This window comes from Zingiber officinale, chromosome 5A (genome assembly GCF_018446385.1).
Source record: "Zingiber officinale cultivar Zhangliang chromosome 5A, Zo_v1.1, whole genome shotgun sequence".
Classification (NCBI taxonomy): Eukaryota; Viridiplantae; Streptophyta; class Magnoliopsida; order Zingiberales; family Zingiberaceae; genus Zingiber; species Zingiber officinale.
In genome coordinates, this window is record NC_055994.1 from 116,141,264 (window position 1) to 116,285,442 (window position 144,179).

Below are 144,179 nucleotides of genomic sequence, written 5' to 3' on the forward strand. Positions count from 1 at the left end.
ATGATCCAACCATTTGATGCCATGTCCGCTATGTTAGCCACCTCAGCATCCAGGTCGACCGAATGTACTTCTTCGGTCGATCGAACGTTCCTTTCGATCTACTAAAAACTTGTTTCTTGTAAAAATGTATTAGCACAACAACAAGCATACAAATAAGGCTAGTTCTTTAGTTTTCCTATCATACTGGGCTTACTTACTTGAAGTTCATTCCTCCAAATCTTTCATACTATTTAGGGTTCACTCCCCTAGGATTTTTGACTTAGGTTTTTCTTTTGCCGGGCATTTGGTTATTCTTGACCTTCCTAGACTTTTCCTTTGCCAAACATTCAATCAACCTTGACCTGCTTAGACTTTTCCCTTAGCAAATATCCAGTCAACCTTAACCTCCTTAAACTTTCCCTTTACCAGATATCTGGTCAACCTTGACTTATCTCAATTTTTCACTTAAATGTCAAGTATTTAATCAACATTGACCTACTTAGACTTCTTACTTACTGACTTCCAAACATTCAATCTAGCTTAACTTGGTTGGATTCTCTCACTAACTTGACCAAATTAATTTAGTTACTTTAACTAGACTCCATTAAACATATTGTCAAATAAACATAAAAAATCTTGATATCAATTGCACCAACAATCCTCCTATTCTTTTATGACAAAGGAAAAAAAAATTAAAATAAAATAACTATTTGAAATGCAAACCAATTCCTCTAGATTTATTGTTCCCTTGGCGATAAGTCCAATCAAGAGTCCGATTAACTCTTATACTAATTATAGGAACATAAGATAACTGTGCTAGGGGGGTGAATATCGCATGTTTTTTAGTTGTCTTGTTCTTATCTACAACTAGGGGTAGAATCGGGTAAGGACCAATCCCGTAACTATCTTACCTAACCCCTGTCTCGATAAAAATTGAGAATATTTTTTTTCTCCCTATCTGTACCTGACAAGTATCGAGATCCGAATGTTCAGGATTCCAAATGTTCGGGATCCCATTGGATAGGGTGATGATATCCCAAAAATATTTTTTAAAATTTCGTAACACCTACCATTTGACATTCAATAACTAAATAAAGGAAAATCAACACTACAACTCAACAAAATGGCAAGGGCACTGTACACTTGTGCTGATCAAGCCACCATATTTATTCCAACATCCAGAATTGACATAAATTGCAAAGTACTAGTGACTTCATAGCATCACTTAATTTAAATTCAACTATTTTTATTTGATCAAAAGCACATTGCTTAATGGACCATATGAACTCTCATATTCAAAGCTTGAAAGTAAACTGAAACTGAAACTGAAACTGAAACATGCTAACATTGAGTAATCAAAAAGCGAAAAAAAATTACATGTGAATCACAAAACCATTGGCTTCCATTGAAACAATTTTTTGGTTAATCACTTAATCCAAACAAATCCAAAATAAAATTTAACATTGATGGTCCTCTTAATGCCGACAAAAAGGGGTGAATTACCATGAAAATAAAAATTAAACCTTTCTTGACTTTTCAAACTGAATTAAGAAATACTTATTAATAATAAACTAATTGACAAGATGGAAAAAAGAGGCACATCTTTTTACTTATTTGCAATCAAAAGATTGCTAGTCTAAGACGTTGAAAGCTCACTATCAAATCTTCTTTTGGCGGAAAAGCCTTTTACAGCAGTTTTAGCACTAGATGTAGAATATAAAGAAGATCAAACGCAAGTGTTGTACTGAATTACTGAGACCAGTGCTTTATTTATAGTCTACTGATCAAATCTGACCATTTGCTGACATGACATCTCTGAGCGTCTGGAAGGGCTCCGGGCACCTGGGCATGAGTAAAATTTTATCTATATTGCAACAGTTCAACTAAGGATAATTTTTTTGGTCCGGCGTCTGGACCGGTCCAGGCTTTCGGACCCTGCTAGCACATCACCATGTCGAGGAGGCGCCGTGGGGATGCCCAGGGAGTCTGGGCGCCATGACAGTCAACACCTTGTTGACTATCCGGTTCTCCTCCGTTCCAGCTCCATTCGTTTGAGTGATTTAGATCATCCGGAATAGGGCTCACCCGAACCCATTTTCCGAGTCTGTCCTTGAGCAAGCTTCCGCACTGGCTTCTCGTCCCTCGAAAATGCCACGCACTTCCTTCTCGTTTGTCAGTACTCTTCCGTAACACCTCGTCTCTCGGACGCATCGAGCTCGTCGACTCTCTCCCGTGTCATCCTTCTTGCTAGCTGCGTCTTTCGCTCGACTTCCTATGCTCCTAAGTTCCTGCACACTTAGATATAAGACATCAAACATACACATGACCTAACTAGATTTGGTTGATCACACTAAAACCATAACGGGGTACTTACAAACATATCAAGCCAATGTCTCGTTAAATAACCACCTCAATTAGCTATTCTTCTACCATGCGGCCTTTGGAGTTTACAATTGACGAGGATTCATTACTTTGTCGTGTGCATGAGGGTACCTACAAACAATATATAAGCATAATCTATACCAAGAATAGAAATTACAAATGAAAAACTAAACCAATTCCCATCTTCTCGTAATGGCATCCCCTTGTATCAAATATCTACAAGGTTGAAATAAAACATTTAAGTTAATAAACAAACTTAAATTAAAATGACATTGGTAGAATATATTAACATCAAAATTCAAAATGGAATCAGAAAAAGGAATGATAATTGATAACTTAGAAACCATTAGTAGTGTAGTGGGTGAAAAATGCTAAGTTGTCTTTTTTTCCGGTGTGAGGATCTATACAAACAATAGAACTTCTCCTGGTGCAGAAGTTCAAAGAAAGTGCATTTACTACTCTATCACAAAAGAGTACCTCTCTAAATCTGGAAAGCTTAGACTAGGACTTTCACACCCATGGGAAAGACAAATCTCACCAAAAGCCAATGATGAGTATGTCAGGATTCTAAAAATATGTGTATATACCACAAAAACTTTCAGAATGAAAAACATTTGCACGTTTTTTTAGTTTTAGTAACTTCTCCACAAATGCATGTATAACAGCCTCTACAACGAAGCCAAAAATTCTACAATCCTGTACTTTAAAAAGTAGCATTTGTGTTTTAAATTACAATTTCAATTTAATTATATGAGATGCAAATATCTCCTATATGGCTATACCATAATAAAAAAGAAAAAGGAAATCTATAAATTTAATAAATTAGAATCTTCATTAAATCAATTATCCGATCAAAAAATAAATCCAAATGAACATGTCAACTTTTATAGTTACTAATTACTAAGCACCAACTTACTTTACTCCTACTTACTGAGCCACATTCTCATCATGAACATTAATGACTAAAATAAATAGAAGCACTTCAGTTAAAAAAATCTTCATTTTGTAAAAGTTAATTTATATTTTGATTCATATAAGAATAATACAAACATTCAAAGTACATATAAAAATTAATAAACAAGTTAAAATTGACTTACTTGTGACCACTTCTTTACATCCTTATAAAAGTTGAATTAATCTTCTGTTGACCTCTTGTATAAGTTAATTTCTTTACCTCTAAGTCAATCACTAGTACACATTAGTGTCTCCACCATTTTAGGATGCAATGATGCCCTAAATGGATCCACAACCCTCCTCCCAAGGCTAAAAGCATTCTCACTAGCAATAATAGATGAAGGGATTGAAAAAATATCCTTGGCAATCTTAGAAAAGAATGGATTCTCTTTCCACCATTCCAAAATATCGACACTTGAGCTCCATTTCACAAAAGGATCTGAGAAGTACTTGTCCATTGTTAGGACACATGGCGGTCGGCTAGAGGGGGATGAATAGCCTCTGTACAAAAACAAAACAAAAAGACCTTTCTCGAACTTATAACTTAATTAAAACACTTGCATAAACATAAAAATAATAATAAACTAAAAAGACGATACTCAACAGATTTACTTGGTTACAACCGGAGATGTTGTTAATCCAAGGTAGATGAAAAAGCACACTAAAAATCTCCTCTGGGCAGAGAAACCTGATACAACATTCAAAGCTCACAAAACAAAGCTAAACTCAGACAAACTCAAGCACAAGTGTTGTTACTTTATAATTATTGTTGTTCTTAGCTTCTGGGAGCATAACTGCTTATATAACCTTGCTCGGGGTGTCTGAAGCGTTCCCTGGAATATGATAGAATTCTATCCCCGACGTAATGGTCAAACACCATGTCGAAATGGCTAAGAATCGTGTTCCGAGCGCCCAGAAGGATTCCGGGCACCTCGACCAGGTCCGGGCACCTTGACCAGGTCCGAGCACCACGGTCTGGTCCAGGCGCCCCAGTCTGGTCCGGGCACCTCGGGGCCAAAAATTAGCTTTTGCTGATTTTTGGTATCAATCTCCTGCTCCGGTTCCGCTCGCATCGGTCAGAGTCTTCCCTCCGGCTCCGCCCGCTTGGGTGATTTCTGTCATTCGAAATATAGCTCACCCGAACCCAACTTCTGACCTTCTCGAGCAAACTTCCACTCCGGCTTCTCGTCCCTCAGAATCGTTATTTGCTTCCTTCTCGTCCGCCAGCGTACTCTTCCACTGCTTTTTGTCCCTAAGATAGCTACGTCTTTTGATCCTCGAGTAATCTACCACTCCGGCTTCTCATCCCTCAGAAACACCGCACTCTCCCTTCTCGTCAGTCGGTGTACTTTCCGCACACCTCGTCCCTCAGATGCACTGAGTCTGTCGGCTCTCTCCCGTGCCATCCTTCTCGCTAGCTGCGTCTTTCACTCGACTTCCTGTGCTCCTAAGTTCCCGCACACTTAAATACAGGGTTAAACACAAAAGGACCTAACTTAACTTTATTTGATCACATCAAAAATACTTTAGGGTACCAACAATCTCCTCCTTTTTGATATGAGCGACCCAGGTTAAGTTAAGGTAAACCAACATAAAGTAAAAGCAATAAATTTTACAATAAAGTGCAAAAATTGAAAAAAGTTAAGTTACCTCCCCCTAAACTTAATCTTCCCTTCTCCCCCTTTGATCACATAAAAAAATAGGGTACCTCAAAAAAAATCTGAAGGCAACTTTTTCAAAAATAAGAAAGTTTTTAGTTTAAAAAACTCTGATTTTCCAACATTTTGGAAAACATATCAAGTTTTTGAAAACTTTAAAAATAACTTTGATATCACATAAAAAAAAATTTGCAGTAATTTTAGAAACTTTAAGTTTTGCAAAAAAAAAATCTAAGTAAAATTTTTTTTGAGTAACTATTTAAATCATTAATTACAATTAAATATTTTATCAGTTAGTCAATTAAATATTTTATTTCATTAATTGACTTCCAGGCTATATTGGAGTAACAATCACTTTCTAGACAAAGTCTCTTAAAGAAATCAAATATTTAATCTACTCTCTGAAGCCCTAACTTTAAAGTTTTAATCCAAGAATGATTTAGGAACCCAATATAGGTTCCTTCCAACTAGGTTGATTAAAAATCTTTTAGGAATATATTTCTGAGAAATTTTTCTAATTTATCCTTTGTGGTAATTAAGGTACCAATTTAGACCATTAAATTTTCTAATACTTGTATTATATGAGCATGTATGATTTTTCAAGTTCTTTATTTCTTTTTGTAAATTATCATTTTACAATTTTATCTTGTCAAATTATTCTAATGGACAAGATTTGGTTAGAATTAATTTTAACTCTTGGTTTTCTTTTTCTAGCTTACAGCAATCCTTTGACAATAATTTAACAAACTTGAATAATTTATCGGGAGGCAAATATCGTACCTGACTTACCTTATCGATCCTGTTATCCGTAGCTCCCCCTGAACTACTGCTTTCTTCCGATGCCGCTCCTCCGTCATCAATGCTCTTGATGCTCATTTCGGATGAGCTTGCTTCATTTTCGTCTTCTTGATGATTTTCCATTAACACAATTCCGACAATGACTTTAATTTTTGATTCGGACGACGTTTCATCGCACGTTACCTTTAGCGTTTTGTACTTTTTAGATTGGGCAGACTTCTTGTTCTTGCCCTTATCCTTGTTCTTCAACTTAGGGCAGTTATCTTTAATGTGTCCTTCTTCATTGCAGTGGTAGCATTTGATTTTTCTTTTCTTTCTACCCTACAGATGGTTAGTTTTTCTAGATTTAAATAATTTTTTAAATCACCTTACCATCATTGTCGTTTCGTCATCATCGTCGAGAGAGGATTCCGAATCTAGTTCATCCATCTTCGCCTTAGGGAAATATTGTGCTTCGGCTCCTTCTTTGAATCTACACATCTCGTTTCATGGACTTTAAATGTTAAAAATATTTCTTCTAAGGTGACAGATTCTAAATCTTTAGATATATAGTAAACATCTACTAATGATGCCTACTTGGTAGTTCTAGGAAATGCATTAAGCGTGTACCTTAGCGAATCTCGGTTGCTTACATTTTCTCCAAGATTCATGAGTCCGGTGATTAGTTCCTTTATTCTTGATTGAAGATGTTCAACGGTTTCTTCTGCTTCCAATTTTATGTTACTCAGCTAGTTCCTTAGCAAATCCCATCTCGCGAGCTTGGCTTCGAACGCCCTTTCGTGTAGCTTAAGGAACTTCTCCCAAAGCTCATTTCTTGAGTTGTAGGCGCCGATCTGGTTGACTTCTTGTGGTGGTAGGACGTTCAGTAGATGGAACTCTGTTTTTCCATTTGCCATGAAGTAGGTCTGCTCCTTCTTCGTCCACTGGTATTCTTCCTTACCTTCGGGTGTTATAAAACGAACTTCATTATTAAAAGCAATTCAAAATAGGTTTTAAAAAATACCTCCATTCGCTTTTTCTAGCTTGCAAACTCCCCTTAGAATTTTAGTGGGTAGATGCTTGGTCCGACCATCTCGTGTGCTTCGTTTGACTGTTAGTTCTCCTGAAGCGTCTTGGCTTTGATACCACTTGTTTGGACCCTTGGCAGTCGGCTAGAGGGGGTGAATAACCCCTGCACAAAAGCAAAGTAAAAAGACCTTTCTCAAACTTATAACTTAATTAAAATACTTGCATAAACATAGAAATAATAATAAACAAAAAAGACGAGGCTCAACAGACTTACTTGGTTACAACCAGGGAGGTTGTTGATCCAAGATAGATGAAAAAGCACACTAAACATCTTCTCTGGATGGAGAAGCCTCTTACAACATTCAAAGCTCACAAAACAAAGATAAAGTCAGACAAACTCAAGCACAAGTGTTGTTACTTTGTAATTCTTATTGTTCTTAGCTTCTGGGAGCAGGGCTACTTATATAGCCCTGCTCGGGGTGCCTGGAAGGGTTCCAAGTGCCTGGAATGTGATAGAATTCTATCCCCGACATAACAGTCAAATGCCATGTAGAAATGGCTAATAATCAGGTTCTGAGCGCCTGGAAGGGTTCCGGGTGCCCGGAGTCCGGGCGCCTCGGACTGGTCTGGGTGCCCCCAGTCCGGGCGCCCCTAGTCCGGGCGCCCCAACCATGTCTAGGCGCCCCGATCTGGTCCGGGCGCCCCCGGGCCAAAAATCATCTTTTGCTGATTTTTGGTCATGGTCTCCTGCTCCGGTTCCACTCGTATCAGTCCGGGTCTTCTGCACCGGTTTTGCTCGCTTGGGTGATTTCTACCATCTGGAATAGGGCTCACCCGAACCCAACTTCCGACCTTCTCAAGCAAACTTCCGCTCCGGCTTCTCGTCCCTCAGAATCACTGCTTGCTTTCTTCCCGTCCGCCAGCGTACTCTTCCACGGCTTTTTGTCCCTCGGACAGTTGCGTCTTTTGCTCCTCAAGCAATTTTCCGCTCCGGCTTCTCGTCCCTCGGAAACACTACACGCTCCCTTCTTTTCCACCGGTGTACTCTTCCACAGCACCTTGTCTCTTAGACACACCAAGCCCGTCGGCTCTCTCCCATGTCGTCCTTCTCACTAGTTGCGTCTTTCGCTCAACTTCCTGTGTTCCTAAGTTCCTGCATACTTAGACACAGGGTTAAATATAACATAACCTAACTTAACTTTGTTTGATCACATCAAAACTACCTTGGGGTACCAACATCCACCTCATTGGTTATTTCTGCTTACTTTTGAGTTTTTCTTACTTGAGCCATTTTCAAATGGTAGTTTAGTTAAACGGGATCATTCTTATACATTTTTATCACATCTTTGTCTACATTGCCATCATCAATCCCTTAATATGATCCAAAAGGTGAATTCCCTTTATATGCATGTAAAACTCCATTAGACAATTCTTTAAACGGTCAACAAAGGATTGTATTTTACTAGCATGCAATTTCATATCTCCCAAATGAATCCCAATCATTTAAAGTATGTGACCTAGGAAAACAAGCACGTTCACCTTCTCAAGATTATCCCAATACTTCTTGAACTTACTCTCCATTCTTTTAGCAACTTCTTCCAATGAAGGATCAGTAGTGTCAAGTATTGTCTCATCAATAACTATCCTCATTACAACTATTTCCTCCCAACTAAAGGGTGATGTAGTTTTCTTGTTAGCACTAAGTTGCAATGTAGTATGATGAAACTGTTGGTGCATTTAGCACCAATAGTCAAACTCAGATTTTGATAAATGACAAATGGATTAAAAGTAGATGTTGTATTTTCTAACCTATTTAACAAGTATGCAAGACTGAATGACTTGATGGGACTTGACACTAGACTGAAGTCTAGTTAGATCTAGAGGATTTGATAACTGGCACAGGAAGACCAGATAGATTGATATCTAGCAGGAAGTCCAATTAGATCCATGGGACTTGACAATTGGCTAAAGTCCAGATAAGGCATTTGGCATGAAGTCATGGTGGGTCAAGTGTAAAGTAAGTTTGCAATGATAAGTAAGGTACGCACTAGAGGAGAGTGATCTAGTGAGGATGAGTCCGAGTGAGACTATAGGCGTTAGTCTAGTTTAGATCTATTTTGAAAGTCTAAGCTGAAACCATGACGAAATCCTGATCTTGGTAAGATAAAATATAATTAATAATCTTATTTTAATAATGTTAACTATGTCTTGCAGGTTAAACTTTATTTTATGGACTAATGCATCTTGCAGAGCTAAAATGCATAACTTAGCCTCGGATGAACAATGCTTGAGACACCTCGGAGCTATGAAGAGACACCTCGGAGCATAGTGGAGGCACCCTCACGTGAATAAACCTCGAGGATAGAAGTTCGCTGAGTGAAGGCGCCCTAGAGCACATTGGAGGTGCATTAGAGTGCATTGGAGGCGCCTCAAAGCCATTGGAGGTGCCCTCATGTGGATAGAAACTAAAGTCTTCAGATCGGATAAGCGCTATTGTAGGCGCCTCAGGTTGTTGGAGGCACCCTCAAAACGCTTTATAAGCATTATTCGGCCAGCAGCTTAGATATTACTCTTCTATGCTTACTCTCGATCATTCAGCTTCTCCAACTTCATTCTGTTGCTGTCCTACAACTTTGCTTCACCCAACCACTATAGACAAACCAACTCCAACACCTGAGCTAATGACTTCATCATCCTTGTGTTGGTAACATTTAATTTAAGTTATTTATATTACTGTTTAAAGAAAGTGTAGAGTGTTATACTTTCCTTTTATTATTCTTTATACTCTATTATTTTACCAGAAGTTTACCAATAGAGGATTTTAGTGGATTGTCCATCGATAGGTCCAAAGGCATGAGTTTTGGAGTAGGAGTCATTGAAGGCTTCGAACCAAATAAATCGACTGTGTTGTTTTCGATTTTCCAATTATATTTTTCTTGCTTTATTGTATTTAATTCCATTATGCACTTTGTTTTAAAAAGTTCAATAAAGAAATAATTTTTAAAATCACGTGATTCACCTCCCTCCTCCCACGTGCTCATGAACCTACAAAAACTTCTTTAAAAAATTCACAAAGACTTGTGCCTTCTCCCAATTTTTCCCCATAAGAGACCCCATTCTCTTTTTCTTCTCCGAACCATCTATCTCTTCAAAGTATTCAATAAATTAAAAATTCTCTATCATCCTACCAAACACTTTCTTAAACTTGAATGCAACAAAAAAATATTGTATAGGTGGAATTCCATCTAGTAGGCACATCCATTGGAACAATTGACATTTTATCCATCTTCAATAGGATAACACACTCCCTAAATTGGTTCAATCATGCCCTAAAAGAGTGAATATACCTCACACAGTTTCTAATGGACTGAACTAACTCATTGAGAAACTTCAACCCACTCTTGACCATTATATTTATAATATGACAACAACATCTCAAATGCAAGTACTTACTATCAAATAATAGAGTGCCCATTTCCTTTAACCTCTTTCCAATGTACCCAACTGCTTTATTGTTCATGCTAGGATTATCAACTATGATAGTGAAAACTTTATCTATCCCCGAGTCGCTCAAGCACGTTTCTAAAACTTTGCCAATGTCATCTCCTTTGTGAGAGGTAATCTCGGTGAAATTATTATTCGCTTATGCAACTTCTAATCATTGTCCAAGAAATGAGCTATGATTACCATGTAATTGATATTCTGAATCAAGGTCCAAGTATCAGTCGTGATACTTACCCTTTGATCACTAATGACACATTTTATCTTAGCCACCTCCACTGCATATAACTCTCATACAAGGGATGCAATTTTCTTTCTGTTGGGGAATCTTGAATTAAGATTGAGCTTCCTTCATCATCTCTACAAACCCTGCCCCTTCCACTGCCCTAAATGACTGTTGGTGCGGGAAACATCTGACGATCGAACCTTAGTTTTGATCATGGCAAAGGGATTCAAAGTTAAGCTTAATTGTCACGCCCCGGGAAAGTCCCTGTCCGAAGAAATTTCGGCAGCACCTCCCCTGTACGGGTGACAATCTGAAGCATTTCTACAGACACAATATACATCAGCCACATGCGGCTGGAATATATACACAACCACGCAGTTAATAATCTCAGCCTTCACGGCTGGACAAATATAACAACAATCACGCAGTTATATATATTTTTATCAGCCCACTTGGCTGAAATTAAAACCAACACAGCGGAAAAACATAAATACAAGCCCATACAAAACAAAACAAAACACTGCTAGCCGGCTAGGCTTACACCACACAACAACATAACACTCCGGAAACAAAACCGGAACACAAAGCCAAATACACACATTCATCTACCAAAATACAAATAAACAAAAACTGAGTCAGGTCTTCTGATGTGACGTGGGGACCGATAGGTAGGATACTCCAAGCAACTCCATAAACAACCTGGTACCTGAAAAAGATAGTGTCCACAGGGGGTGAGTTCAACAACTCAGCGAATACCAATAGACATGCCTAGTAAGATATATCTAATAGCAATAAACATGGAATATAACTTCCTAATCATATATAGGAAAAATGCAAAACTGAAAGGTAACTGAGGAAGCTGTACTCACCAGGAACTCCTATCCAGAACAAAAGGGTTGTCAAACCGAGAGTGTCATAAATCTTGTATGCATGTCAAACATATGCATCCAACCAAATGCAGCAAATAAATGTAGCAAGCACAAGCAATAAATGCATCAATGCGTATGATGCCAATGACATGGTCACCCCTGACGCCAATCAGCCATCTCACACACAATGGTGAGACCGAGTGGGTAGGGCTGTGACAACCGTGCACTCTGACGTCACTATTCCTGATGAGTGACCGAGTGGACGGGATGCTGTCAGAGTACACCTGTCCTCCTACCCCAAATCATAAGTGGGGGAGCGCAATGCTCTCATCTCCCGGTACACCATGACGGGGAGGGATCCCTGACGTGCTACCACACTGCGTCACACTACCCATGAGCGGACCAACGGAGCACCGACAGAGCCAAACTGATGTGCTACCACGCTGCGTCACGCTACCCATGAGCGGACCAACGAAGCACCGACAGTGATGTAACTGGCGATGTGCTCAACAATAATGGAGCAGACATCGCGCATCATGCAATCATGCGAATGGTGCATAATACTAAGCATAACAATATCCTGATCAGCATAGCAATATCCATATATATATAAAATAGGTACCACAGTATCGATGGTCAGATCCGAGGATCTAAGGTACACAAGTCAGGTATGGTATAAAAACCTACGTATCAGATAATCTAGATACACATGCCAAAAAAATAAAATCCAGAATCTAGTCCTAAACTTAGTAAAGTATGGTATGTCACTTACTCTAGGAACTAAGGTACTCATCGCAATAATCACGAGGTATAAACATGGATACATAACAAGCGACAAAACAGGACATGCTATGGGTATTAAACCGTGACATACCAAAGACAAACATGATCATTGCTTGTAGTTATAAAATACTATGCATATCCAATTGACAATATCATAAAAGATAAGTCAAGAGGTACCCGCCTCCAATAGGAAGGTCCAATCCAGTCAAATCCAACATCGAGATGCTCGTCTCGCATCAAAGTCCTCAATCTCACAGTCCCTAATAATGATCCACTGCTAGGGATGTCGCTGATATAGTAGGATTAACTGCTGGAACTCAATAAATAACCTGCACTTCACTGTCCGTATCAAAATGAAACTCAAGAAATCATTTTCAATTCGGTAACCAAATTTCCAAAATAACCTGAGCACCTTACCTACTTTTCACCAAACTACTACTGTGATCAAAAATTAAAGACGTTGGCTGCCGGAACAAGAACGAAGTCGCTGCTAGAAACCAGAAATGCCACTTTGCTCAATTAACCCATTAGCACAAGAATTGGAAAATAGAACCCTACCTGCCTTACCCCAAATTCTCTTCCTCTCCATCAGTAGGCAATAGCAATCAGTTGGTGCTTGAGATCGTGTGGCTGACGTCTCCCAAAAATCGCTGCCAAATCTCGTTGCTGGTAGTTTCCTCCCAACGATTGGAATTGACAAGAAAGAGAGGGTCGGGCCGACAGCTAGGGCACGAGAGGAAAGGGCGGTAGAGAGTAGAGGCTAGGGCACGACTGTTGTGCTCCCAAATCGCAGTAGAGGAGGGCGATCAGTACCGGCGCTAGAGCACAGGGAAGGTCGGCAGTACTTCTGCACAGCGTCGGCACTGTGCAGAGGCGCTTGGCGTTGCTGGCGGCAGTGACGATGTGGCGTCGATGGCGATCCGATGGCGACAAATCTGAACTAGGTCTCCTCTCCTAGATTCGGTGGACAGCAGTGGAAGGAAGCAAGATCTGCGTCGGCGGCGCAGTGCTCAGCGAAGAAGAAAGGCTGAAGAGAAGATGGCCGATGGCGCGGTGCAGAGAGGAGAGGAAGAGGAGTGGCGTCGGAAAGAAATAGGAGGAGAAAGGAAACGACGTCGGTTAGGGCACAGCGTCGGCAGGGAAGAAGAGGGGCGCGCGGCGTCGAAGAGGAAGGGGTGAGGGCACAGTAACGGGAAAATAAATTAAATAAATAAATTAAATTTTTCCTCGTTTAAATGGGTAGCATAAACAGACTTTCCCGGTGCCCTGTTTTTATCCCCGTAAACTCGTCCATACGAGCTCCGAAAAATTTCTAAAATTCCCTTAAGGTGTTACGCCCATTTTCGGTATTTTACATTAATTGTTATCTAATGTGTATGATTGAGTGTTTCAGGAAAGTCCTAACTGTGGTTAGGCAAGGGGAAAACCCTAGGGGGTGGTAACCCTAGGTCATAGGGGGTGGTAACTCTATACAGAAAGTCTTGGTGGGTCAGAGCTTCGGGCAAAAATCCTAGGGGGTGGTAACCCTAGCTAGGTTAAAATCCTGGTGTCGCGAACCGAGTAGAAGTGTGGATGGGTCGAGGACCGGACATCCAGCATGAAGACCGAAAGCATCGAACGCTGAGCAAAAAGTCCAGTCAATCTGGTGGATCGCACTGGCAACAAGTAAATCTCCTAAGAGGAGTAGGTGAGGACGCGTTCCCCGTGGAGAGAACAGTAGGCGTCGGTTCGACCTAGGGTTTCCGGACGAAAATCCGAAGTCAGAACCAGACAGTCCGGAGACTGTTAAAATATTCCATTCATATTATTGTTTTGTGCTAACCTTATTTTGCAGGGTATTTTTGGGACTAACATACTTTGCAGGTACAAAAGAGCACCTAAAGCCTCGGATGAACAGTGTCCGAGGTGCCTCCATGGAGCTCGAAGGTGCCTCGGGTGCAAGCCGAAGCCAGCTGTCCAGAGGAGCTGGAGGCGCCTCGAACGTAGCTGGAGGCGCCTTGGACCAAGGCTTGAAGGCGCCTTGAAGACGCTTGGAGGCGCCTTAAAGCCGATAAGTGCGACCAGTTCTGTGTTGATCCACGCGTGCGACTCGGCAGCCTGGAGGCGCCTCAGACAGGCTTGGAGGCGCCTCCAACACTGTATAAAAGTGGGATTTGAGCATCACTTGATTTCAACAATTCAGAAGCTTTCTCTCACTAATCTGCTTCTTAAGAGTCGACGCTAAAGTGTTGTTGCAGTCCCCGACGACCCGAAGCTTCATTTACTATTACTCTGTTGTCGGTATTGTTTCAATTTCAGTTGTACTTATTCCTACTTGTACTGATTCACGATATTTTAGTGATTGCCCAAAGTAAATGCTCAATGAGCGTGGGCCTTGGAGTAGGAGTCGCCCAAGGCTCCGAACCAAGTAAAACCACTTGGGTCTTCTGTGTTTGTTTCTTATTTCTGCTGCATTACTTGTTGTTTTTTTTCGAAACGAGTGAAAGCCACGAGCGCTATTCACCTCCCTCTAGCGCTTCTTGATCCAACAATTGGTATCAGAGCGGGGTTGCTCTGAATTGGTACAACTACCGTTCGTTTTTTCCCTCCAAAATTAATTTCAAAAAATTCATTGTCATCTTTTCACCATTGGTCCATATTGGCAAAATATCGCGTTTTCAAAAATTTGAAATAATATTTTTTTATATATTTTTTAATATTTTATTATTATTTTTTTTCCAAAATTAGTTACTTGTTATCTTTATCCCTCTCATGCACTACTAATCCAGGATCAAGTCCTAGACCAGTTGTTTTTCTCTTTTTTGGTGTGCAGGCTTTTTAAATGGCCCTTCAAGAAGGATTTAGCACAGTCCGCCCGTCACTTTTCTCCGGCGAGGACTTTGCCTATTGGAAGAACCGAATGGAATACCACCTCAAGACGTAAGTCGAGATGTGGATCATAATCCAGACCGGTCTCGAGCTTCCACGCGACGACACCGGCGAACTCGTCTCATGCATCAACTGGGATGCTAACATAAAGAAGAAGGTGGAAGCTGATGCCAAAGCGACTTGCATGCTACAATGCGACCTTTCAAAAGAAGAACTTAACAGAGTTGGACCATTCTCAAGTGCAAAAGAGTTGTGGAACAAACTAATCGAGCTGCACGAGGGCACCTCCGATGCTAAAGTAAGTAAGCGCGACTTAATTTTCAATAAATTATACAATATTAAAATGCAGGAAGGTGAGATGGCTAGCCAGCTCCATGCACGCATCCAGGACCTACTCAATGGGCTTCATGCGATCGACCAAAGGGTGGAGAACAGGGACGCCATAAGGTATGCGTTAAACGTCTTTCCAAGGAATACCTTGTGGGCATCCATGGTAGATGCTTACAAGGTTTCCAAGGATCTTTCTTCTATTAAATTAGACGAAATGTTTTCTGAATTTAAGTTGCATGAGCAGATTAATGCACACCCGGTCGAAAAGGGTATAGCTTTTGTTGCAGGTACTAGCAGAACGCATGAACCGACATAAAGGCACAAAACCAAACCCGAGTCCAAAGACGAATCCGACACAGAGGACGAAGACGAAGTTACTTCCAAATTGATAGAGCTCGTACGGAAGATATGCAAGTCGAAAAAGGCGACTCAAACGAACACAAAGGACAAGACTAGAGTCACTTGCTATGGCTGTAACCAGAAGGGGCACTACAAGCCGAACTATCCAAATCGAAAGCAACAAAGGAAGAAGGCATTGCAGGCAACTTGGTCCGAATCATCAGATGAATCCGAGTGCGACGAAGAAGAATCGACAAGCTTCCTCGCGTTGCCAGTATAAGTAAACCTTGACGAAACCGAGAGTGAGTCAGACACCGAGTCCGAGAGAAGCCACGGATCCGCATCCGTTTCCAAAGGACCGAACCTCACTGTAAGTGCCCTATTCGTCGAAACTCATCTAGATGAATTGCAAGAATTAGTAACTTACTTGTTAAAAAAATTGGCAAAATCCAACATCCGGGTCAAGTCGCTCCAAAAGGAGGTAACAACCCTAAAGGAAGCGACTGACTCGAGTTCTTTAACTAAGAAAGTTCAAATTGGAATTTCAACTCAAGTCCAACAACTTGAGGAAGAAAATTCCAATTTGAAAACTCAAATTAAAGAACTCAAGGACACGTTGGAACTGTTCACCATGGGTTCCAAGAATTTGGATCTGATTCTTGGAAAACAGTGAGCCGTTTACAACAAGTCCGGACTTGGATTCAAAACCAAAAGTAAGTATAAATCATATCTATCTCTAGTAAATAGAAATAATAGAAACATAATTCAAGCATGGGTCCCCAAGTCAAACTTGGTTAATCAAGTTGGACCTGGTCACTATTGGGTCCCCCAGGATCAAATCCATTTCCTTGATAGACCATATCGAGGCTATGATCCAGGAGGAGCCAATAGAAAGACCATCTTTACCAATAGATAGAACTGATTGATGCTTGTTTATTTATTTTTTTATGCATGTTTAGATTTAGGATAGTTTAAGGACCTAGGCATAATTTACACTTATTAGTTAAATCTAGGGGGTTCAAAAAGAAGATTAAATATGTTATTTCTTTGAGCGATTTTGTCTAGGAAGAGGTGGATAATCTCATACCCAAGAAGGCCTAGTGCCTCGCCCTGACCTGGGAATCAATCATAGAAAGACATATTTAATTGACTAATTGGAAAACCTAAGTTTAACTCAAATGTAAATTAATCCTTAGAAATAACCTAAATTAAAGATAATCATCTCACAAAATTACTTAAGATTACCTGATTGATAATTTAGAATCGGGTGAGATGGATCTAGGTTCAAATAAATTCAAATTGTTCAAAATTTAAGTAAATTTAATTAAAATCAACTAAACTCAATCAACCTTTATCTTAAAATTCTTTAAAAATCAATTTCAAAATTATTTGAAAAACACTTTAAAAAATCAATTTCAAAATTATTTGAAAAATCATTCAAAAAATAAATTGAAAAATTATTTGAAAAATTCTTTAAAAATCAATTTCGAAATTATTTGAAAAATTCTTTAAAAAATCAATTTCAAAATTATTTGAAAAACTCTTTAAAAAAATTAATTTCAAAATTATTTGAAAAATTCTTTAAAAATCAATTTCAAAATTATTTGAAAAAAATTTTAAAAATCAATTTCAAAATTATTTAAAAAATTCTTTAAAAATCAATTTCAAAATTATTTGAAAAACTCTTTAAAAAAATCAATTTCAAAATTATTTGAAAAATTCTTTAAAAATCAATTTCAAAATTATTTGAAAAACTCTAAAAAATCAATTTCAAAATTATTTGAAAAATTCTTTAAAAAATCAATTTCAAAATCTCTTTAAAAAATCAATTTCAAAATTATTTGAAAAATTATTTAAAAACCAATTTCAAAATTATTTGAAAAACTCTTTAAAAAATCAATTTCTTTAAAAATCAATTTCAAAATTATTTGAAAAACTCTTTAAAAAATCAATTTGAAAATTATTTGAAAAATTCTTTAAAAATCAATTTGAAAATTATTTGAAAAATTCTTTAAAAATCAATTTGAAAATTATTTGAAAAACTCTTTAAAAAAATCAATTTCAAAATTATATGAAAAATTCTTTAAAAATCAATTTCAAAAATATTTGAAAATTCTTTAAAAATCAATTTAAAAATATTTGAAAAATTCTTTAAAAATCAATTTCAAAATTATTTGAAAAATTCTTTCGAAATCATTCGAAAATTATTTTAAAAATACTTTGAAAATTATTTCAAAATCATTTATAATTTTTTCAATTTCATAATCATTTGAAAAATTTTTATACAGCTCAATTTTTCAAAAGGCAATTATTTTTAAAAGTTTAGCTAACATGTCTCGTTCAAATTTAACTAAGTTATTTTCCAAAACTCTTCAAAAATTTAACTAAGTGTTTTGATATCACAAAATTAGCTAAGTCATTTTTCAAAGACAAATTAATTTTATCTTAGCTAAAAGTATGTCTCACACTTAGATTTTAAAAAGAAAAAGTTATGTTTCCAATTTTATGACAAATTTTTTCCTTCTCTAACTTACCTAAATGTTTACAAGAAAATTAATTTTAAAAAAGCTAAGAATTTACTTCTATACTCATTTTTCTCTCTTATTTATTTTGATATATGGCAAAGGGGGATAATATAAGAAAATTCAAAGAAAACTAAAGAAAATTCAAAACAAAAAAAAAATTGTTAAGGGGGAGCTTTGTATGTGCTTATGTTTTATTTATGCTTGTACTCATTTATGTTTATCTTTATTGCATTTTTTACTTAACTTTGAATTTCGGTTGTCATAATAAAAAAGGGGGAGATTGTTGGTGCGGGAAGCATCCGACGATCAAACCTTAGTTTTGATTATGGCAAAGGGATTTAAAGTTAAGCTTAATTGTTATCTAATGTATATGATTGAGTGTTTCAGGAAAGTCCTACTTGTGGTTAAGCAAGGGGAAAACCCTAGGGGGTGGTAACCCTAGGTCATAGGGGGTGGTAACCCTATGCGGAAAGTCTTGGCGGGTCAAAGCTTCGGGCAAAAATCCTAGGGGGTGGTAACCCTAGCTAGGTTAAAATCCTGGTGTCGCGAACCGGGTAGAAGTGTGGATGGGTCGAGGACCGAACATCCAGCATGAAGACCGGAAGCATCGGACGCTGAGCAAAAAGTCCAGTCGATCTAGTGGATCGCACTACAACAAGTAAATCTCTTGAGAGGAGTAGGTGAGGACGCGTTCCCCGCGGAGGGAACATTAGGCGTCAGTTCGACCTAGGATTTCCCGACGGAAATCGGAAGTCAGAACCGGACAGTCCTGAGACTGTCAAAATATTCTATTCATATTATTGTTTTATGCTAACCTTGTTTTGCAGGGTATTTTTGGGACTAACATACTTTGCAGGTACAAAAGAGCACCTAAAGCCTCGGATGAACAGTGTCCGAGGTGCCTCCATGGAGCTCGAAAGCGCCTCGGGTGCAAGTCAAAGCCAGTTGTCCAGAGGAGCTGGAGGTGCCTCGAACGTAGCTGGAGGTGCCTCGAACGTAGCTAGAGGCGCCTTGGACCAAGGCTTGAAGGCGCCTTGAAGAGGCTTGGAGGCGCCTTAAAGCCGATAAGTGCGACCAGTTCTGTGTTGATCCACGCGTGCGACTCGGCAGCCTGGAGGCGCCTCAAACAGGTTTGGAGGCGCATCCAGCACTGTATAAAAGAGGGACTCGAGCAACACTTGATTTCAACAATTCAGAAGTTATCTGTCATTAATCTGCTGCTCAAGAGTCGACGCAAAAGTGTTGTTGCAGTCCCCGACGCCCCGAAGCTTCATTTACTATTACTCTGTTGTCGGTATTGTTTCAATTTCAGTTGTACTTATTCCTACTTGTACTGATTCACGATATTTTAGTGATTGCCCAAAGTAAACGCTCAACGAGCGTGGGCTTTGGAGTAGGAGTCGCTCAAGGCTCTGAACCAAGTAAAACCACTTGGGTCTTTTGTGTTTGTTTCTTATTTCCGCTGCGTTACTCGTTGTTTTTTTTTTAAAACGAGTGAAAGCCACGAGCGTTATTCACCCCCCCCCCCCTCCTAGCGCTTCTCGATCCAACAATGACATATCATCTTTAACAACAAATGCAACAACCTTATCTTCAAGTTTTTTTTTGGCTAAAGATGTGGGATGTTAAAGCATTATTCATAGACGGCCGTGTTAAGATTTATTGAGAAGAACCTGACTTCAGCGCATTATGAGGATTCTTTTTGCATTTCTTCACATGCCCATCAATGTCATTATTCCCATATATTCTACTATGGTCAGGAACTTCAGTTTATAATAATTGCAAACAACAACAATAGCAATGGCCTCATTTTTGTTATTTCTCCTTATAATTTTCTTAGTGTATGACGATACATCCGCTACTTTTTTCCTTTTACATCCAATATCTACTACTTCCTTATGAATGATTGGTGTTTTAGATGGAGATAATGTTTGAGGTTGAGTGGTGAAAGGAAAGTTATCACTTCCACTAGATGCATCTATGTGCACCTAATTAATAATAAATGAAAAATATTTGAGTGGAGGGGCCAGCCGGAGTTGGAGGTGGGGGATGGCGGGAGGTGGAGGATGGTAGGATTCAATCGCAATGGCCACTAGGCTCTTATCAGCGACGGATTCTCTACTTTACACCAAGTTTGAAAACTATTCATATAATTGAGAAAAATAATAGAGAACGACTGTTGAACAATATGTGTTGAACCCTAATTTTCTATGTTTTTTTTAAGTCTAATTAAAAAATATTAGTAATATATTTGGGTTGGGTCGAGAATCCCGTCGGGTAGAGCTTGTGTTCCTGATCCTTCTCCCAATTTTGATCAGGTTGAGAAAAATCCCGACCACTCAGGTTAGGAAAAATTCAGGTTGGGAATGGGTTGGGAGTCGAAAAGGGTTGGGAATTTTATTATCTTTGCAGTGCTATCTACAACTTAGTATGCAACAAAATAATAAAAACAAATTACAAGAACATAAGTAAGAACACACACTATATTTTCCTTGGTTCACAACCCCCTAGGGTTGCATCCAAGACTATATCTCAATGTGAGCACTGCTCTTTCTCTTTTTCGGGCGCCTTCCCGTGATGGAGAAACCTCTGACAAATTTACAATTTCAAGCACAAACAAAATAATAAATTAAACAAACAAAAAAATGCAAACACTATTTACTAAAGAACATAACCTTTCTGGAAGTCTTGAGCACAACTGTACTAATCTTGGCACTTCCTGATCACCCGAGTAGAGCTTGAAGAACTTTGTGAATACATAGAGAGAGTGGATTGGATTGATTAATCATTTGATCCTCAAGCCTCTGCCATCCTTTTATAGCCTCTGGTCAAGTTGTTGACATGGCACGTTTGATCAACCAAAAAGTCTTGTTCAGTCAATCGAAAACTACTGACATAGTAGATTGATCTCATCCACAAGATGGTGTTCTCTCATCCTATTACTGATGTGGTATCCGTCCGATCACTCGATTGATCATCTGGTAGACTGAAACCTCGTCAACTCAGATCACTACTTTGGATTGCACCCACATGGCATCCGATCATCTGATCACATACTCCTATCACCCGATCTCGTTTGCATGGAATATATGTTGCTAGATCAATTTCCACATGGCTTTCAGTCGCTCGATCCCAACAACTGATCACCCAGTACAAGTCCAGCAATAACATGCCAAACATATAATGATAATCATTGTGTATAAGACTTTCCTTTGTCAAGCTTTCGGTCGTCCAATCCCAATATCCGATCACCCAATACGAGTCCAACAATAACATGCTAAACATATAATGATAATCACTGTGTATACGACTTTCCTTTGTCATGTGTTTAGTTCCCTTTGACTTGCTTGAACTTTTCTCTTGCCTGATCAATCTTGACCTCTCTAGACTTTTTCCTTGCCTAACATCCAGTTCTTTTAACCTGCTAGGGGTTCTCATTTTTCAAATATTTGATTAACTTTGACCTACTTAGACTTTTTTCTTGCCAGATATCTGATCAACCTTGACTTGCCCATAATTTCCCTTTACCAAAAATTCGATCAACCTGAACCTCCTTAGAATTTTCACTTGTGCCTAGGTCAACCTAACCTATCATGGCTTCTCATTAATTACTAAACATTTAGTTACCCTTGACCTGATTGGATAAACCCTTGGTTAACTTTGATTGGATATGGATATATTATCAATTATCAAAATCCTGTAGGTCGATTGTACCAACATAATCAACTAGTAACATGTTATGATCAACTTGAAAAACTCTAAACCAAACACTCATTTATTTTGACCACTTTTGACTCGTTTGGTCCATCGGGAAACCCTTTTTGGGCAACCAAAAAACCTCGAAATCAATAATCAAGCTCGTAACTTGGTTGTGTAATCATGAAATGTTTGGTTAATTGAAAAACTTTTTCTAGAAGACCAAAACTATACTAGAGTTAGTGATTGACTATTTTGTTGACTGAAATTGTCCTAATTGTGGACTCTAGTCAAACATAATTTTTTCCCAAGTGACTAAATGCATCAGTGTCTTTGATTTTTCTTTTCATCAATTGTGTTTATCTACAATCATTAGCACAATGAAAAATAGAAAATAGGAAATAGAAACAATCACAAATATAGACAAATACATAACACCTGAATTTTTTATGGTTTAGAACTCCCAGATTCTTACTCCACAACCTAGAATCCCATTATAAGTACCACTACTTTTTTCTTTGTCAAACACCTTCCAGAGATGAAAAAACCTATTATAAAATTCTATTCTTATAACAATACAATAAATACAAGTATATATGATAATAATGATATAGTAAAAAATGATTACAAGAACTTGATCGCTTGATCATTGTAGAGTTGCTTTGGAATGCTCTCTATTAAGCTTAGAATGCAACAACACCTACTCTAGACTGCCCGAAATGAATCTCCTAAAGACCTTTATATTCTCAGTCAATTGTTTTTACACCATCAGTCAATTGTTGTACTTGATGTAGTCAATATCATAGAAAATGATAAATCCACATCTTTTGGATCATCATTATTCACTTCCTGAGATATTCATTAGTCGACTATGTAAAAAAAGGGAAGTAGAATTTTTTTGAAAAATAAAGAATGGTTCTAATTAGAAACAATTTTTGAAAAGGGGGAGTAAGTAAAGGTTAAAAAGAAATTTTTTAAGCATAATTTATTTTCTAAAGGAGAGTTAGAATTTTCAAAATTATTTTTTAATTGTTTTCAAATATTATTTTCTATTCGTCTTTAGAATTGTTTTCCAAATTATTTTTATCTTAGTTTTTTAAAATTATTTTTAATATAGTTTTTCATAATTGTTTTCAGCTTAGTTTTTAAAATTGTTTTAAAATTACTTTTAACCTAGTTTTCAAAATTATTTTGAAATTAGTCTTAACTTAAATTTCAAAATTATTTAAAACTTGTTTTCGAAAATGATTTTAATTTGGTTTTCAAAATAGTTTTTAAAATTTGGCTTCCTTAGGTTTCTAAAATTTGATTTGCAAATTGGTTTTGAATTTGGTTTTTCAAAATTCGTTTTCAAAACTTGATTCTCAAAACCTAATTTTCAAAACTTGACTTTCAAATTTGATTTTAATACTCAGTTATCAAACTTGATGTTCAAAATTATTTTCAAAACTCAAATTTTCAAAATTGGTTTCAAAACTTAGTTTTCAAAATTTATCAACAATACTCAGTTTTCAAAACTTTATTCAAAAATTGACTTTAAAATGTTTTTCAAAGGATGTAAAATATTTTTAAAAAAGGTCTTCCAAAATATGTTTTAAAAGGTTTTCAAAGTGTTTAAAAATATTTAACAAAGTTTTTTAAAAATATTTCCAAAAAAGGTTTCAGAAATATTTTTAAAAAGGTATTTTGAAAAAGAAGTTTTCAAATATATTTTTTAAAAACATTTTTCCAGTATTTTGCAAAGGTTCTTCAAAAGGTGTTTTGCAAAAATGATTCTTAAAATATTTTACAAAAAGTTGTTGAAAATATTCTTTTAAAGAATACTTTGTAAAAGTTAATTAAAAAGGATAAGTTTAAAAAGGGTTATTTTAAAAGACTTTAGAAAGGACTCAAATTATCTTTGGTGAGCTATTTTATCTTTGCTATGTTTATTCATATATTTTTATCCGACTTTAAATTAGTCGTCATACATCAAAAAGAATAAAATTACTAATATAGAAATACCAAATGATCAAATAAGAATATTGATATATGACAAAGAATTTAAAATTAGATATTATGTAATCTAACTTATGTGTCCAGTTTATAGGTGCATATAACTTAACAAGGAACTTATGATAGATCAGATAGATTAGATAAAAAAAAAACTTGAAAGGTTGGATGGAGCAGACACCAAACAAGGAAGTCTTAGTATGTTAGGTAGACTGAATATTAGATAGTGAAGACCCGATAAGTTAGAAAGACTAATACCAAACAGTAAAACTCTAGTAGATCACATAGTCCGCATACTAGGTAATAAAGTCTAAGTTAGTCATGTGACTAAATATCGATAGATAAAAAGTTCTGATAGATCAGGTGGACTAAATACCAGACACAAAGACCCTAATAGGTCGAGAAAGTTAGTGGTATATTCAAGATATAATTCACCTATAGAATTGATAGGTTATGGAGTAAAAACATGGGTTCTAAATCACATTAAAATTTGTGTCATTATTCTTTATTTTTACATCTCTATTTAACATAGATTATTTTTTACTAATTTAATTATTAGTTCAATTTACTTTCGCTACTTTATCAAGTATTCACTTAATTTCCACCGCTTAGTTAATTATTTAACTTAGTTTATTTTCCACTCTATACTCTACTTTAATGTTAACTTAGCACTTAAAATATCATACTCTACTTTAGTGTTTAATTAGCACTTAAAATATTTTTAAAATTCACAAGGTTCTATTCACCCCTCATCTCTTTTAGAGCCCAACATGATCATACAAAATTTTAAAGAATAGAAACATGTTAAACTTTTAAATGTGATTTTATGAAAAAATATATCAATTTAACCAATATATATTTTTACTTTACCGGCCAAACCTAACTTTGGCCTCTAAAAAAAAATTATAAGTTACTAATCCAAATGATTCTTGTCCAATGAGTAATTTTAAATTTTACAAGCCAATCTCATTTTAGTTGAAAATATTTTGCTAGTAATCCTTTCTTTTATGGAAGTCATTGTCACGCCCCAGAGGAGTCTCTGTCCGAAGAAATTTCGGCAACATCTCCCCTGTACGGCGGACAATATGAAACTTTCTACATATCACATATACATCAGCCACAGGCGGCTGGAATGATAACAATAAATAAAAACTAACACCACGCAGTTTATAAAGATATTCAGCCTCTGGCTGTCACAACCACGCAGTTAATAATAGTAATCAATAACAATAGGACTCTGACTCAAAATCCACCCTACTCCACTACACTCGTAAAGCTCAAATCCAACGAACTCACCTCTTCTGCCGACCAGGCAGGTACGTAGTAGAATGAAATCCAATACCATATCAAAAATCCATAAAAAGGTGTCAATCCATACAATATCTATAGGAAAAAAATCCAAAGACAATACTAAAACAAAGTCTGATATAGAAAAAAAACCAAAATAAAACCAATAACGAACTAGTAGAGAACTAGCTCTACGTGCATATGGGGGGCCAGCGACTGGAACTGCTCCGGACAGCCTCAACCTGAAAATATCAACAATGGAGGCGGGGTGAGTCCAACACTCAGCAGGTACAACTGATATGCATAATAAAATAAATAACAGACAACACTAATCATGCGTACAGTCTCCTGAATACGAGAAGGAATAAATGCAACTGAAACGAAATCAGGAGATAACTGTACTAACCGGGATCAAGGTACAAAGGTAACAAGTCGTCAGACCGAAGAAATCATAACTCCTGTCCTCTGGCCCCAAATCATAAATGGGGGAGCTCAATGCTCTCATCTCCCGGTACACAATGACGGGGAGGATATCTCTGCCGGCTACCACGCTGAGTCATCTGACCAACGGAGCCAAACAAAGTCCACCATCTGCCGGCTACTACGCTGCTACCCTAAATGCCAACGGAGCCAAACAGAGCGGAATTGACTGCCGGCTACCACGCTGAGTCCTCAGACCAACGGAGCCAAACAGCAGAACCGCCACACACCAGCCAGATATACAACTAATCCATGGGTGGTGTGTGCAGTACATGTAACTGGCGATGGGCTCAACCAAAATGAAGCCGACAATCGCACAGCATGCAAACATGATGCATGATACTAAGCATGGCAATCTCATGAATAGCATAGAAAGATCCATACATAAATAAAAGGTGTACCACAAATCAATGTATCAGATGGAAGGTACACAAACAGATAGGGTATCATATAAACCCTAGGTCCTGAACATGATGTATCACATGGTTGGGTCACTACCGAAAGCATGTATGGTCAGGTCAATAATAACATGCAGTGCATAATAAATAAACAAACAACATGTAACAGATCATGTAGTGACCAACCGAATCAAAAGGATAACACAATCATTGCTATATGTTAAACACTTTATTATGCATATCAAAAGACATAAGTCAAAGTACCCGCCTCCGAAAATAGAAAGGTCCGATCTGACTCCGAGATACTCGTCTCGCGTCAAAGTCCTGTGTCACATATAAATAAATATTATTTTATTTAGCTACAATTTACATAAATAGCTAAACAAAATTCCTAAAACTATTTAGGGCAAAACCCTAAACCAAAAACACATAAACAAAGTCAATATACACATGATAGTCTAACTAAACCCTCCAAATTCAGAACAAGATCTACAACAGAACTCAAATACACCTAATCCTCACCCTAATTCACAATCCAAAAGATTACGGTGAAGGTTGCTTGCTGCTAAAACATTGATCAAGCAATTGTTTGTTGATTCACAGCACACAGAAACTCACGGAAATTCTTCCTTCAACTCACCACCCTCATTTCTGTGTACTAAGTCTACTGTTGCTGATCAACAAACACCACAGCCCCACTTCCTCTCCAATACCGTGACCTAAATTGGTAGCAAAGAGAAATTCGAACTAGCTTACCTCCTTTGATCAATTAGGGCACTGTGGTCGGCTAATCCTCTGAACTCCGGCGATCTAGGGCAGAGACAGAAATGGGGGTGCTGGTTCTTCCTGCCGGCGAGTTCTTGTGGTCAGTGCTAGGGTTCGGGCACAGGAAGAAGGGGAACCGGGTGGCGGCGTCGGCGCTAGGCTCGGCACAGAAAATCGGCAGTGAACTCACACCAGGACAGAGGAAGAAAGGGTGATGCACGGTGATCGGCTCTAGGGCACCGGCGATTGGGGTCGGCGTCGGCTTCTGTGGTCGACGTCGGGTGGCTAGGGCAGGCGATCGGGCGGCGGTGATTTGCGGCGACGGCGCTGGGAACTCCACTGCAAGGCTAGGGCAGAGGATTCTGTCGTCGTGAGGGGCAGGGGATGAGGAAGAAGAAGAGAGAACCGCCGAGTAGCCGGTGGTTAGGGCTCTTGGCGTCGGGTTCGGGAGTGAGGGAGAGGAGAGGCGCGCGGAGATGTTTCGGCGAGAAAGAAAACAGAATGAGAAATAAGAAAAAGAGAAAAAGAATTTAAAAGGAAAAGGAAAAATAAACTTTTCCTCATTTAAACGAGGTAACCTAAACAGGCTTTTCCGGGCCCCGTTTTTATCCCCGTTAACTCATCCGTACGAGATCCGAAAAATTTCCCCAAAAATGTCCAAAAATTCCGAAAAAAAATTCCTTATTAATAATCGTCATTTTTCCGGTATTTTACATTCTCCCCCACTAATAAAAATTTGGTCCCCAAATTTCAGTATCTACCATCAGCAAGTACTAATAACAGATAATAATAATAAATGCTGAACGGTAAATAAACTCACATACCTCAAGTGAAAAGATGGGGATATCGAGCTCGGATAGTATCCTCGAGCTCCCAAGTAGCCTCCTCGTCCGAATGATGCTGCCATCCGACTTTGACCAGCCGGATAATCTTGTTCCGCAACTGACGCTCTTTCCGGTCGAGAATCCGTACCGGAACCTCCTCATAAGTAATGTCAGGCTGAACTGGAACTGGAATATCAGCCAACACGTGAGCTGGGTCTACTATGTATCTTCTCAGCATAGATAAACAAAATATGTCTTGAACACCTGTCCGGAACGGTGGTAGTGTCAGATGGTAAACTACCGCTCCGATCCTCTCCAAGATCTCGAAAGGACCAATGTAACGCGGAGCTAGCTTACCACTGAGGCCAAATCTCTTCACCCCTTTCATGGGTGAAACTCGCAGAAATACATGGTCACAAATGGAGAACTCTAAGAGTCTCCGACTCTGGTCAGCATAACTCTACTGGCAGCCTTATGCCTCTAACATCCTCCGTCTGATAATACGGATCAACTCTGCCTCATGTTGAGCTCTATAAGGTCCCAACAACTGGGCCTCACGGATTCTCGTCCTGATCGACGACTGAGCATCTATGGCAATAAGAATACCCTGCTCAGTCTATCTCTGCTCCTCAAGGTCTAACTCGAATAAACCCTGAATCAAATCTGTGACCACAACTCGGTGGCAAGCTAAAGTCCCTCTGGACTTCTGGCTAAGTGCATCGACAACCACATTAGCTTTTCTCAGGTGATAGCTAATGGTACAATCATAATCCTTCAGGAACTCCATCTATCTCCTCGGTCGAAGATTAAGTTCCTTCTGAGTGGAACAGATATTTGAGACTCCGATGGTCAGTGAGAATCTCAATGTAATATCATACAGGTACTGCCGCCAAATCTTCGGGCAAAAATAATAGCAGTCAACTCCAGATCATGAACTGAGTATTTTCTTCTCAGGCTCCCCCAACTATCAAGAAGTATATAAGAATACTCAACCGTGCTGCAACAGAACAGCATCCATACCCTGTAGAAACGTGTCGGTGTAGAGGACAAATCCGTCCTCTCTAGAAAGTAAAAACCAAAAATCGAAGCCGACACTAGTCTTCGCTTCAGCTCCTAGAAGCTGATCTTGAAATCCTCAGTCTAAATAAACTTCACGTCTTTCATGGTCAGGCGTGTAAGTGACATAGCAATCCATGAGAAACCCTCAACGTATCTCCGGAAATATCGGCCAAACAAAGGAGGTTACAAGCCTCTTCTATTGACTCTGTCTACTCCCGACGGTAACAATCTCGATCTCATGTGGAACCACGGTATACTTCTATTGGTGACCGTGTGGCTCAAACATCTCACATAAAACAATCCAAACCAGCACTACTGATAATCACATATAGATGTTCTCGTCGAATCATCTCTAGATCTATGCAAAGGTAGTGTACGTGACTCACCGCGGATCCGTAATAGATCACAACATCGTCCACAAAGATAATGGACACCTATCCAAACATCCTCGACATACTAGGATCATCGAGTCCCTGAAAACATCTAAGGCACTGTAAGCCTATATGACAAAAAACCAAGACACATAATGTCCATATCACAGACATTCCTATCCATAAGATCTCCAATAATAAATCGAAAAAAATATGATCATCAATAACATAAATCACCAAAGAATAAATCCTCCAGGGTGAGAGCAACGCTCCATCACAGGAAACACCACATATGTGGGAGCAACGCTCTACCACAAGAAATCCTCAATATGTGGGAGCAACACTCCACCACAAATAATCTGAAATATGTATCTGCAATAAATATAGGAGCAATGCTCCGCTACCAGCAATCCGTGATATGTGGGAGCAACGCTCACCACAAAATAATACATAAGTACCCCAAGGCACCTAACTATCCAGCTAGAGATTGTACAAGATCTCTTTACCACAAATCACTGTGGTTAGCCTAGGCTATAACTACCTAGTAACTAATCAAATCCATCATCAACTCTATCAGCATCCTAGTGGGTCATCCACTGATAGGAAAATTAGTTGATGGGTTAATCCAACAAACGACATAATGCAGTCACTCCACATTCTGCATTCAGTATAAGTAAAATCATCATACTGCTACCAATGTATACACCTCGCACTAATGCTCACACAACATATGTATGATCAACAAAATCCCCAATTATTATATACCAAACATACTCACAACTCAGGTATAATCAGTATGATACCTCCAACAATACATACCGAACACGTGTCCAAAATCAATGTAGGTAAAATCAACAATACACCTCAAACAACGCTCATATGACATATCTTCACCTATGCCAAGAGTATAACCAACATATACTTCCAATAAAGCATACTAAACCCAGGTACACTCACAAATCAAACATAATCAAAAAGGTTACCTCAGATACCACACCAAACACATATGTACATATCACAACTCAGATTAAATCGACAAAATGCTTCCATCAAAACACCACCGATGTACTTATACTACATCTCGGATTTAATCAACAAGCTATCCTCAATAATACCTTCAGATACATACACCGAACTACATATCTATGATCCACCAGGAACCTTCAAACCATATCAGAACATGGATATATATACTACTGGCAAATGGACAGTCTACCATAGGACTCCTACAACACATAACAATCATAATATACATGCAACATAGACATGCAAAATCAGCATACCAGCTCAACCAAAGAGACCAACCTTATGCTACCAATACTCATGGGTTACAGGTATATCTAAACAAAATTCATGCATATGTATCGAGCATGAATACATCAATCAAAAGCAACCCAAAATAAAGCAGTCTAATCATCCAGTAACAACCCTGCTCTAGGTTCAAAGGAACTGGTATCGGACAAGAAAGATATACACACCGTGGTATAACATTGCCAGTCAATGTCATACACTACCAAGACTATATCTAATGGGAAAAATTTTATCATCATAAATCCAAATGTACTCTCCCAGTAAACACTAGTAACGATTGTATCCCATAAGTGTTAAGCAATTAACTCTACACTTCCTTACACCAGCGGGGTCACATATCCCAATGCACCCTCTAAGTTATCCCACCAGGTATATACAATCCATGGTCAAAGTCTTCATGAAATAGGGTACATCGATCCTTTATCACCTATCCAAGCCGACAATGATATATGGCTAAATCAGTCATTTCCACGTCAGTACAAAACAAGTACTCAAAGGTGCTCTAGATACATAACTAAACACAAATAACCTAAAGGTTCGAACCTCTAAAAATAGAGTATGACAATCCTCTACTGATCAATCAACAAAATTAAATCATTCATTTACTAACTAATCAAGAATACCTTAATCCTCCACAAGCAACTAAGGTATATCCAACCACATAATATCATATGTATAAATATGTACGACCCAAAAGAAAAAGTCAAAATTTAAGAACATCAAGACACTCTCATTTTCATCCTCAAAAACATCAGCCCACATAATATCAGATGAATAAGTCTCTACTCCACATAAGGGCAAGTTAGCATTCAAAACATCAAATCATTATTTATCCACAGTCCAATATCAGAGGAAGCATATATCAATTTTTTTTTTTTTTTTTTATCATCCTGCTAACTATCCATAACCAATCAGATTTATTAAAATCTCATAGGCACATTCAACCGTAAACTCTTCAGCACCAAATTTATAATCTGATCACCAACCATAATCATCAAACCTGTGAATATCAACATGACACTCACTATGTCACCATCAACGACAACCCAATATAAATCATCAAAATAGTCATCTACTAATAGATCATCAAAACCAATATCTAATAATAGATCATCAGACGACCACATAACATTTACTCCAATAAATCATTAGAAATCAACATATCACAATATCTGATCTCACAATATCCCTCAACCTCAAACCATTCTCAACAATGATCAAACATGGTAACTCCCCTAATGAACAATTTTTCATCATATCGGGTATCCTAATATCCAAAAGATATGAGTATAAAACCTTCACTGGCTAAAACAACATAAATATGTAGGTATCATCCACTACCCAGTTATCAATAGCAGAGGCTGGTATGTGCCTCCATTTCCTACTAGTAATAACAGAAGCTAACACTACTGATGGTATGATAAGAAAAATCACCATAGATTATAATCCCTTATCTCTATTAAGGTCAACCATCCTCAATGGCTAACTTATCACAAGTAATATGTGCTACAGCAACCAGACAGGTACTAAATAAAGAATGCTAATACCTGTCATAAACTATAAAATTAAACATCATACCTATATGCCGTCTGGAGATGTTCCATCGCTGTCCAGTCCCCAAAATGACCTCGGAATTCCGTACGAGAAAAACAAACATCGGAAATCCATATAAATCCAAAACTGAAGTCCATAACATAATCGAAACGGACAAATCCGTGCAACCGAAAATAACTGCCCACACCAATATGTCTCGCAACTAGGGCTAGTATAAAAATATCCAAAATACCAAAAGCAAGTATCACAACCTGCTCTGATACCAATGAATTGGTATCAGATAAATCCCGAAAATTCAACACACGGAAATCAAATAAATATCGCCAAACTTTGGCGCGCTGATACCCAATAAACTGATATCAGATTATTCAAAGTATCCATAATACGAAAACAAAGATCGTATAAATCTAGAACACACAGCAAGTATCGTATACCTGCTCTGACAGTCATGCAAGTGTAGTCTAAGTAAATCAAGAATGATCAAATGATTGACAGGCGACGTTTCATTAAGATCAAGAAGAATTGGATATATGACAAGAAGTTAATTATAAAAGTGAACCTTCTTAGCAAATAGAAGTCTTATAGACGAATCGCCTAGTAACTTCGACGAATGCCAAAGAATATTTACATGTTTGAAGAGATTGACTTAATTGACCCAAACCAAGTAGGACTCAAAAACCACAAGCTTGTTGAGGTCTCAAGCAATGGAATAGGATCTACTTGAAGACGAGATGAGAGTTCAAGAGAACTATATTTTATTTTTGGGTAGAAGTTTTGAATTTAAGCTCAGACTCAACAAGGGAAGATGGGTTCTAGGTAAAGCTGATAAAATTGCTTGAGGTCAAGCAAGATCAATCGATTCAGATATAAGATTAGTTGAGTGGTTACCCTTGTTGACAAGGTGGCCAACTGATTCCTTTTGATTGAAGAATAGGAAGGGATTTTGTTTTGGAGTTGAGTTGGCCGAACAATCAACTGGAGCTGACTCGTATGTTTGAATTCAGCCAAAAATGGTTGTTTGAATTTCATTTTGTGAGATAAGTTTGTAACTAGGGAGATCAGTTGATTGAATGAACTTGGAGTTGGCTAAAACCATGTTAGCACTGAAAAACTCAAAGGATCAACAGAACACAGTCAACTGAATAATCTGATTGAGGTCCAAGGGAACTAATCATGAATCAATCTAGATCATTAGATTGATAGACAAAGAAATAGTTGACTTTGGTGAGCAAAAGAAGGAACCATGTTGAAGTTTAATCTAGTTTGGTCGACTAGAATGCAAGTGAGTAACTAAAGTAGAAACAATTGACTTATGTCAAAAGTTGAGTCAATTGACTTATCCAATTTGGAAAAGCCACTTGCTAAGACAATTTGAAACATCAATGCAACCAAATTTCTTTGTCGAACTAAAAACAACCAAATTAAAAGCACTTAATAATTTTGTAGGATTCAACCACTCAAGGCATATGCACCAAAATGTAGCAAAGATGAACTACATTGCTTTATATGCATACCTGAACCACACAAACACTGAGTTATTGGAGTATTTACAGAGAGAAACAAGGAATGACAGATGTGGAGCCATGATACATAAAACATTCTAATCAAATCACAAACATTAATCACTCATCTCAGCCAAAGCCTCCCTGACCAAATTCTTCAACACATATCCGCTAATCTCTTCAGTGATCTCTTGTACTTCCAACAAGTACTCAGACAATCTGTATCCTCCGACCATCATATCAAGCAATTGACTTATGTTGCTGCAGTCATCATCTTCCATCACTGTTTTCACAAAAAACGAATTCCTGATGATGTTCCATGCTTCTGCAGGCACAAGCCAAGCAGATTCCCTAATCCATTGATTTACGTTTTGTGAGGTGGGCAAACCAGTTGATCCAAATTCTATTGGTTCTGAGTTGATACTGTTGAATAAGACGTTCTGATTTGACCTTTTTTCCTTGAGCATAGCTGCTGCTTCTCTCCAGTAAAAGTAGCTTGTAAGTAGCACTTCATCAAATTGACCTCGAATAGCATGGTTTCTTGTGGAAACAGTAGTATTTATTGCTGAGGTAGAAGAAAGAAAATTTCGAGGGAATACATAATTCTCCTCGTGATTGTTGTCCACCTTGAATGGTTCTTTATTAAATATTGAAAAATCTGGGTGAGTATTATCCCTTGGTAAAGAACGGGAAACTGATTCAATTGGTGGAGCCCTAGAGATACCTTATGAATAGAGGAGAATCATATCAGTAAAGTGTGAAAGAAATAAAAATTGAGAAAACTAAATGTACACAGGATGCCCATTATGCTGAAAAAGATTAAATTACAGGATAAAGATGAACTTAATAAGGAACTCTCGCATTTTTTCTCTAGTACAGAATGAAACACTAGAGAAAAACTGAGATCCAGATGCTAAATGAAATGTAACGAAGATATCACCATTTACAAAATTATTAATTCTGTTATGATGACAAAAATTAGCCAGATTGATAAAAAGCTTAAGCTTTTCACTAATTTATTGCAGATTAGGAAAAGGGTCTTACTTTGTGTTCCAGTAATAACATCAGATGACTTGGATATAATGTCATTTCTTCTGTCTTCGTACAGAGTATCCAAGACTGAAGTAGGGCTAGTTTGATCTTGGTTACCTTTGGAGTTTTCAAAGTTGACTTCATCTCTCATTGTATTACATGCTTTAGCTTTCTCATTAGAAGAAGCCTGTCAACAATGTAAATATATAGCAAAGAAAGAAAATTCAAATGGGAAATCAAAACAAAGATCAAGTGGCATACTTCCTGTAAGGTCAAAATGATATACAACAATATTCAACCCTTTATCCCATTTAAGTAGGATTGACTATACAGATCTTCCTACGTCATTAGTCTCGATCCCCTACTATATCCGTATCTATATTTAAATGAGTTTTATCCTAAATTATAGTTGCTATCCAAGTCTTCTTTGGTCTCTTCGAACAGGATGACGATTATCTTGCGGGCTGACGAGAAGATGAAATTGAGGATAAAGCAAGAAGAGAAACAAAAAAAAAGAAACTTTATTATCAATAGAGGATAATTCCTCAAACAAATATACAGGAGTTTATATAAACTCTAGAGCTAAGACCCAAATAAAAACAAATCTTAATATATAAACTACAATTCCTATCTTGCAAAGAAATGAAAGAAATTCTAAGAGAGAGGAAAAATTTTTCTAACAGACTCATAATCTTAAAATCTCTAAACGGATCAAAAAGCCAAAATACAAACGAAAGAAATTACCAAAAATACTTAAAATACCAAAATATCTTGAATACCCAAAAGGTAAAAATTACCATAAATAATAATAAAAATCTGCGAATCCTCTGCATCAATAACCCCAGGTTAAAAGAACTTGTCTTCGAGTTTAGAGTAGTTTCAGGTGGTAGCCTAGGAGGAAAATCATATGATATTAACTCGATAAAATCTATTGGCAGCTGTTGGGCTTTGAGAATCCTCAGTGATCCAAATGCACTTTATTTCCAAAATTGAGAAGCTAAAAATCAATTTTGCATGCATCAATTCCCTTAGCATACTTTATTCAACCAAATTAATTGCTTCATCAGCTTCAATCTTCTGATTGTTTGCATCAGCACCAATAGTCAGAAGCTTCTCAACCTTATCGAGGTTTATCATTTTGTCAAAGGAAGATGGCAAAACCATATCAGGTAAAGGTATTGACACAGCTGCAGGTGAACTAAAGCTCAAACTGCTGTGATAAATTAGCTCCTGATCTGTTTTCCAAAGCCAAGGCACTACCAAAGTAACATCTTGTTTTGCAGATTTAGCCATATATGCAGTAAAATTTGATCCTGGATAGAAAGGAACAGGCTGAATCACCACAGGATTAGGTCCAGTTGCAGAGATGAAAACTGCTGGTCCCACATTGATCACAACATCAGCTAGTCTTTCACCCAACGTCATTGTCGTACAACCCAACTCTAGTAATAAGGAACCCAAGTTCTGCAATAAGACTCCAGATTTAAGCATACTATTTTGAAGGTTCCCACACATAAGTGTAAAGGTCAAACTTGCTTGATCCTCTAGATGCCCTGTGAATTGTGATATGTATCCATCAACTTGCATCATTAGCAATTCTATTGTAGAAAGCAGAACTTCTACGAAAGATGCTGGACTTGGTAAGCCACCAGGGATAAAAGAATGGTGAGACTGAAGACCATTGTCAAGCATATTAGTGATGTTTGCTTTATTTCTGTACTCCACACCCTCTATGAAGAACTCATCTCCCATGAAGCTCAATGGTGGCAAAAAGCAAATACGCTCGCCCCCAGCGCCCCCGCCAACCCGTCCCAGGCCAACACGGAGGAAGTAAATCACGGGCGGCCACTAGCCTTTGGAATAGTGACTAACACATATCTCCCATGAAACTCAAATACTGATGTATAGTGGTCAAAGAATCAGGAATTACAGTTGGCTGTTGAGGGCCCAATGAAACTGCAGCCTGGAAATGGTCAGGTAACTACCTAGAACCAAGCTCACCATCCGGAATGTCAAGAGAGGTTCTTGTACCCAAATCCCTGAGATCTGTACTTGAGGGCTGGGATCCAGTGTTTCTTGTTGCAACAGCATTTAAGATACTAGATATAATCTGAGAAAGATCTTGAGTATATGATGGTCCCCTGGCCAACATTGACTGTCTCAAAGACGAAGGTACAAGCTCCCTGACCAACATGACTACAATGAGTATTGGAAGTAGCATTCAAAACTGGTGCACCTTCATTTTCCATATGACTTGTTGATGGGAATAAAGAAAATTGTTGTGGTTGTCTAACAACCAGATGCAAACTGTGACCATCTTCGATATGGTATGTAGACAGGATTTTGTCATCTTTCAAAACCTTGCCACAGCATATTAGACGTTGTTGTTCAGAGATTACCCCAGTTATACTGGCTATTGGCTCCTTTAACTTCGGAATTGGCACAAACTTGTCTACTCGCAGGGTGTGCGTTAGAGAATCCAATGTTTTAATTTTAATCTCTATGCTCTGCGAATCTTTTGTGAAATCTATACATGATGTTGTTGCTTCTGAAGGATCATAAGCACCCATATTCTCCTCAAGTGAACGGGGAACGAGGTCAACGCCAAGAGAGTAGGAAACCTGGACGAGGCAAACAAGTGACAGCAGCTCGCGAGCCCCCACAAAACATATTGCGGTGTTGGAATTTTATAGATTTAACTCCGCAGTGGAGAGACCTATTGTGTTTGATTTCCCATCCTCTTCATCCTTGTCTTGAACATAAACCAAGGATGAAGTATCTTTCTCAACTTCAGTATTGGTTTCATGGGTTTCAACAGGGAAGGGTAGGAAGGAAAGGTGCTGATGCGACACATAATCGCGTACCTCATCCAAGACCTCGGGTACAAACACAAACTTGTCTGTGGGATTGGCAAGCTTATCGCCATGGATCAGAGCATTGGCATCTAACACCACCACCGAGATGCCTTTGCTCGACGTAAGGCTTCCGAACACTTGCGTGGAGATCGCCTCTTGGGGATGCGTTGTCGGCTTCTTCTACAACACAGATCTCCAGCACGTGGTCTACACTGGAGGAACCGAGGCAACCGTGGGAGGGGAGGGAGATGAGATCACATCAGCATCCATGGAACGTGTGAGGGATTGGTGAAATTTGGCAAGGGATTTAGGGCTAGGGTTTGGAGTAGGTGATGTCTTCTAAAATAAAGTTTGAGTATATACCCAATGGGAAGAAATTGGTTCTTCATTTTTTTTCGTCTTCTCTCAATCCTTGATCTTGTCTTGTCTTGTCAGTCTCATGAGCATTGCAAGTACTTCCACCATGATGATGCTAGACCTTTGAGTTTGGAGGCAACCAATTTCACCTTCATTTGATCTGAAACTTATCTATAGTTGAAGACCTGCTCCACTTTGTTGATCCAATCAACAAAATTCTCTGTATGTGACGTATCAGAAAATTCAGGTAGATAAACTTGAAATCCAAGGTCTCCATGTTGATCCTCTCGACCACGTACCTCTCAATCTTCAAAATTTCACGTCATCGCCGCTTCTGTAAATCACGTCGGGATAAATTTATAACTTGCCCCTATAAATCCTCAATCCTCAACCGTCTTTCATGATGCTCGGCTTCCTCTATCAGAACATGTCTACCGCGACCACGATGACCTTCCATTGTATGTGGCACTCGACTTACTCAATCAAACACTTACAGCTCTAACACTGGGCATGGGAATTGAGGAGAAGGCAAAAAGAGAAATCACAAAAAGAGAAACTTTATTATCAATAGAGGATAATTCCTCAAACAAATATATAGGAGTTTATATAGATGATATGCAAACTGCAAGTATAGGTTGTCTTCAAATAATAAAATATCAAATGCACAGGGATTGGTGGCTAAGTACTAGTCCAATAAACAAATGCAATTGTCTAAACTAATCGTGAGATTTGAGTTGTGCAAGAGCAAGAGATCTAAGGGGAAAAAACAGAGAATATGGTGAGGAAAGAGTATTGAGTGAGATGAGAAAACAGAAAGGATAGTGATCGGAGAAAATTCGATGGGAAAAGCAATTCTAAAAATTCAGTTTCACCACAATGATTGTAAATACTTAATCTATGTTTGGTTTCCTATCCTCAATGGTTATTTATGTAGGTACTATCCTATGGTATCCGATATGAACTTTGGGATTACATCGGCGTATCCGTTCCAATTTGTCGTCTACTTTCAGAGAGATAGAGGTGAGGGATTGATTTCTTAAGGAGATCCTTTTCACATGATTCCACGACCTCGAGTTGCCTTCTCTTAGTGCATGGCGACGAATTGGAACTAATCCATTAAGATCTATAATAGTCTATTGCTCCTTGTGGCATACCGATCTACTTTCGTAGGCGACTATCCACGTCTTGAGTTTCTATGGGTCAAAGGATTGGGTTCTCCTTTCGATTCATCCCTGCACCTCATGGGATATGAATCTTGTGCTTTTAGCATCAAGATCGTGTGTACATAGTAGATCTGTTCCACAAATACACATGTCATTGATAAGAAACATTCAAACTCAATAGATTCAACAAAATAGTGTTTATCAAAAGGGTTAATCAAGACTCTACTCAATAAACTCGGAGTTACAACCAGAGATAATCATTCAAACAAGTTACAATCAAGACAAATTCAAAAAAGGGAAGAAAAGCTTAGTCTTGATGTGTGGGATCATCTCCGGATGCTCTCCGATCTGAAATATGGGCGTTAAGGTTTCGAAAATCCCTCGTATCCGTTGTCCTAAGTCTTCTTAGGGCCCTTGGGCGGTTCCCAATCTAGATCCTAGTTTGAGATCTAAATCATCCTTTTATACCTAATTTCCAGGCTTCCGACACGACTGTGCCCGCTGACACGGCCTGGCTGTGTTGGGCAATGACATGGTCGTGGCGGCTGGCACGACCTGCGCGTGACAGGCGTTGTGGCTTCTTTCGGGCGGCGGCACGACCGTGCCAGTTGGCATGGCCTGCTCGGCCATGGCAGCTGGAATGCACTCAGGAATTGGCCTTTGAACTCTGTTTTCCCTCCTCTTCGTGCCCTATCAAAGAAAATAAACAAGAGCAGCTCTCCGAACTAGAAAAGTATCAAAATGAAGCACAAATAGATGAAAACAGCAGATATATGCATATGAAATGAGATAGGATATGTGTCAAACTACGATAAAAAACATATATGAAATGTACACATCAATAGACTCTAAACCTAAGACGCAAATAAAGAAAAGAAATCTTAATATATAAACTACAGTCCTTATCTTGTAAAGAAAGGGAAAAAATTTTAAAAGGAAAAATTTTCCTAATAGACTCACACATGGTTTAAAATTTCGACCCGTGCCGAGGTTTCGGTCTCAGGCCGGAACGATATGGTTTCGGTATCGTATCGTGCCGTGCCAATATAGTTTCAGTATTTTTTATTTATCTATAATAATGATAAGATAAATATGTTTATTGTGTATATAAAAATAAGTTGTATATTGATTTATTATAAGTTCTCAATTATTGAATAATTTAATATGGTTAGAAAAAATAATTAAAAATAATTTTATTTAAATAGAATTGATATATCAATAATTCAAATTAAAATGGAAGTATCTATAATAATAATAATAATAATAATAATAATAATACAAGATATTATTTTATATTAATAATAATTATATAAATTAACTATTTATTCATTTAATTAATTATTAATTAAATAATATATATTTTAAATAGTAAAAAATATCAAGTAAAAAATTAAAAAAAAATCAGAATATAAATATAATTTATTAGAATTTTTTAAATTTTTTTAGAATTTTTTTACATTTTTTTAAAAATTTAAATGAAATTTAAAATAATAAAAATATATTACAATATAAATAAGAATTATTATATATTTTTTAAAATTTTTAAATGAAATTTAAAATATTATTTTTTTCAGTATATTAATTAATAAAATTTATTTAATTTATTTTAATTTTAAATATATTTTTTATATATCTTATTAGGATAATTTAACTAGATTTATAAAAGCCTCTTCGAAATATCACACATCCTCTACCCATCCTCCTTAGGAATTGTTTAAATTAATAAAATAAAATAAATAATTATTAAAAACAGAAAAAAAAAACGCGTACACGATATCGCGCCCGCCCGTGATCGATCATCGCGATCTCGCGGGGGGAGTCCGGCGACGCTGGAAGCGTCGCCGGACGCCTCCGGCGATGCCGGAAGGGTCGCCGGAAGCGTCCGGCGACCCTGCCGGACGATTTCGGCGCCGCAGAAGGCGTCGTGCACGACGCCTTCGCTGCCGAATGTGCCGCGGGACGCCGCCGGAGGCGTCCCGCGTCTCCTCCGGCGCCGCCGAGACGAGGACGCCTCCCGTGCCGGTTTCGGCCGCCCGGCGGAACGGTAAAACCCGTCCGTGTCGGGCGGCATAGAACGACACTTCAAACCTTGGACTCACAATCTTAAAATCTCAAACGGGTCAAAAATCCAAAAATATAAAAGATAGAAATTATCAAAAATACCTAAAATATCAAAAATATCTTAAATACCAAAAAGGTAAAAATTACCAAAAATCATAATAAAAATCTGTGGATCCTCCTGCATCATTTCTTCCTCAATTATGTGTATATTTGTTGACATTATGTCACATAACTGAAGCATTTATTGATACCTAAGTACATGTAAATACTATCTTAAACGCATCTCTCAGAGTTTTCTCTCAATAGGCACAACACCAAGTTTCTTTTTAATGTTCTCATTTCTTATCATGTCCATCCTCATATGCCCACATATCCAACTTAAGATCTTCATTTTTGCGACTCATCTTCTACTTATGTGTTCAATTCATAGTCTAATATCCTACTTCATATAACATAATAGGTCTAACCATCATTTGTAGAACACTTAAGCTTTAGAAGTACCTTACGATCACAAAGAACACCTATACCCTCTTCCATTTCAATCATTTTGCTTGTATCTTATGTAAAACATCACTTTCAAACCCTCTATCCTTTTACAAAAGCAATCTTAGATAACTTAAAGTTTTCGGTTATAGGAAACTCATATCTCATTTTAACAATTGTCTTGTATGTCTAATACTACTAAACTTAATTTCATGTCTTGTCTTTACTCTACTAAGCCTAAAACCTTTTACATCTATAGTTTTCCATCAAGATTCGAACTTATCATTTACTCCTTCACGTGACTCATCGACCAAAATAATGTCATCTAAAAATAAGATATAGACTAGAACAGATTCTTAATGTAACGCTTCAGTTAATCTACTTGAAGACTTCACTCTTGTCATTAAATTCTCATACATAACTTTAAGTATTTCAATATATATATAGGCTAACATTTTTTTTTTAATTTGCATAATTTTGTTATGTCTCCTTTATTTGTATACAGGGGACTATATTACTTACTCCATTGAACTCTATTGATCAGGTATTTTCTTCATTTTCAATATCAAGATGAATAACTTCGTAAGTCATTCAATACCCTACTTTCCTAGACACTTCTATACCTCTATTAGAAATTATTCGGTTTAACCGCTTTTCCATTTTGCATCTCATTTAATGCTTATTCTAGTTTTGAAATTTGGATTCTCTGATAAAAGTTTAAATTTTTATACTACTTTGATGTACAAAAATTTTCTAAGCTAAGTTGGTCACCTAAACCTTCATTAAAATATTGATAAAAATATTTATTTCATCGCTCCTTTATTTCCTTATCCTTCACTAATACCTTCTTGGATTCATCTTTAATACATCTTATTTGGGTAAGATCCCTTATTTTCCTCTCTCTCACTTTAGCTATCCTATAGATGTCATTTTCTCCTTTTTGTATCAAGCTATTGGTACAAGTGTTCGAAAGCTTCATTCTTGGCTTCATTCCCTTCTTTCTTGATCTCTTTCTTGGCTATTGTATATTTTCCTAGAAACTATCATCAACAATATAATAAAAAAAACATTTATGCTCGTAAACATGGCATATACATGTGGGAAGCACAAAAGCACAAGTCAATTACCTCAAAGCTCAATTTGCATGAGGATTTAATAAATGAAAGATGGATGGATGCATCTTCTTGCAGGGATGTGGGTGGTTTGTTTCAAACAAATTATATTTTTTATGATGTGGATGCTAGCTTTATGGTCCTATTTGAATGTCTTGTGCGAGGCAAGGATCTGATCAATATTATCACAACATAATGGTACAACTCACTCTCACATTTGACTATTGACTATAGTATGATATGCAATTAAAAATGAATAAAATTCTAAATTTGTAAAAATACAAAAACAAGAAATCTGAATTATGGAAGTGGAGGAGAAACTTACTCTTTTCCTTGCGTCAATTATTGGGTTTGGACAAGTTGCATTTCCACTTGTTTCTTCATAATATACTTGTGGACTTCCCAAAGGCAAATTTTTTTTCAGAGGATTTACTGACTGTACACTTCCCTTTACTGCAAAACCAGGACTGTAAGAATGGAATTTGCTATCGAACCCCTCCGAGAAAGGAGAACCAGACTTTTCACAACTAAATTTCTTCATCTTCGAAAAGAGAAAACTTGAGATCTTTTCTTTGAATGTCTTATCATTCCTAGACTTTACTTCCTTCTTTCGCTCAATAGCACTACTAATCAAGAATTTGGATGATTGAGTATTTGATCCAATTTGTTCATATGAGGATGAGATAGGCAGACTCTTTGACCTTGATAAATTACCAGGGGAGCTCCTTTCGATATTGTTAATTTTCCCAAAGGTTTCACATGATGTAGATAACTTCAATTCATCAATTGGATTGCAGGAGGATCCATTTCTAGGAATAAACTTATTAGTATGCTCAGCTTCCTTTACAACAGTATTAGCAAGGATTTGACCTAATGAGAATGATGATCTATGTGTTCGAATTTGTTCTTTATTGCTTCCATTAGAGGGTAAGGAAGCCTGTCTCTCCAAAGCTTGCTTCTTGGCTTCCATTACAACTGCTGACTTCTGTGAAATTACATTCTTTAGATTCTGTTGAGAGACTTCACTTTCAGATCTTGGTTGTAAGGCTCCCCTATCTTGCAAGCCTCTAAAAAATCCACTTTGCTCTAGAAGTTTACATAATGTCATTGGAGATGCCACCTTGGCCTTCATGACATGATGATTACCAAATCTAGGCTTTAGGACCACTATCCTGGTTTGCTGAGAAACATTTTTTGCCTTTAGTTGAGTAAAATCAGAATTATTACTGGCGGATGGATATCGTTCTGTTGTCACCACATTCTCACCCTTCTCAAAATTTCGCAATGGCTTAAATGCAGAAATGTGATTTTTTTTAACTGGAATGATAGGGGCATTTCTCATGTGCTTAGATAGTATGAAATCTGGACCTTCAAGGATTTTTAGGAATAATTTTCTGTTTGAGCAGACAATTCTAAGGGCATCTTGAAAATCCTTGGAATGGAGTATCCTTTCCTCTTCTGTAGAAAAACTCCCTTCCATTAAATTCTCTACATAGGCCTTTTTGTTGTTCTTATTCAGGTCCTTGATACAATTTCCCCACTGGTTTTTTATATCTCCTGATGGTTTATGTAATATTTCACATGCATCCTTGGACTCAATCTTGTCATAAATATAATGCTGAAGATTACAGGACATTTCATTGCAGAATTTGCCTTTCTGGCAACTAACCTTAAGTTTTCCAGCCAAGGTAGTTGTCGATGGACAATTATCCTGCAACTTTCTTTTAGTATGGACGGAGACTTGCTGCTGATCCAGCTTCATGGTATCAATTCCCATCAGTTGGGCAACAACACTATGAGATTTCCGTTTTAACTCAATTTCGTTAGACATGTCATTGGCCATCAAAATCTTAATTGGTGTTGCCATTGATTTTTCACTCAGCAAATTCTTCATCTCAGTCTATCTACCACTTCTGAATACAAAAAAAAGACTCCTCCAAAATAAAATTTATGCTTCAATATGTATGACAGCCACCATTGCTGACTTGTTTCCTATCGAGATTTTTTGTGCTTCATTCTCAACACCAGATTTTTTTTCAACAATATTTAGTACCTACATTATTAATCAGTATAATGCAGTCAAGCTTGAGAATAATTAATTAATTAATGCAACCCAAAAAACAATGTAACCTTAGAAACACGTAAAAAAAGCACTTATTTACATAATTTTTTCCATACCCATGCGTAATTACAAAAACCAGATATTATCCAGTTTATGCTATTGAGAGAACAGAAAATTCAATCTTTCCAGTCTTGAAGCAGCTAAAGATGTAACCAGTTACCAACCAGTTTAATGTGATCTCGTCCAAAAAAAAAAAAAGGCAGCCCGGTGCACAAAGCTCCCGCCATGCGGGGTCCCGGGAAGGATCCATTGTACGCAACCTTACCCTACTCTTTGCAAGAGGCTGTTTTCAGGATTCGAACCCGTGACCTTTTGGTCACATGGCAACAACTTTACCGTTGCGCCAAGGCTCCCCTTCAATGTGATCTCGTCCAATTGAAATATAAATAAAACCAGGTTTTGTTTATCTATATGTAATATTATAAAGTTTAAATCAAAAACAAATTGAGTGTTAGTTATTGAAGATACAAGAATTGGTAAGTAAACATGAAGGAGTAGAGGATTAAATTTTTGTAGTATCCGAAAACTCAATAGTTAATTAAGAGGATTCAGTCGATTTAATTAAGAATTTATTAATGTATATAGTTTCAAATTAATTAAGTTAGCCTACAATTATGGGATTTAGATCAATCAATTATTTTAATAAAGTAGTAGGACATAAATATATAAAAATTTATAAAGACTTAGTATTTATATAACCTATGTGTATAAAATTTTATTATTCATCTAAGTAATATAGAAATAAAACATAAGTAATATATTATATATAATATTAAATATATAATTTAATAAAAATATAAGATTATATATATATATATATGAAATTTAATGCAATTGATGACTTAGTATAATAAAATTAAGAAAAACTATAATATTGTAATATATGAATTATATATATTACTATGTATATGTGATATATATATATGGATATATAATTACGAAATTTAATGCAATAACTTAGTATTAAGAAACTATAATATGAATTATATATATTATCATATATATGTGATATATACATGGATATTTATAAATATGAAATTAGTATATAAATATAAATATGTACGAAATTAATGCAATTAAATAACTAAGAACTACAATATTATCATCCTATATATATATATATATATATATATATATATATATATATATATATATATATATATATATATATATATATAATTATGAAATTTAATGCAATGACTTAGTATTAAGAAACTATAATATGAATTATATATATTACCATGTATATGTGATATATACATGGATATGTATAAATATGAAATTAGTATATGAATATAAATATGTACGAAATTAATGCAATTAATAGACCAAGTCCTAAGCTCCCTCTTCTATTTAAAAACCTTACCTTCAAAAGCCTCACCTTTGATGTTGCCGCCGTCCCTAAGAAGGCTCCCCTCCCACTTTGTTTCTCCAACGGTTCTAGAGCTCCAAAGGAAGACTAAGAAGGGAGTTAGTAGCTAAAGATTGAAGTCATGTTCTTCCCATGTTATGTTTTTATTGGTTCCTTAAATCCATGTATGTTTAGTTCTCTTTTATTTTGGTTTTGATGGTTTTAGGAGGCCATGAAATCCCCATGGTTGGAGAACTTTGTGAGTTTGTTAGTTTTGTTTTTGGTAGTTTCATGTCATGAAATCCTTCACATGGTCAATACCTTTGGAGGTTAAGTGAAGTTTTGGTTTGGACTTTTAGGGGATCTTCGGATTTTAAGCTTAGCGTTATGTTTATGTTTTGCTTACCTCTCATCATGATAACTTTATAGGTTACATGTTAATCCCAGATTAGGTTTAGGTTTATGGTTATTTTCTTCTCACTTCACATCATGTTAACCATTAAAGAGGTATGTGTGAATTTTGGATTTTTAAGTTTAGGGCTATGTTTATGCACAGGTTTATGTTTAAATCAACGCTTAAGTTTATGCCATGAAATTTCATGCTTATATTTAGGTTATGTTTAGGTTTCTTCCCATTTCTTGTCATGATAACATTATAAGATATAGGTGTGAATTTCGGATTCTAAGTTTAGGTTTAAATTTATGTTCATGTTCTTCTTATGTCTTATTATGATACCTTAATATGATCTAGGTTTAGGTGGATGTTTATATTCCCTCTTACATCTATCATGATAATGTTTATAGATTATATGGTTGTTTCGGATTTAAGGTTTGGATGCTATGAATTAAATCATGAATGTTGATAATCTTGTGGTACATGCTAGATTCGGATACTAGGATTAGCATGCTATGACATTAATCATGCTTTTGACTACTATATCACACATGACAGTTCAAGATTTTAGGTTTTAATATGCCATAACAATAATCATGCTTTGACAACTTTATAATACATGGTAGCTACGGATTTGAGGATTTAACATGTTATGCACTCAATCATTTTATAGGTTTGATAAGCTATAATCCTAATCATACTTTTGATAACGATAAAGATTTAATGTGGATATCGTGAGGGAAAAAGCTCCAGAGGGAGCCCAATATCGGGTAAGTTGATAGTAACAAAATAAGTATGATAATGATAATATTTAATGAGGATACTGTGAGGAAAAAAGCCCCAAAGGGAGCCCGTTTATGAAAAAAGACCCCAGAGGGAGCCTAATATCAGATAAGTTAACTGTGACAAAATGATAATAATTTGATGGAAATACTGTAAGGGAAAAGGCTCCAGAGAGACCCCGTTTACGGGCCAAGGCGCCAGAGGAAGCCCAACACCAGATTTCCATAGGTCATGGCATAAAAGGGTTGCTGGAGACCCCGCCAATTATCGGCCAAGGCATAGTAACAGAAAAGTGGTTGCTGATGTCCCGTTGCCTGGTACCATGGTTTTATAGCTAAGATTGATCAATCGACTATATGATGATAGCTAATCATTGTCAACGATCCAACCTTGCCTTAAAAAGATTTTACGATATGCTATGTTCATGCTCATGTCGTACTATGTATATATGTTTAGGTTCATGATATGCTATGTTCATGTTCATGTATATATGTTTAGGTTCATGATATGTTTGTTCATGTATATATGTTTAGGTTCATGATATGTTATGTTAATGTTCATGTTATGTTATGCATATGTTTAGGTTCATGATATGCTATGTTTATGTTCATGTTATGCTATGAATATGTTAGATTCATGATATGCTACGTTTATGTTCATGTTATGCTATGTATATGTTTAGGTTCATGATATGCTATGTTTATGTTCATGTTATGCTATAAATATATTAGGTTCATGATATGCTACGTGTATGTTCATGTTATGCTATGTATATGTTTAAGTTCATGACATTCTATGTTCAAGTTCATGTTATGCTATGAATATGTTACGTCTATGATATGTTATGTTCGAGTTTATGTTATGTTATGAATATGTTAGGTTCACAATATGCTATGTTCATGTTCATGTCGTACTATGTATATGTTTAGGTTCATGATATGCTACGTTTATATTCATGCTATGCCATGTATATGGTTAGATTCATGTTCAAGTTTGTGTTATGCTCATGTTCACGTTATGTCCATATATGTTTGTGATTATGTTCATGTATGCTCATGCTCGTGTCTATGTCATTATGTTCATGAGGATGTTCTTGCACACAGTATGTTTACATTCATGCTTTAGTAAGCGTATGCTAGGAAAAATACCTTGCAGAGTTAGATAGGTACGGTTCCCATTAGGATACATGGATATAGGAACTAATTAATGGATAGTATGATTTGAATGTGCTGAGTCTCTCGCCTCACAAATTTTAACTATTTCAGGTAAGAAGACAAATGAGGTAGGGGCATTGACAAGTGAGTAAGCTCGGGACAGCGGCAGTACAACCCAAAGACTCATTAGTTTAGTTTCCACTGTATGTTATGAATTACTGGAGTACCTTAGTTAAATCAAGAGTATGTTATGATTGTAAGTGTAATTATGATTCGTGACGTCCACAATTATATATGAATCGATACTGGAAATATAATAAAAAAAATAAAAATTAGGGACGTTACAATTTTACTGTCAAGATGAAGTTTAGAAAGTTCTTTTGCGGTAGGTAGTGTTGACAATAAAGGCATGTTCACCAAATTTTTAGATTTACTTGTCATACAAAAGTGTGCTAGCCTATTATATACAGCTTGTATGACACAATACAGATGATCCTAAGATGGTACTCTCAACCTCCATGCTATTGGTACTCATTGGAACTCATAATAGTATTTAAGCGATAGTATTATATACAATAACATTGGTGGTGGTAGGGGTTCGGTTGACCATTTAGAATTAAACCCCATATAAGTTTATTTAAATAAAACCATTCTACACACTAAGTCACAAAAGCTCAATCGAATTTCATTCTACTGATACCAATCAGCGGACTCAAATATCTAGCCATAGTGATGGTGTTTCCGTGCAATATATGTAATAGCTAAAATTAACAAGGAGAGATCAATTTTAAGATGCAAACCAAGATTGTATCAAGTTAATAATAAAACAAAGAAAAAAATAAAGATGATTTATGCTAAATTTCTGCAATAGAGGCGAAAGGTTACACTAAGTTAAAGTTATAATGAAGATTATATTCCTATAAAGATACCTTGCAATGTAAACAATATATAGTACATGTGGAAAAGGATAATGGGAATTGAAAAATTAATCAGATTCTTAAGGTACTACTATTTGTTAAATTTGAAAATAATAAAATAGTAAGAATTAATGACTGAAAAAAAATTACTAAGCTATTTTATTTGGACTTAGGTACGAATACCTGAGACAAATGTGGATATGTCCACCATGTTTATTTCAAAAAGCTTCTGCACCTAATTAATGGTAATGTTTTGGATCCAAAAAAGGATTATCTAATATTAGAATGGAGAAGGTAGACGAAAAGTTCAGGTATTATAGCTAGTAACTAATATAAACAACAAAACATAATGGAGAGGGTAGATGAAGAGTCTGAACATTATAGCTAGTAAATATGGTAACTATTTAAAATTGTTGCAAAAGTTAATAACTATTTGACTGAAACTGAGTTGAGAAAGAGATGCATAGGAGCTTCCATCTCCTATGTTCTCTTGGTTCTTGATCAGCTCTCTCAAATGAAAAATTAGATCAAGTATGATAATTATGTGGAAACATATACCTTTCTTAGGTAGTGTTATTGTGTTGAACAATAACACAATACCTAAGAGTTTAGTTATTCAGGAAATCTAAGGTATTGTGTTATTGTCTGAACAAATAGCCCTCAACTACGAGTTTGTTATAGGGAATCTGTAATTGCTTCAAAGACATGATGCCAAGATCGTCATTGCTAATAGGTCTGAAAATGCTTCTCGTTTTACCATCCTCTTGCCAATCCTAAACAAAAGAAAGAAAAGCCCTTTTGTTCATTACAAAGATGACCAGCAAAGAAAGCACATCCCATGCTTACCCTGCAGATAATGTTCTCTCACATACTTTCAGATTTTCTTCTTTCTTTTTTCCACCCTCCATTTAATGGAACTTCTACTTATATATGTGATTTTATGGAAAGCAAATTGAATTGATTGAATGTCAATGTTAGCACTTCCATCTCTAGGCATAAAGGAAGTGGTGATTGTGTTGAACACATTGGACTATACCACCTTCCAGGGGAGCATATATTGACCATGAGCTAGGCCTACCGAGAGGCAAACTTCACATGCCATGTGTGAACTACAATAATATGAGAGCAGGATACAATGCAATAGAAAATGAAACTAAATGCAACCTCCGAGGGAATGCCACAAATACATGTTTATATATCCTAGTAAACAAATTGGAAGCTAAGAACTCCAAAAACATGAAATACAAAATGAGTGTGAGAATATCCCATACAATAAATCCAAAGCACAATAAATAATCATTGGTGTCATTTTTGACCATTTAATTTGATTAACCTCTTATTAAAATTTGCTCATATATTTCTCTTAGATAATTTTATCAATTTTTTTATAATTCCTCTTAAGGTTTAAAGTTCCGTGCTATACCGCGAGGCCTCCGCAAGCTCGCAACAGCCAAGCAAGGCCATGAAGTCGCTAGGCCACGGTGGCCTCGTGCAGGCCCGGACCTTTAATGTAAATTGTGAGGCAAGTGCCTCGGGCCCACAAATTTTAGGGGCACCAAAATTTTAAAAATAATATATATATATATATATATATATATATATGAGAGTTGTGATATGCTGCGTGACGCTACTGTGCACGTTGCGCAGCATATCAACTTTCTCTTCTTTTTTTTTTAATTATTTTATTTTAAAGATTTTGATTTCTTTATATAAAATCTTAATACATAGATATATCCCCTAAACACATTACAATACTCCGTAAATACTTAAATTTATTTTTAATTTTTCTTTTAACTAAATACTATAATCCAATTAGGAAGCCTGAATCCTATAGGTAAAATTTTAAAAAAAAAAAATTAGTTTAAAAATTATAACCCAATTAGGAAGCCTGAACCCTAGAAAATAAATCTTAAAAAATATTTTAATTATTTTTTAATTCAAAATTAAAAAAAAATAAAAAAACAAAGAAATTTTGAATTAAAAAAAAATTAATATTTCCTTGTATAAATCCCTAATATATTAATATATCCCCTCAACATATTACAATACTCTGTAAATACTTAAATTTATTTCATTTTTAATTTTTCTTTTAACTAAATACTATAATCCAATTGGGAAACCTAAACCCTAAAGGTAAAATCTTAAAAAAGAAAATTAGCTTAAAAATTATCACCCAATTAAGAAGTCTGAACTCTACAAATAAAATTTTAAAAAATATATTTTAATTATTTTTTAATTCAAAATTTAAAAAAATAAAAAAAAACAATGAAATCTGATTTACTGCGCAACACGCACAGTTCACGACTGTGCACGTAGCGCAGTAGATTATATATATATATATATATATATATATATATATATATATATATATATATATATAGTTTTATTTATTTATTTATTTATTTATTTTCTTGTCCTAAACGCTCTTGCTTCTCCTCTCCGTATACCACATCCTGTTCGCCCCTCTGCAATGGCAGAAGTGCTGCAAGCCGCCTTCGCCGTTTCGCCATCAGCTCTACCTCTACGGCTCTGCGTCACTGCTATTGCTCCATCGACGATTGCCGATTCACCTTCTTCCGCTCACCTTGATGACTTGGCCTCCCCCTCCCCCATTATTGCAGTTTGCCCCGATCAAATTTAAAGATTTCAGCGATGACAAGCGATCTGAGTTGCAGTTACTTAATCGCTCGCACTATTCTTGATCATCTCCTCTCCTACTTCTTAGATCGGTGAGTTGTGTTCTTGCTGAATCTTGTGCCATGCTTGGAAGTAAATTTTTCAGAGCCCTAAAATTTTTCGTTTTGTTCATTTCAAGGTTCCTTTTTAATTTTCCTTTTTGGTGCTGCTATTGGAAAAGGAAGGCAGGCTGCTGGCTGCCAAAACGTAAGAAAAATGGCAAATATAAATACTATTCATGAATGGTTTGATTTGCAAGTCATTTGATGAAAATTACTATCTTCATCACCTGTAAATTAACAATTTTCATAATCAATATATAGGCATTGAATTTTCAATGGCATCTTGCTTGTTTTTCTGCGTTTCCAACTTAACAATATATGTAAAACCTTGCATCTCGACTCTAGTGGTTCTGATACATTGTGCATCCAGTTGTTCTCTTCAATGTCTCTTTTACCATGGCTTTTATAAATTAGGGCTTGAGATTGGAGAGTATGTGTAGATTTTAAAGACAATGGAAGGAAAAGAGGAAGATACAACAGTATGTTCTATTTATGTTCTCTTGAGATGGCGCTTTACTTCTCTAGTTCTTTGAATCTACTATCACTTTTTTTTTTTTTTCTTCTTTACTAGTTGAATGGGGGTGCTCGAAGAATATGATTAACCCTCCATAGTTTTTAAGATTAGATAAAAATTTGAGTATGATTTAGCAGGATGGTATTTACATATTATGATTTGGTGAATTTTTCATGCATTTAGATGTTGGAACTATTTTAATCTATGAACTGTTGTTGCAGATTAATATTTAGCCTTTTAGCAAACATGTTTCCTATAAGAAAACAATTGTCTGGAGCGGAAAAAGGAAGAAAAAGCAAAAGGAAGAAGCTTTAATTCAAAGCCAAGTAGGAAGTCTTAATAAGTAGCTGAACAACTAAATCAGGATGACGGAAGTAGCTGAACAACTGAATCAGGATGACATTGATAATAAGTTGAATGATCAGAAACATAGTGAATTGAATGAACTTCAAAATGAAGACCAAAAACAATATGAAAATGATAAAGTTGAAGTCAATATGCCCGAAAATAACAATGATGAAGATATAAATCAAGAGATATTGTTTCCTTTAGATGTTGATGATCCAAGAAATTGGGACAAAATGCAAAATATTAGGGATTTTCTAGTTGAAAGAGGTCCTAGAAAAGATGATGATATTTTGTTTCCTCTTGACAACACCGACAGACACTTCAATACATCACATTATAAGAGGCAATTGCCAAATGGTGAGAAAAGTGACAGAAGATATGATGATATTTTGTTTCCTCTTGACAACACCGACAGACACTTCAATACATCACATTATAAGAGGCAATTGCCAAATGGTGAGAAAAGTGACAGAAGATATGATGATATTTTGTAATGAAACTTGGCCATCTAGCTGACGAAGGATACAAAGATTGGAAGAATATCAATCGATGTCTCGGCCTTCATAAAACTAGTAAAGATCATATTGATTGCACGACTAGTTGGATTGAATTAGAAAGAAGACTTCGAAAGAAAAAGATAATTGATGAAAATATACAAGTAGCAAAGAATTGCGAAGAATAACTCGCACTTCGGGGAGATAATGAGAAGCTTTATGTTGAGAATAATGGAATCTTTTTGCAGTTAATTGAAATGATTGCTGAATTTGATCCAATAATGGAAGAGCACCTTCGGCGTGTTCAAGAAAGACAAATTCATTACATTTATCTTGGACCTAAAATCCAAAATGAATTGATACAGATGTTGGCGGCTGAAGTAAGAAGTTCAATTGTTGCAAAAATTAAACATGCAAAATATTTCACTGTCATACTTGATTGCACTCCAGATACAAGTCACGAGGAGTAGATGTCCCTTGTAATTAGATGTGTGGATGATTCAGAAAATGCAATAGCGGTTGAAGAATTTTGGATTGGATTTTTGAAAGTTAATGAAACTTCAGGACTTGGGCTTTTTACAGAGCTTAAAAATATTTTGAACAATCTCGAACTTGACATTGATAATATAAGAGATCAAGGATATGACAATGGATCTAATATGAAAGGAAAACATAAGGGTGTACAGAGTAAATTATTTGAAATTAATCCTAGAGCTTTCTACACTCCATGTGGATGTCACAGTCTTAATCTCACATTATGTGATATGGTGAAATGTTGCCCTAAAGCAATGCCCTTTTTCGGTGTAATACAACGCATATATTCATTATTCTCTTCTTCTACCAAGCGGTAGCAAATCTTCAAAGATCATGTGCAAGGTCTTTCAGTCAAGCCACTATCACAAACACGATGGGAAAGCCATGTTGAAAGCGTGAAGCCCATAAAAGATTAAACTTCGAAAATACGAGATGCTTTTATTGATTTGGCAAACATTTCTGATGACTCAAAAATAAAGAGTGAAGCTGAGGGTTTGGCATCATTTGAACTTGAGAATTTTGAGTTCGTGTCTGGAATGGTAATTGGGTATAAGTTGTTATATGATATTAACATTGTTAGTAAGTTTCTCCAAGCTAAAAATATGGATATTGATATTGCTATTAGACAATTAAAAGAACTTATTTCTTCTGTCCAAGAGTTTAGAGAATCTGGATTTGATCAAGCATTAATTGAAGCTGAACATATTGCAAGTGAAATGGGAATTGAACTTATTTTTCGAGAAAAACGCATCATTCGAAGAAAGAGACAATTTGATGAGGTCAATAGTGAAGAGGTAACCCAGTCTCCTAAAGAATCTTTTCGAGTTAATTACTTCCTATTTATAATTGATCAAGCTCTTTCTTCACTTCAAACTCGGTTTGAACAATTTCAAAAATATGAAGAAACATTTGGATTTTTATTTAGTTTGGAGAGATTGAAGTCTATTGATGATGATAGTCTCTTACACTCATGTGTCAATCTTCAAGAGTCTTTAACACATGATGGACACTCTGATATTGATGGATCAGATTTATATTTAGAACTAAAGTTGTTAAGACACTCATTACCAAGAGAATCAAAAAGAGCGATTGATCTGCTAAATTATTTGAAGAAAATGGATAGTTGTTATCCAAATGCTTATATTGCTTATCGAATTTTGCTGACTATACCCGTTACAGTTGCATTTGCTGAAAGGAGTTTTTCCAAGTTGAAATTGATCAAAACTTATCTCCGATCAACTATGTTGCAAGAAAGACTAAATGGCTTGGCTATGCTATCTATCAAAAAAAAAGTGGTTGAGAAAGTTGATTATGCTAACTTAATCAATACTTTTGCTTCTAAAACTGCGAGGCGAGCAATATTCAAGTGACATACATTGGTTTGGAAGATGAATTTTATATTTTGTTTGGATCATTTTGACTTTATTAATATTTGCTTATGACATATTGTTTTGGATGATATATTTTTTTATCTTTTATTTTTAGAATTAAAAATGTGGTTATATTTACATTGATTGAAAAATATATGAATGTCAAACTTTGAGGGCACCATTTTTTGTGCTCGCCTCATGCCCCAAAATCACATATCCGACACTGGCCTCATGGCAGCACCAAGCAAGGCTGCTGCCATCTCACAGAGCCCACCGCCAACCCATCTTGCGATATTTTTTTTCTCCTCCCCCTTTCTTTAATCTCATTCCTTTTGTTTTGTTTGCTATTAATTATTTTCCTTTCCTACTCATTTCTTTCCCATTTTTCCTTTCCTCTTTCCCCTTTTCTTCCTTTCCTACTAAATGATTACTTTCCCCTTTCATATTTATTTTATTTCCTATTAATTTCTTTCCTTTTCTACTAATTTTTTCCTTTTTCTCTTTCACTATTTTCCCCCTTTTTCCCTTTCTCTTTATTTTATTTTTTTCCTTCCTTTCCTCTTTCATTCATTCATTTTTTTATTTACTTACCTTTTCATGTTCCTTTTTGTTTTCCCTAATTCAAAAGAATCTTTTCTTTTCCTTTTGCAACGAAGATTTTTTTTGCCATAAAGATACCAAAAAAATTAAATATAATATAATTAATCTTATAAAATATACTATTATTTTGATTAAATTTTGAACCAAATTATTCTTAATCTTATAATATAATTTTAAAATATAATATAATTTATAATCTTATACTTTGTTTTATATTTTAAAAAGTACCGAAATCATATCGCACAAGACAATATCGAAACCATATCATTTTAGTCATAAACCAAAACTTCGACATGGATTGAAATTTTAAACCTTGATTCCTCTTTTATATTCTTATTTCATCTACAAATCAATAATATAATATATATTATGTATAATATAGAGGGTGAACGACCTATGATCCACCCATGGATGATGTGTTCTATATAGAAGGTAAATGACTTGCAATTCATGCAATCCACTCAATATAGAATGTATCATATATATATCAATACAAAGAAAATATATATAGATAGAGAGTGAATGACATCCAATCCACCTTATAAATGCATCTCACATACAACTGGTGAACATTAAAGAAAGCATCACAAATAGGAAGTTGAGCGATTTACAATCAAATCGATAATAATGATTAAAACTTATTTGTATGAATTGGCATTACATCCCTTTCAATTAGAAAGTTAAGACTCTACAATATAAGTAGTTATGCATTAGTTAAGCATGTTTCACATTTCAATGTTATCTCTTGTTAATCAACTTGTCATCAACAGTGTTATAGGAGAAACGAAAAACAAAATATGAAAATAATCCTCCTATTAAAAACAATTTAATAGTTAATATCATATCCTCTATTTTCATTAATTCTAAATGCACAATGTATATTTAAAGGAAATAAGTGTCAGGACCCGGATGACTGAGCTAGAGGGCGTGAATAGTGATTATATACTTGCAAGCGTGACTCTCAAATGGTAAAGTCATATAAACAATTAATAGTAGAAAAAAAACATAAACAATTAGCAGCAGAAATAAAACATAAACACAATCTCACTTATATTGTAAACTCGTTGATTTAATGTGGTTTGGCAGCCTTGGGCTCCTACTCCACAGCCAATGATCAATCAGTAGATCACTCTTAGAAAGTCACTATCTTTCTCCTTAATCAACTACAAAGGGCAGAAAAACTCTTACATGCACAAGTATTACAAAAATAAACGACAGGAAAAGCTCAAAGAACATAAGGTTTCTAATAGTACTTGACCAATTCTATTTCGCTATCCTTAAAAGCCTCCACCACCCCTCCTTTTATAGCCTTCGAATTCTTGCTACAAGTTTGTCTGTCACCTAGCAGTTGATTGGCATGTCAACCTCTCAATATCAATTGACTAATGTCATCAATCGACTGCACAGTTGACTCAACCCCTAATAAAACCATTATATTTGTTGGCTCCTTCAGTTGACTTGAATCCACATCAATCGACGACTCAAAACCACAAATCTTAGTTTATCACAAGTTAAGGGTTTTGATTTATCAATCGATTCCCTTTTTCATTAGTCAATTTCATGTCATATTGGATATTGGGTTCCAAGTCACAATTTGTCCATTAATAATCGACTATTGACCTCGATTATGAACAATTCTAAGGTTTAGTTAGCTTATGTTGAGTTATACCCTCGTCCATATGAATACAGGTCATTCAACACTCAACTCACCAAAGTCTTATCGTAACAACTTGACTTCCCTCATTTGCCATCTCAAGTCAGCTTACTTGGTTCCTCAGCTACGCATGAGCCCATGACTCCACATGCTATCCTTCACCCTTTCACTTATAGAGTCCACCTTCATCGTCTGTCCTCCTCGCTGCTTTGATGTCCCTCGTCTAACAAGCCCTCAATTTGCCTCATGAAATCGAGCCATCAAGTTACCAACCTAGCCATGCCACGTCAATGTTCCTGAGTTGCTCTAGTACCAACTCAGTACTCATCATCTTGTAGTCACTCATAAGTTTCATACCATCATTTTCTAATCTCAATGAGTATACCATTTTGGCCACATCATGCCAATAAGCTCTCCAAGTTCTATGTATATTCTATACACTCAAGCACACACATCAAATATACAACAAGATCTAACTCAAACCCTTTGCCTAAAAATCAAAACCCAAAGTTATACTGGACAACCTCTTTTGATATTTGGCAATCTGTTTAAGTTACAGAAACCAAAACAACAATAAAATGCTCATGCATATGCGATGAATAAATACCATGCATCAGGACCTATATCTAGGTTCCCCTTTCAACTAGGCTCCTCTTTCAACTAAACTCCCCATAGAGTTGAGAATTTTCCAAAAGTCTTCATTAGAGGAGAAGATTCTTATAACCTTCTCTCTCATCTCCCTCTAATTTTAAATCAAGTTCCATCAATCCAACATAGGAGAATCTCCCAAGAGGATAAAAAAAATGTTTTCCATTTCAACCATTTATCTACACTCCCCCTTTGCCACACAAAAAAAAGCACCAAAATACCCTGAATATTTGTCTCATGCATTTATAATAACCATCTACTTGTATTCAAATCTCCCATATGGATTATATACATGAATATCAAGCCCCATGGCCAATTTCTTGAGTTGAAATCCTATATTCAGCTCTCCAATATAGTCTCAATCACCTGAAAACCATTTCTAGTGTTACTTCTCTTAGAGACGATCAACAATGTTTGATTTATCACCCAACATGTCAATCGACTTTAATTTTACCAGATGATTGATGACTAATTTATAAATTAATTGACTAATGTTTATGAAAATCTCACCTGAGTCATTTTTAGAAATGCACTCAAAAAAATTCCATAGACCTCTGAAAATTATCAAATTTTACAAAGTTTTTTTAACCCATTACTTAAGAAAATGGATTTCCTTAGAGAATCATTACCAATCCCATGTTTGATACAAAACTTAAAACTGTTCAATTAAACATTGACCTAAAGTCTGAGTTTTGGTTCACATTTATAATATCTGCTAAACCAAAACTAAAATACACCCATTGCATTAGTTTATGCTTCTTAAAAATTTCTCATATTCCATTCATGAAACTTCTCATTAATGTGTTAATTTCCAAGGACTAAGATTCCTGGGACATCTTATGGTATCTCAAGCATTACTGCCTTGGGATCCAAAGGCTTATGGAGTTCTCCCTAAAGCATCCAACCTTAGCCACCTTCCTAGGTCCAAATACCATCATGACATTTCTTATCTTAGATGGTTTTTCTATATCATAATCATATGGTACGCTATGATAGGATGGCTTTATGGCCTTTGCCTTCCTAGCATGACATGATGATCTGTACCTGAAACCCCGATCAATCATTCCTACATCATTGCCTTCCTAAGGCCATGTTTAAATTTGTAGACCCATTTATAAATTCTCTAAGGTTTTCTCTAAATCCTCAAGTTTAACCTCAAAGCTTGGCTTTCCAATTCTAACTTTTGAATACTAAAATTGCCTTATTCCCCTTGGACTTCCCTATACCTAGGTATATGTCTCCCCTTCTTGGGTTGCCTTCCTAGGTTCTTTTCTACCTTCCTACCCTTAAGCACGGTAGTAATCTTAGTCTTAGAGTTATCATGCAAATTAGCCCTAAACTTATTGTGATATTTAAAACCAAAATTTTATATAGGCATATGAATAAAAGTATTACTCATATGCATGGAAGAATTTAAAGTTAAATAAGAAGAATATTGCTTCCCTTTACCTTTAGAGCTCTCCTTAATTTGAACCTCCAATTTTCTTCTTCCACTCCTTCACTTTCTTCGTTTTCTTGACTACCTCCGTGTTTGGGCACTTAAGGTGGTAGTGACCACTCTCTTGGCACATGAAATATATTATATCATTTTTATTCTTCTTAGTTGCATCTTTTCTATGACTTGGGTAAGATGAAACCTTTAACTCACTAAGTTGCACCCAAAGCATATGATATGAATATGTTACGTCTATGATATGTTATGTTCGAGTTTATGTTATGTTATGAATATGTTAGGTTCACAATATGCTATGTTCATGTTCATGTCGTACTATGTATATGTTTAGGTTCATGATATGCTACGTTTATATTCATGCTATGCCATGTATATGGTTAGATTCATGTTCAAGTTTGTGTTATGCTCATGTTCACGTTATGTCCATATATGTTTGTGATTATGTTCATGTATGCTCATGCTCGTGTCTATGTCATTATGTTCATGAGGATGTTCTTGCACACAGTATGTTTACATTCATGCTTTAGTAAGCGTATGCTAGGAAAAATACCTTGCAGAGTTAGATAGGTACGGTTCCCATTAGGATACATGGATATAGGAACTAATTAATGGATAGTATGATTTGAATGTGCTGAGTCTCTCGCCTCACAAATTTTAACTATTTCAGGTAAGAAGACAAATGAGGTAGGGGCATTGACAAGTGAGTAAGCTCGGGACAGCGGCAGTACAACCCAAAGACTCATTAGTTTAGTTTCCAGCGTATGTTATGAATTACTGGAGTACCTTAGTTAAATCAAGAGTATGTTATGATTGTAAGTGTAATTATGATTCGTGACGTCCACAATTATATATGAATCGATACTGGAAATATAATAAAAAAAATAAAAATTAGGGACGTTACAATTTTACTGTCAAGATGAAGTTTAGAAAGTTCTTTTGCGGTAGGTAGTGTTGACAATAAAGGCATGTTCACCAAATTTTTAGATTTACTTGTCATACAAAAGTGTGCTAGCCTATTATATACAGCTTGTATGACACAATACAGATGATCCTAAGATGGTACTCTCAACCTCCATGCTATTGGTACTCATTGGAACTCATAATAGTATTTAAGCGATAGTATTATATACAATAACATTGGTGGTGGTAGGGGTTCGGTTGACCATTTAGAATTAAACCCCATATAAGTTTATTTAAATAAAACCATTCTACACACTAAGTCACAAAAGCTCAATCGAATTTCATTCTACTGATACCAATCAGCGGACTCAAATATCTAGCCATAGTGATGGTGTTTCCGTGCAATATATGTAATAGCTAAAATTAACAAGGAGAGATCAATTTTAAGATGCAAACCAAGATTGTATCAAGTTAATAATAAAACAAAGAAAAAAATAAAGATGATTTATGCTAAATTTCTGCAATAGAGGCGAAAGGTTACACTAAGTTAAAGTTATAATGAAGATTATATTCCTATAAAGATACCTTGCAATGTAAACAATATATAGTACATGTGGAAAAGGATAATGGGAATTGAAAAATTAATCAGATTCTTAAGGTACTACTATTTGTTAAATTTGAAAATAATAAAATAGTAAGAATTAATGACTGAAAAAAAATTACTAAGCTATTTTATTTGGACTTAGGTACGAATACCTGAGACAAATGTGGATATGTCCACCATGTTTATTTCAAAAAGCTTCTGCACCTAATTAATGGTAATGTTTTGGATCCAAAAAAGGATTATCTAATATTAGAATGGAGAAGGTAGACGAAAAGTTCAGGTATTATAGCTAGTAACTAATATAAACAACAAAACATAATGGAGAGGGTAGATGAAGAGTCTGAACATTATAGCTAGTAAATATGGTAACTATTTAAAATTGTTGCAAAAGTTAATAACTATTTGACTGAAACTGAGTTGAGAAAGAGATGCATAGGAGCTTCCATCTCCTATGTTCTCTTGGTTCTTGATCAGCTCTCTCAAATGAAAAATTAGATCAAGTATGATAATTATGTGGAAACATATACCTTTCTTAGGTAGTGTTATTGTGTTGAACAATAACACAATACCTAAGAGTTTAGTTATTCAGGAAATCTAAGGTATTGTGTTATTGTCTGAACAAATAGCCCTCAACTACGAGTTTGTTATAGGGAATCTGTAATTGCTTCAAAGACATGATGCCAAGATCGTCATTGCTAATAGGTCTGAAAATGCTTCTCGTTTTACCATCCTCTTGCCAATCCTAAACAAAAGAAAGAAAAGCCCTTTTGTTCATTACAAAGATGACCAGCAAAGAAAGCACATCCCATGCTTACCCTGCAGATAATGTTCTCTCACATACTTTCAGATTTTCTTCTTTCTTTTTTCCACCCTCCATTTAATGGAACTTCTACTTATATATGTGATTTTATGGAAAGCAAATTGAATTGATTGAATGTCAATGTTAGCACTTCCATCTCTAGGCATAAAGGAAGTGGTGATTGTGTTGAACACATTGGACTATACCACCTTCCAGGGGAGCATATATTGACCATGAGCTAGGCCTACCGAGAGGCAAACTTCACATGCCATGTGTGAACTACAATAATATGAGAGCAGGATACAATGCAATAGAAAATGAAACTAAATGCAACCTCCGAGGGAATGCCACAAATACATGTTTATATATCCTAGTAAACAAATTGGAAGCTAAGAACTCCAAAAACATGAAATACAAAATGAGTGTGAGAATATCCCATACAATAAATCCAAAGCACAATAAATAATCATTGGTGTCATTTTTGACCATTTAATTTGATTAACCTCTTATTAAAATTTGCTCATATATTTCTCTTAGATAATTTTATCAATTTTTTTATAATTCCTCTTAAGGTTTAAAGTTCCGTGCTATACCGCGAGGCCTCCGCAAGCTCGCAACAGCCAAGCAAGGCCATGAAGTCGCTAGGCCACGGTGGCCTCGTGCAGGCCCGGACCTTTAATGTAAATTGTGAGGCAAGTGCCTCGGGCCCACAAATTTTAGGGGCACCAAAATTTTAAAAATAATATATATATATATATATATATATATAGTTGTGATATCTTGTGCGACACTACTGTGCGCATCGCGCAAGATATCAACTTTCTCTTCTTTTTTTTAATTATTTTATTTTAAAGATTTTGATTTCTTTATATAAAATCTTAATACATAGATATATCCCCTAAACACATTACAATACTCCGTAAATACTTAAATTTATTTTTAATTTTTCTTTTAACTAAATACTATAATCCAATTAGGAAGCCTGAATCCTATAGGTAAAATTTTAAAAAAAAAAAATTAGTTTAAAAATTATAACCCAATTAGGAAGCCTGAACCCTAGAAAATAAATCTTAAAAAATATTTTAATTATTTTTAATTCAAAATTAAAAAAAAAAAAACAAAGAAATTTTGAATTAAAAAAAATTAATATTTCCTTGTATAAATCCCTAATATATTAATATATCCTCAACATATTACAATACTCCGTAAATACTTAAATTTATTTCATTTTTAATTTTTCTTTTAACTAAATACTATAATCCAATTGGGAAACCTAAACCCTAAAGGTAAAATCTTAAAAAGAAAATTAGCTTAAAAATTATCACCCAATTAAGAAGTCTGAACTCTACAAATAAAATTTTAAAAAATATATTTTAATTATTTTTTAATTCAAAATTTAAAAAAATAAAAAAAAACAATGAAATCTGATTTACTGCGCAACACGCACAGTTCACGACTGTGCACGTAGCGCAGTAGATTATATATATATATATATATATATATATATATATATATATATATATATATATATATTTTTATTTATTTATTTATTTATTTATTTTCTTGTCCTAAACGCTCTTGCTTCTCCTCTCCGTATACCACATCCTGTTCGCCCCTCTGCAATGGCAGAAGTGCTGCAAGCCGCCTTCGCCGTTTCGCCATCAGCTCTACCTCTACGGCTCTGCGTCACTGCTATTGCTCCATCGACGATTGCCGATTCACCTTCTTCCGCTCACCTTGATGACTTGGCCTCCCCCTCCCCCATTATTGCAGTTTGCCCCGATCAAATTTAAAGATTTCAGCGATGACAAGCGATCTGAGTTGCAGTTACTTAATCGCTCGCACTATTCTTGATCATCTCCTCTCCTACTTCTTAGATCGGTGAGTTGTGTTCTTGCTGAATCTTGTGCCATGCTTGGAAGTAAATTTTTCAGAGCCCTAAAATTTTTCGTTTTGTTCATTTCAAGGTTCCTTTTTAATTTTCCTTTTTGGTGCTGCTATTGGAAAAGGAAGGCAGGCTGCTGGCTGCCAAAACGTAAGAAAAATGGCAAATATAAATACTATTCATGAATGGTTTGATTTGCAAGTCATTTGATGAAAATTACTATCTTCATCACCTGTAAATTAACAATTTTCATAATCAATATATAGGCATTGAATTTTCAATGGCATCTTGCTTGTTTTTCTGCGTTTCCAACTTAACAATATATGTAAAACCTTGCATCTCGACTCTAGTGGTTCTGATACATTGTGCATCCAGTTGTTCTCTTCAATGTCTCTTTTACCATGGCTTTTATAAATTAGGGCTTGAGATTGGAGAGTATGTGTAGATTTTAAAGACAATGGAAGGAAAAGAGGAAGATACAACAGTATGTTCTATTTATGTTCTCTTGAGATGGCGCTTTACTTCTCTAGTTCTTTGAATCTACTATCACTTCTTCTTCTTTTTTTTTGCTTCTTTACTAGTTGAATGGGGGTGCTCGAAGAATATGATTAACCCTCCATAGTTTTTAAGATTAGATAAAAATTTGAGTATGATTTAGCAGGATGGTATTTACACATATTATGATTTGGTGAATTTTTCATGCATTTAGATGTTGGAACTATTTTAATCTATGAACTGTTGTTGCAGATTAATATTTAGCCTTTTAGCAAACATGTTTCCTATAAGAAAACAATTGTCCGGAGCAGAAAAAGGAAGAAAAAGCAAAAGGAAGAAGCTTTAATTCAAAGCCAAGTAGGAAGTCTTAATAAGTAGCTGAACAACTAAATCAGGATGACGGAAGTAGCTGAACAACTGAATCAGGATGACATTGATAATAAGTTGAATGATCAGAAACATAGTGAATTGAATGAACTTCAAAATGAAGACCAAAAACAATATGAAAATGATAAAGTTGAAGTCAATATGCCCGAAAATAACAATGATGAAGATATAAATCAAGAGATATTGTTTCCTTTAGATGTTGATGATCCAAGAAATTGGGACAAAATGCAAAATATTAGGGATTTTCTAGTTGAAAGAGGTCCTAGAAAAGATGATGATATTTTGTTTCCTCTTGACAACACCGACAGACACTTCAATACATCACATTATAAGAGGCAATTGCCAAATGGTGAGAAAAGTGACAGAAGATATGATGATATTTTGTTTCCTCTTGACAACACCGACAGACACTTCAATACATCACATTATAAGAGGCAATTGCCAAATGGTGAGAAAAGTGACAGAAGATATGATGATATTTTGTTTCCTCTTGACAACACCGACAGACACTTCAATACATCACATTATAAGAGGCAATTGTCAAATGGTGAGAAAAGTGACAGAAGATGGCTAGTGTATCTATTTCTATGGACAAGATCTTTTGTTTCTGTTGCAAGTTATTCCAGACTCAAAAAACCACAATGAAACTTGGCCATCTAGCTGACGAAGGATACAAAGATTGGAAGAATATCAATCGATGTCTCAGTCTTCATAAAACTAGTAAAGATCATATTGATTGCATGACTAGTTGGATTGAATTAGAAAGAAGACTTCGAAAGAAAAAGATAATTGATGAAAATATACAAGCAGCAATTAACAAGGAGAGAGAACATTGAAAACAAGTATTGAAGAGAATAATTGCAGTTGTGCAAAGAATTGCGAAGAATAACTTGGCACTTCGGGGAGATAATGAGAAGCTTTATGTTGAGAATAATGGAATCTTTTTGCAGTTAATTGAAATGATTGCTGAATTTGATCCAATAATGGAAGAGCACCTTCGGCGTGTTCAAGAAAGACAAATTCATTACATTTATCTTGGACCTAAAATCCAAAATGAATTGATACAGATGTTGGCGGCTGAAGTAAGAAGTTCAATTGTTGCAAAAATTAAACATGCAAAATATTTCACTGTCATACTTGATTGCACTCCAGATACAAGTCACGAGGAGTAGATGTCCCTTGTAATTAGATGTGTGGATGATTCAGAAAATGCAATAGCGGTTGAAGAATTTTGGATTGGATTTTTGAAAGTTAATGAAACTTCAGGACTTGGGCTTTTTACAGAGCTTAAAAATATTTTGAACAATCTCGAACTTGACATTGATAATATAAGAGATCAAGGATATGACAATGGATCTAATATGAAAGGAAAACATAAGGGTGTACAGAGTAAATTATTTGAAATTAATCCTAGAGCTTTCTACACTCCATGTGGATGTCACAGTCTTAATCTCACATTATGTGATATGGTGAAATGTTGCCCTAAAGCAATGCCCTTTTTCGGTGTAATACAACGCATATATTCATTATTCTCTTCTTCTACCAAGCGGTAGCAAATCTTCAAAGATCATGTGCAAGGTCTTTCAGTCAAGCCACTATCACAAACACGATGGGAAAGCCATGTTGAAAGCGTGAAGCCCATAAAAGATTAAACTTCGAAAATACGAGATGCTTTTATTGATTTGGCAAACATTTCTGATGACTCAAAAATAAAGAGTGAAGCTGAGGGTTTGGCATCATTTGAACTTGAGAATTTTGAGTTCGTGTCTGGAATGGTAATTGGGTATAAGTTGTTATATGATATTAACATTGTTAGTAAGTTTCTCCAAGCAAAAAATATGGATATTGATATTGCTATTAGACAATTAAAAGAACTTATTTCTTCTGTCCAAGAGTTTAGAGAATCTGGATTTGATCAAGCATTAATTGAAGCTGAACATATTGCAAGTGAAATGGGAATTGAACTTATTTTTCGAGAAAAACGCATCATTCGAAGAAAGAGACAATTTGATGAGGTCAATAGTGAAGAGGTAACCCAGTCTCCTAAAGAATCTTTTCGAGTTAATTACTTCCTATTTATAATTGATCAAGCTCTTTCTTCACTTCAAACTCGGTTTGAACAATTTCAAAAATATGAAGAAACATTTGGATTTTTATTTAGTTTGGAGAGATTGAAGTCTATTGATGATGATAGTCTCTTACACTCATGTGTCAATCTTCAAGAGTCTTTAACACATGATGGACACTCTGATATTGATGGATCAGATTTATATTTAGAACTAAAGTTGTTAAGACACTCATTACCAAGAGAATCAAAAAGAGCGATTGATCTGCTAAATTATTTGAAGAAAATGGATAGTTGTTATCCAAATGCTTATATTGCTTATCGAATTTTGCTGACTATACCCGTTACAGTTGCATTTGCTGAAAGGAGTTTTTCCAAGTTGAAATTGATCAAAACTTATCTCCGATCAACTATGTTGCAAGAAAGACTAAATGGCTTGGCTATGCTATCTATCAAAAAAAAAGTGGTTGAGAAAGTTGATTATGCTAACTTAATCAATACTTTTGCTTCTAAAACTGCGAGGCGAGCAATATTCAAGTGACATACATTGGTTTGGAAGATGAATTTTATATTTTGTTTGGATCATTTTGACTTTATTAATATTTGCTTATGACATATTGTTTTGGATGATATATTTTTTTATCTTTTATTTTTAGAATTAAAAATGTGGTTATATTTACATTGATTGAAAAATATATGAATGTCAAACTTTGAGGGCACCATTTTTTGTGCTCGCCTCATGCCCCAAAATCACATATCCGACACTGGCCTCATGGCAGCACCAAGCAAGGCTGCTGCCATCTCACAGAGCCCACCGCCAACCCATCTTGCGATATTTTTTTTCTCCTCCCCCTTTCTTTAATCTCATTCCTTTTGTTTTGTTTGCTATTAATTATTTTCCTTTCCTACTCATTTCTTTCCCATTTTTCCTTTCCTCTTTCCCCTTTTCTTCCTTTCCTACTAAATGATTACTTTCCCCTTTCATATTTATTTTATTTCCTATTAATTTCTTTCCTTTTCTACTAATTTTTTCCTTTTTCTCTTTCACTATTTTCCCCCTTTTTCCCTTTCTCTTTATTTTATTTTTTTCCTTCCTTTCCTCTTTCATTCATTCATTTTTTTATTTACTTACCTTTTCATGTTCCTTTTTGTTTTCCCTAATTCAAAAGAATCTTTTCTTTTCCTTTTGCAACGAAGATTTTTTTTGCCATAAAGATACCAAAAAAATTAAATATAATATAATTAATCTTATAAAATATACTATTATTTTGATTAAATTTTGAACCAAATTATTCTTAATCTTATAATATAATTTTAAAATATAATATAATTTATAATCTTATACTTTGTTTTATATTTTAAAAAGTACCGAAATCATATCGCACAAGACAATATCGAAACCATATCATTTTAGTCATAAACCAAAACTTCGACATGGATTGAAATTTTAAACCTTGATTCCTCTTTTATATTCTTATTTCATCTACAAATCAATAATATAATATATATTATGTATAATATAGAGGGTGAACGACCTATGATCCACCCATGGATGATGTGTTCTATATAGAAGGTAAATGACTTGCAATTCATGCAATCCACTCAATATAGAATGTATCATATATATATCAATACAAAGAAAATATATATAGATAGAGAGTGAATGACATCCAATCCACCTTATAAATGCATCTCACATACAACTGGTGAACATTAAAGAAAGCATCACAAATAGGAAGTTGAGCGATTTACAATCAAATCGATAATAATGATTAAAACTTATTTGTATGAATTGGCATTACATCCCTTTCAATTAGAAAGTTAAGACTCTACAATATAAGTAGTTATGCATTAGTTAAGCATGTTTCACATTTCAATGTTATCTCTTGTTAATCAACTTGTCATCAACAGTGTTATAGGAGAAACGAAAAACAAAATATGAAAATAATCCTCCTATTAAAAACAATTTAATAGTTAATATCATATCCTCTATTTTCATTAATTCTAAATGCACAATGTATATTTAAAGGAAATAAGTGTCAGGACCCGGATGACTGAGCTAGAGGGCGTGAATAGTGATTATATACTTGCAAGCGTGACTCTCAAATGGTAAAGTCATATAAACAATTAATAGTAGAAAAAAAACATAAACAATTAGCAGCAGAAATAAAACATAAACACAATCTCACTTATATTGTAAACTCGTTGATTTAATGTGGTTTGGCAGCCTTGGGCTCCTACTCCACAGCCAATGATCAATCAGTAGATCACTCTTAGAAAGTCACTATCTTTCTCCTTAATCAACTACAAAGGGCAGAAAAACTCTTACATGCACAAGTATTACAAAAATAAACGACAGGAAAAGCTCAAAGAACATAAGGTTTCTAATAGTACTTGACCAATTCTATTTCGCTATCCTTAAAAGCCTCCACCACCCCTCCTTTTATAGCCTTCGAATTCTTGCTACAAGTTTGTCTGTCACCTAGCAGTTGATTGGCATGTCAACCTCTCAATATCAATTGACTAATGTCATCAATCGACTGCACAGTTGACTCAACCCCTAATAAAACCATTATATTTGTTGGCTCCTTCAGTTGACTTGAATCCACATCAATCGACGACTCAAAACCACAAATCTTAGTTTATCACAAGTTAAGGGTTTTGATTTATCAATCGATTCCCTTTTTCATTAGTCAATTTCATGTCATATTGGATATTGGGTTCCCAGTCACAATTTGTCCATTAATAATCGACTATTGACCTCAATTATGAACAATTCTAAGGTTTAGTTAGCTTATGTTGAGTTATACCCTCGTCCATATGAATACAGGTCATTCAACACTCAACTCACCAAAGTCTTATCGTAACAACTTGACTTCCCTCATTTGCCATCTCAAGTCAGCTTACTTGGTTCCTCAGCTACGCATGAGCCCATGACTCCACATGCTATCCTTCACCCTTTCACTTATAGAGTCCACTTTCATCGTCTGTCCTCCTCACTGCTTTGATGCCCCTCGTCTAACAAGCCCTCAATTTGCCTCATGAAATCGAGCCATCAAGTTACCAACCTAGCCATGCCACGTCAATGTTCCTGAGTTGCTCTAGTACCAACTCAGTACTCATCATCTTGTAGTCACTCATAAGTTTCATACCATCATTTTCTAATCTCAATGAGTATACCATTTTGGCCACATCATGCCAATAAGCTCTCCAAGTTTTATATATATTCTATACACTCAAGCACACACATCAAATATACAACAAGATCTAACTTAAACTCTTTGCCTAAAAATCAAAACCCAAAGTTATACTGGACAACCTCTTTTGATATTTGGCAATCTGTTTAAGTTACAGAAACCAAAACAACAATAAAATGCTCATGCATATGCGATGAATAAATACCATGCATCAGGACCTATATCTAGGTTCCCCTTTCAACTAGGCTCCTCTTTCAACTAAACTCCCCATAGAGTTGAGAATTTTCCAAAAGTCTTCATTAGAGGAGAAGATTCTTATAACCTTCTCTCTCATCTCCCTCTAATTTTAAATCAAGTTCCATCAATCCAACATAGGAGAATCTCCCAAGAGGATAAAAAAAATGTTTTCCATTTCAACCATTTATCTACACTCCCCCTTTGCCACACAAAAAAAAGCACCAAAATACCCTGAATATTTGTCTCATGCATTTATAATAACCATCTACTTGTATTCAAATCTCCCATATGGATTATATACATGAATATCAAGCCCCATGGCCAATTTCTTGAGTTGAAATCCTATATTCAGCTCTCCAATAGTCTCAATCACCTGAAAACCATTTCTAGTGTTACTTCTCTTAGAGACGATCAACAATGTTTGATTTATCACCCAACATGTCAATCGACTTTAATTTTACCAGATGATTGATGACTAATTTATAAATTAATTGACTAATGTTTATGAAAATCTCACCTGAGTCATTTTTAGAAATGCACTCAAAAAAATTCCATAGACCTCTGAAAATTATCAAATTTTACAAAGTTTTTTTAACCCATTACTTAAGAAAATGGATTTCCTTCGAGAATCATTACCAATCCCATGTTTGATACAAAACTTAAAACTGTTCAATTAAACATTGACCTAAAGTCTGAGTTTTGGTTCACATTTATAATATCTGCTAAACCAAAACTAAAATACACCCATTGCATTAGTTTATGCTTCTTAAAAATTTCTCATATTCCATTCATGAAACTTCTCATTAATGTGTTAATTTCCAAGGACTAAGATTCCTGGGACATCTTATGGTATCTCAAGCATTACTGCCTTGGGATCCAAAGGCTTATGGAGTTCTCCCTAAAGCATCCAACCTTAGCCACCTTCCTAGGTCCAAATACCATCATGACATTTCTTATCTTAGATGGTTTTTCTATATCATAATCATATGGTACGCTATGATAGGATGGCTTTATGGCCTTTGCCTTCCTAGCATGACATGATGATCTGTACCTGAAACCCCGATCAATCATTCCTACATCATTGCCTTCCTAAGGCCATGTTTAAATTTGTAGACCCATTTATAAATTCTCTAAGGTTTTCTCTAAATCCTCAAGTTTAACCTCAAAGCTTGGCTTTCCAATTCTAACTTTTGAATACTAAAATTGCCTTATTCCCCTTGGACTTCCCTATACCTAGGTATATGTCTCCCCTTCTTGGGTTGCCTTCCTAGGTTCTTTTCTACCTTCCTACCCTTAAGCACGGTAGTAATCTTAGTCTTAGAGTTATCATGCAAATTAGCCCTAAACTTATTGTGATATTTAAAACCAAAATTTTATATAGGCATATGAATAAAAGTATTACTCATATGCATGGAAGAATTTAAAGTTAAATAAGAAGAATATTGCTTCCCTTTACCTTTAGAGCTCTCCTTAATTTGAACCTCCAATTTTCTTCTTCCACTCCTTCACTTTCTTCGTTTTCTTGACTACCTCCGTGTTTGGGCACTTAAGGTGGTAGTGACCACTCTCTTGGCACATGAAATATATTATATCATTTTTATTCTTCTTAGTTGCATCTTTTCTATGACTTGGGTAAGATGAAACCTTTAACTCACTAAGTTGCACCCAAAGCATATGATATGCTCTTTGTTCTTCTTTTGTAGAGGTACTTGAGGCTTGAGCTTCTTAAATCTCTCTTCCTCAATTAAATTATGCTCTTCCTCACTCCTCGAAAGGTGGATAGTTCTCCATTCGACTCATCCAATGAAAAAGATCTTGTATCCACCATGACTTCTTCAATGGTTGAAGCTTCAACAACTTTCTCTTCTACACTTTATGGAGCTTCGGAATTTTAGTGCACATTCTCCATAACCTCCTCAATTGCTTTCTCCTCGCGTATGGGTTCTCATGAAATTGGATGATCTTCTTCCAAATAAATTATAAACTAACAGGATTAGACAACGGCAAGCAATATCAAAGCATGCATAAAAAGCAGTAGAGACAAGTTTGAAAACAATTCCCTTTTTCAAAACAAGTTAATATTTAATCTCCTTTATTTTTTACTAACTCTAATCATAAACAAGGCATATTTAAAGAAAATTACTGTTAGGAACGAATGACCAACCTAGAAGGGGTGAATAACGATCATACACCTGCAAGCATGATTCTCAAATACTCTTACTCTTGATAGCAAGATCACATAAGCAATTAGTAGCAGAAATAAAACATAAACACAATCAAACTTATAAATCGCAAACACATTGATTTAATGTGGTTTGACCCAGGCTCATACTTCACGACTTCACGACATATGATCTGTTGGTGGATTAAGGCAACTACTAGAGGTAGGAAAACCTCTTATATGCACAAGGATTACAAGAAATATAAGAAAGGAAAAACTCTGAGAAAATAAGGCTTCTAACAAGGTTTAACCAACTCAATTTTGCAAGCCTTAGAAGTCTCCACCGCCCCTCCTTTAATAGCCTTTGCATCCTTCCTATAAGTCTGCCTACCACCCAGCAGTCACTAGTATGTTGCCATCAATAATCTGGTTCTCACAATGAGACCATTATTGTGCAGTAATTATCCTTTCTGCTTTCCATCTTAGCAAGCAATCAATTTTTCACTTACTATCAGCCCACTTATGTCATCAGTCAACTGCCTAGTCAACTCAGCCATGAACAATATTAATTTGTTTGCTGACTCCTTTAGTCAACTCAAATCCACATCAGCCAATTACTACAAAACACAAACCTTAATTTACCGCAGCTTCAGGGTTTTATTTTATTAGTCAACTCCAACACGAGTGGCCAACCCTTATACCTCGAAACCATTTGTAGCATTGGTTCTGAGTCACCAGTATGTTGACACCAATTAGACTAGTTCTAAGGTCAAGATCAAGTCCATCTATGTTGAATTCTATCATTGTTGTCATGGATATAGGTCACTAGGAGTCTTAGCATCACAGCTTGATTTCACCCCTTGGCCATCTCTTGTCAAGTTACTTTGTTCCTCGGATGTGCACAAGCTCACGACTCCTCTACATGTTATCCTTCACCCCTTCATCTATAGAGTCCACCTCCACTGACGGTTGCCCATGTTACCTCGATGCTCTTTGTCTTGGGTTCTTTGATCTGCCTCATACAACTTTCTCCGATCTCTATGGACCTCGAGATATTGAGCTACCAACCTGGTTGCGCCATGTCAACACTCTAGAGATGCTCTAGCACCACCTCAATACTCATTATCCTATGGTTCCTCAGATGTCTCATATCATAGTTCTCTAATCTCAACATACCCTAGACCACAAAGTATGGTACCCTGGACATGCCAAGCTTATGAGCATTCTAAACTCTATGTGTGCTCTGCAAGTCCATACACACTAAAACACACACATCAAATAAAATGGCAAGGTCTAACTTAAACCCTTTGTCCAAACATCAAAATCCAAAGTCACAACAAACCAATTGGGGCATGATTGCAGCAAAAATAGGCAAGAAAACATCCACCTTAAAGAAGAAATTCACATCACTATGAATCGACCAAAACATCTCTATGCTCTTCTAATAACTAAAAATTAAATAAAGAATGAGAATGATCATCAATTATGATTCTACATGATAATTCAATTATCATCACAATAAGAATGCTTACCTTGCTCCCACTCAACATGAAAAGGGAATAGATTATTTAGTCCAAAACTATGACACCCTTGTAAAACATAACCTTGACACCCTATCAAAAGAGAGCCGACTCATGTTCAATCTTGGATGAAATTCAAGAAATCATTCTAAGTAAAACATAAATAAACCTACATAAGGATACCATGTGGGAAGGATTGAGCATCAAAGAATTAAGGAATTAATAGGGTTGCTAGAAAAATTTACTCTCTCTACCATCAATACTTATAACCTTCCGAAGGGCTCAAGAAAGATGAGTTGTTGCCACAGCAAAGCTATTGAATCAAAGATCATATCATCGTGATAATCAAAACCACTAGTTCCATATGCTTTAATATTTATGAAAACCCTTCCCTCCAGTGAGAAACGGGTCTAAGAATATTGGTCATTTGGATGGACTTTCATGCGCGCTTCCCGATTTACCCGGTAGGAAACTTCCGTGGGACACGGTCAATCACCTCCAGGATTAGTCAATTCGAAGAGCTAGATACCTGGATTACCAAAAAAAATATTTGTGAAAACTCCATCTATATCTCTACACTTGTCATGTCTTGACAAAGTAAAGAGAACCTAAAAGGCATAATTCTTCTCTATTCTATAATAGGTCTAGCTTAGACCACTACTGCCTCCCATGCTTTCCTAATATATTTTATTGCCTCCTCTAATTCAGGTAACCCTTCACAGAATCCGTTAGTATCACCCTATAGTTGTTGGATGCATTCAATGACCCTTGCCTCAAAAAATTAATGCAAGGGTGCGAATGATAGTGGTCACCGTCAACAATGAAAGGAGACGACTACCTTGAAATAGTGACAACCAAGGTAAAGAGGGAGGTGAGGGTCAAGATGAAAGCGGAGATAAGGGAGGATGGAGGGCTAGCAGTGGCATGTGTAAGGAGAGATGTTGGTACTTTGTGCAAAAGTCGGTGAATGATGCAAAGGGATTCAACAACCGGAGAGTATGAAGGGGATTAAGATAGAAACAACACAAGCGATGGGAGTGAAAGACTCAACACATTTGGGATGAGTGTAGCTTAGACTTATGTAAATAAATACCTTAGAAAATAATGAATTGAAGAAAAAACAACTAAACCAAACCTAAATTATCAACTTGGTTTTGTTGGTGCAGGGAGCAACAAATAATCGAACCTGATTGTGATATTGGCAAAAGTTCAAATTTAAGTTGTGTTGTCATCTAACAAAGTTAACTAAGTGTGCAAGTAGCTCAACCAAAAAAGACCAAGTAGGTCAAGATGACTGGATACTAGGCAAATGGAAGGCCTAGTAGGTGCTGGAAGAAGATTTAGCAGATCAAGGACACAAGGAGGAAAGTCTAGAAGGGTCAGTGGATCAGACATCTAGCAGGTCAATGGGTTAACGAGGATCGGACATTGACGGTAGCCCTCAGGGTAAGAGGATCGAATGCTAAGCAAGCCAGATGTTTGGCAAGTCAAGTAAACTCTCCTGAGTGGAGAGATTCTTCTCAAAGGAAGAATGGTGAGGACGCGTTCCTATTGAGGGAATAATAGGCGTTGATCCGACCAAAGAGTTTCACTAGAAATCCTAAGTTGAGACTGTCTATTTGCTCATACTATTGTTATTGTGCTAACATTGTGATACAGGGAATTGATTTTGGATGTTAGTCGAAAATAGTGAACTCTGGGCGCCTGGATGGTTCTGGGCGACAGTAGATCCAAGCGCCCGAATAGGTCCAGGCGCTTGGATGTCCTAAAACTTAGCCCCGTGTCTAGATGAGGTGGCATTCTATAATTGGGTGGTGCATGTTAGCAACCAGGCACTCGGAAAGGATCTAGGCACCCGGACAAGGATAAAGTGGCAACTAAAGGAGTCAATAGATCTTTGTCTGGATCACACCACAACAACAATCCAAGCACCCAGAGGAGGATAATTTATGACATAGTCGGACCAGATAAGACCCATCTGGGGGTGCCCTAGATTGATCCAAATCTCCATAATGGTCAATAAAAGAAGCACCGCACAACCACATTCAACAATCACTTCTACTATTCTTTCAAGTGCTCCACACTCCAGAAACGTCGTTACGACGCTGACACTCTACTTCAAATCTCATTTCATTGTTGGTTTAGTTTTATTTTATTGTATTCGTCTTTTTGTATATATTTCTTAAGGTTCTGTAAATTGTTATCGTTCCTATCTTTGTAAAAAAGACGAATCTTCGTCTCCGAGTCATTATTCGAAGGAGATTTTTAGTGGATTGCTCATCGGAAGCAGACAACGACCGCGGGCCTTAGACTAGCAGCACAGGCTATGCTGTGAACCAAGTAAAAACAAAGTATGTTAGTGATGTGTCTTATTTCTATTTCTACTGCTAACTATAAAACGAGATAAACGAGTTTTCTCGAAAGTGAAAAAGTGATACGCGTTATTCACCACCCCCCCCCCTTCCCCCTCCCTGTGCATTTTTATATCATACAAGTTCAACCATAACTCATCCAAATTGAGTCCTAATTACACTATATCAATTTGCACCTTAACCTCATTTATCTCATAATTTGTTTGGTTCTAGTCTAGCATGACAACTAAATTATAACCAGTGTTGTAAATGGCAGTAGGTAGTATTCAAACAATACAATTTATATAAAGTACAAATAAATATATAAATGCAACTAACAAGATAATTAATAAAAATTTATCACCATATTAATACTAAAAAGTAATATCATTACTTTTACCAAAAACCTAAGTTTAAAATTCAAAGTTTCAATTCAACATGGCAATAAGGCAACAAGGACTAGACTAAACATAACTATTCTTCTAAATCATCTACACATGCACCATCAACTACATCCATAATCCTCCATCATCGGACTCAAAATCAACATTTTCTTCATTCTCCTCCTCCGATGGATCTAAATCTTCATCAAGTTCTCTAATGGGGATGTTCCTTGAGCTCCTCCTTGGTTGTAGCACTTCATTCACTCTCGAGTCTCGAGGTCTCCCCCACCATTCTCCAAGTAAGTCCTGAACCTGGCTCAACCTCATTTTCTTCACCACCAACAACAAGCCAACCTTGAGCTTCACTAGCTTGAGTGGATAGAAGCAAATCTTTGCTCATTTCTCTTTTACTCTTCTTCTTCATAAGATTGACGTTAAATTTGACATATACAAGATCATTCAATCTTAATGTCTCGAGCATATTTCTCTTCTTAGTATGTATCTAAATAATTATAAAATTATTAAAAACTAATAAAAAGAAAGGATAGATAACATAATTTATGAATTACTACTTAACCCTTCAAATTGGCTCCGATTTCTTTCACACCTCGATGAACTACCTGTCAAAGAAAGAAATCTCATTGTCATTTTTTTTGAAGTTTGGAGCATCACCACCATAATTGGACCACCATCCAACTTAAGAAAGTAAAGAGACAAAAAATTAATAAATCAAATAATATGTAAAAAAGATATGTATGTTAGTGAAAAGAAATAAAGGAAAGAAATGTACACAAATCAAAGTTATGGTACACATCCACCTTCTCATATGCTGTGACCGTCATTTTTTTCCAAATTTTCCGGATTTACTCTTATACTTCAACAATTCATCATTAGAAATAATGGATTGCATGTCCTCGTCGAAACGAAAAATTCTCTCAACACAATTCAACAACTCCTTCATAACATTGGGGTCATTTTGTATGCTTAGATTCATAGGATGAAATGTCGTTCGGTGTCGTCCGATATAGACAATTTTTACCATTCCGCCAAGCGGGCAAAATCGGCACAGGAGGTATCCCAGTCTCGACGACACCAAAGGAGTCGCGGACGCCTCCGGTAGTGCCAAAGGAATCACGGGACGCCTCCAACGGTGTCGGAAGCGTCGACGCTTCTAAAAGCGCCGCGCGACACCTCCTACGGCGCCGAAGGCGTCGCCGGAAGCATCTGGCAGCCCTTCCGACGCCGTCAGATGCATCCGGCGACGCTTCCGACGCCACCGGATACCCCCCCCCCCCCCCCGGCAGATTGCGGGCCACAGTTTCTTTTCCCGATAGAGATTAATTATTTTATTTAATTTATTTAAACAATTCCTAAGGATGTGTGACATTTCGAATAGGTTTTTATAAAACCTAATTAAATTATCCTAATAAAATACATTTAAAATTAAAATAAATTTTATTAATTAATATTCTAAAAATTTATTTTTTAATGTTTTAAATTTTATTTAAAAATTTTAAAAATATATAATAATTCTTATTTATATTATTTTTTTTATTATTTTGTATTATTTTAAATTCTATTTAAAATTTTTTAAAAATTCTTTAAAAATTCTAAATTTTAAAAAAAAAATCTAATAAATTAGATTTATATTCTAATAATTTTTGAGTATTTTATATTTTTTTACTATTTAAATTATATATTATTTAATTAATAATTAATTAAATGAATAAATAGTTAATTTATATAATTATTATATATAAAATAATATCTTGTATTAATTTATATACTTATTATTATAGATAGATCCATTTTAATTTGAGTTATTGATATATCAATTTTATTTAAATAAAATTACTTTTAATTATTTTTTCTAGCAATATTAAGTTGTTCAATAATTGAGAATTTATACAAAATCAATATACAACTTATTTTTATATACATCATAAACATATTTAGCTTATAATTACTATATATAAATAAAAAAAATACTGAAATCGTATCAGCACGACATGATACGATACCAAAATCGTATTGTTCTAGTTTGAGACCGAAACCTCAGCACGGGTCGAAATTTTAAACCTTGCTTGGATCTTTGAAATAAAAAAGCCGGATTTAGCAAGTAAGTGGCATAATGCAAAGGACTATCAAGTCAACCCTTAGACTTCATATCAATAATCTTCAAAATATGGGTGAAATTTTCTTTTTTTTTTAAAGTCTTTCTAATTTCTTCCTTAGCTTGTTTAAGTGCACCCAATAAAAAGGTCACTGACTGTCAACAAGAGTAAAACTTTCACTAAAGGGGTGAAAACATTCAAATTCAAAGAAACACTATTCCAAAAATAATTACTTGTTACCATCGCTTCCATCGCTTTTCCCTTCACACTACTCCTTAATTTTGTTTTGCTCCACTCCTCAAATGTGAGCATAAGTCTTAATTGATCTTTCTTGCCTTTGAGACTTTCTTTTATCAAAAATGAAGTAACAAATCTAGTCACCCTGAGCCATACAATATCCCTCTTCTTGGTATATGTCCTCTTAATAGCCAAAGTTCTATGATGTGCATAGATGAATATTGTTAGGGCCTTTGCTTTCTCAAGCATTCCGCTAAACTTGGGTAGATTTCCAATTGCTTCAAGCAAGAGGTTGATTGTATGAGTCGCACAAGTGGTATAAAAAAAATATTTAAAAGTATCCAATTATAAATATTTAAATAAAATAAATTATTTAAAAAAATAAAAATTAAAATATATATACATATATATATAGGATAATTTTATTAGGATTTAATTAAGTCTATTTAAATTATTTCAATCATAGGCAGGAGTTTATTAAAATTATTACCCTAAAGTTATTTAATTAAACTCTAACTTAAAAACCTAAACCTAACTCCCGCCCTCACCCCTGTTCGGCCCACGCGACGAGTCCAACGCGTCGGTGACGCGTCGCATCGACGAGTCCAAAGCGTCAGTGACGCATCGCGTCGACGACGAGTTGGACACATCAGCGATGAGTCGGATGGATCGGCAACAAGTCGGACGGATTGGTGACGAGTCGGACGAATCGGCGACGAGTCGGACACATCGGCAACAAGTCGGACGCGTCGGCAATGAGACGAATGAGTCGGCGACAAGTCGGACGCATCGGCGATGAGTCGAACATGTCAGGCCTATCACCTAGCTCGGGCGATTTCATTGGGCTCGAGCGATGCTTCTAGGCCCGTCTGGCTAGCATCGCAGTGGTGAAACAGCTACGACTAACTAAAAATATATGAAAGTAATCTAACCTAGTGGTGGCGGCAGTAGTGGCAGCAACAGCAATGGCAACAGGTGCAGCGGCAACGACGATTCCAAGCACGACAGTGGTGATTCCAGGCAGAAGAGGTGAGTTGTGGATGACTTAGGTTGTTGTCTTGTTGAGTTATTTATGTTTTGAAAGGGAGTAGAGTTTTTAAAATTTTGTTGTCCTGCCACCTCGCCCGCTCTCCTGCCTCGCACGCCGCCTCGCACGCCTCTGCCTAAAGTATGGCCTAAGGCAAAGGCGATGCGATTGATGCCCGCCTCCTGCTTAAGCGCCGCCTCGTCCGCCATTTAGAACACTGACTATAACTTAGATTGCAAATTTTAAATCACACTAAACATGAATATGCTTGACACCCTTTTACCAACCTTAAAATTAATCATTCTCAGGTCGAAATTATACTATAAAGGAAATCAACCTTTAAACACAAATTAAACACTCCCCACTTAAATTATCCTCAAATGCTCTTTCTTTTGTCCGTAAATCACAAATAGAATCAAGTGCTAATATTGTTGCCTTATTTTTTTAATATAATAGAAATATAGGTGCAATCATGCTCCAGAGGTCGAATTCAACTAGTTTATTTTGATTTGGTTGGCAAAATATTTTAATTAACTTAATACGTGTTTATGCAATCATGCTATGATGCTCCAATCATGTATGCAATGTAGAAAACTTGATACATAACTATAGGTGTATTGATGGCTCAATAGGTATTAAGGTTGAAAAAGTTCTAAGTAAGTCAAGATTAGTCGAATACTTGGCAAACGTAGAAAGGTAGAAGTTCAACATGTATTGGCGAACAAAGAATTCCAGGAGAACGTTGACAAGTGGAGAAATCCAATAAGCATTGATTGATGGAGAGTCCAAGAGAAGCAAGTAGATAAAGAAGACCAAATGATGCTTGCATGTGGTAAGTGCCCTCAAATGAGGAAGACTTGGTAGCTAGGCCTCTTAGCAGATAAGGAACCCCTAAAGGCGATGTCATTTGGAAAAGGAAGACCTAGAGAGATAAGGCTTCTTGACAAATAAAGAGTAAGAGAGTCTTGAGAGATTACGAATAATTTATAATCTTGCTCTTTAATTAAATTTTTACCTAGATGTGCACTCAGTTAAATAATAGATGTCTCAGGGTCATAATTGATAAATGAAATATTGATGAGTAACTAATCAGTCTAGTCGAGTACATAGTCGAATCAACACATTCTACTCAAGAAGACGGATTCATTTTCAACTTTAATTGATTGAACATTAATTTAATCGAATTGAGTGACTTGAGTCAAATGGATATCTAACTGTTAGAAACAAGTTACTTTTTATATTGAGCTGACTACAAAGGCCCTAAGTTGACTGAAAAAACTATATGTTGGAGGATAAGGATCACAACAATGTATCTGAGTTGACTAAAAGGTGCTGAGCTGATTGAATATGGTTTAAGTTAACTGGAATTGCAATCAGTTAGAAGAATTTATTATCTTATCCAATTGAGTCGAATAGAATGAATTTGAGTCCACTAAAAATGTGTTGAGTTGCCTCAAGATAGCAACTTACAGATACGGCTTATATGATTAATGTTTTAATCAACTAATAAGGATATAGGTCAATTAGGATTAAACAAAACACTTGTGTGAAATTTATCCAAGTTCGATTTGAAAGGCTATGTATAAAGGGGAAGTGGGAGTTTGTCTAGCAACCATTAGAAGTAGATTCAGGCTCACTTCTTTGTTTATAGTCTTTATTATTATTGTGATACAACAGGATCTTAAGATTTCTATCTTCAAGCTCTAAGTTTCACTTTTTTATCAAACTTTTATGCTTCTATATTTTATATTTTTGTAAAAGAAAAGTTTTTGTATAAAGTTTCTTTGCCGCTAGAAAGAGGATATATTAGTGGAGATTACTGGGATTTCTGAGGAATAATCTAATGAGTCAATAGGCTATGAAGTAGGATTAAGGGATCCAAACCAATGAAAATAATTTGTTAGTTAGCATTACTTATATTGTTTTATTTTCCATCACATATCTAATTCTTTTATTTAAAGCATTGCGTTCAAGTTGTTTTTCTACTTAGATATTTTCGGCTATTCACTTTTCCCCTCTAGCAACCTTTTTTTACCACTGACGAAGCTACTGACTAGAAAAAAACACTCCGATATAATCTAAATTTGGTATCAAAGTGGGATCACTTTGAAGGACTAAAACGCAGATAGAGTAAAGATCTCTAGAGATGCCTCACTTCTTCATTATCCCAAGCTTGATCTTCAATCTACAAGGTCGACGACCACCCTCGAGTCTAAAGCTCCACATGTCTCCTTGCATGATTTAGATGTCTGCCATCCTCCAAGTTTAATCTTCTCAGCTTTCACTTACAATGCACCCCATCTAACTTTAAGATATATTGTCAATTATGCCCTATGACTAGGGAGGAACTATTGTCGCAACATGACCTCCCCTTCCTTTCTTGTCGGTCAAACGTCTAGTCTTGATATTTCCTACCCACTTAATATGAATTTACCTAGTGATATTATTGAATTTAAAAAGTATTTTAGTGTTGGGGTTACATTAGGTCACTTTAGGATCCATATAAAAAACCTCCAATCAAATTAACCTTGAAAGGTAGATTTCTATCTAGTGGACACCTTAGTAGATAAATATTGAAGAAACTCAAATATGAAAGAAACCCACCATGACACTATTCAATGGAAATCTCAATCTATCAAGTGAAGTCCACACATGTAACTAGAACTACCTCCTCTAATAATACAATAACAGGCACAACTACATTAGCAAGAAGGAAAACAATAATAAATGTGATTCATCTTATGCTTTATCCACTAAAGAAACTAAATCTATATGTGATATACACACAAGTTAATAGATCCTTGCAAGTACTAAATGTTCTCTTGAAGAGAAAATCCCCTCACCTTATAGTCTTCAAAAGTAGTCAATATGAAAATTAAGACAATGCCATCTGGCCAAAAGCTAAGGTAAGATCATCAATATCCAAGCATACAAAGAATGCCTATGCCCTAAATGCCTTTGAAGGCATTGTTTAGAGATATGCCCTAAATACCTATGCCACAACATAAATGAATTCTCACTTGTCAAATCATGCTTGCAACTATATTATGTATTACGACATTATCAGTATGAGTCTCAATGTCTAACCCGTATAGTTTATCAATCAAGGAACTCGTACCAACCAAAGATAAATTTTGAAAAATATTGAACTTTCCATTTCCAAATAAACAAGTATATTCGGATTTATCCAAACAAGAAAAAGAAATTAAGTTTCGTCTAAAAGACATACTACAGACATATTTTCTAAATTCAAAAGTGCATCATTCCCAAGATAAATTCTAAAGACACTTATAGCCTCTACTTTTACATACTTGCTAGTTTCGATATAGATGTATCTTTCAACATCAATTGGAAATCGGCTCCAAAGGCAACCCTACATAGTTACACTTATATGAGTAGTTGTACTCATATCTATCCACCAAGTGTTATTAAGTATAGTGGCTAGGTTGACTTCTAAACTAATAAAGTTGAGAAGCATACCTTTCTTGACATGTAATTAGCATACCTGGGCCATCCTTCTTCAGGTGGTCGTTCTTTTACAAAAGAAACAAGTTGGGTCTTGATTTTATTACTTTTGTACCTTATGCCTCAATCTGTTTACCCTTACCTTAGCATTTTCCTTTTCCTTTTCTTGTTTGAGTTCTAAGATAAGGATGCAAAGTGAGCAGATGTGTCATGCCTCAATCTCTCTTCTTCTACATATCGAGTTATGAGCTCATTTAATGTTCAATTTTCCTTTTGAGTGTTATAGCTTATTTTGAAGGGATTGAAGTGTGTAGGCAGAGAGATTAGGACTAGGTTTACAAGAACGCTTTCGAATATTTTTAACTTTAGTGTCCTAAGTCTTGTAATAAAATTGGACAACTTCATAATATTGTCCTTCCCATTATACCGCATAGATATCAACTTCGTGAGAAGTGTGGAAGTCTTATTTTCGTTTGAAGAGAATCAATTCGCTAATTCCTTAAGAAAAGTCTTAGCATCCTCATTCTCAGTTATCGAGCCCCTAATAGATTCCAGAATTGACATCTTCATGATCATGAGACTCATGTGATTTGACCATTACCACTTCTTAAATATCACCTTTTGATCCATGTGCTATCATTGGATAAACGTGAAGGACGATCATGTCTAAATGCAAAGTTCATATTCATGCAGCCTAAAAGTACCATGATATGATCCTTCATTGACCAAAGTTTGTGTCCATAAGCATGGGGATATTATTCAGATTTGCAGATATCATATATTGAGAGTGCTACAAACATAAAGCAAAGAATATAACTCAAGTTACAAACAAACATGCATATTTATAGATGTGTAGTAAAATAAATGCAACAATCAAAACATGAAACTGTATAGGCATTTATTGATATACCAAGTACAACATTACATTAAGTGCTTCGACTAAAATGCAACTTACTAGTGGTACTCTCTAAATAGCTCGTTATTACATTCATCTGCCACACAATGGACCTTCCTTTGGGCCAACACGTTATGTGCATGATTAACTTTATATATGAGCCTCCTTAATTTGTTGATGTTTCAAGCATTGCTCACAACACTTTTGATCACTCACACAATGTGTCTTCCTTTGGGTCAACACACCATGTGCATGAAGAAGAAGTTAGACTTGATTGGCAAGCTTCCTTAAACATATATAAGGCATAAAAAATGATTTTCCATTGAGCCAACAATCTTTAGCATAAATATACATCCCCTACGCAAATACCCCAAGCCTACCCAATAGTTCTCACTTTGGCGATAGTATTGGCGATACAGGAAAGCTTTAGAAAACTCAGCTAGATAGTAGTAGTCAATTGTTCCAATTATCAATTGACTTCCCTCAATCATCAATCGCTTGATACTCCTTATGTAGTGTCCGGGACCCATTTTTTTAAGGAGATTTTTATTTTATTATTATTAATTCAGATTTAATTCAAATTGATTTAAATGGGTAGTTTTACTTGAATTTAATTAATTCCGAATTTATATAAAATTTTGCTATTTAAATATGCATAAAATTTATATGATGCAAATTGATTTAAATGGGTAGTTTTACTTGAATTTAATTAATTCCGAATTTATATAAAATTTCACGATTTAAATAGGTATCAAATTTATATGACTTGAATAAGTATAAGATTTATTTCTTCTATATAAGTATAAAAAATTTATATACCAAAGGGATATAAAAAAAAAAAAAAAGAGGAAAGAGGACTTAGTCAAAAAAATTTATTACTAGAGGATAGAATCCAAAATTTGGAAAGAGCAAGGTGGATAAAAGTTATATAAATTTTTATGGAACCATTCAAAGGATGAGAGGGATTTATATATAACTTAGAAAGGGGTGGGGGGGAAAAAACCTTGCTCCTATTTTTGGTTTTGTTTGGCCACCCTCACCCTTCAAGCTCCTAGCCTCCACCTTCTCCAAAATTCCGTAAGTCCTAAAGCCTCCCACCTTCACCTAAAAGCAACCAGTCCTAAGCTCTAAAGGGAGGAGGAGAGGAAGGAGATTGATAGCAAGGATTGGAAGGTATGCTTCCTACTTTGTTCAATGCTCTAGTTAGTTTCTATAATTTTGTGGAATTCGGATCCCTTTAGTTTTGATGTTCTTGGCAGTTTTTGGAGGATGATACCATGGTTTAGGTTCTTTCCTTATGCTCCAAATGATTTGTATAGATGGTAAGTTCCAGATTCTATACCTTCTCCCTATGTTCCTTTCGGTTTTGAAAAGATGGCACTATGGTTTAGTTTCATTTCTCATCTCTACTTGAAAACTAACAAGCTTTGATGCTCTAGTAGTGCTTGGGATTGGTGTAAGTTTCGGATCCTTTAAGAGGGAGTTTAAATTCTGTTTTTAGGAGTTAGTTATTTGGATGTTGTACCCCATGATGTTACATGCTTCTAATTGTTTTCCCTTAGAAGGTAGAAGACCCTTTTTATGCTCAATTCGAATTATAAAGCTAGTGAGTTTCAGATTTATAGGAGGGGTTTAATCACTGTTTTTAGGAGCTATTTATTTGGATGATGTACTAAAATTTGCTTCATGTTTTGCTATTGGTTTACCCTTAGAAGTTAGGGAACTTTTCATGCTCACATGGATTTGTAGGCCTAGTAAGTTTCGGACTCTATAGGTTTGATTTTAAATCACTATTTTTAAGAGTTTATTCATCATGATGTTGCCCTATAATTACTTCATGTTCTTCTATTTATTTACCCTTAGAAACTAGAGACCTATGCATGCTCAAATTATGTTATAGACCTTGCAAGTTTCGGATATGATAGGAGTTGTTTAAATTCTGTTTTAGGGGCTTATTCATCATGAGGTTGCTCTACAATGGTTTCATGTTCTTTTATTTGGTTTCCATTAGAAACTAGTGAACTATGCATGCTCAAATTGTGTTATAGACCTTGCAAGTTTCGGATATGATAGGAGTAGTTTTAAATTCTATTTTAAGGGTTTGTTTATCATGATGCTACTCCATAATTGCTTCATGTTCTCCTCATATCATGTTTTATTTTAGTTCCTCAAATTCATGTATGTTTAGATACCTTAGATGAGTTTCGGTTTTGAGTTTGGTTGAGTTATGCTACCACTTGCTCTCATCATGATGACCATATATGCTATATGTAATTTTGGAATTTGACTTGTATGCTTGTATTTACTCTTGCTTCACATCATGATAGTTTGGTAGGCGTAAGCTTACGATATGAAATTACATGCTTACATTTAGGTTTACAATTATGCCATGTTTATGTTTATGCATGCTCACACTATGTTTATACACAGGATTATGTTTAAATTTATGCTTAAGCTTATGTTATGAATTTGCATGCTTGTGCTTAAATTTATGTTCATGTTCTTCTTATGTCTAATTACGATACCTTAATGTGATAGAGATAAATTACGGAAGTCTAGGTTTAGGTATAAGTTTATGTCCCTTCCTACATCTTATCATGATAACATTTATGGTTTACATGTTAAGTTTTCGGATCCTTAGGATTTAACATGCTATAAAGATAATTATGTTTGATGAAACTTGTAGGTATATATTAGTTTTTGGATCTTTAAGGCTTAATATGCTAGGAAAATAATCATGTTTGATAACCTTGCAAGTATATGTAAAGTTCAGCTCTTTAGGTTCAACATACTATAATGGTGATGATGTTTGATAACCATGTAGTATAGGTAAGTTTCAGATTCTTGGATTTGATATGCTATACCCTTAATCATGCTATTATTAACTTTATACTGCATGATAGTTTCGGATTTAAGGTTTGGATGCTATGAATTAAATCATGGATGTTGATAACGTTGTGGTACATGCTAGATTCAGATACTAGGGTTAGAATGCTATGACATTAATCATGCTTTTGACCACTGTATCACACATGACAGTTTAAGATTTTAGGTTTTAATATGTCATGCCAATAATCATGCTTTGACAACTTTATAATACATGGTAGCTACGGATTTGAGGATTTAACATGTTATGCACTCAACCATTTCTTGGATTTGATAAGTTATAACCCTAATCATGCTTCTGATAATGAAAATTACTTCATGAGAATACCGTGAGGGAAAAAACTCCAAAGGGAGCACGTTTACAGGTAAAGGCCCCAAAGGTAATCTAATATTGGATAAGTTGACTAACAAAATGATAATGATAAAGATTTAATGAGGATACCATGAGGGAAAAGGCCTCAGAGGGAGCCCGTTTACAGGAAAAGACCCTAGAGGGAACCCAATATCGAGTAAGTTGACTATGACAAAATGCTAATGATTTGATGGAAATACGGTAAGGGAAAAGGCCCCAAAGGGATCCCATTTATGGGACAAGGCCCCAAAGGGGGGGGCCAATATCGATTTTCCATGTTAGGCCACGGCCTAGTGACGAGAGTTGTTGACGCCCTGCCGCCAGGTACTAGGCCTGTAAATGAATCAAGCGTTCGTGAACAAGCTTGGTGTTCGGCTTGGTAAGAGCTTGTTTATGTTCGTTCAATATACATAAGATTAATTAAACAAACAAACTTGAACAACTTGTTAAGCTAAATAAACAAGCATGAACGTTAATGTTCGTGAACAACGTTCGTGAACAATGTTCGTGAACAACATTCGTGAACAATGTTCGTGAACAACATTCGTGAACAATGTTCATGAATCATATTTATTAATAAAACTCTTTTCAATATGTTAAATAAACAATAAAATAAAATAAATAAATTTAAATTATCAAGCTCAATAACCAATCAAACAACTAAAAGTTTCAAACAATCAAACAATCTTGAATTGAGAGCTTGATAACATCTAAACGAACCAAGCTCGAACCAAGCTCGAATTGAGAGCTTGATAATATCTAAACGAACCAAGCTCAAGCCAAACTTCAAACAAGCACAAACTCATAAAAAATAAACCAAGCCAAGCTTGAACGCTCATTTTAAAAACTTGGTTCATTTTAAGCTCGGCTCGGCTCGTCTTGGTTACCTTATCAAACAAGCTTGAACAACCCAAAGCTCGGTTCGACTCGGTTCGTTTACAGCCCTACCAGGTACCATGGTTTTATGGTTAAGATTGATCAATTGACCATATGATGATAGCTAGTCACTCAACAATCCGACCTTACTATAAAAAGGTTTTACGATATATGATCCCTTTCAGAAACATGGTTGTGATAACCATATAAATACGTAATTTGGTATTCATGAATGGGACGGGGGTTATGACCGGTGTCCTTAGCTCAGGAGCTGACTAACCCTATGTAGTTATGTCCATTTTCATGCTTAGCTTATTTATACGCTGATGCTCATGATTAAATTTATTCTTATGTGTATGTTTATGTCATGCAAGTATATTTATGCTTATGTTTATGTACATGCTCGTCACGTTTGTGTTTATGTCATGCCAGTATGCTTATTCCTATGCTATTGTACATGCTTATGAATATGTTTATTTTATGCTTAGTTTATTTACATGCTTATGCTTATGTTGATGCTCGTATGCCTACATCGACGCCTATACTCATGTTCATATCCACGATATCCGAGTAGGCAAGTCCTAAGTTACCTAGCATGTGTTTTCCTTAGTACACTGGATTATAGGCGCCAACTATTGCATAACACGGTTTGAAATATACTGAGTCTCTCGACTCACAGATTTTAACTTTTACAGGTAATGAGACGAATGAGACAAAAGGCATTAACCAGTGAGTCAGCTCGGAACAATGGCAGTACAACCCGAAGACTTTCTAGTTTAGTTCCACGTTATTTTATGTTTTAAGAATCATTTATGTAACTTCGTTAAATTGAGAACCAACTATGGAAGTATGTGCAAGTGACGTCCGCAGTTATATTTATATGAATTGTTATAAAAGAAAATGTAACAAAAAAAAAAACTAGGAACATTTCATCGTACGTGCTAGACCCTGGATACAACAGTCGATTGCAGTAATTGATTGCTAACCCTACAGTGCCCAACTCTAACCCTATCAATTGATTGCTCATTATTGATAGTCGATTGACCCACAATAGTCAAGTTCCACAATTGAGTCAAAATGTTTTTTACAATATTTCATCCATAATAATCGATTGGCTCCCAAAAACAATCGATTGATTTTCATAATGCCTCGGTCGAGTTGAAAACCTTCCATGGACAATTTTGTGAACATCAATCAATTGGGAGGTAATAGCAATCGACTGATAACATTTGTCAAATGCTCCAGTCGAACTGAAAACCTTTTGTACATGATTCTATGAACAAAGTCGATCAGGACCTTATAGCAATCGATTGATAAAGCTGGAAACCTATTGTACATAATTTTGGTCATCTCAGTCGACTGTTACCCAATATTGCGCCTAACTAATATTGCACCTAGCAATCAATTGTTATTCCTTATCAATCGACTAACTCGAATTACGCTTCTCACACATGATAGTTTTATGCCTGAGAATGGCGGTGGTAAGCCTAACTCCACCGCCGTTCTTCATGTTCTTCGCAGGATAATGCGAAAAACTTGAAACCTCTGTTAAATGTTGATTTTCTAGTCCTAGATTCAACGAATATGCATGGATTTGCTGTTCTAAAGTGGAATCAAATGCAAAATTGATGCATATGTTCCATGTCCAAAATCTAATCCTTGTGCCGTAGAGACAACGATAAGCTAATCATAAGCTCTTATACCATTTGTAAGCATTACAATGCATCTAACAAAACTAAATGATGCATCTATAGGATCAAGTTATCATCAACATTATGGCTAATTACATATCAAAACAATGGCAAATCATAAACTGACCTGAATCCAAAGTCAATGCCAATGCCAATGTTCCTTACTTGTCATTGAATGAGGTTCCTACAGCGCATCAGAATATTTTCTGCAGGAGATAGGCGACAATTGGAATCTCATCTCAATGGGGAGAGGAGGAGAAGAAGAAGAAAAAGGTTCTCTAAATCTCAGCATGCCCCAATTGGATTTAGGCCTCCTCTTCTTTATACAAGCCCAGCCCTGTAGGGACCATTCCCTTGTTGAGCCCATAACCCGCTAACAACCCACCAATGTTAACGAACCGGGTTATTGGGTTCTACACACGTAATCCACATCCAATAACTTAAACCGCCTTTAATACATAATGTGTTAGATCACTTGACAGGATTTAATTCTTAATGGCAATAATGTATGATATTAATTAACATGTTAGCCCGCCAAATGAAGACTTAATCACTCAAAAACTTGAATCAACAAAAGAGAATTCTTAAATGAAGAGAGATCTCACATGGAAAAATGTAAAAGGAACAAAAAAAACATAGATTTTTAACAAGGCATAATGAAATAGAAACTAGATAAACACAATTTCTCTTCATTTACAACTACAAGTACTCAGTTCCATCATGACTACCTAATGAAACTGCAGAGTAGTGTTCCAGCAGGACAAGGACTCAAGTAAATAACTATTAGAACCCTGGTATCAAATCCAAAGGAAAAAAAAAACACCCTTCCAACCAAAGACAAAGCACGAAATGAGAATGTGGAGCATTTCCAACTAAACTATGTGGCAAAAGCAGTAATCCACTCAAAACATAGGCAAAAGGAAGGCATTTTCGCAGTTAGGAAAAAAAACACTAACCCATCTCGCTTTTCCCAACATAAAATTCCTTTGCCTCCAACTCCAAGCGCAGAACTGAAATCCTCGAACCCTTCTGCGTCGTCTTCAAGCCTCCGCGGGGTCACGCCCGTGATCGTCGCTAGGATCAGTAGGAAAGTGAGCAACTCTGCGCGCCTGGCCGTTGGCTCAGGGTTAGCGGAGGTGAAAATGCAGCGCATTTATCTTTTAATCCTGTGGCAAAAAAGATTCGCTTGCCCTTGCCCGTGCCCCCGTGTTATGCGTGACTAATAGTCATCAGTGCACAGGTGGCAAGTCCTGAGGGGGGAGACATGCTTTCGACTCCAAAATTTCATATGGTAATATATCATGTTTTACCCAACGCATCGCCTTAGGAGACATTGTATTTTATCTTTTAATCCTGGTACTAAAAGTGGAGTAAAATAATTAAGTAATAGCCCAAAAAATTGATAACTTCACGTTGCTTTTTGTGCAGATGCACGCTGGTCTTTAATTGAGGGATTCATTATTCGGATCGATTGAGAAAAATCTCTTACAATACATTGAACCGGATTCTTTCTTCATTATGCTGCCAGAAATTCACATTTATTTTCCCTCCATTTTTTCCTGTAAATGTAGATATTTTGACCCAACACTTGTCATCTAAAACGTTTAGGATTCGTGGTTTGTATACATAAAATACATTACACACTCACAAAAAAAATTATATTAAAAAAAAATCAAAAATAATATATATATATATATATATATTAAATAACTAATTGTTAATTAAGTTAATTTTATTAAATTAATTAAACCAAACTTTCAAAATTATTACCCAATATCTAAAATTTTAATCTAGTTGGTTTCCATGCATTTCTTATCCTAATAAATATCATTCATATTTTAGTGCGGTTCTCCTCTTCCCCATGTGCAGGATGACCGCATTCATTCACTAGCTCTTCTCGAAGGCAAGATCTACCTTCTCTACCAAAAATTTGTACAGATGGCCAATCAAAACTTTTGAAAAAAAAATCTACTATTTTGTTAAAAAAATTAAAAAGGTAGTATTCAGAATTGTAAATAAGTGTTTTTCATAAACATACAAAACGTTAAAATCTCTCAAATCTTATCATCGCCGTCATTTTGTGGTCCACTTTTTTTTTATCTCTCCCCCATTGGATTCTAGACTAGCAGTTTTTTTTTCGTCATTTTTTTCTCATTGTGAACACAGGGCAATTAATCTACACAACAACCGCGAGACTTCTTTTATATTCACATCATCACCTAAGATAACTTCTTTAGGGCCTAATCTACTGTGCTCCTTTCTTCACATTCGCATGTTGTAATTATATTTTGATTGATTTTATTTTGTTCGTTGATGTTTCTTAGTGCTATGATACTAAGATAAAAGTAAGGTTATAAATGAATTGAACGTTCATGAATAAATTTGATGTTAAACTTAGTAAGAATTTATTTGTTCGTTTAATATACATAAGATCAATTAAATAAACAAACCTGAACAACTCGTTAAACTAAACAAACAAACTTAAACACATATACGTTCGGTTTGTTAATATTTATGAACAACATTCATAAACTATGTTCATTAATAAAACACTTATCAATATGATAAATAAATAAAATAAATAAATTAAATGAACAAATAAATTTAAATTATCAAACTCAATAATTAATCAAACAAATAAAAATTTTAAACAATCAAACAAGTTTGAATTAAAAGTTCGATGATATTTAAATGAACCAAACTCAAGATAAGCTTGAATTAAGAACTCGATAACATCTAAACGAATCAAGTTCAAACCAAGCTTGAACCAAACTTAAGCTCATAAAAAATAATCACGCCAACCTTGTGTCACGCCCCGAGGGAGTCTCTGTCCGAAGAAATTTCGGCAGCACCTCCCCTGTACGGGTGATAATCTGAAGCACATCTACAGGCATAATATACCTCAGCCACATGCGGCTGGAATCATAACAATAAAAGAAGACAAACACCATACAGTTAATATCAAATTCAGCCTCTGGCTGACACAACCACGCAGTTAAAAGTAAAGCAGCCCACTCGGCTGTACCAAAACCAAAACACAACAAAAACTGACAGAAACCAAATACAACCAAACACAAAACTGCTAGCCGGCTAGGCTTACACAACCAACAACATAACACCCGGAAACAAAATCAGAACACAAATCGAAATACAGAAATTTCATATACCAAGATAAAACAACAGAAAGGCAGCGCTATGTCTTCTGATGTGATGCGAGGACCAGCAGACAAGATGCTCCAAGCGACACCATAAATAACCTGGTACCTGCAAAGATAGTGTCCACGGGGGGTCAGTTCAACAACTCAGCGAATACCAATAGACATGCCTAGTAAGATATATCTAACAACAATAAACATGGAATACAGCTTCCTAATCATATATATAGGAAATATGCAAAACTGAAAAATAACTGAGGAAACTGTACTCACCAGGAACTCCTATCCTGATCTAAAGGGTCATCAAACCGATACGCAGTATGTCTCCTGTATGCATGACAAACAAATGCATCCACCAAAATGCAGCATACACAAACAAATAAAGGCAATCAATGCATATGATGCTAATGATGCGTCCTGGTCACCCCTGACGCCAGTCAGTCCTCTCACACACAAATGGCGAGACCGAGTGGGTAGGGCTGTGACAACCGTGCACTCTGTCGTCACTGCTCCTGATGAGTGACCGAGTGGACGGGATGCTGTCGGAGTACTCCTGTCCTGACCCCAAATCATAAATGGGGGAGCTCTCATCTCCCGGTACACGATGACGGGGAGGTATCTCTGCCGGCTACCACGCTGAGTCACCTGACCAACGGAGCCAAACAGAGTCCACCGTCTGCCGGCTACTACGCTGCTACACTAAATGCCAGCGGAGCCAAACAGAGCGGAACTGTCTGCCGGCTACCACGCTGAGTCCTCAGACCAACGGAGCCAAACAGCAGAACCGCCACACACCTGTCTGATATACCACTAATCCATGAGTGGTGGTGTGTGCAGTACATGTAACTGGCGATGGGCTCAACCATAGTGGAGCCGACAATCGCACAGCATGCAATCATGATGCATGTCACTATGCATAACAAAAACTGATCAACATAACCATATCCATATATACAAAATGGGTACTGTAAAGTGATGGTCACATACCAAAATCTAGAATACACAGGTCAGATAGAATATCAAAAACCTATGTCCTGAACATAATAAGTATGGAATATCCTGATCAGCATAGAAAAATCCATATATACATAATATGGGTACCACAGTATCAGTAGGTCAATCCACGGATCTAGGGCATACAGATCCTCTATGGTATAGCAACCTAGATCCTAAACATATCTCCTTCCATAACATACGTACCAACAATATGCACATATCAAGAATCAAGGTCTAAGTACACGAATCATATATGATATACAAATAGAGGTACAAAAGCCAGTCATGGCATAAAACCTAAGTATCAGATAATCTCGATACACATGACTGAAACCAAAAGTCCATAACCTAGTCCTAACCTCAGTAAAACATGGTATGTCACTCTAGAAACTAAGATACTCATGGCAACAAATCACGAGATATAAGCACGGATACATCACAGGCGACAAACCTAACATGCTATGGATATCAAACAGTGACATACCAAAGGCAAACATGTTCATTGTTTGTAGTTATAAAATACTATGCATATCCAAATGACAATATCATAAAAGATAAGTCAAGAGGTACCCGCCTTTAACTGTAGTCTGTGATAAACAATCCTCACATCAGAACAATCGTCCCGTAATCAGGGTCCTGCGTACAAATATTCAATTCAGCTACTCTAACAAGTATCATTTAGCTAACTGAAGATCAGGACCAAATAAATAAACCTATTTCCTTTCCGATTAAGGAAACCCAATTTGAATCAATTCCAAGTGATCCCAATTGTTATAACTCAAGAACAATCTCAACTAATACAATTCATTTTATCAACTCAATTCAACCATCATCCATCTGAACCAACCAACCACCAAATAACCATCATGAATCAACTAAACTTACCCAATAGTGAGTATCCTTTTATCACCTCGAAATCAGAGAAATGGTGGTCAGAAAATCCTAATCAGAGCAACCATGAAGCTACCGCCCTCAATGTAAATCATCCACAATCCGCACCTCAATCACATCTGAAATTCCAACCTAAGACAACTAATTACTCATTAGTCATGTTATCACATATTAACATCTCAAATATAATATGTTACCAATCCATATCAACCTAATACTAACAAGAGATCAACCAAAACAATATACATAGCTTACCTTGAATCAAAAATCTCCAATTCAAATCAACCAACCTTCACATTTCACATGCCAAATAAATTTTCAATCCAAGCTCCCTCCAAGGTCCGGCTAGGCACGGCTTGGCACAATAAATCAAGCATATAGCTCGGCACTGGTCTGCGGTTGGAGAAGGTGGCAGTAGTACAGAGGGAAGGGATGTCCGGCGAACCAAATTCAGGGCTCGGCTATGTGTGGAGAGGCTAGGGCAGTAAAATCACGGCGGCACTGCTCCCTTCGACCTCAAGTGGTGGCGCCGTCCAGTGCGGCTCGGAAAGAAAGAAGAGAGGGAGAGGCCGGCGCTAGGGCTCGGACGCCGACGGATCGGGGGTGAGGACGTGCACACGAGGGAGAAGAAGGGCTGCTCAGCCGCCGGCTCTCCGTTTCATGGCGTCGTCGGCGTCGGCAGAGGAGAGGGTGGCAGCGGGGTTTGCGGCGCCGGTTAAGAAGGGTGGTTAGGGCTTGGCGTCGCGAAAAGCTCGGAAGCGAGGAGGCGTGGGTTTGAGGAAGAAACGGCGATGGAGAAGAAATGAGAATAAAAGAAAAAGCAAATAAAAAGGAAAAGAAAAATAACTTTTCCTCGCTTAAATGGGGTAGCCTAAACAGGCTTTCCCGGGGCCCCATTTATATCCCTGTTAACTCGTCCATACGAGCTCCGAAAAATTTCCGAAAAATTTCTAAAAATTCCGGAAAATTCTTTTATCAATATTCGCCATTTTTTCCGGTATTTTACAGCTTGAACAATCATTTCAAAGACTTAGTTTATTTTATGTTTGGCTTGGCTCGGTTACCTTACACACAAGCTTAAACACCCCAAAATTTGGCTCAGCTTGGCTTGTTTACAACCCTAGGTAAAAGTTATCACGTCAAAGGGGGTTGAAGTTATTTCAAGTAAAGCGCCATGCTTAAGTCACTAGGATATAGTGGAAGTAAAACCAAGAGTAGCAAGAATTTATTAGAGAGTCTCGAAAGAGAAGCATGTTTATGTTGGAAGCACCAGATAATTAAACCTAGTTTTGATATTGGCAAAAGGTTTAAAATTAAGTTGTGTTGTGATCTAACGAGCTTGACTGAATGTGCAGGAAAGTCTTAGTTGAGGCTAGGCAAAGAAGTCCTAGTCTAATGAACTGGGCAAAGAAGTCCTGGTTAAGTGGCTTGGGCAAAGAAGTCTTGGTTAAGCGGACTGGGTAGAAGACTTGACAGATCAAAGACGTCGAGTAGAAGTCCTAGGGATTGAGGATACTAGGCGGGAAACCTTGGAGTCAAGGACACTAGGCAGAAGTCTAGATAAATCGAGAATTGGATGTCTAGCGGGAAGTCCCAAAGGTCAAGATCGAATGTTGTCCAAAAGTCCAAATAGGTTTGGAGGACCGAATGTTTGACAAACAGGTAATATCTCCTGAGAGTAGTGGATGAGGACGTGCCCCCGGATAGAGAACAATAGACATCCATCTGACCTAAGGTTTCACTTGAAACCTAAAATCAAGACCAGACAGTCCAAATTGGATTGACTACTTTGCACTTTATTATTATTATTCTATGTTGACTCTGTAATGTAGAGTTAAATTCAAGAATCAGTTAATCCAGGAGCCTAGAAGGTATCCAGACACCTAGAAGGAATCCAGGAGCCTAGAATGGTTCCAGGAGCCCTAAACCCAACGCAACAGCAGAATGAGGTAGCAGCATCTGATTGGTTGGAGCATGTCATCTTTCATGCACTTGGAGGGTATTTGGGCCACTAGGTCAGGATAAGTTTTGACAGATAGAGCTTTGCCAAGGTCACACTATGTCAGCCTTGATTAAGGCATCGAAAGGGATCCAGGCACCTAGATAGGTCAATAAAAGAAGGCTCGCCCTACAGCCTCAGTACAAATTTTACTACGAATTCCATGCTTGCGTGCTACTCCAAAAATTACTCTATGATGCCAAAACACTACTCCAACAATGAATGTTTAAGCTACTACACATTTATGTTGTTGGTATCGATTTTATTTACTTGTACTTTATATTCAGATTCTTTTTTGTAAACCTTTAAGTTTTTAGTGAATTATCCAACGAAAGCACTCAACGAGTGTGAGCCTTGGACTAGCAGTTATCGAGCTATAAACCAAGTAAAAAAGAAAGTGTGTTAGCATTGTTCTTCATTTCTTTTTCTTTTTCGCTGCATTATCTCTTGAGTTTTGAAAAAATGAAAAAGTAAACATAGTATTCACCTCCCCTAGCCCTTTTTTAATTCTACAATTGGTATGAAAGTGGGTCACTCTAATTGGTGCAACCATCGTTCGAACTAAATTTTTTCTTATGCCTTTTTTTGATTTTTGATTTTCAATTTTTCTCCTTGAGTTAAAATTGGTGCAATCACCTCTTCTGATAAATCTTTCAATTTTTTTAAACTGCTCGAAAATGGTGCAACACCACTCAAGAAAATTTTCACCTTTCTTATTTCTTTACTTCCGCACTAAGTCTTGGTACAGTTTTCTCCATTTAGTTTTATGGAGATCTTTTTCTCTACATGGATAATAAGAAAGTTATAACACTATACGCCCACCTCTTTTCTCCAGTGAAGACTTCGGCTAGTAGAAAGGCCGGATGGAGTTCTGCCTAAAGATACAGATCGAAATGTGGATCATTATCTAGACTGACACTATAATAACTATGACTTTCCACAATGCGTCATCAACAACGCATATTTATAGCGTGCTGTTAATTATAGTTTTTATAGCACACCAAATAAAGTACGTTGTGGATACTATTATATTTTTATAAATAACAACATACAAAAATAATATGCTATTAAATATAATTTTAACAACACTCAATGCACGCTATTAATATTAATTAATAATAGAGCATCTACAGTGCGCAGGATACGTTGTTAAAAATACTTTTAATAATGCATTCATAGGTTACTATGAATGCGCTGTTAATATCTTATTCCATTCCCGTGCTATCTAAAAAATTCCCCCGTTTTTCACTTTAAAAAATCATTTTTTTCTCTTACCGCAAATTGTTGCCCGTCCTCTACCCCAACTAAGCATTTTCGATCCTTAACCCTAGCGATTTACTGACCACCACAACCACCCATCGTCGCCCCCTTCCCCTTTCCCTCCCTCTTCGAGCTCTTGACACTGCCTCTGACTATTCGAACCTTCCCTCCCTCTTATGTCGACGTCGCCCTCGCCCCTATCAGCCTATCTGAACCACCACACCCCCCTTCCCTCCCTCTTCTGTTTGCACTGCCCCCGACTCTCTCTACATCTTCGAACAGCCGCACAACCTTTCCCTCCCTCTTCTGCCACCCCTCCCTCTTCGAGCTATAATAGCGGATCAACTCTGTCCCCAATCCCTCCCTCTTCGAGCAGCTCTATGTCACTCGCTCTTTTCGAGCTCTATCAATGACAAAGATGTATACTCTCATTCTTCTTCAAGCTCCTTCAATGATAGAGGAGCAGCACTCGTCCCTCTTCAAGCTCCTTCAGCGATAGAGGCACAACTCTAGATCAGAGGCAGAGGCACCCCAAATCTGATTTTCCAATTAGGTTTGTAATACACAACTGATGAAATATTTAGCGTGCTCATTTTGTCAGATCAAGATTTAGTCTTAATAAAATGTTTAACTCATTCATTTTGCTTTCATGGTCTGCAATGGAAGTTGATGAAAATTTTTGATCCATCAACATCCATTTTTAACTATAGTTAATGATAGATAACGACCAACATTCATTTTGCTTCCATGGTTCATTTTAACAGATAGTAGATATTGTAGATGAGACTATGGAAGTCAGTTCACAAGTATTGTTAGAAGTTGTATTTTTCTATTTCCTTATATGCAAATGATATTGTAGATAAAACGTTTTCTTATAATGATTGCTTAGGTTGATTAACTTGACTTATGTATCTATTATACAGTTGATGCAAACTCTTGAATTTTTTTGGCATGTTGCACATGGTAGTCAATATAATTAATAAAGTTTTTTAAAGGCTACATTTACACCTATACATGTCTACATGTGGCATATATCACTTGCATATAATCTTTAAAACTAGATCTACTAATGCCTAGGTTCCAAAAAATCAATGGTTTGTCTCTTCATATATGCTTGACCACTTTCTTAGTGAAGGCATTTGATAATTATTCTAAAGAAGTAACACTATATTAATTGTATCGAAGAAAGGAAACAAATTTCAGCTGCTTTATTTTCATTAATTTGATCAATTTCTATGATACAATCAGTCATAGTTTATAAAATGGTTTGCAAATGCAAACGTTGTAGCTAAAATAATCATAAAATTGTTTCTCATTAATTGAATGCCATTGATCTTGCATAAAATAATGCTAATAAAATAGTATAGACCTATTATTATTAAACGCAAGGAGTGAGGGAGAAAAGACCTATCTGTTAAAACTAATTGAACATATAAGATAAATTGTTTAATCGGATCAAGAGAAAAGAACAACATTCATTTTACTAGCATGAACTATACATATGTTAAAAGAAAGATCTATTTACAAATATTAGAATTCTCCACAAAGTTAAACTTGATTATAAAAGAGGTAAACATTATTAGTAGCCAAAAGTTTGATTAAACATACAACAAATAAAATAAAGAGCAAAGAAACATAAGACAAATCACGGATTTGAACTAACTTACTACAACTCAGGTAACTAACTTACTGTACTTAGCTATAAATACATGTGTAATCTACTAATACTCAAATTATGTGATAGTAGAGTAAATACATGTTGTTGTAACAAGTTATATGATAGTAGAGTAAATACATGTTGTAAATGCATGTGATAGTAGATATATTTATTTTTTTTGTTTTCTTCTTGTTCTTGTAACAAGTTTGATGGGTGGTAGAATTAGAACCAGTTTGACATTGACATTAACTCTGATAATTTCATAGTAATTAACTAAGGTTGTGTTCATGGACAAAAATAATTAATGCATGAGAGATTGGTAGAAGAGAATTGAAAAACAAAGTGAGAACAAGCAGCCAACAACTGAAGATTTAGTTTCTTAAAAGTATATGTGCATCTTGTGGCTCAGATTGTGTTTATATGTTTGTGTCATTTGTAAATTGTATTATTTAAAGCTCTATATTATTTCTATTTAATTATTACTTGGAATCAACTCTATATAACTTACATATTTTTTTGGTTATACAATCACAACTGAAGAATTTGAGTCGTGGAGAAATCATTGATAGTACTAAATGTAAGCTACTTCATTGGAGTGTTGATGAAGTTATTATAGAAGGTTGAATTGCATCCACAGATCTAAAAGTAAAAGTGCATCACGTTCCTCTTGATGGAGTTTATTGGAAAGTTTGGATTGATAGAGTGTTTGCAGACAAGGTGGACCTAATTCGACCAAATAATGAAATGATTTTTCTCGAAGATACAATAGGAAGCACAATTGCTTGATTATCTAAGTTCATAGTTTTGTGTGATTGAGTTACCGATTTTATATTTTTTAGGAAAGTACTTATGTTATTAAGTGAATTTGTGTTACTGGTTTGGAATGTTTGCTACTAAGTGAATTGTTATTTTGTTAAATTGTGGTGTTGATGATTATTTGTGATATTATAAATGTTTTAGTTTTATAATTAAGTGTATGTGGTATTATAATTCTTTATGGTATTTATTTGTGATGTAGTTGTGGATGCATATTTATTGTATTATAATTATATAAGATTTATATATATGGCTATATAAGAATTGTATTATAATTGTTGTAGTAAAATGCAACCGCAGCTCTGCGGCCTCACACTATGGATGCACTTTACCGCAGCTCGCAACTGTACAATGCAGAAATCAAAATGAGTTATTCACTGCCCTCTAGTGCTTCTCTATTATTAAGTTATTCAAACAATAAAAAAGGTACCCCTTTTCAAAAAAAAAAAAAAAAGGTCAAAAAGATGCCCCCATCAGATATTTTATCCCTGAAATACTTCTTATCTAATGTTTTTATAAGAGCTACTAAATAACTGCTACAATGTTATTCCTTACTTCTAAAGTTATTGTAATGGTTATGACTAGCTGCTACATCATGTAGAAGCTACTCTATGACCACTATAATGTGTAGAAGCTACTATGCAACTGCTATGATCCGGCGGTAAAAATCCGGAACCCCATAAGGAGTCAATGCTGAGGGGAGGTCAAAGGGTCCAGTGGCTCGCCGGAAAAGGGCGAGCCGACCGGACTCAGAAGAAAGGGAAATCTGATAGTAAAAGGTACCCTGGTAGGGACCAGGGGTCCGACGCTCAAATAAAGCAGTGCGTAATGACCGAGCGGAAGGAGGTGCCGCCCGGACGGCGCAAAGAATCAAGGCCGTCCGGACGACGTTCATCGCCCGCCGGGCACCCCATCAGACGGTGGGTAAAAGACGGGACATCTTCGACAGCCGTCAAGTCGTATGGCTATGCTCTAGTCTGACAACGGGTGGTCCTGCCGTCCCATCAAAGAACATGCTCGGACTGTGGCAGCATGGCGTCAGGTAAGCTCTCTGACAAGTGCATACCGTGGTATGGGTTGCTGACACGTACGCACCTCGGTGGGCGTGCATCAGTTCCTTCTCCGTCCTATATAAAGAGGCTATTACTTCGCCAAAGGTACGCATAATACAAATTTGGCAGCCACTTTCTCCACCACTTACCTGACTTGAGCGTCGGAGGACCGTCGCCGGGGCACCCCTCCCGGCTCGGTTTTGTTGCAGGTTCGCCGGAGCACTCGAGGATCCAGCAGAGAGCGCCACATGCCCAGCGTCCGCTGACTCTTGGTTCGGACAGGATCATGCTACAACTATTTTAAAATAATTTTAATTAATTTAAAGTAATCTTGATTAAGTTTAAATATTTTTGACTAATTTGGTAAAAAGTATGCTAATGTAATAGTATTCTAGGATTTAGGGTTCAAGATTTTAAGATTTAACCACAATATGTAGAAGCTACTCAGTGGTTGCTACAACATGAAACATTAACTATTTCAGTATTCAAAATTTAGGATTTAGACTCAAAATTTTAAGATTTATAATTTAGAGGGTGTTTGGCTCAGCTTATAAGCTCTACAATATAGTTTATAAGTTGTTTTAGAGCTTATAAACTCTTCAAATTTGTTTAATAAATTTGTTTACAAACAGCTTATAAGCTGCCAAAATAAGCTATTTGACAGCTTATAAATTGTTTTTAAAGAAAAAAAAAGTAAGGGAGACAATATTTTTTTAAAAAATATATTATTTTAAAAATTTTCTTTTCTAAAATATCCTTATATATTTTCATTAATCCTCATCTTATCCTCCATGGATTTTTACAAACCTACAACTCTCTCTACGCCAACTTCTTTTTCCAGTGCACTCTGTCATCTTCTCTTCTCAGTGCATGAAGTCTTCAACACACCCTTCCTTTTCTACTCTCCCTGGTGCATAAATTCTCCGACTGGGTTAGAATTTGATTTTTTTCTGTCCAACTTTTTCTTAGGATTTAAAAAAATAAAAGTTTCAAATATATTATATATATATATATATATATATATATAAAAAATTTACATTACCTTAATAGTATTATACCATTTTTGGTAATTTTGTTAATAAAAAAGTCTTATAATACCAAACACATCAATATCTTTAAGGTGTTTAAAATAAGTTCGTCCAAACACTTTACAACTTACCTAATAGCTTATAAGCTCCTAAAACAAGTTATAATTAAGATGTATGAGCTTATAAGTTGTTTTTAACAAGTTTAACCAAACACCCTGCAATCACAATGTGTAAAAGTTACTCGGTAACTACTATAACTTCTGGAAACTACTCAATAGCTATTAATGTGTGTAGAAGCTACTTGGCAGTTGCTACAACATAAAAAACTAACTATTTCACTAAAACCCTGAACTATAAATCATAAACATTGAATATTATTATATCAAAATACTCTTTACTAACTTAATCAAAATTGTTAAAATTTTAACAAAATTATTTTAAATTGATTAAAATCACTTAAAATTAGTTGTAATAGTGTAGAAGCTACTAAGTAGCTATTATAATACTACAATAGTATTATATTAAGTGTTACACATTGTAGCAGTTACCAATAGCTTCTATACTTTATAACATCTAGTTGTAGTTATTACAATAGTGCTAGAAGTAAAGGTATTCTTTGGATAAAATATCTATGGGGGTATCCTTTTAACTTTTTTTTTTTTTAAAAGGACACCTTTTGATTTTTTTAAAGGCACAGAAGCGGTGTTAGGTAGTGAATATTGTAGGTCAATCTGGTCATAACCTATAATTGCAAGGGTCTCTAGAGATGGGAAACAATCAAAATAAGGAACTTATAAAATCAAACTCAATAAAATGAGTTGTTGGTATTATCAATCCATGGTCAGATTAATTAAGATTTATATTTCAATGTTTGATCAATATATTTGTTAGTTATATTAAGTAGGCCAAAGATACTCAAATATTTAACTATGGAAGAAGATTAAGTGAGTTGAGATTGACTAGACACTAAACAATTGAAAAAAATCAACAAGTGTTAGTAGATAAAAAATCTAAGTGGATCAAGGTTAATCAGGTACTTAGTTGATGGAAAATCCAGGTGAATTAAGTAGACTAGACACCTTGAATTGGGGGCTAATCTTCCACAAGGGACTAGCTAACTAAGAGTTTAATAGATTTACACTAATTTAATATTAGGAAGTAACTTGTGTAATATAGCGATTGTATGACCGGGGGCTCTCAGGTATCCCTTTAATCAGACTTTCTATATTATCTCTTATACTTAGTAACATTGAATGAGAATGGTGTAAATACTTTGGTATAGCCTTTAATCCTCGTTAGGAAGTAACTGAGATAACTTTAGCGATTGTATGATCGGGGGACCCTTAGTAATAGAGTGTATCCTTTTAACGAAACTTTCTAGAGTTACTTCTTTATTAAATAATGTTGAAATTATGGTAGCTTACCGGTAATTAGGTTAGAATCCCTACATGATTATAAACATAGAGGGTAAGAAAGTGAACATGTATCGGGGACATTAACTAGTATTATAGTGAAATTGAAATCTTAGAATCATTCCCTTGTTGGAAGAAACAATCTATTGTCAGAGATTTATGGGGTATTAGATAAATTTAAACCACACTGAATTAAATTTAACTTACAATCGAGATGACCTAAATGGATAATCTTAGGCTGCTGACAGGGGTTAGTTTCTGCTACGTGCCAAAGAGCAGCAGAGCGAACTGAGTCGCTGAGCGGGCGTAGAGGCCAAGTGGCAGATCGGGTAGTGCAGGCGATTAGGTAATAGCTCTGCCGAACAGAGAGTCTGCCTGAGCGGGTGTCTGTCCGAGAAGTCCTAGTGAGATTTAAGGTCAGTCGAGCTGTAGGTCGGTCGGGCAGTTTAACCGAGCAAGCTTACGAGCAAGTAGATGGCCGAGCAAAGTGGCCGATTGGGCGAAGCAAAAAGGTCAAGCGAGCTGATGCTAGTCGGGAGAAGTAGAAATGCAAACCGAGCGAGATTGTGTCGGTCAGTCAAACTGAGTTAACCCGGGCAAAGTTGCCGAGCGGGCGAGCGAAGAGGCTGACCGGGCAAGTGGTTGATCAAACGAAGCAGACAGGTCGAGCGACTGAAGGAGCAGAGGAGCTCGAGCGGGCAAACAACCTCCTGAGTGAGAAAAAAGGACCGAGGCTTGCAAGAGTCGCAGTTTCCTTGAAACAGATTCACCCCACCTCCGCCTGTGCTTTGAGGCTTGCTAGGGTCGTCTATTTTCCAGGATACAACGACCGACCATGATTCTACCAAGCACTAGTGGCCACGGCAAACTGAGTGGCACCCGATTACTATCACGGGTACTCTGTCGAGCAGGAGTTATAGGACAGAAGAGGAGAAAGAAAAGTAGAGAGCTTTCGCTTGTGCTGCTATCTGTCTTCTACCTATGATTGCAGCCTCCTTATATATGAGCTCAGATCAACGACAGCGCTAATGGTCGATTAATGACTATTACTTGCCGACCAGTGAAATGTCCATCGTTTCACTCATTATCACTTAACCGTCTTGATTCTACATTAATCTTGAATTTAATGCATCCGTTACACAACAATAAAAGATTTACGTGGCAAAATATCAGTTTTTCCACTTGAGTAAATTTTACCCTGACTGGTCTGGCATTCGACGCACGTAGGTCATGCCTGTATACGAGTCAACATGGTTTAGTGCAATCTAGGCCATAGATTTGCACCCATCTGTGCACCCATGCATGAGAGAGAGAGTCTCTCCCCATGCATTTGTTCACATTCTCAATGCATATAAATCAAATAAACTAACCAACATGCCTTGAAGCTCTCAATGTGGAACTAAAATCCTATTCACAATGGAGCTTGATCCTGTCCGAATCGCTGAACCAACGGACGCTGGGCACGTGGCGCTCTCCTGGTCGATGACGTAGGCCTCCGTCTGGTCGCACGAATCTCCGGCGAGCCTGCACAAAAGTCGGGCCGGGAAGGGGTTCCTGGCGACGACCCTCCGACGCTCAAGTCAAGCAAGAAAGCAGTGAAAAAGTGGCTCTCCAAGAATTAGAACGCGTACCTCCGACGAAGGGTGAGTACCCTTTATATAGGGCTGTGGAGAGGCTTGGGCACATGTACCGAGGTGCATACGTGTCCTTTGCCCATACCCCGATATGGGCTTGTCAGAAGAGCTTACCTAACCTCGTACTGCTACAGTCTGAGCACGTCTCTGATGGGACAGTGGATCCTTCTGTCATAGGATTTTGAGTATGGCCTGAACGCAACACATGCCCACTGTTAGAAAAAGATGTCCCTTGTCCTTTTGCCCTTAATTCCTGGAGGGCGTCCGGCCGGCCAGCTTCCTCGACATCCGGCCGGACGTATACAGTGGTTTACTTAGGGAGATTCTCAATCACATGCTTTGTGGAGACTATTAGCAGTAGGGTACCTTATGCATTCGGCCGAGCGTGCAATCCGCTCGGCTACGCGATATTGTCTGATGAGCGCCGGAACTCTGACTTTCGACAGGGTGCCTTTAACCATCAACTAGACACCGGCCGGTCGGCCGGCCGGTCGACCCACCCTTCTCCGGCCGGCCACCTGTCATTTTGACTTCCACGTGGCGTTGACTCCACCGGATGGGTGATCCCCTGTTCTTACAACCGGATCACTTGCCTCCCCTTCAAGTCTAGTCGAAGGAGGCGATTAACCCGACTGACTGGACTGTTAGCCTAGCCGGGCGACGCCTTCAGGCAGAGCTAATCCGCTCGGCTTTCTACAAGGATGGCCTTAAGGTTAGTCAGCAGCAACCTTCCTCGGATCTCCTCGTAACTCGTGCCAATCTTCGACATTAAGGCTGAGCATGCGCTCATTAAATGCATCAAATGACCGAACGTCACGTGGCGCACTGTCGTCATCGTACGGCGGCGGCGGTGTGGTGCTTTGATGGGATCGAGGCGGTTCGAAATGGACGGCGCGATGTACACTTTGATTCCCGTGACCTAGATCCAACGGCGGAGGCCGCTCGGCCCCGCTATATAAAATCTTCGCTTTCTCCTATTCCCCTCACTTGCCTTCGCGATTTCTACCTTTTTCTCCGGTGTTTCGGTGCTCCGGCGATTTCATTCCTGCTTTCCGACGTTCCCCGGCGCCTCTTCCTCGATCCTTTTTCCCCGCAATAAGGCTCTATACCTCTTCTTTCTTGTTTCCGGTGTCTACTCCGTATTTCTCTCCCCCGTCTCCGTCCTTGAAACCTCCTTTCGCTTGCTGTTGTTTTTGGGACGATGCCTTTTCGCCTTTTTGATTCCTTCCGATCGGCCCATGGCTAGCTCTTCCCATCCCGAAGACCAGTCCCTCGGCCCTTGGTACACTACCATGCAGTCACGATTTGATCAGCGTGACTTTGACATTCTAACCGATAATTTTGAAATCCCCGAAGATTTTGAACTTCTTTTAGCCGGTCCTTCCGCTCGGCCGCACATGAGCTTTCTCAGTGTCTTCCGCGACCGCCATCACGGTCTACATTTCCATATCCTTTCATCATAGACGCTTGTAATTTTTTCGGTGAGTCTAGTACCCAACACCTTTCGCCTCCTCGTGGTGTTGTTGTTTTGTTCAAGATTCACAACATCCCCTCCGACCGGAGGTCTTTTTATTTTTATTACCCCAAGCAAGCGGGCACCTTCATGTTCCAAGCTCGGCCCTTCCGACAAGCTACCGACTTCCAATAAACATTGGAAGGATTATTTTTTCTACATCCGTATGCCCGATCAGGCCAACTTCCCGACCAAGTGGCAGGTCAACCTACCCCCACTCCCGAGCTGAAGAAATTCAAGACCCGACCAGACTACCTTCATGCCGCAAATATGCTAGCCGGTCTGCGACTTGACATCAATAAGATTCTTCACGAAGGAGTGATGTATATCTTCGGCCTGAGTCCCATACGGACTCCTCTTCCGACCGGCTTCGGTAAGAATTTTGTTTGGGCATTTGCTTTGATTGCTAACTGATTTCTTTTCTTTTCTTTGCAGCGGGCATCGTCATGGATTCGGTGATGGTCGGCATTTTGAAGAGAAAGGCGGCAGCGCTAGAAGCCGCGGCAGGGGTATCCAGCCGGTCGGATCCCATGAAGGAGAGAGCGGGACTCAGGTTGAGTCGGCTACTCAAGCTTCTCAACAAAACATGGCCAGCGGAGCCACCCCCCTGGAGAACCAACTGCCCCCGAGGAAGGTTCCGGTCGGGAAGAGGAGCAACCTCTACAAAAGATGCGCCGAGTGGAGACTCCCCTTCGGTCGGCTACCTCCGCGGTCCAACCATCCGACCGGGTCACTGCGACTGCTCGGGGCAAGGCACCAGAGATCGAAGTCATTTCGTCCGACCGGACGCCTTCTGCGCTTGAGGCTACTCCGGTCAGCACCCTTCCGCCCGCTCGTCACTCAGTCCAGCGCTCAACCATTCATTCCCAGTTTTCTGCACCGGCTTCTGACCCCCTTCCGACCGCCGGTCGGACAACCCCCGGTCAGGGCCGCACGATTCGGGTCACTCTTCATCTCCCTACTGAAGAGCTGCTGTCAGAGGCCGACCGACCAACCGCACCCGAGCACACCATTACCTTGAAAGGGCCCCTAGCTGAGATGTGGGCCGATGCTCGAGTGCGCATCACGCTGATCCCCCTCCGAAACTTGGCCAATAGCCACATGCAGGAGGCCACGGGGGTAAGTTCGCTTTCTCCGAAGTTTTGTATGCATTCTTTCCGATCGGCCATTAACAACTCTAATTTTCTTTTGCCAGAGATGGGTGGAGGAGATTGCAGTCTCCAACCGCCTAGCCATGGTGGATGAAGAACTGAGACAACTAAAGGCGGCAGTCGGTCCGTCCGGCTCTCAAGGCCCTTCATATTCTGAGCTGCAAAAGGAGCTGAAGAAAGCTCAAGATCTGCTGGTGGCCGAGCAGAAGAAGGCGGCCGACCAGGCTCACGCCCTGGCCGAGTCCGAGCGACAAGTCAAGTCGCTTGACACCAAATTAACCCTGGCCACCACTCGAAAAAATACGGCCATCTCCGATCTGGAGAAAAAGAACGTGGAGGCTCGGGGCCTAGAGTTGAAGGTAAAGGAGCTGATGGAGCAGCTCGACAGGGAGAAGGCGGGCCGCTCGGCCGACGCGGAGAAGCTTCAGAATTTGAATGAGGCCCTTACCGGTTCCCAGGCGGCTTTCAAAGAATATCAAGATGCCGAGCCGAGTCGAGTCGCTGCCTTAAGACAGAGCTACATCCGCTCGCCTGAATTCTCGGAGAAAATCTGCGAGCGGATGTACACAGCCTTCGACCTGGCTATGATCGCCACCACCACTTATCTGAAGTCTAAGGGCCTTCTTCCGGAGTCCACTGCTATTCCGGCTGGCGATCAGGTGGCGCTTCTGGATAACATCCCCAAGACCCTTTATGACTACATCGAGTAGACGTCGGTAGACGTAGTTGGGCCGCTAGGCCAAAAAATGATCTTTTCTGTACTTAGGCCGCTCGGCCTAAAGTTTTAGTTTTAATGCAATGCTTTTCTTTCATGTACTCTGTCCTTTTGCTGGTGAATATGTGTGTTGCCCGCTCGCCTATTATCACCTCTCTGGTATTCGAAAGGTTACTAAGTATTTGGCATTGCCCTTCCGCTCGGCTTAGTATGTAATATGTTGAATACTTAATATTCCGCGTTGATAGCAGAGATCACTCGCTAAATACCGATGAAGTACCTTTGAGTGCTAGGCCGAGCGGAACGTAGAGACGATCTAACGATATTGAAGGCGAGTTTCTGGGGCAACTGCATCCTTTTCGTTGGCATCTTCCGCTCGGAAGGTTTATAGATGCCGGCTCGTTTCTCGATTTTTAACGTCGGAGCTCGACGGTCTTCCACTCGGAGGGTTTATAGACGCCGGCTCGTCTCTCGATTTTTAACGTCGGAGCTCGACGGTCTTCCGCTCGGAGGGTTTATAGACGCCGGCTCGTCTCTCGATATTTAACGTCGGAGCTCGACAGTCTTCCGCTCGGAGGGTTTATAGACGCCGGCTCGTCTCTCAATATTTAACGTTGGAGCTCGACGGTCTTCCGCCGGAGGGTTTATAGACGCCTGCCTCGATTTTTAACGCCGAGCTCGGCGGTCTTCCGCCGGAGGGTTTATAGACGCCTGCCCGTCTCTCGATATTTAATGGCCGAGCTCGACGGTCTTCCGCTCGGCGGGTTTATAGACGCTCGCTCTTCTCTCGATCGACGGTCTTCCGCTCCGAGGGTTTATAGACGCCGGCTCGTCCTCGATATTTAACGCCGAGCTCGGCGGTCTTCCGCTCGGAGGGTTTATAGACACCGCCTGTCTCTCGATATTTAACGCTCGGCGGTCTTCCGCGCCGAGGGTTTATAGACGCCGGCTTTTCTCTCGATTTCCTGAGCTCGACGGTCTTCCGCCGGAGGGTTTATAGATGCCGCTCTCGATATTTAACCTGAGCTCGGCGGTCTTCCGCCGGAGGGTTTATAGACGCCTGCCTCCTTTTTAACGTCGGCTCGACGGTCTTCCGCTGAGGGTTTATAGCCGCCTCGCTCTCGATTTTAACGCTCGACGGTCTTCCGCCGGAGGGTTTATAGACGCCCGTCTCGATATTTAACGCCTGAGCTCGACGGTCTTTCGCTTGGAGGGTTTATAGACGTCGCTGCGATATTTAACCTGAGCTCGACGGTCTTCCGCCGGAGGGTTTATAGACGCCGCCTCGCCTCTCGATTTTAACGTCGCGGCTCTCCGCTCGGAGGGTTATAGACGGCTCGTCTCTCGATTTTTAACGCCTGAGCTCGACGGTCTTCCGCCGGGGTTTATAGACGCCTGCCTCGTTTTTAACGCCGAGCTCGGCGGTCTTCCGCCGGAGGGTTTATGCGTCGCTCGTCTCGATTTTAACGTCGACCGCCTCCGCCCGGAGGGTTATAGACGCCTCTCTCGATATTTAACGCTGGAGCTCGACGGTCTTCCGCTCGGTTTATCGGGCCGTCTCTCGATATTTAACGTCGGAGCTCGACGGTCTTCTGCTCGGAGGGTTTATAGACGCCGGCTCATCTCTCGATTTTTAACATCGGCGCTCGACGGTCTTCCACTCGGAGGGTTTATAGACGCCGGCTCGTCTCTCGATATTTAATGTCGGAGTTCGACGGTCTTCCGCTCGGAGGGTTTATAGACGCCGGCTCGTCTCTCGATATTTAACGTCGGAGCTCGACGGCCTTAAAGGCTAACTTTAACACAGCCGCTCGGCGAACACATTAGCCATCCTTTAAATTACTTTTACTTCCTGCATTACAAGGACATGGGCGACCAGAATATACACAAAAATGAGTTACATCAGTGCACCTTTTACCCAGCTCTATATGGCTGGAGATGATTCGCGCTCCACGGTCGATCCAGTTGCCTCCCGTCTTCATCCTCCAAATAGTAAGCGCCCGAGCGGAGCTTTTCGATAACTTTGAAGGGGCCCGCCCACGGAGCTTCTAGCTTGCCGACGTCGCCGACCGACTTCACTTTCTTCCAGACAAGATCGTCGACCTGGAATGATCTGGGGATTACGCGCCGGTTGTAATTCTGCTTCATTCTTTGACGGTACGCCATCAGCCGGACGGATGTCTTGGCTCTTTCTTCTTCGACCAAATCTAGCTCCATGTTCCTCCGCTCGACGTTGTTGTCATCATAACTTCGGATCCGAGCGGACTCAACTCCAACTTCGACAGGGATAACCGCTTCGCCGCCATACACCAAATGGAAGGGCGTGACACCAGTTCCTTCCTTCGAGGTCGTTCGGATGGCCCATAAGACGCCGGACACTTCATCCACCTAACTTCCCCCCAAATGGTCAAGCCGAGCGCGCAGAATACGGAGAATTTCCCGATTGGCTACTTCGGCTTGACCATTGCTTTGGGGATATGCCACGGACGTGAAATGTTGCTCGATGACATAGCTTTTGCACCAATCTTCGAGTAACTTTCCTGTGAATTGCCGCCCATTATCGGAGATAAGTCGACGGGGGATGCCGAACCGACAGATGATGTTCTGCCAAATAAATTTCTTGACCATCTGCTCAGTGATCTTGGCTAGCGGCTCGGCTTCCACCCACTTGGAAAAATAATCAACCGCCACCAATAAAAATTTCCGCTGTCCGATCGACATAGGAAACGGACCCACAATATCCATTCCCCATTGGTCGAACGGACAAGACACAGTAGCGGCCTTCATTTCTTCCGCCGGTCGGTGATAGAAATTATGATACCTTTGACAAGAAAGGCACGTTGCGACGGTCCGAGCGGCATCAGCTTACAGGGTCGGCCAAAAGTATCCAGCTAGCAGGATCTTCTTAGCTAATAATCGTCCGCCCGGATGCCCTCCGCAGGATCCTTGATGTACTTCTTGGAGGATATACGCCGAGTCTTCCAAGCTCACGCATTTCAACAGCGGGCGGGAGAAAGCCTTCTTATATAGTTGATCTCCAATGAGCGTGAACCGACCGACTCTCCTCCTTAGTAGCTGGGCTTCATCCCAATCGGACGGTATAGCTCCCGAGCGGAGAAACTCTATGATGGGCGTCCTCTAGTCGCTCAGAAACGTGAGACCCTCCATACGGTCGACGTGCGCCACTAACAATACTTGTTCAATCAGCTGCTGAATGGCGATCGACGTTATTGAGCTCGCGAGTTTGGCTAACTCATCGGCCGCTTGATTTTCCGCTCTGGGTACTTTCTGGACAATGACCTCTCTAAAATTGGCTTTAAGCTTCTCAAAGGCTTCAGCGTAGAGCTTGAGCCGAGCGCTGTTGATTTCAAAGGTGCCAGAGAGCTGCTGAGCGGCCAACTGAGAATCTGAATGTATAGTCACCCGTCCGGCTCCCACATGCCGAGCTGCCTGCAAGCCGGCTATGAGGGCTTTATACTCAGCTTCATTGTTTGTAGCTTTATAATCCAGCCGGACAGATATGCGCATCTTTTCTTCTTGAGGGGAGAGCAACAGTATTCCAATCCCGCTTCCGAGTCGAGTAGATGATCCGTCCACAAATATTTTCCACATAGCTTCCGGCTCAGAATTCTGCACCTCAGTCACAAAATCTACCAAGGACTGTGCTTTGATTGCCGAGTGGGGCTGGTATTGGATGTCAAATTTACTTAACTCTGTCGTCCATTTGATGAGCCGCCCAGACGCTTCTGGATTCAGTAATACACGCCCGAGTGGGCTATTGGTTTTGACAATGATGGTATGCGCCAGGAAGTATGGACGAAGGCGCCGAGCGGCGAGGACCAGAGCGAAAGCCAGCTTCTCGAGCCCAGTGTAGCGAGATTCAGTATCTTTTAAAATATGACTAAGAAAATACACAGGCTCTTCTCCGCTCGCCCTAACCAATGCCGAGCCGATTGCGTGTTCGGTTGAAGACAAGTAGATATAAAGTGGCTCACCCACAGCCGACTTGGCTAATACCGGGAGAGAGTTCAGATATGCCTTCAAATCCTCGAACGCCCGATCGCATTCTTCGTCCCAGTGAAACTTAGTGGTCTTGCGCAAGATTTTGAAAAAAAAGGAAGGCTCCGGTCGGCAGTTTTGGATATGAATCTGGACAAGGCAATTATCCGACCGGTCAAACGCTGCACTTCCCTCGTATTTCGCGGAGGCGGCATGTCTTGTAGAGCTTTCACCTTGCTGGGATTTGCTTCGATACCCCGCTCGATCACTATGTAACCTAAGAAGCGCCCTCCTTTTGCTCCGAACAGGCACTTCTGAGGATTTAGCTTGACTCCATATTTTCGCAGCGTTCGGAAGGTTTCCTCCATGTCTTTGAAGAGATCGGCCGCTCGGACGGACTTGATAAGAATGTCGTCCACATAAACTTCCAGATTTCGCCCAATCTGCTCCTTGAACACTTTGTTCATCAAGCGTTGATAAGTGGCTCTCGCGTTCTTCAATCCGAACGACATCACATTATAGCAGTAGGTGCCGTCGGCCGTCACGAAGCTAACTTTTTCTTGATCTTCCCGGGCGAGCGGTACTTGATCATATCCCTGATAGGCGTCGAGCATGCATATCAACTCGCAGCCGGCCATAGAATCCACCAGTTGATCGATTCGGGGCAAGGGGTAAAAGTCCTTTGGGCACGCCTTGTTAAGGTCTCGGAAATCGATGCACACTCTGTAACACACATAGGGTCCTTAGCAAAATTCTAGAATATTCTATCATGAATAAAGAAAAATATATATGCTTTAGTTGAATTTTGCTCCTAGCCGAACACTTAAACAAATAAAATAAAAATAAAAATACATAAGGTCTAGGACTTGAACTCTAGATCTCTCATTAGATGTTTGAATAAGATAACCACTAGACCAAGAGAAATTATTGTTAGGAAAGAGAGGGAAACCATAATTAAATGTAAGAAGAAAAGACTCTTCTCTTAGAAGGAGAAGTGAGAGTTGTCTTCTCCCTCTCTAATGAAGAGATGCTCTAGAATATTCCTTTCTTACTCACCAAGAAGGGATGTATCTAGACTTTTCTCTTAATTATGAAGAGAGTAAAAGAAAGGAGGAAGAAAAATATATTTTCCTTCCTCCTCTCATAATGAATAAAAGGAGGAAATTAAAGATGAGTTGTCATTTGCTCTTATTCTCCTCCTACTCTCCCTCACCGTGACCTCTCTCTCTCCCTCTCATCCTCTTGCCGAGACCAAGGAGCAAGGAAGCTCTCCTCTAGGAAGGATTCACAAGCAAGGTTCCCTCCTTAGAGAATTTTAGCGAAGGATGTGAGTATTCCCCTCACTGCAGTACAAGTTGTTGTCGAATCGATCGTTAAGTTTTTTTTTTCAAGAGTTTTCAAAATCGTAAAATTTTCTTGTGGGTTTTGATGGATGATCTTTTAGGGTCAACAAGTTTCAAGTTATGTTTTATAAAAAAAAAGAAATCTAAACCCTCACTATGAATATTTCGGCCAAGAGACAAAAGAGGGTTAAGGCTAGGTTCTTTTCTTGTGAGAACATGCTTGATTTCATACTTATATGATATGTGAATTTTATGTGTTGATAGTTAAGTTCTCATTCTTCATGTTGTGACAAAAACAAGGAGATTTCTATACATATGTTTCGGCCAACATGACTTATAGGCGTTAGGTCAAGAATTTTGCATAGAAACCATAGTAGTTGTACTCTTTTATGATGTAGGAAATTTTATATGTGGATAACTTAATTTTTTTTATGCTTGATATGGAATGAAAAATCATGAAACCCTACTGATATGTTTCGGCCAAATTTAGATAAATAAGTTAGGGTTAGAATTTTGAATTCAAATAGTCTCATTCATGAAGTATGGTGACTTGTATGTGCTTGTACAATGCCTTGTATATACTTAGATTAAGTTTGCATGTTATATGGTTAAGTTTTATGCTTCATATGGAATAAAATGATATGAAACCCTACTGATATGTTTCGGCCAAGTTGAGATAAATAGGTTAGGGTTAAAGTTTTGAACTCAAATAGGCTTATTCATGAAGTATAATGCCTTGTATATGCTTGTATAGTGCCTTGTATATGCTTAGATCAAATTTGCATGTTATATGTTTAAGTTGTATGCTTCATATGGAATAAAATGATATGAAACCCTACTGATATGTTTTGGCCAAATTGAAATAAATAGGTTAAGGTTAAAGTTTTGAACTCAAATAGGCTTATTCATGAAGTATAGTGCCTTGTATATGCTTGTATAGTGCCTTATATATGCTTAGATCAAATTTGCATGTTATATGTTTAAGTTGTATGCTTCATATGGAATAAAATGATATGAAACCCTACTGATATGTTTCGACCAAATTGAGATAAATAGGTTAAGGTTAAAGTTTTGAACTCTAATAGGCTTATTCATGAAGTATAGTGCCTTGTATATGCTTGTATAGTGCCTTGTATATACTTAGATCCAATTTGCATGTCATATGTTTAAGTTTTATGCTTCATATGGAATAAAATGATATGAAACCCTACTGATATGTTTCGGCCAAATTGAAATAAATGGGTTAGGGTTAGAGTTTTGAACTCAAACATGCTTATTCATGAAGTATAATGCCTTGTATGTGCTTAGGTCAAGTTTACATGTTATGTGGATAAGTTTTATGCTTCATATGGAACCAAATGATATAAGAACCCTACTGATGTGTTTCGGCCAAATTGAGATAAATGGATTAAGGTTAGAGTTTTGAACTCAAACATGCTTATTCATGAAGTATAATGCCTTGTATGTGTTTAGATCAAGTTTACATGTTAGGTGGGTAAGTTCTATGCTTAATATGGAATGAAATGAGGATGAAACCTACTGATATGGTTCGGCCAAGATGGATTAATTGGGTTAGGAAAGAGTTTAAACCTAACTAAACATGTTATGTATTCTCATGATATGTAGCCTTTGATATATGAGTAGATTAAGCTTTCATGCTTCATGATATGATGAAAATATGCCTTATGATATGTTGCATTGCTATGTCTTATGATATGATATGTCATGTTCATGATATGATATGATAGACTTATGACATGATATGTCATGTTAATGATATGATATGCTAGACTCATGATATGATATGTCATGTTCATGATATGTATGCTAAGTTCATGAGATGATATGCCATGTTTGATGATATGAAAATGACATGTTATACTTTATGTTATGATAGGAACATGTTATGTTTCATGATGCATGTATGAATGTCTTATGTAAGAAGAAAAGCCTAAAGAGTTGCTTCCCTTAAGCTGGGACCAAGAGCACTCTTCATGTTATAGAAAAGAGTTGCTTCCCTTAAGTTGGGATCAAGAGCACTCTTCATGCTATGGTAAAGAGATGCTTCCCTTAAGTTGGGATCAAGAGCTCTCTTAATGATATGACAAGAATTATGACATATATGATATGATGAGATATGATATGCATGATATTTTACTTTGTATGGCTTGTACCAAGGGTGGGCTCCATAAGCGCCCCGGGGTCGACGGACTATGAACGGACCTCGTTAAGGGATGGGCTCCTCAGTACGCCCCTAGGTCGACGGACTATGAACGGACCTAGATCCCTAGTAGATTCGGGGCTAGCTACCCTGTCCTAGGGATTGCGCGCATTTATGTTTACATGTGGTACAAGCCAGGACCCTTCTCATAATGATGATATGATTTTTCAAGTATGTATACTATATGTTTTGAAAGAAGCATGATGCATATGTGCATTCCATGATACATGTTTTAAAAATATACATATTGCATCTACATGCACATATTTATGAAATTATGTTTATGCACCCTTATGAACAGGTATGAGTTATGATGCATGTTTACATGATATGATAGGCTTCATGATATGTGCTTACAGAATGTGATATGAATCATGATATACACTCACATGATATACTTTGATATGTTATGCTCCTTATGTGATATGATATATTATGTTTTGCTTTCTCTCATGTTATGTTATGAGATGTTATGGTTTTTACATGATAAGATATGTTCTATGTTATGATTCTCCATGCTATGTTATGCTATGCTATGGTTTCTACATGTTATGTTATGTTATGTGTTTTTAGGATTTATGGGTAGGCAAGGATCTCACTAAGCCTTTGGCTTATAGCTACACGTTTTCCTTGTACTGCAGATAAAGGCAAGGAATGGATTGTTTAAGGGGAGCAGAGCAGGAAGGGCAATGAAGATGTGTGTGGAAGTGCTGGTGGATAGATCTATTTAAGTTTTTGAATTATCTAAGTTATGCATGTGAACAATGTTGGACCTATGCTTATGATGATGATTTCAGCTAGTATTTCATACACTTATGATATTTTACTCATGTTAGAATAATGATGATATGATGAAATGTTCAGTATGCTTTGATTCACATGCCATGATAAGTAAACTAAATGCATATGATAAAAGAAAAATTTTAAATAAGTCTTCCGCTGCCATGAATCCATATGCATTAGTAATTGATGTCTATGTTTCAGTGACGTCCGTCCCTCCGGGGTGGCCCTAGTGCTACCTGGAAGGGCGGGCGTTACACACTCTCCACTTGTTGCCGGGCTTGGAAACTAGCACCACATTCGCCAGCCAGCTCGGGAACTGGACCTCGCGTATATGGCCGGCCTCCAAGAGTTTCTCCACTTCCGCTCGGATGATGGCATTCTGCTCGGCACTGAAGTCCCTTTTTCTTTGCTTTACTGGCCGAGCGTCCGGTCGGACGTGGAGCTCATGCTGCGCTATACTTGGTGAAATTCCGGGCAGCTCATGCGTCGACCAGACGAAGACATCATGGTTTCTCCGGAGGCATTGGATCACCTCCTCTTTCTGATTCGCCTCCAGGTCGGACGCAATGAATGTCGTGGCCTCAGATCGGGTTGGGTGTATCTGCACTTCCTCTTTTTCTTCATAAACTAAAGAGGGAGGCTTTTCAGCTATAGCATTCACCTCGATCCGTGGCGACTTCTGAGCGGAATTTGCTTCTGCTCGGACCATTTCAACGTAACATCGCCGACCTGCCAGTTGATCTCCCCGTACTTCTCCCAATTTGTCTTCGACGGGGAACTTGATCTTCTGGTGGAAAGTGGAGACGGCCGCCCGGAACTCGCTGAGCGCCGGTCGTCCCAAAATGACGTTGTATGATGAGGGAGAGTCTACCACCACGAACTTTGTTGTCCGCGTCCTCCTGAACGGCTCTTCTCCCAGTGAGATAGCCAGCCGTATTTGTCTGACCGGCTGGACTTCATTGCCCGTGAACCCGTAGAGAGGGGTTGTCATGGGCAACAGCTCGGCTCGGTAAATTTGTAGTTGATCGAACGCCTTTTTGAATATGATGTTGACCGAGCTTCCTGTGTCAATAAAAACACGGTGAATAGTATAGTTGGCTATTACCGCTTTGATGAGCAGAGCGTCGTCGTGGGGCACTTCAACTCCTTCCAAGTCCCCGGGCCCGAAACTGATTTCGGGTCCACTCGCCCTCTCCCGGCTGCAACCGACTGCATGGATCTGGAGCTGCCGGACGCTCGCCTTTCTTGCTCGGTTGGAGTCTCCTCCGGTCGGCCCACCAGCTATGATGTTGATCTCGCCTCGGGAAGTATTGCTTCTGTTTTCTTCTTCCCGAGCGGACGGTCGGGGACGTTCCCTAGACATCCGGAGATTCTCCCTCCTCGGAGAGCGATGCCCCTCAGGAGTCTGTTGTTGCCGTCTGTCGGCTACCGTCCGATCGGCTTCACGAGGCCTCTGCCGCCTGTCGGCTGATGGCGACCGACGACCACCGCCTCTGGGTATGGGGTGGGCAATTAGAGGAAGACTGCGGCAATCCCTGGTGTTATGTGTGTCCGTCCGGTGGAATGAGCAGAACATCGGGGTCCACCTCTTCTTTGTCCTGGGCCGCTCGGCCGCTACTTCTTGGACATGAGGTCTTGGATGAGCACGAATTGCTTCGGCCCTTGGTCCTCTGGGTGGCTGATGAGTAGCATGAGGCTTCCGTTCGATAGGGGGAGCTCGCTCGGCTGGAGTTTCTTTTCTCCGAGCCGCTTGCGCTTCCTCCACGTTGATGTATTCGTTGGTCCGGTGTAGCATTTGGTCGTAGTCTCGAGGCGGCTTCCGAATGAGCGATCGGAAGAAATCCCCATCCACAAGGCCTTGTGTGAAGTCATTCATCATGGTCTCCGAGGTGGCCGTTGGAATGTCCATGGCCACTTAGTTGAACCGCTGGATGTAAGCTCGGAGCGATTCGCGGGCTTCCTGTTTGATGGCAAACAGACTAACACTAGTTTTTTGATAGCGCCGACTGCTTGCGAAGTGATGGAGGAAGGCCGTTCGGAAGTCCTTGAAGCTTGTGATGGATCCGTCTGGCAGCCTCCGAAACCACCATTGAGCCGATCCAGAGAGGGTGGTGAGGAAAACCCGACACTTCACCCAATCAGTGTATTGATGCAGGGTTGCCGTGTTATCAAACTTGTCCAAATAATCATCCGGATCGGTGGTTCCATTGTATTCGCCGATCGTCGGAGGCACGTAGTGCTTGGGCAGAGGGTCTCGTAGAATAGCCTCTGAAAATTGGCGATTAATCCGCTCGGGCGATGAGTCTGCTCGGGGGGCTTTTCCTTTTCTGTCGCCTCGTCCAGGCATTTCATCCGAAGAAGATCCCCGATCTCTATTAGTTGCTGCAGCTTCGGGGGTGCGGAATAGGGCCCGATGAAATGCAACGGTGGCCTGTGGTGCTTCCGCTCGGCCACCATACGATGACGTTGCTTGCTGCTCCGGCCGCTCGGCTGTTGCTTTCTGTTTTTGCTCCACAAGCTTGGCGGCCCTCAACTCGATCAGAGCGTCGAGTTCCTCCGTGGAAAGCGTCACCGTGTGTTGTCGTCCAGCCTCGTCCATTGTTTCCGTTCGGATGCAGGAGCGTTCCCACAGACGGCGCCAAATTGATCCTGTCCGAATCGCTGAACCAACGGACGCTGGGCACGTGGCGCTCTCCTGGTCGATGACGTAGGCCTCCGTCTGGTCGCACGAATCTCCGGCGAGCCTGAACAAAAGTCGGGCCGGGAAGGGGTTCCCGGCGACGACCCTCCGACGCTCAAGTCAGGCAAGCAAGCAGTGAAAAAGTGACTCTCCAAGAATTAGAACGCGTACCTCCGACGAAGGGTGAGTACCCTTTATATAGGGCTGTGGAGAGGCTTCGGCACATGTACCGAGGTGCATACGTGTCCTCTGCCCATACCCCGATATGGGCTTGTCAGAAGAGCTTACCTGACCCCGTACTGCTACAGTCTGAGCACGTCTCTGATGGGACAGCGGATCCTTCTGTCATAGGATTTTGAGTATGGCCTGAACGCAACACATGCCCACTATCAGAAAAAGATGTCCCTTGTCCTTTTGCCCTTAATTCCTGGAGGGCGTTCAGCCGGCCAGCTTCCTCGACATCCGGCCGGACGTATACGGTGGTTTACTTAGGGAGATTCTCAATCACATGCTTTATGGAGACTATTAGCAGTAGGGTACCTTATGCATTCGGCCGAGCGTGCAATCCGCTCGGCTACGCGATATTGTCTGATGAGCGCCGGAACCCTGACTTTCGACAGGGCACCTTTAACCATCAACTAGACACCGGCCGGTCGGCCGGCCGGTCGGCCCACCCTTCTCCGGCCGGCCACCTGTTATTTTGACTTCCACGTGGCGTTGACTCCACCGGATGGGTGATCCCCTGTTCTTACAACCGGATCAGAGCTTCTATCCTCTTTCACCTCTTCTCCATTCACACATATTCAACAATCCCTCACATGAATGGAGATAGGGTATGTGATAGCATTCAGCAGTTGAGTTAAGTATAGGATAGGTAGGTTTTACCCTTTGAACCTTCCCTTGTGAAGATTTGTTTGCTTACTGACTGATAGTAGACACGATGTCCTTGAACTATACTACTGTTTGTGTAAGTAGTGACAAATCTCACCCAAGACTTTCCCTGATACAACTCAATTTTCATGAGTGTGTTCATTTTTGGTCATGAACACGCCTAGTTCTATGAGAAGTTATAAAAATTGTGTCTCCAATTCTCTTTGAAGCGGCCCCACTTCTTTCTCACATAGGTGATCCCTTAAGAGTTGCCATCTACTCTTCTTGACCATTAAAAGTTCATCGGCTTACCCAGGTCTAGTCACTGTTTCATTGGGTTATCCCCCACAGTGTGTCTAGTCAGTGCAAATTAGTTATTCCTTTGAATCTAGTTCTTGGGATCTCGAGTCAGCATAGGTTGGGTGTCCTCTGTACTGATCGCTGACAATGATATCAAGTTCATTCCTCGTGATGAACTTGCAACTAACTCTTGATTTAATCCTTTGGTTAGCGGATTCGCTAGTTTATCCTTTGACTTCACATAATTAACAATGATAACTCTCGTTGAGAGTAGTTGTCTAATGGTATTATGTCTATGATGTATATGTCTAGACTTACCATTATACAGATGATTCTGTGCCCGACCAATTGCTGATTGACTATCGCAATGTATGCAAATTGCCGACACAAGTTTTGGCCATCGTGTAATATCTTCTAAGAATTATCGTAGTCATTCAGCCTCTTCACCACATTTATCAAGAGCTATAAACTTAGATTCCATCATTGATCTGGTTATTATGGTTTGCTTAGAAGATTTCCAGGAAATGGCTGCACCTCACAGAGTGAATACATATCCACTCATAAACTTAGAGTCTGTTATATCGGATATCCAACTCGCATCGTTGTATCCTTCGATCACAGCAGGATATCTTATATAGTGCACTCTATATTCACGAGTATACCTTAAGTATCTTAGTACTTTTATTATCCCTTTCCAGTGCTCAACACTGGGATTACTCGTATAACTACTCAGTTTACTTACTGCGTAGGCCAAGTATGATCGTGTACAACTCATCAGGTACATCAGACTTCCAATCACTCGAGAGTACTCTATCTGAGAGATACTTTCACCTCAATTATTTGATAGATGTTGACTCATATCTATCAACGTTTGTGCCAGCGCAGTATCACTCTTGGTAAATTTCTCAAGAATCTTATCCACGTAATGGGACTGACTAAGAATAAATCCTTTTGTTGTTCTAAGAATTTTGATTTCTAGAATCACATCAGCTAGGCTGATGTCTTTCATGTCAAATCTTGAGTTCAACATATCTTTAGTAGATTTGATTATATTATCATTACTCCCAATGATAAGCGTGTCATCTACATATAGGCACAAGATGACATAGTCATTCTCTGTGGTTTTCATGTAGATGCATTTATTACATTTATTAATTTTGAATCCACATTCCTTCATGGCATTATCAAATTTTTCATGTCACTACTTTGGTACTTGTTTCAAGTATATAATGACTTCATCAATCTACATACCTTATTTTTCTGTCTTTGCACAAAAAAGCCCCTCAGGTGGCTCCATATAAATTTCCTCTTCTAAATCTCCGTTTAGAAAGGTAGTCTTTACATCCATCTGATGTATTTCGAGATTCCATAGAGCGGCAATAGCCAACAATACTCTAATAGAAGTTATTCTCAACATCAAAAAATACTTATTAAAGTAATCGATGCATTCTCGTTGTCAGTATCCTTTGATTACCAATCTGGCCTTATATTTATCAATTGTGCCATCTGACTTCATTTTCTTCTTGAAGATCCACTTGCAACCTAGTGGTTTACTTCCATGAGGAAAATCCACAAGTTCTAAGTGTGATTTTGCAAGATTGAGTTTATCTTAGATGCAATTGCCTCTCACCAATAAGGTCCATTAGAAGAGCCTACAGCTTCTGAGTAATTTCAGGGCTCACTTTCCAACATGAAAGTGATAAAATCTGATCCATAAGATTTTTCTACCCGAGCTCTTTTGCTCTGTCTAAGCTCAACCTCCACTAGTTCCTCATCATCATCTTCACCTTATGTTTCATATACCCGCTTTAAGGAGCTAGCATCCTCTCGGGTCTTATATGGAAATACATGCTAAAAAAATGAGGCATTTCTCAATTTTATTATCAAGTTCTTGTCTATTTCTGGTATTTCTGATTTATACACAACAAATCGATACGTACTATTATTCTGTGCATAACCAATAAATATGCAATCAATAGTCTTTAGTCCTATCTTAATCATTTTTGGATCAAACACAGTACTTTAGTAAGACACCCCCACACTCGTAAATATTTATAGGACAGCTGTCTTCCATTTCACAACTCATAAGGGCTCTTATCTATTTTCTTCCGGGGTACTTTATTTAAAAGGTAATTAGCTGTTAATATAACTTCCCCCCACATGAACTCTGACAATTCAAAGCTCAATAGAAGAGCATTCATCACTCCTTTAGAGTTTGATTCTTCTGCTCAGCAACTCCATTTTACCGAGGAGTATAAGGAGTCGTTGTTTCGTGTCTAATCCCATGTTCAGCACACAACTCAACAAATGATGATACATATTCACCACCTCGGTCACTTCGAACCACCTTAATCTTTCAATTAAGTTGATTTTCAACCTCATTCTTATAGAGAGCAAATTTCTATATAGTTTCATCCTTACTTTTGAGAAGATACACATAATAGTATTTTATGTTATCATCTACGAAAGTGATGAAGTATTTATGACCACAACATGTTGGCGTACCTTTTAGATTGCACACGTCAGTATGGATTAAGTCAAGTGGTTCGTTACTTCCTTCAATATGTCAAAAGGATGACCTTGTCATTTTTGCTTCAACACAAATCTTACACTTATGTTTAGGGTCAAGGTAGAATGTAGGTATCCTTTGCATATTTATTAATCTGCGCAACATATCGTAATTAACATGTCCTAGTCTACCATGCCACAAATACGAAGACTCAAGTATATAAGTGGAAGAGATTTCATTTTTATTTATCTTGGGTCGAATGGTTATTACATTGAGCTTGAATAGCTCATCAGATATATAACCCCTTCCAACAAACATTCCATTCTTAGATAATACAACTCTGTCTGACTCAAAAATAATGAGAAATCATGCTTACTTAACAGTGATCTGGACATTAGATTCTTATGAATCTCTAGAACATACAATACATTATTCAGAGTAAGGTCCTTGTCCGAGGTCATCTTCAATACCACCTTTCCTTGGCCCATAATATCCGAGGTTGCTGAGTTCCCCATGAATAGTTTATCTCTAGTGACTTTTTCGAAATTGTGGAGTATCTCCTTGTTACAGCACACATGTCTGGTGGCTCTAGTATCGATCCACTATTATTGTGGGTTTGAACTGACCAGGTTCAGTTTTGAGACCACTACACAAAGGTCGTCCATTTCTGGTCCCTCGTTCAGGTTGGCCTCCTACTTCTTCTTCGGCTTCCTATACTTCAAAGATTTGTGACCCACTTTGTCACAGTTGAAGCACTTCCCAGAGAATTTCTTCTTGTTGATGCCTCCTCTGGGTCCCATTTTAGAAGACTTGGGGTTCTTCCATTTTGAGCTTTGACCGTGCTCGACCACGTTGGCTTTCACAATAGCCTGAGAGAATAGCTTCCTCTTTGAACTCTTGTTGTCTTCTTCGATGCGAAGTCGAACAATGAGTTCCTCCACATTCATCTCCTTCCGCTTGTGCTTCAGGTAGTTCTTAAAGTCCTTCCAGCTAGAGGGCAACTTCTCAATAATAGCAGCTACCTGGAAGGTTTCACTCAGAATCATCCCTTCTAAGTGGATCTCGTGCAAGATCACCTTAAGCTCATGGACTTGGCTAATCACCATCTTGAAGTCAACCGTCTTGTAGTCCAGGAATCGACCCACTATGAACTTCTTGGCCTCTGCATCCTCCATCTTGTATTTCTTTCCAGGGACTCTCATAGCTCCTTAGTGTTGGGGTTGTAAGGTTGTAAACATAGTCCCACATTGAAAACATATGGGAAAGATCATGGATTTATAAGAGAAAAATATCTCCATTGGCATGAGACATTTTGGGTAGAGTCCAAGAGCAAAACCATGAGGGCTTAGGCCCAAAGTGGATAATATCATGTCATTGTGGAGATATCTAAATTCTTTTCGATCCTACAATTGGTATCAGAGCCCGGACTGCCAGAAGGTTTAACCACCGACTGTGCACAAGAGTTATGGTCTGATTGAGCCATGTGGGTGCAATATTGACCTCGAACAAAGAAAGTGGGAGCTCCTATGTTCGGATCAAGAGGACCAGACACCAGGCAGGAAGTCCTAGTTGCGGCTAGGCAAGGAAGTCCTAGTAGGTCGGGTAGACCGAGGGGCAGGAAGACCTGGTGGGTCGAGGATCGGACATGGGAAGTCTGTGGTCCTTTGTTTGAGGGGGGGATTGTTGGGGTTGCAAGGTTGCAAACATAGTCTCACATTAAAAACACATGGGAAAGATTATGGGTTTATAAGAGAAAAATATCTCCATTGACATGAGGCCTTTTGGGTAGAGTCCAAGAGTAAAACCATGAGGGCTTAGGCCCAAAGTGGATAATATTATGTCATTGTGAAGATATGTAAATTCTTTTTGATCCTACACTTAGTCATTCTCTTCATGCTATACACAATGTACAGCAAGTCGACAAGGTAGTTGAGGATGTAGTTTCGGCAAAAGAACTCAGAATGAGTCCATGACTTGACTGCACTGATGGTTTACATATCAGCATCCTCATCACGCTTGGGAGGGTCCTCGGTCAAAGACCGAGCCAGGTTGAGTATGGTCAAGTAGAAGAGCATCTTCTACTGCTACCTCTTGAAATTCAGTCTACTGAACTTCTCTGGCTTTTCCCCATGATTGATTGGCACAGTTCCAATCAAGACGGAGGGGCTTACACATGTTGAGTCTGTTGCACCTCAACATTCTGTTCTATGATCATCTCAACAGAACCGAATCTGTTTCAAGATTGTTGGAAGAAACAATTTGTTGCCGGAGATTTACAGGGTATTAGCTGAATTTAAATCACATTGAATTAAATTCAACTTACAATCAAGATGACCTGAGTGGATAATCTCATATTACCAGCAGGGGCTGGTTTCTGCTGCATGCCAAAGAGCAGCAAAGCGGACTGAGTCGTCGAGCGAGCATAGAGGCCGAGTGGCAGATCGGGTAGTGCAGCCGACCAGGTGATAGCTCTGCTGAACAGAGAGTCTACTCGAGCGGGTGTCTATCTGAGAAGCCCAAGTGAGATTTAAGGTCAATCAAGCTGAAGGTCGGTCAAGCAGTTTAACCGAACAAACTTGCAAGTGAGTAGATGGTCGAGCAAAGTGGCCAATCGGGTGAAGCAGATAGGTCGAGCGAGTTGATGTCGATCGGGCGAAGTAGAAATGCAAACTGAGCAAGATGTGTCAGTCGGTCAAGCTGAGTCAGCCGGGCAAAATTACCGAGCGGGTGAGCGTAGAGGTTGACCGGGCAAGTGCCTGATCGGACGAAGCAGACAAGCTGAGTGACTGAAGGAGCAGAGGAGCCCGAGCGGGCGAACAACCTCCCGAGCGGGGAAAAAAGGATCGAGGCCTACGAGAGTCACAGTTTCCTTGAAACAGATTTGCCCCACCTCCGACTGTGCTTCAAGGCTTGCTAGGGTCGTATGTTTCCCAGGATACAACGGCCGATCATGATTCCTGTTGGTGTAATCGACCTAGGATTAATCGAGGTTCGATCATTGTTTTGATACGTGTGTCAAAAAGTTTAAGTCAAGTTTCATATTGGTTTGATATGTGTTCGAGTTATGCAGGACTTGGTGAAACACACTTGAGGAGCTTGGTGTGGCTAAGCTTGGGAAGCTTATCCTATAGCTCGGGTCCATGAGATCAGTGAAGGATGGTGCATCCGAGGGACCGCGGGCAAGAAGCAATGGAGTGAAGCCGAAGGAAGCGGACTTCAAGGCAACGTGAAGGATGGTACGGAGAGGAGCTGCAGGCTTGGTTGCATCTGAGGGACGGAGGCCGAGGAAGAGGGCTTCAAGGGCGACTCCGGAGAGGATGAGTGTGAGTGTGTAACCGGGACCAATTGACTGATAGAAGTTGCAGTCGACTGGGAGCGAACAGAAGCATTATGTTAGCTCACCCAACAGCAATCAGTCGACTGGTACTTTTATCAATCGACTAGTAAATAGTCATTGGTAAACCGTTGGTACTATGAAGTAGTCGTTGGATACCTTCAATGGTAGCACCAGTCGACTGATGGAAGTGTCAGTCAACTGGTGCTAAGATGAGTTGATATGATGATCAACTCTCCCCTCTTATTTATAGGAAGCTTTGGGGCATGAAGGAGATTACTCATGCTTGTTGAATAACTCCTAAGTCTTTGCCCAAAGCTTCCAAGTTTTTCTCTTCCTCCTAAACCTAAGTTCCATCTTGTAAGAGGAAGAGAGCTTTGTGAGAGGTCGTACTCCACTGATAAGGAGTAAGATCTAGCCAGAGATTGTCGGGGACTAATCCACTGAAGGATTAAGGGTTCGTCCACCTCAAGGACACGCCATGGAATAGGAGCAAGCAATCTCCGTATAACGTAAAGAAATTGTGTTAGCGTTTGTGTTCTTACTCATTACTTTCATTGTTTTAGTTTCATTTCCACTTGCGTAAACTAACCGTGTAGAGAAGAAATAGAATTGGGGGTGACCTAGCTATCTAACCCCCCCTTTCAGCCAGCCACCGATCTCCTACAAGTGGTATCAGAGTGAGGACGCCCTTCAACGGACTAATCACCGAGAAGAACACTTCATCAAAATGGTCGGTTCAAGCATCCATCCACCCAAATTCGAAGGAGACTTCAAGAAGCAAGAGTAGAACAAATCCCATGCTATAAAACCCAGGTAAGGAAGATGAGAAAAACTTTTAAAACTTTTTCTACTAACAAATCTTATGCTAGGAAAAATTCAAGAAGCAAGAGTAGAACAGAAAGATCATTTGTTACAATTGCCAAGGAGGACATATGAGAGTTGAATGCCCTCTCTTGAAGAAGAAAGAAGAAAAGAAGAAGAAAGAGAAGAGGAAGTCAAAAGAAAAAGGGAAAAAGGTCAAAAACCTAAAAGTAACATGGGATGATCCATCATCATCAGAGGAAGAAGAGCACCATGTGTCCCATTTTGATCTAATGAGAATTGATGATGTAGCCTCCACCTCATCCAAACAAGAAGAAGGAAGGAGCTCAAGTGAAGATGAAGAAGGGAGCTCAAGTGAAGGGGGAGGACAAACATCGGATTCGGACGTCTCTGTAAGTGAGGTATATAATCTTCCTCTCCATGTTTTAATTAAGATTATTAAAAGTACAAATGAGGATTTGTTCAAGGAAAAAAAAAGTCCTTGAAAAATGATATTTATATGCTTAATGAAAAATTAGAATCCATGCCTATTAGGGATAATGATATACATGCTTCTTCTACTAATTCGAATGATTCATGTTTAGAAGAAGAAAATAAGAAATTGAGGGAAAAGGTAGAATACCTTACCAATGCCTTTAGAAAATTTGAAATTGGATCAAAAACCTTAAATATGATCATTGGGAGTCAAAGGGAAAGTTTTAAGAAAAATGAGTTATGATACCCAACAATGAAAAGACTTATCATTGTCTACTTACTAAGGGGCAATAAAAAACTAAGACCATAGATAGAAAATGGATCCCCAAGGAATATTTGATTTACCCAATTAGGAAGAATTTCTATTGGGTGCCAAATTCAATCCTCAAGGGTTAGAGGATTTTTGGTTAGTCAATCATTGAAATCATAATTTAAATCTTTAAAACATGGTTGACTTGAGACCTTAAGAGGGGGGGCACTTAGTCTTGATAGAAATTCATGATAAAGAGGGCTAAGTAGATGTTACCTCATTTTATCTCACAATGAATTGCATTATTTTTTAAACATAGATGTGAGATGATAGGATGATACAAATAATTCACTTATGCTTATGACATTTTGATGAGTTATGAAATATATCAATTTTTAGTGATCATAGGTCAATTATAGGGAAAGTAAATGTTAAATTAATGGTCATCTTGCCCATAGATCATAGTTGGATATTTTAAATGTTTTGAAAGTAATTATATGTTTTACTTACTGTGGTATAGTTATTTTGAAACATATGAATTCAAAATAAGTTTTCAAATTGATACAAACTTGAGTGATTTTCAAGGTGTTTGAGTTTTTATCAAAACTTCAAAAATATGATGAATTTTCATGGAAACATATTTTTCCTTGTTAAAGAACATTATAAGAAATATATGTCCAAAATTTCATGATTTTTCAAATTTTCTAGAATTTTCTATGTATTTCTAAAGTTGACTTCAGAAGATTGGAATTCGGATTGGCAATGTGTTAGTCAACTGCAACAGATGGCAGTCGACTGGTAGCTATTTTCGAGCACTTTCAAGAGTTGGTTTTGGTTAACTTAGTCAAATTTTGATGTCATGGTATGCATGATTGTTTAGAGCAATCTTTTTGATGATGTCAAAGGGGGAGAAATGGAAAAGTTTAAGTTAGAAACTTAATTCTCCATATTTTTGTAAAACTTGAAAATTAAGTGATTTAGCATATGTTAAGGGGGAGCTTGGATTTATGCTTCATGTTTACATTTATGCTGGTAATTTTTAAGTTATTTTTATTCTTAACTTAAACATATTGCCACACATCAAAAATGAGGAGATTGCTGGTGCAATCGACCTAGGATTGATCGGGGTTCGTTCATTATTTTGATGTGTGTCAAAAAGTTTAAGTTAGGTTTCATATTGGTTTGATATGTGTTTAAGTCATGCAAGACTTGATGAAACACATATGAGGAGCATGGTGCGTCTAAGCTTGGGAAGCTCATCCTATGATTCGGGTCCATGAGATCGGTAAAAGATGGTGCATCTGAGGGACCCCGGACGAGGAGCAATGGAGTGAAGCCGAAGGAAACGGACTTCAAGGCAACGTGAAGGATGCTATGGAGAGGAGCCGCGAGCTCGGGTGCATCTGAGGGACGGAGGCTGAGGAAGAGGGCTTTAAGGGAGACTCCGGAGAGGATGAGTATGAGCGTGTAACCGGGACCAGTCACCTGGTCCAGTCAATTGGAAGCGAAAAAAAGCATTCTGTTCGCTCAGCAGTAGCGACCAGTCAACTGGTAGGTAGCCGTGCCGTTGGTAAACCGTTGGCACTACGAAGTAGCCATTAGCTACCTCCAACGGTAGCACCAGTCGACTGATGGAAGTGCCAGTCGACTGGTGCCAAGATAAGTTGATATGATAATCAACTCTCTCCTCTTATTTATAGGAAGCTTTGGGGCATAAAGGAGGTTACTCATGCTTGTTAAATAACTCTTAAGTCTTTGCCCAAAGCTTCCAAGTCTTTCTCTTCCTCCTAAACCTAAGTTCCATCTTGTAAGAGGAAGAGAGTTTTGTGAGAGGTTGTACTCCACCGATAAGGAGTAAGATCTAGCCGGAGATTGTCAGGGACTAATTCACCGAAAGATTAAGGGTTCGTCCACCTCAAGGACACGCCGTGGAGTAGGAGCAAGTAATCTCCGAACCATATTAGGTTGAGCGAGTTGATGCCGGTTGGGCGAAGTAAAAATGTAAACCGAGCGAGATGTGTCGGTCGGTCAAGCTGAGTCAGCCGGGCAAAGTTGCCGAGTGTGCAAGCGGAGAGGTTGACCGGGCAAGTGGCCAATTAGGCGAAGCAGTCAGGTTGAGTGACTGAAGAAGCAGAGGAGCCCGAGCGGGCGAACAACCTCCCGAGCAGGAAAAAAAAGGACCGAGGCCTACGAGAGTCGTAGTTTCCTTGAAACAAATTCGCCCTACCTCCGGTTGTACTGCGAGGCTTGCTAGGGTCGTCTGTTTCCTAGAATACAACGGTTGACCATGATTCCCACTAATCAATGATGGTCACGACGAACTGAGTGACACCTGATTGCTATTACGGGCACTCTGTTGAGTAGGAGTTGCACGACAGAGGAGGAAGAAATGTGGAGAGCCTTCGCTTGTGCTGTTGTCTGTCTTTTGCCTGTGATCGTAGCCTCCTTATATAGGAGCTCAGATCAACGACAGCGTTAATGGTCGATTAATGACCATTACTCGCTGAGCAGTGAAACGCACACCGTTTTAATCATTATCATTAGACCGTTTTGATTCTGCATTAATCTCAAATTTAATGCATCCGTTACACAACAGTAAAAGATTTACATGACAAAATATTGGTTGTTCCACTTAGGTAAATTTTGTCCTGACCAGTCCGACATTCGACGCGCAGGTCGTGCTCGCACACGAGTCAATATGGTTTAATGCAATCTGGGCCCTAGATTTGCACCCCCCGCGCACCCACGCCTGAGAGAGAGAGTCAATCCCAATGCATTTGTTTACATCCTCAATACATGTAAATCAATATAAACTAACCAACAAACCTTGAAGCTCCCAATATGAGACTAAAATCTCATTCACAATGAAGCTTTATCCTCTTCCACCTCTTCTCCATTCAGACATATTCAACATCCCTCAACCAGCTCTTCTCTTTCTCTCTCTCTCTCCTCTCAATCTCTTGCTCACCAACGTTAAACCAACCTTCGATCGTTTAGATAATTTACCTTATAAAATATCTAGTGTTTAATTAACAGTCTCTGTGGTTTAATATCTTTTTATTACTGACGATGTGGTCGTGTACTTGTGGCTTCGTAATAGTGAGATGTCTCAGATTGTCGTTTAAACAATATCCCTACTTCGGACGATCACGTGACCATGTACACTATCAATTTTTGGGAAGGGTAAATTAGAAAATGAACCCACACGAAGCTACGTAATTTGGACAATCCCAGAACACCTACGTGATATGGATAAAACTCATAAAGAGCTATGCGATTTGGAAAATTGCCGGAGAAAAAAAGAAACCGCTACTTAATTACCTCTCTAGTAGTGACATTAAGATCTATAGTATTTTGGGATACTCTGTGATAGTGATCCTGATCCTATAGTATTTCGGATATCAAATTACTAAAGTCAAGAGATATATTCTTTCGACATTCTGAATAATTAAAAGTACGCTTTCAATTTTATGTAAGTCCTATTTATAATATATATATATATATATAACAAAGACTATAATTAAAAAGAATTTACATAATAATACGACTATATTATATTTGATATTATAACTTAATTAAGTGCTTAGCTCATCCCATGAAAGCTGCTCGTTGTTATCACAACAAGATGGGCCAAGGCAGCACAGCAATTACACGTAAATCATTGAGGATTAAAGCAACGGCGAGAAGGACAGGCGGGTTTCCAGTATTTGTGCTAATTAAACCCCTTCTCCGTCCTCTTGAATTGACATACGAATAAAATAGGAAGCGAGGCGAAAGGGAGTGCACTGCGCTGCCAATAAACAACGGAAGTTGTCGGCCATTAACCGGACCGGCGCCTTTCTTTATGTATATATCCACCAAAACATCATCCCTCCTTCTAGTGTTTATAACCACGGACGGAGGAGGAGCACTGATTAATTAGCGAGAGAAACCATGACGGGTTTAGGTTCGCCGTGCGGAGCTTGCAAGTTCCTGAGGCGCAAGTGCGTTCGGGGCTGCGTCTTCGCCCCCTACTTCTGCCACGAGCAAGGCGCAGCCCACTTCGCCGCCATCCACAAGGTGTTCGGGGCCAGCAACTTTTCCAAGCTCCTCCTGCACGTCCCCGTCGCCGACCGCTCCGAGGCCGCCGTTACCATGGCCTACGAAGCCCAGGCGAGGCTTCAAGACCCCGTCTACGGTTGCATCGCCCACATCTTCGCGCTACAACAACAAGTATGCATATACGTGCACGCGTGTTCTCTGAGTAATCCATCAATTTATGTTTCAACCTGTTGAATAATTAATCGGTAGGTCGTCCATCTGCAAACTCAACTGCTCTCTCTCAAGTCCCAAGCAGCTGCTCGAGGGATCGACCAAACTACTACGCCTCAAGGCGGCAGTCTTGTGGACAAGCTTCCGCCCTTCCTCTTCCAAACCGGAGATGGCCATCAAGCCAGGAACTCGCCCGATCCCAACTGCGCCAACTCCTCGCAGGAGTACGTCTCCTCCGGGAGGGAGGAGGAGGGATCGTCCAACTGCTCCATGGCGGAAGTGGAAGGTAGCAGTTGGAGGGCGGCCGCGTACCTTGACATGGAGGACCTGCAATCGGTGGCGTTAGCTTATCTCGGTCGATCCTGAGATTTGATTTGCCTAAAGTGGAAGGATATTTTGCGAATCCCAAGCTTGCCATCGTGGCATGCGGTATCCAAGTCGGACGGCGTGCTACGTGATTTATAAGGAGAAGAACCATGATGGATCTGCAGCAGCAAGCTAAGTGATTCACATATATATATCTATATACACTTATTATATAAGCTGCATGTGTTAATTAGAAAGATTCAAGAACTAGAAAATTAAGGGATTGGATATGCTTTAATCGTGGGCAGTTAAGAAATGCTTTTCTGTTTCTCTAACCCCACCCAACCCCCCAAAACTTATTCCAATTCATTACATATATTACAAAGGCAACGCCCTTGATGAATCAGATTCCATTCAGGTACGACGTTGTTATATATTCAAGTATATTCATTATTTAAACGTGGGCTTAAAGCAAACACAGAATATGATCTAGATCTAATTCCTCAACCATCCAACATAATCAAATCGTGAATCTGGATTATAACAGTCTGTAAACCTTTCTCATTAAAAGGTTGCATAGTGATAGAATGGATTTTGTTCAAGTTTATTGCTGTCTGTGTTAAAAAGTACTTAATGTATTAATTTGGATTGCCCAACAAATTAGATACAGATACAAACAAGCTTAGTTTACCGAATACTTTATTTTATTACAAATTTATAAACTATGTAGTACACCAAGTTTGAGAAGGGCACGGGCCTTAAGACCAGAATATATGAAGGAAGATGTATGTGTCAAAATCCAGGGTACTAACTATAACTTCCAAGTTATTTAAACTACATGCTAATCGGTAGATTGAATGCGCTTACTCATATTGTCTTTTCTTGATTTTGTAACTTGAAAATTCTGAAATTAAAATATCATAATCTGCATATTTTAGGAAACCAAGTAGATAAAAAAACACAGTGCATGTCCCAACTCCTAGCAGTTCTGATGTGATGCACACTGCCCAAGGATTTAGCAAATTTATGAATTGAGCATTGATGACAATTTTTTTTTTTTAAAAAAAAAAACAGCATAGGAACCAATTAGCTAGCATACCAATTGATTTCAATCAACAAGCATTTATCATGCAAGTAATATTTGCTGTTATAATTACTTATGTTATTTATATAACAATTATATTGTGATTGTTATCTATATGATTATCATATTTGTGATAATGTTGATCATAAAAGCTTGTAAGAACTTGTATAAATTTCTATCGTGCTGAGGTGATGATCAAATAACTATTATTTCTACTTTATTTCAGCTTCCAAATGGTAATATAGCTTTAGGTTACTCGAGCGTAACAATTAGATTTCATAATTTGCTTTACAAAAGGTCAGTAAATCATTGTACAAAAAAACAAGTGGGTTGTAGAAGTGTTTATCATATAAATAGTTAAAGGATTAATATTCTTCGTGTTGGTGACGGTATTATTATTAGAAAAATTCATGCATAGAAACATAATATAATTCATATAGGCATGACCTACATATTAGACAACTTTGCCCATACAAATTTTCATGGAACGAATCAAGTCGAGTAATCATTACTTGACGAAGGACGTTTAGTCTTCTCTATCTTAGGTCATATCATATTAAGGTGATGCAACCTTAGAGACACACTGATAATTTCGAGCTATGGAATTGAGGCAAATGACACATACAACACAATTAAAAGGGATGATTGCATTTAAAGGTGCCACATAATAAGGATGCTGACATTTAGTGTATAATCTCTTCAAAAATACTTAAATAAGCTACCACGTGACTTGGACGATCAAGATGATTGGGATTAGTCTGTTTGAACACAATTAAATCCAGTCAGTCAGACTCTCATCTCCTTCGACTAGACTTGAAGGAGAGACTTGTGATCCAGAATGTAATATGAGAATGCCATGAGATACAAGAGAGTAGTAGTTTGGCTGAAATAGCCATGGAAAAAGTAGAATCAATCCCAATCCTGAGGTGTCCTTGCCGCCCCGTTTCCTTGACACCCTGTCTTCTTGGCGCCCTTAACTCCTTGGCCTCATCTCCTTGGTACTCCTCCTTGGCACTCCATCTCCATGACGCTTCAACTCTATAGCGCCCCAACTCCGAGGAGTCAAGACTCCTTAACGACCTTCTTTCCAAGGTGCCTCGATTCCTTGATGATATCAATTCCATGGCGCCCCGACTCTGAGGTGTCACATCTCCTTGGTACTCTATCTCCTTGACGATCTCGACTCAATGATGCCTCAACTTTGAGGTACCTTATCTCCTTAGCACCCCATCTCTTTGATACCCGTCTACTTGGTGACTATACTTGAAATTCAAGACTATTTTAGGAAGAAGATAACACTCATATAGATTTTGGGATTTAAGACTATTTAAGGAAGAAGATAACGCTCGCGTGGATTTAGGGATTCGGGACTATTTCAAGAAGAAGATAATGTCTGCAGGAATTTCAGGCTTTTGGAATGTTTCAAGAAGCAAATAACAATCTCACGGGAGGAGAGGACACAAGGAGGACATAAAGATTAGTTCTTGCTCTATAAAAGACAGTCCTCCTTGATGGCTATAGGTACATGAATAGACGTATCTAAACCCTAATTATCGCTCTTCTTCTTCATTCCCTAACTTAACCATCGGAGTGATTGCGTCGGGGAACCCCCTGGCCATCATCTAACTGCTTTTCCTCGATTTTCTTCTATCCAGGTTCTAGCAGATCTCGTCATCGATTTTCATTGTCGCTAGGCTATTGGCGACAAGTTGACATTCACGCTAACTCATTGATGGTTCGTTTGTCTACGTTCCCAGATATGATCAATAATATTATTCCAAAGTGCACACTTGAAAACAACCTAAGATACCTTGTTATACTATAGTAACAATATACGAACACCACTCTAAAAAATAAGTAACTTTGAGTGGAAAGATTTTTGTTATCAAGATGATTGAGTGTTTGTACAGAATGGATTATATTGTTCAAATCATTCTTTATGATTAGACATGTCTTTTGAATCACAACATTTTGTTCAAATATCAAAAGATACCAATATATGAAAGGACACAATTGAACATACACAAATGCTCTAGTTCCTTATTCCTTCCATTCTTTTCTATTTTATGGAAATCACCAACACCATATAGTTCCATTTGATTATGAAACCAAACTTAAGTTCAGGAATGAAAATAAGATATTCCCATAGGATATCCAGTTGGCTAGAGAGTGGTAGTTTTATTACAATGGGGCAAGGGTCAATTCCCAATGAGCACATGTGACTTAGCACCTTCTGATACGCTTAATTTTGTGTTTATATTATGTTTTATGAGTATGAACCTATTTTGGACTTAATTATAATGTTCTTATAATTATAGCGTTATTTCTTATATTTTGAATTCATTCCAAAAAGCCATGGATCCGAGTCGAATCAACCAAGTTTGGCTTGATTTGAAGGGAAAAAGGAGGAGATCAAATTTGAAGCATCTAGGTCGTTGATCGAGATCAAGAACTTAAGGATTCATCCAAGAAGTAGAGCTTCATCTCCAATTTGGATCCAAGAAAGAAGAGCCCAATCCAATCACACAAGTCCAATTTCACTTCCTCTTAATGGATCCGGCTCTCACTCCGCCCATCAACCCAAAATCCAAAATCTATTAAGAAGCTACACTAACCCTTCTCTCCCAAGATCGCAAGGGTATCTTCTTTTTCGAGGTCTCAACGCTCCCATCTCCCACTCTCCCTCAAAATCAGCGGCCACCTCTATCTTACCATCGTCGTCCGACCATCTCTATTCCCTCTCCGCTCCATCTCCTCCACCACATATCTGTTCTCACGCGGACACTAGCCTGAAAGCACTCCTTCCTCTCCATCAATCGCACAGCCAGTGGCTTCATCCACCTCTCCCCTTTGGGTTCGAAGGAAAGAGGGCCACCTCCCTCATCACCGCCAATGCCACATTATTAGAGTTCATCACCTCCTCTTCAGGTTAGAAGAAGAGGGACAACATTGCCGCCATCCATAGCTCTTCACCGGCGTAGCTCCTTCCATCCAACTACCATCCTCATCTCCGACCACATCTCTTTGGGATAGAAGAGAAGGAACCGAAGCTCCATCTGCAACTATCATCAATCATCATCCATTCTGATCAAGGGAGAAGATGTGTCTGCAAGCTTTGGTTTAAGTCTTCTATGAAGGGCGTTGGAATTTTGTTTTGTTTCAATTTTTCTGTACAAAAAAATTATACAAGAACAGAACTTTTCCTAGCAACCCGCATGTTTGAACAAACATGTGTTTGATCAATCAAGCAAGTTCTTGAATGATCAAAGCACACCTTGATCGAAGTACAAGATTGCTGGCCTCTTGTGTTGATATTCAAGATCGATATAAAGAAAACAAAACTAATTATGCAGCGGAATTAAAGAACTAGTTGTACCTTTTTTCATAGCTAAAGACATTTTGATCTTCTGTCATATTCCTCTCCTCTTCTTGGACATCGTGTGGGTGACAATCTACCAAGACAACACCACCCTTCCACTCGTTGTTTCCAAATCTCCGACCACCAAGAGAAGCTCTAGGAAGAGGCACCTTCTTCTCTTATTCTTCCTCTTCTTCAAGCCGCCGACCACCAAGAATTCCAAGCAAGAGAAGGGGCGCTGACCACAAGCAAGGGAGAGAAGGGAACCGCCGGCCCTAGCCAAAGTGGAGGAGGAAACCGCCGGCCCTAGCCAAGGTGGAGGAGGAAACCGTTGACCCTAGGAGAAAAGAGGGTGGCGCCGACCCAAGGAGAAGATAGGGTGGCGCCAACCCTAAGAGGAAGTGGAGAAAAATCAAAAACAAAACTTAACATGGATGGGTGGATGCGAAACTTTATATAGAGGCTACAACAGGGACCTAGAGGAGGAATTTATTTGGGCTTCCTGATGGACTTGGGCTTCCTGTGTTCGGCCCGAACTGTCACGCCCCAGAGGAGTCTCTGTCCGAAGAAATTTCGGCAGCATCTCCCCTGTACGGCGGACAATCTGAAACTTTTCTACAAGCACTATATACCTCAGCCACATGCGGCTGGAATAATAACAATAAAAGAAAACAAACACCACGCAGTTAATATCAAATTCAGCCTCTGGCTGACACAACCACGCAGTTAAAAATAAAGCAGCCCACTCGACTGTACCAAAACCAAAACACAAACTGCTAGCCGGCTAGACTTACACAACCAATAACATAAATACAAAAATACCACATAACAACGTCAACACTCCAAAAATAAAACCAGCGTACAGAGCTAAACAAACTGATACATAAAACAAACAAAACATACGTGAAACCGATAAGTCATCTGATGTGACGTGGGGACCAGCAGGATGCTCCAAGCGACACCATAAATAACCCGGTACCAAAAGATAATATCAACGGGGTGAGTTCAACAACTCGCGAATACCACTGGACATGAGTAGTAAGATATATCTAATAAAACAAACATGGAATATAACTTCCTAATCATATATAGGAAATATGCAAAACCGAAAGGAAACTGTACTCACCAGGAACTCCTATCCGGACAAAAGGGTCGTCAAACCGAAGTGTCAATAATCCTGTATGCAGTCAAAAGTATGCATCCAACCAAAATGCGAACCAAATGCGGCAAACACAATCATAAGAATATAAATACATCAATGCATATGATGCTAATGATGCGTCTTGGTCACCCCCGCCAGTCATCATCTCACACTCAAATGGTGAGACCGAGTGGGTAGGGTTGTGACAACGTGCACTCTGCCTTGCACTCCCGATGAGTGACCGAGTGGACGGATGCTGTCGGAGTACTCCCGTCCCGTGACCCCAAATCATAAATGGGGAGCTCAATGCTCTCAATCCCGGACACGATGACGGGAGGTATCTCTGCGGCTACCACGCTGAGTGACCAACGGAGCCAACAGAGTCCACCGTCTGCCGGCTTCTACGCGCTACACTAAATGCCAGTGAGCCAAACAGAGCGGACTGCCGGCTACCACACTGGGTCATATGACCAACGGAGCAAAACAGAATCGCCACACACCTGCCTGATATACCACTAAACCATGAGTGGGGGTGTGTGCAGTACATGTAACTGACGATGGACTCAACCATAGTGGAGCCGACAATCGCACAGCATGCAATCATGATGCATGTCACTATGCATAACAAAAACTGATCAACATAACCATATCCATATATACAAAATGGGCACTGTAAAAGCGATGGTCACATACCAAAACCTATAGTACACAGGTCAGATAGAATATCAAAAAAACCTATGTCCTGAACATAATAAGTATGGAATATCCTGATCAGCATAGAAAAATTCATATATACATAATATGGGTACCACAGTATCAGTAGGTCAAATCCACGGATCTAGGGTATACAAGTCCTCTAAGGTATAACAACCTAGACCCTAATCATATCCCTCTTCCATAGCATATGTACCAACAATATACACAGATCAAAGAATCAGGGTCTAAACACCCGAATCATATATGATATACAAATAGAGGTACACAAATCTGATATGACACAAATATCTAAGTATCAAATAATTTAGATACACATGCCAGAAACAAAAATCCAGAACCTAGTCCTATCCTCAGTAGAGCATGGTATGTCACTCTAGAAACTAAGATACTCATGGTAATAGAGTACTCATGGTAACAATTCACGAGATATAAGCACGAATACATAACAAGCGACAAACCTAACATGCTATGGATATCAAACAGTGACATACCAAAGACGAACATATTCATTGCTTGTAGTTATAAAATACTATGCATATCCAATGACAATATCATAAAAGATAAGTCAAGAGGTACCCGCCTTCATACGCAGGTCGTATCAACCGTCCTCAACAAGTCCAAGAGATCGCATCCAACTCAAATCCTATAAATACAGGGTATTCAACAAAACTAAGGATCTATGATCAACATATCAACTATTAATCCCTCCAATCTGATCCAACCCTTTCCTTCACATCAATTTAATCCAAGAATACATAAACTAATGATCCACTTATCCAATCAAATTCACTACCATCAACTACTAAGCATCATGAATCAACCTCAAAACTTACCCGAATTCAAGTGGTTTGCTGATAGCTCACCATCAAAGGATGACTTAAGATCGGAAGGTTGGCCGAAGCCAAGGATCGTCCACGAACAACACAGCTAGAGCTGTAATGGCTAATAACACCTACAAAGATTCCAAAACAAGTCACTCCTTGAAATCCTTATTCCACATCAATTGACATCAAAGCTGAATACCAACAATAACCTGTTCTCACCTCCTCTTCTTCTTCAACAGCTAGGAAGCCATGGATCGGGGCAGAGTCAACAACAAGCTGCCAACACAATGGTAGCCGGAACCAACCGAATACCCTTGCCCGGTCGACGATCCACTGGAGTAAAGGTAATCCGGCGCTAGGGCACTCCTCAGAGGGTATCCAGTGACAGTGCTAGGGCATGAAGATCGGCCGTGATGGTCGGCTCTGGCAGCACAGAGGGAAAGGAGAGCGTCGGCGGTGATGTTGCTCGGCTAAGGCACGGGATACTAGTCGGAGACCGGTGCTCGGGAGAAGAAGAGAAGGAGAGACCGGCGGTAGACTCCTGTAGCCGGCGGTGTCTCGCGAAGAAGGGGAAAGATGTCGCTAGGCATGCGAAGGAAGGGGAAGAAGGAACCGCCCCGGCGCTGGAGGAACCGCCCCGGCGCCGGTTAGGGCAGATGGATGTCGGGCGCGGTGAGGAGAAGAGAAGGCACGGCGTCGGGGAAAAACTCGGGCATACGGGTGAGAATAAGAAAAGAAAAGAAAAAGGGAAAGTAAAGGAAAAAGGAAAAAGGAAATAAAACTTTTCCTCATTAAAACAGGGTAACCTAAACAGGCTTTTCCGAACCCCATTTTTGTCCCCGTTAACTCGTCCATACGAGCTCCGAAAAATTTCCGAAAAATTTCCAAAAATTCCGGAAAAAATCCCTTATTAATATCCGCCTATTTTCCGGTATTTTACATTCTCCCCCACTAATAAAAATTTGGTCCCCAAATTTCGTTACCTACCATCAGCAAGTACTAACAACAGATATAGAGCATAAATGCTGAACGGTAATCTAAATCACATACCTCAAGTGAAAAGATGGGGATATCGAGCTCGGATCGTATCCTCGAGCTCCTGTGTAACTTCCTCGTCCAAATGATACTGTCATCCGACTTTAACTAGTCGGATAGTCTTGTTCCGCAACTGACGCTCTTCCCGGTCTAGAATCCGTACCGAAACATCCTCATAGGTGACGTCAGGCTGAATAGGAACTGAGATATCTGTCAACAAATCTGTCGAGTCGGATATATACCTACTCAGCATAGACACATGGAATACGTCGTGAACACCTGACAGGAACGATGGTAGTGTCAGACGATAAGCTACCGCTCCAATCCTCTCCAAGATCTGGAAAGGTCCAATGTATCGCGGAGCTAGCTTACCTCGGGGCCAAATCTCTTCACTCCTTTCGTGGGTGAAACTCGCAGAAATACATGGTCGCCAATAGAGAACGCTAGGGGTCTGCGTCTCCGATCAACATAACACTTCTGGCGATCCTGCGCCTCTAACATTCTCCGTCTAATAATACGGACCAACTCCTCGTTTTGCTGAGCTCTATGAGGTCCCAACAACTGGGCCTCCCCAACCTCATCCCAAAGGGCGGGTGTACGATAAGACCTACCATACAACGCTTCAAACGGTGCCATCTGACAGGCGAATATAAGCTGTTGTTATAGGCGAACTCTACCAATGGCAGATGGTCCTTCCAACTACCTCCAAAATCCAATACACACAATCTCAGCAAGTCCTCTAGAGTATGAAAGGTCCGCTCTGACTGTCCATCTGTTTGCGGATGGAAACTGTACTAAATCAGAGCTGAGTGCCCAAGGCATGTCGCAGACTCTGCCAGAAACGAGACGTGAACCGAGGATCTCCATCCGGAATAATACTAAATGGAACACCACGTGATCGGATGATCTCCCAGCAAAACAGATATACCAACCGATCCAGGAAATCAGTCTTCCGGATCGCCAACGAGTGCGCGGATTGGGTTAATCGATCAACGATTACCCAAATCGCGTCATGACCTCGTCGTGTTCTAGGCAGACTCACCACACAGTCCATGGTAATATGTTCTCATTTCCACTCAGGAAATAGGAATCCGCTGACGTAATCCGGCAGGTATCTGGTGCTCTACCATCACCTGCTGACTGACAAGACATCTAGCTACAAATTATGCGATGTCTTCACTCATATCGTTCCACCAATAGGAACACCTCAAATCTCGATACATGCGGGTCCCGCCTGGGTGGATAGCACATCGTGAGCGATGATCATCCTGACGTAACTCCGATAAGACCGGGTGAGACTGAGGTACGCAATAATCTGCCTCGGAAGTGTATAACACCCTCCTTGTCTCGTGTGAACTCGGTCTGCTACCCAGAAGCTATCTGACTGCAAATAACCCGCAAATACTGATCAGCAGCCTAGGGCTCTCGGATCCTCGTCCTGATCGACGACTGAGCAACCATGGTAACCAGAGTACCCTGCTCTGTCTGTCCTTATACCTCAAGGCCCAACTCGAAGAAACCTTTAATCAAGTCTGTGACCACAATTCGGTGGCAAGCTAAAGTCCCTCTGAACTTCCTGCTAAGTGCATCGGCAACCACATTAGCTTTTCCTGGGTGATAGCTAATGGTACAATCAAAATCCTTCAGAAACTCCATCCATCTCCCCTGTCGGAGATTTAAGTTCCTTCTAAGTGAACAAATATTTGAAACTCTCATGGTTCGTGAGAATCTCAAATGTAACGTCGTATAGATAAGGCTGTCAAATCTTCAAGGCACAAAATAATGACGGCCAGCCACAAGTCATATACTGGTAGTTCTACTCATGCTCCTACAACTGTCGAAAAACATAGAAGACTACCGTGTCGTGCTGCACCAAAATAGCGCCCAAACTCTGTAGTCATGCGTCGGTATAGAGCACGAATCTGTCATCTTCAGAAGGTAAAACCAAAATCGGAGTCACCCCTAGTCTCCGCTTCAGCTCCTCTAAGCTGGTCTCGTAGTCCTCGGACCACATGAACTTCACGCCTTTCCTAGTCAGGCGTGTAAATAGCATAACAATCCGTGAGAAATCCTCAACGCATCTCCGGAAATATCGGCCAAACAAAGGAAGTTGCGAGCCTCTTCTATAGACTCCGTCTACTCCCAACAGTAACATCCTTTATCTCCTGTGTAACCACGATATACTCCTACTGGTGACCGTGTGTCTCAAATATCTCACAGAAAACAACCAAAATACACACTACTGATCTTCACATATAGATGTTCTCGTCGAAACATCTCTAGAACTATGCGAAGGTGGTGTACTTGACTCACCTCAGATCCGTAATAAATCACAACATCGTCAACAAAGACAATGGAAACCGATCCAAACATTCTAGGGATACCCAAATCATCGAGTCCATGGTAACCTCTAGAGCACCTCAAGCACTAATGGTAAAACCAAGACACATAATGTCCGTATCACAGACATTCC

The 144,179-nt window shown here is 38.2% G+C and overlaps 2 protein-coding genes, 1 long non-coding RNA gene and 1 pseudogene across 5 annotated transcripts; 2 read left to right on the forward strand and 2 right to left on the reverse strand.

Annotated features, from left to right (window-relative positions):
* Positions 1–33,424: 33,424 nt before the first annotated feature.
* LOC121981446 lies at positions 33,425–91,316 on the reverse strand. Of its 2 annotated transcripts, XM_042533970.1 has the most exons (5): positions 91,080–91,316; positions 90,251–90,329; positions 42,848–44,575; positions 34,504–34,678; positions 33,425–34,183 (listed from the first exon to the last, which is right to left on the reverse strand). In XM_042533970.1, exons 3-5 carry the CDS (start codon positions 44,414–44,416, stop codon positions 33,576–33,578), a joined length of 2,352 nt encoding a protein of 783 aa, XP_042389904.1. In that variant the 5' UTR covers positions 44,417–44,575; positions 90,251–90,329; positions 91,080–91,316; the 3' UTR covers positions 33,425–33,575. The 2 variants fall into 2 exon arrangements, with proteins under 2 accessions (XP_042389904.1, XP_042389903.1); XM_042533969.1 differs by lacking the exon at positions 90,251–90,329.
* Positions 36,241–39,485, reverse strand: LOC121981447 (annotated as a pseudogene).
* A 7,127-nt stretch (positions 91,317–98,443) lies between the features above and the next one.
* Positions 98,444–101,053, forward strand: LOC121983166. The gene is made up of 2 exons (XR_006112409.1): positions 98,444–98,977; positions 100,622–101,053. It is a non-coding gene; the product is annotated as an uncharacterized LOC121983166 (long non-coding RNA).
* Positions 101,054–132,859: 31,806 nt separating this feature from the next.
* On the forward strand, positions 132,860–133,964 carry LOC121983167 (LOB domain-containing protein CRL1-like). 2 transcript variants are annotated; one of them, XM_042536126.1, is made up of 2 exons: positions 132,860–133,202; positions 133,317–133,964. In XM_042536126.1, the coding sequence occupies exons 1-2, from the start codon at positions 132,924–132,926 to the stop codon at positions 133,605–133,607; spliced, it is 570 nt and encodes a 189-aa protein (XP_042392060.1). In that variant the 5' UTR covers positions 132,860–132,923; the 3' UTR covers positions 133,608–133,964. The 2 variants fall into 2 exon arrangements, with proteins under 2 accessions (XP_042392060.1, XP_042392059.1); XM_042536125.1 differs by having other exon boundaries at positions 132,870–133,202; positions 133,281–133,964.
* Positions 133,965–144,179: the final 10,215 nt, after the last annotated feature.

Bases quoted from the DNA above. Each gene is read 5' to 3' on its own strand.
- LOC121983167 (XM_042536125.1), top strand. From the start codon at position 132,924: ATGACGGGTTTAGGTTCGCCGTGCGGAGCTTGCAAGTTCCTGAGGCGC. The intron at 133,203-133,280 runs GTATGCATATAC...ATTAATCGGTAG, and splicing joins TCTTCGCGCTACAACAACAA to GTCGTCCATCTGCAAACTCA.
- LOC121981446 (XM_042533969.1), bottom strand. From the start codon at position 44,416: ATGAAGAATTTGCTGAGTGAAAAATCAATGGCAACACCAATTAAGATT. The intron at 34,679-42,847 runs GTAAGTTTCTCC...CATTGTTGACAG, and splicing joins TAATTGACGCAAGGAAAAGA to GCTTCTTCTAATGAGAAAGC. The intron at 34,184-34,503 runs GTAAGACCCTTT...TCTATTCATAAG, and splicing joins TGTTATTACTGGAACACAAA to GTATCTCTAGGGCTCCACCA.